General features: G+C 39.1%; 7 protein-coding genes and 1 long non-coding RNA gene across 23 annotated transcripts; 5 read left to right on the top strand and 3 right to left on the bottom strand.

Annotated features, from left to right (window-relative positions):
- Positions 1–1,640: 1,640 nt before the first annotated feature.
- On the top strand, positions 1,641–16,835 carry LOC148862192 (serine/threonine-protein kinase AGC1-7-like). Of its 6 annotated transcripts, XM_088941342.1 has the most exons (5): positions 1,667–2,228; positions 3,480–3,541; positions 3,702–3,907; positions 4,091–4,887; positions 15,609–16,835. In XM_088941342.1, the coding sequence occupies exons 4-5, from the start codon at positions 4,262–4,264 to the stop codon at positions 16,474–16,476; spliced, it is 1,494 nt and encodes a 497-aa protein (XP_088797468.1). In that variant the 5' UTR covers positions 1,667–2,228; positions 3,480–3,541; positions 3,702–3,907; positions 4,091–4,261; the 3' UTR covers positions 16,477–16,835. The 6 variants fall into 6 exon arrangements, with proteins under 6 accessions (XP_088797467.1, XP_088797468.1, XP_088797464.1 ...); XM_088941341.1 differs by lacking the exon at positions 3,702–3,907 and having other exon boundaries at positions 1,641–2,215; positions 3,406–3,541; XM_088941338.1 differs by lacking the exon at positions 3,702–3,907.
- Positions 16,836–29,145: 12,310 nt separating this feature from the next.
- LOC148862191 (protein kinase PINOID-like) lies at positions 29,146–32,134 on the top strand. The gene is made up of 2 exons (XM_088982532.1): positions 29,146–30,477; positions 31,000–32,134. Exons 1-2 carry the CDS (start codon positions 29,894–29,896, stop codon positions 31,799–31,801), a joined length of 1,386 nt encoding a protein of 461 aa, XP_088838658.1. The 5' UTR covers positions 29,146–29,893; the 3' UTR covers positions 31,802–32,134.
- A 26,091-nt stretch (positions 32,135–58,225) lies between these two features.
- Positions 58,226–59,680, top strand: LOC148862190 (uncharacterized). 2 transcript variants are annotated; one of them, XM_088941424.1, is made up of 2 exons: positions 58,226–58,569; positions 58,656–59,680. In XM_088941424.1, the coding sequence occupies exons 1-2, from the start codon at positions 58,482–58,484 to the stop codon at positions 59,453–59,455; spliced, it is 888 nt and encodes a 295-aa protein (XP_088797550.1). In that variant the 5' UTR covers positions 58,226–58,481; the 3' UTR covers positions 59,456–59,680. The 2 variants fall into 2 exon arrangements, with proteins under 2 accessions (XP_088797550.1, XP_088797551.1); XM_088941425.1 differs by having other exon boundaries at positions 58,228–58,569; positions 58,697–59,680.
- A 13,720-nt stretch (positions 59,681–73,400) lies between these two features.
- Positions 73,401–86,138, bottom strand: BRCA1 (breast cancer susceptibility1). 3 transcript variants are annotated; one of them, XM_088985579.1, is made up of 14 exons: positions 85,203–86,138; positions 84,566–84,619; positions 84,352–84,422; positions 82,867–82,980; positions 79,627–80,129; positions 79,040–79,147; positions 77,869–78,930; positions 77,693–77,793; positions 77,104–77,290; positions 76,848–76,957; positions 76,576–76,699; positions 76,334–76,499; positions 76,103–76,221; positions 73,401–73,806 (listed from the first exon to the last, which is right to left on the bottom strand). In XM_088985579.1, exons 1-14 carry the CDS (start codon positions 85,256–85,258, stop codon positions 73,687–73,689), a joined length of 2,895 nt encoding a protein of 964 aa, XP_088841705.1. In that variant the 5' UTR covers positions 85,259–86,138; the 3' UTR covers positions 73,401–73,686. The 3 variants fall into 3 exon arrangements, with proteins under 3 accessions (XP_088841705.1, XP_088841702.1, XP_088841703.1); XM_088985576.1 differs by having other exon boundaries at positions 73,401–73,847; positions 85,203–86,053; XM_088985577.1 differs by having other exon boundaries at positions 73,401–73,784; positions 85,203–85,565.
- LOC148862188 (uncharacterized) lies at positions 85,738–86,307 on the top strand. Its single transcript, XR_016113142.1, has 2 exons — positions 85,738–85,863; positions 86,047–86,307. It is a non-coding gene; the product is annotated as an uncharacterized LOC148862188 (long non-coding RNA).
- Positions 86,308–91,389: 5,082 nt separating this feature from the next.
- On the bottom strand, positions 91,390–94,305 carry LOC148862187 (BAG family molecular chaperone regulator 2-like). Its single transcript, XM_088984290.1, has 4 exons — positions 93,868–94,305; positions 93,220–93,476; positions 92,106–92,252; positions 91,390–91,831 (listed from the first exon to the last, which is right to left on the bottom strand). The coding sequence occupies exons 1-4, from the start codon at positions 94,106–94,108 to the stop codon at positions 91,694–91,696; spliced, it is 783 nt and encodes a 260-aa protein (XP_088840416.1). The 5' UTR covers positions 94,109–94,305; the 3' UTR covers positions 91,390–91,693.
- A 14,635-nt stretch (positions 94,306–108,940) lies between these two features.
- On the top strand, positions 108,941–119,642 carry LOC148862186 (mediator of RNA polymerase II transcription subunit 19a-like). 8 transcript variants are annotated; one of them, XR_016113151.1, is made up of 7 exons: positions 108,941–109,177; positions 111,521–111,584; positions 111,687–111,976; positions 112,195–112,422; positions 118,847–118,906; positions 119,070–119,211; positions 119,312–119,642. XR_016113151.1 is itself a non-coding variant. In XM_088985618.1 (6 exons), exons 2-6 carry the CDS (start codon positions 111,554–111,556, stop codon positions 119,118–119,120), a joined length of 660 nt encoding a protein of 219 aa, XP_088841744.1. In that variant the 5' UTR covers positions 108,969–109,177; positions 111,521–111,553; the 3' UTR covers positions 119,121–119,642. The 8 variants fall into 8 exon arrangements, 2 of the variants coding, with proteins under 2 accessions (XP_088841744.1, XP_088841745.1); XR_016113156.1 differs by having other exon boundaries at positions 108,969–109,177; positions 118,847–118,901; positions 119,329–119,642; XR_016113154.1 differs by having other exon boundaries at positions 108,969–109,177; positions 118,847–118,901.
- Positions 119,643–134,539: 14,897 nt separating this feature from the next.
- On the bottom strand, positions 134,540–136,504 carry LOC148862185 (tyrosine decarboxylase-like). The gene has a single exon (XM_088983057.1). It carries the CDS (start codon positions 136,308–136,310, stop codon positions 134,775–134,777), a length of 1,536 nt encoding a protein of 511 aa, XP_088839183.1. The 5' UTR covers positions 136,311–136,504; the 3' UTR covers positions 134,540–134,774.
- Positions 136,505–144,179: the final 7,675 nt, after the last annotated feature.

The raw sequence follows: 144,179 nt of genomic DNA, 5'->3' as shown, positions 1-144,179 counted from the left end.
ATGAACAATTGAGTTTTACATCAATTATCACATTTTAAAAAGTTCAAACAATTCATTCATTTTAAACCCATCTGTGCTGAACTCTTTCGACCAATGGCAGTTTACACCGAAAACAAACGCAGCGCCACAGTTGTAAGGCTTTGTTAGCACCCAAATAGCTCAACTTAGAAATTCTTAAAGGGTTTTTGAGTTACAAGACGTAAGCAAGAGTTTTGTCGAAGCTCTAAAAAAGTCTTGATCATGAAATTGCATCAACTGGTTTTTTATCTCCTCATAGACTATTAGCTCTAACAAAATAGAGTAGAACTCTAGTTTATACAAAGAGAAACATAAAGTAGACAACGACGGGAGAAAAATCTAAGGATAGGGCTGCAGATGAATTGGATTGAATCGGATATAGGCATATCCGAATTGAATTGGCTAACAGTCGAATCCAAATCGGATCATATCTATAAAATATCTAGCGGGTTTGAATCAAATTCGGATTATAATGGGCTATTAAATAGTATAAATAGATTAGACTAAAAATAATAAAAAATATTATATATTATTAATAAGATGAGTTAAACATGACTTTAATAATTTGTTTTATGAACAAAATGCATGGAAAATTACTTATATAAAACTTGAATATAAGGATAAATTCATATTTGATCCAATTATAAATGGATCAAATTCGGATCAGGCTTAATCGGATCGAATTAGAATTTGAAATCGAATAATCGGATACCGTTTGCAACCCTATGTATAGGGGTACTCTATGTTCAAATTTTGCATTCATGATTTCCTTTAATTTTTCACAAACATGTTTGGATTTAAGGATATTACAAGGAGGGGTTAGACTATGGAAAACAATTGACGAATAAACTGAAATCACAAACGTCGTAACAAATTAAAAATTGATGGGTGGGTTTTGATCGACTCTTTCCATATCATATATTTTTTGCATCATAGATTGAAAATTTATAAAAAGAAACAAGCTTGGAAGCTAACGTCTAGGTTTAGCTCATGTTTCTTTGGAGAGATGGATTGTGAGGGAGTGAGACCACTCAGACCAGATGCCCCGTTAGCTTTCTATTGGCGAGAAGAGGCCGACGGAAGTCAGAGATGGAGATTCTGATGATCAATTGGGGAAGAAGAGGAGAGGGGTTTTCGATGGTAACATGAATAAGGCTGCGGAGACTGTAGAAAGCTGAGGATCCCTTGCAGGTTATAAATAAAGATCAAAGGATGCGGAATTTCATTTCGGAGTTGAGCTTTTACATTAAAGAGTAAAGATGAAGACAAAGAAAAGGCATAAAATGAGGGGGGTGAGACAACGACAACGATTTTGGACTCAGAGCTCATGATGCTTTTGAAGCAACAACCGACTTGTTTGCTATGAAACCGTTTAATCTCAGAGAACTTGTTCACAGGGTTAGAGAGATGGGATTCTCTGCAGATTCAAAATTTATGTTATCATTTTGAAAATTTGAGGAAGAATGAAGATGAAATAGTCTTTTTAATCTTTCGTTAATGGATACTGTCAGAAAAATTAATGGCACTTTAAATAATTTTTTAAATGTTAGGGTAAGTTTCACATTTGGTAAAATATAGGGGTAATTTAAGTATTTTACCCGTAAATATACGGCGAAGGAAATAAGATCCTATCAATTGTGACGGAGCTGAGGTTCATCCGGCAGCAAAACTCCGCTGCGACTGTTGACGTGTGACGGGTTTTACTTCAACCGCTCTTTTACAGGATTAAGCGGCGAATAGTGCGTCCTTTCATTTTGGAGAACTGGAGACCGTTTCCTCCTCTCTCTGATAGCCACGTCTTCGTCTCCCTTTCTCTATTGCTATCCAATTTTCCCTGATGTATATTATTAATTTCTATTTATTTATGGATTTTCTTATTTTCTTCTTTCTTCTTTCCGTTATTCTTCTGTTCCTCAAGGGTTTTCTCTCTGAACCATCTGAAATCTCCAAACTCTTCCAAATCGAAAACCCAAAAAATTCCTCCAATGGGTTTGTCGAAATAACTTCCTCATTGTCAAAATCCAGCTGGGATTATCCTTCGAATCCTTCCTACATGTATAGTCTTCATTTGAGTTTGAGTTTCTCAGTTGATACATGGAAGCGGAGCAAGAAGCATTAGTTTCTGATTGATGACTTCAAGGGTAATTGCGCTTAGGGGGAGAGAGAGCATATCATTGATGCAAACTTTGGATTATTGGTTCGTTGTAAATGTATATTATTTTCTGCTCTATAGAATTCAATTGTTCCTTTGGCTTAGTTTATTTGCTTGCAGTGCGAATTTCATTTACACCGATATAAATGCATGAGACTACAAATAGAACTTGAGTGTAATTCTGCTTTACTTTTGCTTTATTTGTTTGCGAGAAGTAAATTAAGTGATTCCCACTTAACTTTATATGAAAGAGAATGGAGGTAAGAGGAGTGTTATTTATTTGAGAATGAGGTGGGAAGCAAGATAATGTGGTTCCACTTTATATGAGAGAGAATTGGGGTAGGAGGAATGTGGTGCAAATTCTGTATCAGTTTTTGGGATGCAAAATTTGCACTAACAATGAGTGCAAATGAGACAAAAAATTACAAAATTTATATTAGGTAAGAGTGCAAGTAATAGCTATGAACAAACGGATGCAAATTTTGTATCAGGTTCAAGTTTACAATCCAAACAAAGAGCCTTTATATTGATGGTTCTGTTGGCATGGCCTAAAGTAGGATTTTTCATTTACACCGATATAAATGCATGAGACTACAAATAGGACTTGAGTGTAATTCTGCTTTACTTTTGCTTTATTTGTTTGTGAGAAGTAAATTAAGTGATTCCCACTTAACTTTATATGAAAGAGAATGGAGGTAAGAGGAGTGTTATTTATTTGGGAATGAGGTAGGAAGCAAGATAATGTGGTTCCACTTTATATGAGAGAGAATTGGGGTAGGAGGAATGTGGTGCAAATTCTGTATCAGTTTTTGGGATGCAAAATTTGCACTAACAATGAGTGCAAATGAGACAAAAAATTACAAAATTTATATTAGGTAAGAGTGCAAGTAATAGCTATGAACAAACGGATGCAAAATTTGTATCAGGTTCAATTTTACAATCCAAAGAAAGAGCCTTTATATTGATGGTTCTGTTGGCATGGCCTAAAGTAGGATTTTTCTTTATAGTTATAATTACTCATTACTAAATCTATACTATTATATATTGGACACTTGCCTTGGTTTTAGTGCAGTCATAAAAGTTAAATTTGATAACATATTGTTAACTTAATGTTTTTTCCTTTATTTGCATACGTGCATAGCACATGCTCTCGCACTGGTGTCAATACAAATAAAGTAATATTGATTTTTTATCTTCTTCAATGGACCGCGCCCATGAATTGTTAATTTTTACAGATATAGATTTGGGTTAAAGTTTATGTTATCACTCTGGCACTTCATGTTCATCTGACCTGTAAGTTGTACTCAAGGGTTGCTCGGGATTGCCTCCTTGGTATCATCAGGGACTTTCAAGCGGCAGAGCTCCTATGAGGTATGAAGTACAAAATACTTATTGATAATTTATCATGTTTCACTTTTTTCCTCTATTGGAAAACCTTCTATTAATTATTGATCATATGAGTGATTGTAGAAATTTTGAGAGGTTAACAACTTGAATTTTAGAAAAAAAAAGTGATCTTTTGAAGCCCTAGATGCAGTGATCCATTTGGGTACATTATCAGTTGTGTTTGGTACCTTTGCTGTTGCTACCTGAAGCAGTTTGAGTTGAATACAAATTGGTGAGAGATATGTCTTGTCACATCATATACGTTATTATTTCAGCTAGAAAGATTAGACTCCACCCCTCTTGGTGCAAGAAACATTTCTACAAACAGCTTACCACACATGCATTTTTAAGGTATGCATGTTTCAACTGTAAACAGCCTCAAATAACAGTAGTGTGCTAATTTGTATTGATCAACCCAAAACATTTCAGGTAGAAACTGCTATTGTACCAAACACAACCATTATGATTTCCACCTTTGTCTCTAATTTCAATTTTTTTTTGCTTATTAAGCAATGGTTTAACATTGTAATGCAGATGAGAAACATCCACCAGAAAATGCACCATGTGAACTCAAAAAATTGAATCCAATTACAAAAGATAGTGTTTACTTGATTGATGTTCCACCATATGAATGCTTAAGTTAGTGATCCAGCTTCCAAAGGTAGCATTGATTCAACCAGTAACCTGCCATGTAAAGCCAAAAAGATGGATCCAACTTCTAGGACCGGTGCTAGCCTAAACAACAATCCATGTCCATTGCCATGCCCAAAGGCATCTGTAAATTCAGAAACAATAGCAACAACAGGAACAGTAGCAGCAGCAATACCAACAACTGCAAAGACAAATGATGCAAAGAGAAGTAATTCCATCACCAATAATTGCCAAGGGAGCTGTAGTAGCACCCGTAGTGACAGCATAGATAGCTCCACTGCACCCCTCAAACCCCACACTGGTGGTGATGGTCGGTGGGAGGCAATTCAACTTGTCACTGCCAGAGAATCCCCTCTTGGTCTCAACCATTTTCGGCTTCTTAAGCGACTTGGATATGGAGACATTGGAAGTGTCTACCTTGTTGAACTTAAGGGAACCAATGCATTCTTTGCCATGAAAGTGATGGACAAAGCATCACTGGCTAGTAGAAACAAGATACTCCGAGCACAGACAGAAAGGGAGATTCTTGGGCTTCTTGATCACCCCTTCTTGCCCACTCTTTATTCACATTTTGAGACAGACAAGTTCTATTGTTTGGTCATGGAATTCTGCAGTGGGGGTAATCTGCATTCTCTTCGGCAGAAGCAACCAAACAAGTATTTCAGTGAGCAAGCTGCACGGTCAATTTCTTCTCTCTCATCCAGTTATTTTGAATTTCCTATCCTATTTTGTATTTTTCATATGTTTGCCTTTGCATGTGCTTATGAAGATGTTGGCACTTTATGTGGAAGCATTCATGCCTGTACTTATTTATCAAATATTGAACTTTTGAAATATGATACTGATCTCTGGTGAGCAGAGGTTCCTGTTTGCATTCAGTATCCACAGCTTTACAACATTTCTATGTACAAAAGCAAACCCAATTCGGATATGTTTTCTATTGATCAAGGCACCACCTCATGGAACTTAGGCTCAGTTTGGGAAGAGTGCTACAGTGAAAATACAAGATTTAGAAATGCCATACACGAGGTTTTGTATTGATCATATTTGTATTTGCACTCTTCCCAAACTGAGTCTTTGGTTTTAGGAAGGGTTTGTTTGAGAGAGAGTTGGAAAATTCGGTTAGACGTATTTCCAATTTGAGTAGTGTCTTCATTTCTTCCAATGGTTCAAATGATAGGGTTTGGATGCCCTGCTCCTTGGGTGTTTTCTCAGTGTCCTCTTTCATTAAAGACTTTGATCTTGCTACCAATCTGCCTTTCCTCCCTTAGTTTCCTTGGAAATCCATATGGGTTGGTCCTTCCCCACCAAAAGATAAGATTTTTTCTTGGGAAGCCTCTCTTAATTGCCTTCAAAGGAAGAGGCAACACTGGTGCTTGTCCCCTCATGTCTTCTTTCTTTCCCTTTCTCTTATAGAATTCAGAATCATTTCTTTTCTTTATTTGGCAAGAGGTGGAATGCCTGACAAATCCATACAAAGAGAATGAAGATGCTTTGGCATTGCATAAGAACAACAATTTTATGGTGTATTTAGGGGGAGAGAAATGCAAGATTGTTTGAATACAAAGAACTTAATGTGGAAATTCTCATTGAGTTAATTGAAAATAAAGTTGCTCATTGGGTATTGGCATGTCAAGATTTCCATGGGATAAACATGGATAATATTCTTGGAGAGTGGAAGGTAATAGCTAATGTTGCTATATCTAGACCACTTAGAGAAGCTATTTGGCAATCTCTGGAAGCAGCGAGACTCAAATTTAATTTTCAAAGGTGCAATTTAGGTAATCCTAATGAATCTAGTTGGGGCTACAAATGGATCAGATCATGATCCAATCCAATCCGATATCCGATCTTATTTGGTTGAATTTGGATCACCCCCTATTCAAATCTTTGGATCGGATAATAGGATTCAATCAGAAATAGGATCGGATTCGGATCCCTATCCGATCCGATATATATTATATATTTATAAATATAAATATATATAGTACATATATATGTTATTTATTTATTTATAAATATATTTTTTATATTATATTTTTATAAATTTGTTATATTATTTATTTTTTTATAAAAAACATGTTTGTATGATGAAAATAATTAAAAAATACTTGTATTTTTTGTTTTTACTTTATTTGAATTAGTATATTTTATTGTTCTTTTAATAATTTATTAATTTTTAAAGAAAACAAGTTGGATCGGATCAGATCCGAAGATCCAACTTATCGATAGGATTCAAATTCAAATCGAGTCCTATAAGATCTGATTGGATATTTGGAACTTCGGATCCGAGATCAACAGAGTCAAATCGGATTCAAATATACACTGATTCGAGTCCGACCTGGCCCGATTCGTTTGCATCCCTAAATTTGGGGTGGGAGGTGTGTTAAGGAACCAAGGTGGAAACATCATGCTAAGCTTCTCAGGTAGTATTGGTTTTTTTAACTCTTTGACAGCTAAGAGCTGCTCAAGTCATAGAATGGGAGGGGACATGCTAATTGAAGGTGATTGTAAGGTGCTTATTTACTTGGATAAATTTTGAGAGGACTCTCCTTGGAGATTTCCTTGGTAGAATTTTGAATTGATTGTTCAAGTGGACTCCCAGGTTTGCTAATTCCGTAGATGAGTCTTTGGCCAGAGCAGGTGTATCTAGACAAGTTTGTGACTGGGGTACACTAGGACCTAGGGCTCTTCTGTAACAGGGGTGTTTTTATGAGTATTTTCTTGAATGGTCAGCCATTTGCTGTTTTGTTGTATTGATCCTGATGCCTACTTGTTGAGAGATGAAGGTCAGTTTGCCCATTGAGGAAATTGTTGAGAGAGATGTTGAGATTGGTAAGAAGCTTGGACTGTTTTTTTTGGGGAGGGGAGGGGTTTGCTAGGAAAAACCTTTGAGGAGTTTGAGAGGAGGAGAGAAGAGAGGCTGAAGAAAGTGGTTATTGGGGGAGGGGGAGAAATGTGGAATGAAGAAGACGAAGGCCAGGACTCAGGAGGAAGGTCTCAAGGAGGAGGATTGAGGAGAGGGCTGGTAGTATCCAAGGTTCAAAGTATTGATACGTGTTGGCCCGTATCGTCCAATACGTATCGCATTGGAGCCTTCCGGATACGCCCCTACAGGGGGTGTTTCGGGTCGACAAGTGGTTCATGGGGTAGACCAGCCTTAAACCGGCCCCTCTGAACCAAATTCGAAAAAAAACAATAAAAAGAGTAACCAAATTCGACCTGTATCGGTACTTTGAACCTTGGTGGTATCAGTGTTCGGTTCCAGAAAGGTGCACTGGAGTCTTTTTAATTGGGGGCAAAAAGGTGTTTTTGTTGTCCTTTGTTTCAGTCTGTTGGCTTTTGGTTGTTGGAGGTCTAGTGTCTTGTTTGTTTTGTATTTAGTAGGTGAAGGAAACTACTAATATATGCCCTGTTGTTTTACAAACTACTTATATATACCTTTTAAGATGGCCCCATATGACACAAGTAGACCCACGATTAAGGAAACATTTAGGGCTGTTTCTAGTTATCATTAAATATTTTTGTAATCCCAAGTTTATCCTTCTACTTTAAAAACATTTTTGATGTTCTTCAAATTTCTCAATCAAAATACAGCCCTCATCTCTCTCTCTCTCTCTCTCTCTCTCTCTCTCTCCACCATTCTTGGTTTATCGCACACAAGTGCATTTACTTTTCAGTGCATCAAAATTATAGGGAGAAAACTGTAAAGAACATGAAACTTACTCTCTGTCCTGTTGTGGATTGAGGCCAGCAGGGAGATACCCACTGAGAATATCAAGAATCTATTTGCTCTATGTTGATTGAAAAAAAGGAAAAAAAAAGCATCATAGATGAAGTCTCTGGAACCAAAGCAAGAAAAGGGGAAAAAGCAAAACCACTACAGCTCCTAATTGTATCTGTGAAATTATAATATCCCACATTGCATCTTCTTCTTCTTCTTTTACTTTTGCATGGAACCCTAACCGATAGATTTGATTGAAGGTTAACAAGTTCCAAAGAAAAGGGATCAAAAAAACAAAAAACACACTCCAGCTCCTAATTGTGTGCATGAAATTATATTATCTCACATTATACCACTTGAAATTGTAGGGACTGGTTGAAGCTGGATTGCATTTCATTTGCCTCAACTTAAAATCTGAAGTCCAAGCCCTACTCTTACCTGCTCCACTGGAAGAGATCTCTGTCCCAGTGCCCCAAAATATAACTTGAATTGAAGGCTTCGTGGCTGTTTCTCTTGTGCTTGCAAGGGTAGGGTCATGTTTTGAAAATTTAATGAACAATGAGAGACACTTTTGTCCTTTTCGTTTTATCTGTTAGACTTAACCTTTCAGAGGTCAACAAAGTACATATAAGTAGTTTTTGAAATTACAGGGTATATATAAGTAGTTTCCTCAAACCTCAGGGTACATGTAAGTAATTAACCCTAATAAAATATGTTAACTTATATAAAAATATGATACTGATCTCATATTTCTAAAAGCTTTTTTCTTTAGCCCACAATGAAGTTCATATTAACTTGGATGCTAGATTTTAGAACTGATTTTGTTTTTGTTTCTTTCTCTATTTTATTAGTCTAATGGAGAACTTATTGATGCACATATTATTACTAGTAAACATGTACATGCATTTGCACGTGACAGTATCTCCAAGACAAAACTATTTACAATACATGGGCAGGTTTTGAACAATTATAAGTGGGCAGGTTCTTAACTGTTATAAGTGGACAGTTTTTGAACAGTTATAAGTGGGCAGTTTTTGGAGTGACAGTAAAAGACATATATGCCCTTTTTTATGCCCATTTTACGTTACTTAGATAAGGGGTAAAAATGTCTAATAAAAAGTCCAGAAAATGGGGCTATTCGCTCTTTTATTAGTAAGTAGTATAGATTGGCTTCTGAAATAATTATCAGTTGGATATTTCAGTGAATGGATTTCCTAGGATGACAAATGTGAAAACATGTTTTTTGATGAATAATAGTAAATGTGAAAACATGTTCAGGTTGGAGAAGAGACATTGCATGCTAGATTGTTGGAAGTTAGGTCTTATCCATCCCTAGATAGTCTGGACCAGTATTGGCTAATAGCATTGTGGCCATATTTATGTGCTTAATAGCAAACTGTTTAGAACTTAGTTAGATTCTCTAATTAAATCATTGTTATTATCATCATTATCTAAGGGTCTAAGCCTTATCCCAACTATATGGGGTTGGCTACGTTGGGTCCTTTTTCACCTTCCCATTCTATTTACTTGCTATACCCATTGTTGAATTATGAGCACTTAATCATTTCTTAGTACAACCTATGTCCTTTTTGGTCTGCCCTTAGCCCTTCTTGCCGCTTGAACTTGTGACACATCTCATTTTGTCACAAGTGTTTTAGGGTGGTCTTATGTGCATGTGAACAAACCATCTAAGTCTACTTTCTCTCATGTTATCACCTATTGGATATACTCCTAGGTTCCATCTAATGACTTTATTGACCCTATCTTTTCTAGTTTTTCCACTCACCCATCTCAACACACATTTCTACCACACTCATTTTCTTGGACACGTTTTTTGTCTGCCTGAAACTCTACTCCATATTTCTAGCCTTACAATTGTTTTATAGAAAATTTCTTTTAATCTAAGTGGTTTTCATCTATCACATAAAAGTTGATATACACCTTTTTATTTTTCCCATCCTGCTCTAATTTTATGGGTAAAATCCTCAATATCTCCCTTGTTATGAATTATTGAACCGAAGTACCAGAAAATGTCACATTGAGTTATTTCTTGGTCTCCAATCCCAAGTATATCCTTATTATTATTATTATTATTATTATTATTATTATTATTAAATTTACATTGCATATTATCTGTTTTAGTCCTACTTGTTTTAGAACCTCTTGTTTCTAAGGCATTCGTCATAAACTTAACTTTGTATTTAATTCTTAATTAGTTTCATTAATTAAAACAATATTACCAACAAACAACAAGCACCATAGGACCTCCTCATTAATATGTTAAATCAATTCATCTATGATCAGTGCAAATAAATAAGGGCTAAGTGGTTGTTCAACCTTGGTGAAGACCCATTGAAACCGTACAATTTGATGTCTCTCTCGTAGATGTTCTAACAGTGGTTGTTCAACCCTTATACAAATCTGGTGTATCTCTCATATGCTTTCTATATATCAATGAACACCATATAAAGATCTCTCTTCTTCTTTATAAACTTTTTTTATCAACCATCTCAAAAGAAATATAGCTTCCATTTGTTAGTCTCCCTAGCATAAACCCAAATTGCTTCTTTGATATATATTTATTTTCATATCAAAACTTTTGCTCAATTATTCTCTCCCCAAGTTTCATAGCATGGCTCACAAATTTAATCCTGTGGTAGTTATTAAAACTGAGTATATCACCTCTGCTATTAGATATATGCATTATGGTGCTCTTTCTCCATTCTTCAGGCATCCTCTTTTCTTTCATTATCTTATTAAATAGTTTGATAAGCCATAATAAGCCTACCTCTACCAAACCTTTCCACACTTCTATTGGATTCCTAATAAGTCCTAATTCTGTTTCCTTTTCATCAAATCAACTCTCCTTTAACTCCAATTACAATGACTCTATTTATAGACTCAAACTTATTAACTGGGATGTCCCTTTACAGACTCCAATTTAGACTAAGAAACTAATTGAAAACAACTTTTAATTGCTTTCAAAATAAGACAAGTCTACAACTAACTCATAAAGACACACTTGAATAAAACAAATAGAATACTTCTGTGGACTGATGTAATTTAAGAAGAGAAACACAGGTTCGAAGAGAAGAAGAGAGAGAGAAAAGAAGAGAGAAAGGAAGGAGAAGAGAGAAAGAAAGGAGGGGTTCGGTTGTATGTATCTGCCGCCCCATTTAATTGTTATTTATAAACATTAATTTCCTTAAGATAGTAGGAGTTATTCTAATACCCCTACTTAAACTTCAACAAAAATAAAAAAGGATAAACATAAACAAGGCCCAACCAACCCAACTATAAAAGGAAATAATAAATAAAACACCTAATAAATAAGTGTGGGGTTGGAACCACACACACTACTAACTATCTCTATAGACACTTTTCCTAATCTCACTAAAAATAAATTTAAAGAACATCAGAAATTACTAAAAATAGTAATAATGAGAATTTCTATAAATAGTAAATTTGAGAGTTACCATAAATCATAATAAAAATCTAAAAAATATAATCATGTTCTTAAGACACCAACAACTAAAGAATAAATAAAAAACAGAAATAGTACCAATATCCTATAACCAAAAATAAATAAATAACAGGTATAGGAATTGAAAAACGAACTTAATTCTCCATGGATTCTTCCCTGCTTCCATATTTGCATGATTGCATCATTCTCCCCTAGTTTGAAAAAACCCTTCCTTGAGTTTTGAAGTGCAGAAGACAAAAAGTAGATTCAAAACTTGAGCATAAGAACTGATGTTTTTGTCATATGCATGAAAGAATATGGTCTTGAAGAGATTTTCTTCAATTCTCAACATTTCAGAAATAGAGATCACCATCTTGATGTGTTGATTGCCTCCTTGTTCTACAATAAAACCTTTAGAGACTAACTAGCAGTCCATCATTATATTCTTGATGAAGTTGTTCCTCGAGCAATCAGATAACTTCTTTAGGTGTTTTCTTCAACAACAGATGGCTCCACATCTGGTCCTTCTTTCCCTTCAATTTTTTCTTGTGTCATAATTTCATACCTATGGAGCTTTGATGGTTTACAAATGGCAGATGCCTTATGCAACTCTATTTGTAGATCTTGCAGGTTAACTGGTATCTCACGAAAACCATTGCAGAATTGATTTTTAAGTTCTCTTAATGAGAGTAGGACATATTCCCAACTCATCTTCAAGATTTGCTTTGATACCTCTAGATTTAGCTTTTGTTCTTTTTTTTGAAGAGTAATAAAGAAATTTTATTAAAAAGAAAAAGGAAAAAAGGTTACAAAATAAGAGGTGGCAAGATGACACCTCGCCAAAACAAAGCATCCAAAGACCAAAAATCGCTGCCCTTACCCCAACACTCTTCCTTCAGGTTCATATTGAACGACTCCCGGTTTGTTTCTTGCAAAAGAACTGTTTCCGTTCTGTACCATCTGATAACGCTTTTGACTGCTACTCTTCTTTTTTCTTCAGACCCCTATTATTCCAACTCAATATCCTCAACCTTGACCCCCTCCCTGACCCCTAATACAAGTTAATCTTCAACTCCTTATTAGATCCTCTTCCATCACCTCCTCTCCTCTTTCATCCCAACCTTTGTTCTTTATTAGACTTTCCTCTCTCTTATTCTTTTCTTCCCTCCTAGCCTTCTTGAACTTTTGAAAAGCCCTCCTTGCAAAATCTTCCCTCCCCAGAATAGCAAGCCCAAAGAGTTACTCACTGCCACCTCCTTCTCAACCAAATTATTGATTTCCAAACCTCCCTTACACACCCCTTCCAATACCCCTTGATCCCCTTCTCTCCCCTTAACTGCGACCTCTTTTACCCCCCTCTGTTTCTTTGAACAGCCATTCCTGTTCTCTTCCTTTCCTCCCTTCTCCCCTTCCATTTCGGTGTCAAGACCTAGGGCACAATGTACCACACCTAGCCATGACTACAGCATCCTCACCAACTATTTGATCGGTCCCCTGCCACCGACTGAGAAAGATGGACATGCAGTGGCAATGAACTTGCCTCCCTAACCTGACCCTCTATAGTATTAATCTGTGTAATATCCTCTGGGGTCTTCGCTTGCTCTGCCCCTTCTTGAAAGCCTTCCTCTCTTGGATCCTTTACTGTGTTTTCCACGTCATGACTTCGTCTACCCTGTTGAATTTCATGGAATTCCTTTCCTCCTTCGGATCTGGGAATCACCCAACCTCAATTCTCCTCTTGATGTTTTGAAGACCCTCCCTTTTTTTGTTGAAATGCCCCTCTTTATTGGTCATCTGGAATCTAGATATGCTTCTGATACCAAACTGATGTAGGATGGGGTAGGGCTCCTAATTTAAGATTGTAGTGGGCTTTGTGGGGCGAATGAGGGGCTGTGTATGATTGAATATAAAGAATATGGATGGAAAAGCAAGCAGAATGCTTGCTGTTAGGATAAACAGCAAAGGGATAGATTGCCTAGAAGATGAAATAAGAGAGAGAGAGGGGGAAAAGGGAGAAATTTCTGGAAACAACCAGAAATCACTAAACCAAAAAATTTATTTCATCAACTCAACTCTCGTTGAACTCTAATTACATTGACTCTATTTATAGACTGAACTTCTAATCCCTTTAAAACTAAGACAAATCTACAAGTAACTCAAATGCATTTAAATAAGGAATCCGATTCCTAAACAACTCTTTATAGCAATTTCCTAATCCTACTAAACTAACTTGAAAGACATCAAAATTACTAAAATAGTAAACCAGGAGTTCACTAAAAATAGTAATTACAAGAATTACTATAAATAGTAAATTCAAGAGTTACCATAAATAGGAATTCTAAAATAGTGATACAAATATAAAAAACATAACCATGTAAGACACCAAAAACTGGAAAGTAAATAAAAAATTGAAACAATACCGATATCCTATTCTCCTAGTAGGGAAAAAAGTCTATTTATTTATGTTTGCTCCACTTTTAAATGTTATTGATGTTCATCATTCATTTTGAAATATATGTTTACTATTGTCATATGGAAGATGTTGCAAAATTTAAAATTGTATCTCTTATTTCATTTCTTTCCTTAAACCCAAATCCTCTATGCACAACATCGCATTTCTTTTCTCCACATGCCCATTTATGTCCTCTCCTATAAAAATTTTCTTTTTATTTAAAATTTCTTGAATTAATCTTTATATGTTTTCAAAAAAACTGTCTTTTAATATTTTCTTCTAAGCCCACTTGAGGTGCACAAGAACTAGTTATGTTAGCGATTTCTTCACCTAAAAAAAGTCAAATTAAACTTAATATTATCTCCAATTCTTTTAATATTTACAAATTTATTTGCTAGATCCTGATCTACTGTTATTGCTACTCCATTTCTATCATTTACTTCTCTTATGCACCATAGTTTGTAGCCATCTATTTCTTGATGTTTCCCTTTCATCATGCAATATTAATCATTCTCTTCTTGATTGTGTCTACTAATCTTACCATATTTTCTAAATATTCCTACATTCCAAGTGGCTAATCGAATTTGTGTTGATTGCACTAACTTCTTTGCTACCCTCATCTAAAAACATGTGGAAACCCTTTCTTATTTTCTAACACAGTTGGGCTTAACTGTGATGCATCGCTTTTGAGGAATGCCCTAGAATACCCCTGCCCATTTAATACCAACACTGAGATTGATGTGTAGCACATCACTTTCAGGGAATGCCCTAGTATGAGCACGAAAAAACAATTCAAGATCCATGCCCTAAACAGTTTGTTGAAGGTTTTAATGCCAGCTACCAACCTGATGCCCTATTAAAATTTTTGGAAGCATTGCATTTCAAATTGTGTGCACATTTTAAACTGTACTAGACTTGGTATTTTGATGACCTTCTAGTTCTCTCTGATTTTCCTTTTTGTTTTGAGGCTGCTCTCTGATTTTCTCTTCTAGATACCATTTATAGACAGCAATCCATTCAGGTTATCAACAATTGAGAAACTCCAAATACTGAAAAAAATGAAAGATAAAAATGAATATGAATATTCCAATAATGAATCAATCTTTTTAAAGAAATCATGTCACTTCTCATATTCAGTTAATACTTATACACTATAAAATTTATGTCAGCTGTCTTGTTTCTCCATAAAACTCAATTAACATTAAGGAGAAATTAGTTGCACTCCAACTTAGCAACTTAAATTTGGCAACACAGCAATTGGATGAAATACGTTGCACTTACTACACATGTATCATTATTTCAGTTTACTTTAGCAAGCATATTATTGATTTCTTTATATAATCTCTAAAGCATCGTGGTCCCTGGGATGTTACCTGATGATGGTCCAAGCTATCCGGGGTCTTGGAAGGGGTGGACTGGATATGGACTTAATCTTTGGCATTTGTTTTGATAAAGTATCTACTCTTAAGACTCAAACTTGCATTCTCATACTTGCCAGCCTTAATTATAATTAGTGCAAGGTCATTTATTTTTTTTACAAATCTTATATGAAATTAAATTGAATATTTGAACATTTTCCTCGGCTGAAGGCCATATTTATTTTAAAGGATTCTATTCAAGTCTACTCTGTTGCCATCGAAAGGAATTGTTGGAGCTGAACTTAAAATCAGAAGTCTGTTCTTATTTTGACTTGGGAATGGAACAGAAGTATTCTTAGTATATGAGTTATTATTTCCTCATCCATTCGTTATTCCTGAGACAGGTTTTATGCATCAGAAGTATTGCTGGCACTTGAGTATCTGCACATGCTTGGAGTTGTGTACAGAGACCTGAAGCCAGAAAATGTGCTGGTAAGGGAGGAGGGACATATAATGCTCTCTGACTTTGACCTGTCACTGCGTTGCTCTGTCAGCCCAACTCTTGTAAAATCATCATCAGTTGGTGGTATTGGAAACATAGGTGGCATTCTTAGTGATGAGTTTGCAATACCTGGATGTATCCAACCATCATCATTCTTCCCACGCATCCTACCTAAGAAGAGTCGGAAATCTAAATCAGATTTTGGCCTCTTTGCTGGGGGATCCCTCCCAGAACTAATGGCAGAGCCCACGAATGCACGTTCCATGTCATTTGTGGGGACACATGAGTACCTGGCACCTGAGATCATACGCGGTGAGGGCCATGGTAGTGCAGTTGATTGGTGGACATTTGGCATTTTCTTGTATGAGCTGTTGCATGGGACAACCCCATTCAAAGGGGCAGGCAACCGTGCTACACTCTTCAATGTGGTGGACCAGCCACTCCGGTTTCCAGATGTACCAAGTGTGAGCCTTGTGGCACGGGATCTCATCCGTGGCCTCTTGGTGAAGGATCCACAGAAACGAATAGCCTACAAAAGAGGTGCCACAGAGATCAAACAGCACCCATTCTTTGAAGGAGTTAATTGGGCCCTAGTGAGGAGCAGCATGCCACCAATTGTGCCCCCACCCATGGACTTCAGCCAATATGCCAGTAAGGAGACAAACCACATGGATAAGAAGACAATAGGAAGTAGTAATACCAGTGGTGGTGGTGGTGGAAATAAGAACATCTCTGGTGACTCTGCTTCCCTTGATTTTGAATATTTCTAGGATAACTGCAGTTGCATATTAAAGTAGGGTGCTCCAAATTCAGGGATCAAACAGTCACATTAAATGTTCTTGGTTGGAATTGAAGTTGTAATTACAGTTGTACACATGTTGGAGGGAAATTTTCTTGTACATCTGCAAGGATAAGTATTTCAGATGTATCTGTTTTAACATGTATTTATCAAAAAGAATGTTGATGGTCAGAAAGATCAAATTCTTTTCAGATTTTTTTTTTGGGGGGGGGTGGGGCTAAACATTGCATTTTGAAGGATGCTGCAAAATCCATCCTATATCTTACTGTATTGTCAAGAATGATCTGACTTTGCAATTTCTATAAGATCTGTATTTTTTACACTTCAAAATATTTGCAACAGATTAGATTGATTAAATACTTTTCATTGTTCATATGTTAAATAATTTGCTTTTGATTCTTTCTTCAAATTTATGAAAGGATCGTAAATGATTCCAACGACAATTCAGTTTTCAATTTTTTTTTTTTGTAGTAATTCGGTTTTGAGTATTAGATTTCAGTTATTCCTAATAACTCTTCTCGTTTTAGCTTGTTTTTATCTTGTAAGTCGACATGGATAAGGATGGATCTTAAAAAACGGGGAAGGGAGATAGTTACAGGGAATGGTTCGTCTATTTATGGAAGTATGGGAGTAAGAGTAAAGCAATAATTCCAGAATATTCCTTAGCTTGAGTGGTATCTGGAGATCAATCCTGTAGATTTCTCCTTTTAAGACACGTATTTTTTCGAATCATAAGGTTGTTAGAACACGATTTTGGATTCTCTTAGAAAGTGACACGTGTTAATATGACACATGGGTATAGCCGAACATGATTTCGCTGATGTATTGATCATGCATCTGACACCTTTGGTACAATTCCCAGGGTTAACTTTGGCGTTAGGGCCCAACAGCAGTTTTTGGTTCTGGGCAGTTCATCTATTTATGTTCATGGTAATGTAGCATTCTCTACAGCTAAAGTTTTTTCCCAGCTCTCATCGCACTTAGGTACAAGTCCAACAATATTTAACTTGCCTCCAAGACATACGCATGCGGTTGACTTTGTGAGGCAACTTCGTGAAGTTGGAATGTTGTGGGGTCGCGAGGAAGGCGTATTGATAATCCGGTGAAGCAACTTGCGAGGTTAAGTTGTCATGAGGTGGCTTGCAAGGTTCAGTCGATGAGGTCTTACGAGGCAATATTGTGAACTTATTCAAGACTTTGTGAGGCTTGACTCGGTTTTGCTCCCGTGCTATGCTATTATGCCACGAGGCTATCATTTGTTCTAGATTTCGTCGCATATGTTAGTGGAGTTTTACTTCTTTACCCTTTGAATGTCTATTCGTTGTCTTACATTAGCCTCCTACTAGAGGAATCTGTTTGTTAAGTTAAAAGAAAAAAGGGAGAAGTATGGATATACACTATGTAGAATTCTGAATTCCAATCCCCCTACTATTAGCCCTCTCCCCCTATAAACTACATCCTGCCTGTAAATTTGGCATCAATTCATGGTCAGGATGCATTCTCCCTGTACTTTGAGGCTATAAAATTCTGATCTGGGTTGATTGGTCATTCTCCCCCCCTCCCCCCCAAAAAAAAATGGTTTGGTGATTTGACTGGAGGCTGTAACAAGGTTTTGCACTCTATAAATTTGTATTTTTACTACTTCCAAACCCAGCTAGTAGTACAAGTGCATAGGAGTATAAGCAAAAAAAATTGCAAATTCTTGTTTAAATTTGTTTTGGGTTTTACTTTATTCTGTTTCATGTCTTAATTTACTTCATTGTACTGTAATCAAACAAAACTAGGTCAGAATTTACACTCAAGTCATTTGCACTATTATAGTTTTGGATCAGTGCAAATTAATTTACATTGCAACCTATGTCAATATAATCTTGTTTGTGCATATTTCCTGTATTTCATGTTTCCTCTACTGATATGGTTCATTTTCTTAAGTTCCTATTTTTGGTTTTAGCATCTCTTCTTTGGATGTTTGGTTCGGTTAGAGTTTACAGAGAGGTCATTTGATATTTTAAATGCTTACCTGTATTATCTTATTTTAAATATTTCTTACATTTTTTTTTTGTTCGGCTGTGCATCAATTTAAATGTTTATGTCTTTTCACCTTAGATTAATATCCATAAAAGCATGCCACATCAACATTTTGTTCCAAGAAATGATGGGCGAAAACGAAAATTGGAGGTTCCCCAAATGCCCCATGCACAAAAAATCAAGTATTTCAGTTTTTCAATGTTTATTTGATAAATAATGAAACAAAACAGTGGTTTTATATACAATAAACACAAACACCCATGTGGTGCTGATGTAGCTAGTTTCATATGCAAACAGCGTTTCAAGAAATGTTGTAGTGGCATTGTTTTTTGTTCTTTTGTTCTTTTTTTGAATTTATTTAAGGCCGATCTACCCCCTGAACCACTTGTTGACCCATAACACCCCTTATAAGGGCGTATCGAGAAAGCCCCGATATAATACATATCATTTCGATATGTATGAAAATTCCGAACCTTGACGCCAACTGAACCAAACACCCCCATCCCCATAGTGCTTAATTGTTGGATGGAGCATGGTCTTGTGGTAATGTAGAAGTGCTATATATCCAAGTGTCTATGTAATCGGGTAGTAAACTTCCTTATGATTTTATTCCATCCGAATCTATTATAGTTTTTTTTTTTGGATCTTAAGTTAGTTAAAGCGACATTTTATCAATTTTGTATGAAGGTCCTATTTATCCTCTTGTGAACAATTGGCTAGCTGGTTTAATTTTATACTAGCCGATCCTGAAATTAACTGGGCCCCCTTCTTTAGACTCTGCAAATGTCTCTGGAGTTGAAGAACTCAAGACCTAGAGGGTGAAGCAAAAGCAACTTCATTCTGGAGCACTCCATGCTTCTGCTGCAACGGTTGAAAGACCTACAACCTAGCGGAGCACTAGTCCAACTCAACACGAGTTGGCGTAGCTAATACCATGAATCAAATTCTGGGTTTAGAATCCTTTTAGTTCAATCAGTAGGATCGATCAACAATCTCTTCGATCTGGTGGTGCTTAATTAATTTTTCCTTCAACCATACCCATCATGAGTTTATGCCTCCTCTCCTTAGTATCAGTGGAAGCAACCAACTGAGCTCTCTAGAGAAGGTACGTAATTCTCACTATTGAGTTCGTAACGTTAGGCATGGAAGAGATGGCGGAATGAAAGCAGCTGTTGAGAGAGAAGTTGAACTTGCATTGGCTGAGATCTGGGTGGAACCATTGGTGCCGCTTATTACCATTGTCTCTTCCTATGTGAAGGATAAATCCTAAGAGTTCTCAGATAATTCTTAGGTCATCGATATCTTATCATATCTAACCTCTGTACAGCTGTTCTTATCTGATGTAAACAACCTACTCAAACTCAATCACCTGTAAACCTATTTAAGTAATACAATCTTTGCTCATAGTGTGTGCGATTTCTATTAACCTCTGTTTCAGAATTAGTGTTTTCGTCTTATAGATCATAGGCTTTGATAACAAATTTGAAAAACAGGTGACAAGAAACAAGAAAAACAGTAGAAATAATAATAGTGTACGTAGTTGAGTGGTTGGTTCCACCCAGAAGTCCCTCCAGTATTAATAGACTTGGAAATTAGTACGTAGTGCAATTACGTACATTAGGACTCTCTACCAAGAGAGTTAAATACAAACATGCTAGAATGGGAAAGTAACAATGCTAAACACTACAAAGTCTTCAGCATAAATTTTTTTGGTAGGAAAGATCATTTATTCAAACTAATAGATCAAGATTAATACCAGAATACAACTAAACCATCAAACAAATTAAAATGAAAATAAAAAACACAGCAAAAGCAGTGCATCAGCTACCCTAATAATCAAACACAACCGAAGGGAATCATAAAAGGGAAACTATCCTCCATCCTCGAAGAAAAAGGAAAACCGAGCGTTGAAAATCCGCAATTGTACGTCAGAATCACTCCTCTAAATGCTGAAAAATCATTAGAATGATCAAAGTTTTTAAAATCGATTTGGAATCGGAACCGTTATGGGCATCAGTTTCTAGGTTGATGGTTTGATCATCCGGCTTAAATGGATGGTCCGTTTTGATCAAGGTTTTTAAAATCGGATCGAATAGAGATCTGTTATGGGGTTTCTTCTCAGGTCGAACAGTCTAACCATCCAGTCCAACAGATGGCCTAATTTGACAAAAAAAACATAAAAATTAAGAAAACCTAAAAACTGCCAAAAATCATTGCCTGGGTCGATGGTTCGCCTGCACGGATCAGTGGTTTGTTCATCAAATCAACAGTTTTTAGCTAAAAAGCGGTTTTAAGGTAAAATAGAACTGATCAGGTGACTGGTTCCCAGTTTTTCCGGTCCAACCGTATGACCCAGTTTTGAAAACATTGGTTCTGGCAAAAAAATAAAAAAAAATAATAATTAAAATAAAAAAACCAAAACGATCAAATGGATCCATGATTCAATCACTCGGGTTAATATATCATTGACTACTTCAACGGTTTTTAGATAGAGACCGATTTTGAATAAAACAGAATCGATTGCCTAAATGATTCTTAAACCGAACAGTCTTACCGTTACTTCCGAGCGTGTTCAAAGGCAGTGGACGAATTTTAAAAATTTACTTTCAACGTTGCCCCTTTCTTAGTTCAAAACCGTTCATTGTCATGTCATATCAGTTAGATCATGGAACCAACCAGTCCTCTGTTCTTTTTCTTCTCGCCCTCCTCTTCTTCTTCTTCTACTACTCGAATTCACCATTGTTCAACTACATCAGAATAAGTCGATAACTAATAGTCATTTTCTGCAAAGGCAGTAACCACTATTCCCTGCCGCTGCTCATGAAGCAGGGCGGAAAGGGTGTGCCCTGGTAAAAAAACAAGCTAAGAGTGAAAAAAAAAAAAAAATCCTCTCTTAGCTTACGCTTGCCCCTGTAAAAAATTAATGAAAATTGATCTTTCCCCTGTTCTGTTTTCATCTTCTTTGCCATTCCATTTTACTTTTTTTTTTTTTTTTTTTTTCTGTCCAAAGTTCCAATCTTCTTTGTAAATAAATTCATATAATTTTATAATATTTTATAAAAATATTATAATATTTGTTCAATTAATGAAAATTTGTATGATGTTAATCTTGTTAATATTATTTATTATTGTTTAATTTATTCAGTTGTTATTTATTAGTATTTTATATTTTTTATTATTTTATAATATTTTAATCATTTTCATAGTTAGTTAAATAACAATTTGGAGGGTAAATTTGTAAAATGCACATTTTTCATACTTCAGAACATTCAAATTATCAAACAACTCCACTGTAATCAGACATCTACAAAAGTAGAAAAAGCAAAATTTTCACAGGTTTCTTTCAAAGCTTTTATTTTTACATTGTATTTTTACTTTTCAAACTTTAAACTTAGGATTTACCAAAAGCCACTGGTTTCCATGGTCAGAATCAAGGTTTTTTAAACCGGACTGGACAGGACAGGGAATCGTTCTGAGGTCCAATTCTTGGGTTGAACGGTCCGATCGTTTGGTCTAAATGGATGGTTTGCTCCGACAAAAAATTAAAAAGGCCAAAAACCGTTCCCAAGTCGAGCGGTTTGATAGTTCGATCGCCTAAGTCAACGGTTCACTGATCAAATCAATGGTTTCTGGCCAAACAACGATTTAGGATAAAATGGAACCAATCAGGTGACTGATTTTTGGTTTTTCCGGTCCGACCATCCAGTCCGATCTGATTTTAAAAACATTGGTCAGAACAAAGATGTAATAATCTTCATAAATATACTAAAAATAATTTTAAATAACTGAGTTTTATAAGAGAGAAATCGAAATCAATGCTGCCAGTATGTATAAAACCATAAACAAATTAAAAAGAATAAAATATATATTTTAAATTTATCTTTCAGAGAAAATACCAAAAACGTTATCTTTTAAAGTCATTTTATAAGAAAAAAGCATAAAAAAATAAATATTGATTATTGTAACATTTGTTGACGCGTGTATGTTACATAAATTTGACCTGATCAATATTTCCAAGAATATATTACATCACCCAAAAACCGTTACGGTAGAGTTTGACATGAGAGGGCGTCATCTTGTGTACCAATTAGCAATCACAAAGTTGTTAGGCCATGTTTTAGCAATATATTTTTAAAGGTGGAGAGGGCATGTTTTTTAATTTATAGTGAGGTTGGGATATATGTGTAAATTCGATTTGAGAGTGTCTCTCTCTCTCTGTTTCGGTGTCTAGTTTTGATTATAGGACAAACCCAAATAAGAAAATGTACAACACCAATTCCAAATTAGAACATTGTGTCTGATATGATGAGACAATTGAATATATATATATATATATATAAGATAATGTGATATAATAAAACTGTTTAAAATAATAAAATTGACACATTTAGATATCATAATATAAGTTAAATTAGGTGATGCTATCAAGCACTGTTTTGGAACCATGCAAGGTGATTAGGTTGAGGGTTTAATCCCAAGGACTGCAACAGTTAAGTTAGTTGAGGTGACCAAAGTGCAATAGCATATGTGAAGACTATAGAGTGTAAGAAGAATGGGTGAGATTTCGTCATTCGTCAATTGGAATGGCTTGACATGTCAGAGTGCAATGAAGGCCAAGGCCATTAAAGTGGTGACCATGTGGCCAACATTGAAGCCTAATGTAAATGCCCTCCAAGGCCTGTCCCCTAGGGATGCCATGTGTCATGTCACATGCCCCCACTTCCGAGGTGGAGGCAGAGACAAAGGCTTATTGGTATGGTCTAAGTTCAGCCGTCAGGTGAAGGAAGTAGTTGGAGTTCATAAAACTGGATTCCATTGCTCTAGTGTATAGTTTTATGCATTTTGTTCATCTCTGAATGTGGCAGTTAAGGTCCTGATTCCATTGCTCTATCGTATCTTTTAGGTCCTGATACACCTATTTACAGATATTTTGGGACCTTACTCTTTTTTAATGAAAAATGCATATATTTAGTACCGATACATTTCTGCCAATAAACATAATAGTATCCATACTTTGAATCATGGGACTGGCAATTCGAGATCAATGAAGGCAGCAGTTTGAGATCAAGTCTCAGGGTTGGAGAACAGGCTTGGTAACCATTGTATCTCGTCTGGCATCATTTCGGTTCTTGATGCATGCATCACGTGGTACCCCTCGACATGGGAAGGTGGAAGGGTGTGATCGGGGCCAGTGGATGAAATTGACCTTGTCCATTGAATTTTCTATAAAAGGGTTTATTATCATTATTATTAAGATTATATTATCAAAAATGAAGTTCCAAATTATTATATCATACGTAATTAGAGAAGTTAAGTATAATCCGGTCTAATTAGGTCAGACTTAATTATCCCGATTAATAACCTTCTTAAAGAGATTACAAAGGTTTTAGATTTAGCCTTTGAAAATTATAAATTTTATATATAGGGTTCGACTATGATATGAAAAAGTTATGATATCTGAAAAATAATTAATCAATAAACTGGAATCTTAAACATGATAGCTAATAAGGTATTATTTATCAAAATTCATGGGTAGATTTTGATTGGTCAAAACTTTTTTCCAATACTATTAGTATATGTAGAAATTTGGAATTATTTTAATTGGTTGATAGTACTAAGAGGACACTGGTTATTGTAGAATCAAAATTGGCATTTCACTCTGAACGTCATAAAGTTTTCCAAAATTCAACTTCCTTCTGTTATAAAAAAAATAAAAGACTAGAAAATTTGCCAAAATTTTATTGCATTATTTATATATGCATATTTTGATATATAATAGAGTATGTAATGTTTTCATTATAATTATTCTATATACTACAATTTAATTAAATCTCTCTCTTCTTGTATGTATGTATATAATTTAATGTATATTATATAGCTATTTATCTATCATATTTTATCATTTTCAGTAGAAACTTATTATGGATGAAATAGACCAAAATATATATCAGTTGAATCTTGAAAATTTATATAATTTCTATATGAAGTTAAAATCATGTAATAATCTTGGCTCCTAAAATATTATTTGATAGGTTTTATTTGCTTATAATTAATAAAATATTACTCTTGTAAAGGGTCATACTATAATTTACTAATAACTACAAATACATGCAAGCATTTCCATGAAATACAAATAGCCAACTACTAAGTACTAACCGGGTCAGGTAAGTCACTTCTATTCAACTCACTCGACGTAGTCATTATCAATTCTAGGGGCCAAGGTGACGGGTTTGTCGAAGTCCTCAAAATTAGTACTAGTCCCACAATAAGATATTTGCAGTAAAAGTGGTACTAGGTCGAATCCCACAGGGAGCAAATCAGTAACCTCCTAGCCAAATGGATACTATAATTGAGTGGGGAAATTTAATAACTATAATTAAAAGAATAAGAAAGCACTTAAACAAACATGAGAAAAATCAGTCTTACCGAATTCCAGTTCAAGGGTTCGGGTTGAATCGATTGGCCATCAATCCTAGGTACAATTCAGCATTCTTGCAATTCAAGCATTTAACCTTAGATTTACTAGGATAGCCATAATAAACCTTGTGTTTTCCTAATTCAGTTGACCAAACCTAGCATTCGATCAACACTTATCACCACTCAACTGGGTACGATAGCGTTCCATGTTAAACAATGATAGCATCAAGATTTGTGAAAACAATTAAACCAAAATAACAATAATTGAGATAGATGCAATTATTGAATTTTGTTCCATCGATTCCTTTAGGTTGAACCATGATAAAACGTTGGTCAAAGGCTGTCACGAACAATTGACCCAAAAAGATATCAACCTAATTGCTATTTGTACCATTATTCGTGACAATTACGGATCACCGAAATCATGGATAACAATAGGAAAATCAACATTAATTCAGTTGTCAAACTAATTAACATCAATGTCCAATAAAAATATGCGCAAGAATCAATGAATACTTGAATTAGAAAGCAAGAAAATAAAGTAACTACAGAACCTCACAATGACACAATCGAACATCCCCCTTGAACCAGAAAAAGAAGCTTAGCTACTCATGATCTGCGCAATCTCCATGCTTTTCTTCTCCATAGCCGAACTACCTTCTTGAGCTTCTTGGCCTCTTGATGATCTCTTGGATCTTTGAATGAGTGATGCTAGAGCTGGTTCGCCCCCCTCTTTATATAGCCAAAGGAGAGGGCTGTTTTCCAACTCCTTCTAGGAGATCATCTTATCTTTAGGGAGTCTTGATCTTCTTTGAACTAATCATATCCTATCTCTTATCTAATCCCCAACCTTCTTATCCTTATAGGATTACATTCAAAGTTTAGATTTAATAAGACTCTCTCCCTCTTGGGAGATTACATTCGAATTAAGCCTCTAAACTCTTATATCCGAGTTGGGCTTCTCTGCTATTTGGGCTGCTTCCAGGTTCTTCTGCAAGTTGGGATTCAGTTGTTAAATGGGCCTGACTACGAATTTGCTCCGACTTTGGGCCCAATTTCGTACTCGATGCGGATCGAACCAGTCAATGCCCAAAACATAAAAGTTGTGGGCCTTTCGTTCTTCTTTCTAATGCTTCTTGAATTGCCCAATTCGGAGTCCGGAATTGTGAGTTAGGCCCAAATCACTGACTATCGCCGAAACTGTGTAAAATCACCCGAATTGGCATGTTTCCTTCCAATTGCCTTCTTTATTGCCCTGAATTGAAATACAATAGTAATGAGTGCATTTAATTATTAAAATAATGAAAAAAAAATGAAAATTAGGAGACAAAAATAAGATTCTTTTCAGTCTCATCACAAGGCTAGTAGCCTAGTAACCAATAATTTAAGAAGCAAGTTTACGAGTTAAGACCGAGTCAAAGCAAAACCCAATTGAGTCAGCCGATTTCCACGATGATCCCAACTTGAGCCTTAGCTCATAAATTTGTTCTTAATCAGGTGTAACCATCATCACTAGGTCCCACCTTGGGAATCTTGCATGCCAATTCCTATCACAATTGTTTCCATAGGGCACTGCACTCTTTTCTATCTGTCTCATACAAAAAAAAATGCCAAATTAATAAATATACCACACCCTTACAATTGAGCTGAAGAGATCTTCCAAAGGGAATAAGAATATTGGGCCCATTTCCCATGAGTATAAGACACCAATGGATTGATTACTTCATCCTATTTATTACTTCCTTGTGTTATTTATTCAGCTCCTATTCTTCCTTGGTAGAGTAATAGTTTTGCATATGGTCGTAAAAATGATTTGGTGCAAATTTTGATTTTTTTTTTTTATATTTTACTTTATTTTTATTTAATTGCAGTATAAATGGAATAAAATAAGACCGGAAGCAGAATGAAGTAAAACCCAATTAAAATTAAGATAGAATTTGCATTCTATTCATTTGCACTCTTATGTATTTGTACTAGTGCAAATACAAATAAGATTATATTACAATCAAACACAGCCTATGGTCCTAATCTATATACCTATATTTATTTGAATATTTATATCTATAAAAGTAGGAATACAATCTTATATTCTTGTATTTTTTTTTTGACTAAAAATTCCATCAGATCATATCATCATATAGGAAAGGATGGGAGTAGATGTATATTCAATCCAAATATGAAAAATTGAAATAGAGTCACCCTTAACTGGATGGGGTTCGATTCAAATTCGGATAAGAGGTGGTCCCTTTCATCTCTCATGAGGCATAAGGCAGTAGTAGAAAGGGCAGAAACTCATATTCTTCTGATCAGAGTACCCTCATTGTTAATTGCATTAATTATTTTCAAAAGAAGGGAATTAATTCTTTATCATATAAATTATCCTCCTTTCCTTTTATTCAAGTTGTGCCACAGCCCTAATTCATTTATAGCATGTCTTTTATTGGCCTGTTTGTGAATGTAACCAGTAAATATCATTCGTTCTTTGAGGCTCTAGGTTTGTCCTTGTGCAAAGCAAGAAAGGAAAAATTTCTTCAATGAGAATTTGGCCTATCCACTTTTGACAAATTTCAGTCGCCTTCAGTGCATTCCACTTGTTGTACTTTTGCTGCCCTTTTTCCTGACAACATCTCTCCCTCAAGATGTCCCTTGTGATCACTCATCATCTTTATGACTACGTTCCATAAGAAAATGAAACCCAGTCATTCTTTATTGGCCTTGTTTTTTCCATTGGGTGGGTACCACTTGGCAACATTTTTCCAGCCCTATTGTTTCCCTTGCTGCTGACATGTCATGTGTGTCTTATTTGGTCGGGCCAAGTGGCATCCTTTTCAATCTATTCAGTGTTTTCTATGTTGGCCACTTCACATTTGTGATTTATTGGTTTATCACCCAAGTATTTGAAATAATTTGGGCTCTATTCTCAAAAACTTTTGCTTTTGAGCTTTGGGCTGTGCAAAACAGAAATAGTTTGGAAGGGTTGGTCAGAATTGCTTCTAAAAGAAATAGCAACCCCTTGCAAAACCGTCCTCACGTAATCCTCACAGCCCCCAGAGTAGAATTGGGATTCCGTCTTCACATCATCCTCATAGCCCCAAAGCAGAATTGGGATTCAGTCCTGACAAACCCGTCCTCGTATTATCCTCACAGTCCCTTGCAACTATGTAATGAAAATATATTTCCATGAATAAAACATATAAATATGAAAATATTCTTTGACTTAATTTGGACGGAGTACAAATATAAATATATAGTGTAAAACCTTATATTTTGTATGTATTTATACTATGCATATTTGTATTTATATTCTTTCCAAATAAATCTAAATTCCCCGAAGCATACACCATAAAATTGGGGCTTTGTACTTTTGGGCTTTAAATGCAAACAAACCCTAAAGCTTATCCAAACGCAACTTACCTTTTAGTCAAATCGATGTGCGTCTTACACTGGGCATTTTTTGGGCTTTAGATCAACATGTTTGCGAAGGAAAACTTTACTAAAATGACTTCCCAAAAACGCAGCAGAAGTTAGAAGAAGCCTTCTTTTTTGACTTCTTCAAAACGTGGCCTAGGTGCTTTTTGGGTCAGAAAAAACACTTACTTTCTGTGCTTATTCACCAAACGTTTATCTGGATGCTTAAGCTAGGCTTCCCAAAAGCAAAAAGCCCAAGAAAGGCCGCTCAAACCCAGCCTAATAATTTGTATCGGATAAGTGCATTTGACTGCGTTTGATTGCAGTATAAATTTATTCGCACCAATGCAAAATTATGGTCATACAAATGATTCGAGTGCAAATTCATCCATCTTCAATTGTTGTGGTTGTGAGATGAAATGAAAATAACAAAACCCAGGCCAGACCGATTTGGTAAAGCATAATTACACTTTTATCCCTCCCTGCATGGATACGTCTAATTATGAAGATGATACGGTCCAAGACCAACAGCACAGCATTTATGACAGATGGAAGTACGAGAGAGCTAGGACATAGGGGAGAGCTAGCGTCATAACCAAATCAGCCCTCGCTTCCTTCTATATTACTAAACTGCCCCAACTCCATTCTTCAACCGCAGACTCACGTCATGACTCATGCGCGCACGATATTCTAACTCACGTGTCAAAGTAACTATGGTTAACAAATAATAAGTGTAGCCTTTTACTGTACGCCCTGTGTATATATAACCCAACCGGAGAAAACAGTCGAAACTGATTTCGAAAATGAAGAGAGATAGAGAGAGAACGGGCTTGATCTACGGAAACCCAGATAATTTCCTGCTGTAAGCAGAGAAAAGCTGCGATTTCTGGGCACAGCGAGCAGTGCTTTGACGAGGGGTTGAAGTTGATGGTCCTTTAATGGTGGTTCGAACGATGCATGTTGCCTCTCGGTGGAGAAGGAAGGAGTTGTGAGTAGAACTTCCAAGGTGTTTTCATGGCGAAGGAGAAGCTGCTTTGACGGCTCGTTGAGGAAAATCGAATCTGGACTGTTTTTTAATTGTTCAGAGACGGAACTTGGACTTGGGGAGCAACGATTCCAAGCTCTCAAAGAATCGATGCCTGTTCCCGCGTCATAATCCTCGGATTTCTACGATCATCTTCGAATCTGATTCGAGAACCAGCGGAGATCGTTCAAAAGAAATACTAGTAAAATCCTCGGTTATTCTTTCTTCCGTCTTTGCTTTCTGGAAGATTTCTTTTTTCAAATTTCTTTCTCTTTTGAGAGCTTAGATTCTTGGTGGAGAAAAGATTAGGTTCTGCTGTTCTTTACTTCCTTGACTGGTAGTTGCTTGTTGCATTTCTGCTTGCTACGTTCTGAGTCGGTGGGGAAAAGAAGGTGATGTTTTCGGAAGAAACTTAGTAACCCAATGTAGTGTTGTGTAGGAAGTAGGAACCTTTCAAGCGTACGTACGTAGAAGAGCTTTGAAGAGGCGAAGTGGAGTCTCTGATCCTAAAATGTACGAGTTTTTGCGGGATTCAGAAGGTGAAATCGGTTCAGCAGAGACACTAAATTCTAGCCAGAGTTCGATGAGCAGCGATAGCTGCAGTAGCATCAGTCGTCTTTCATTTGATGCTCTCGAAATCTCCGCCAAGACTTCGTCTTATTATTCGCCTGAGACATTTGCCTTCAAGCCCCACCGGTCGTCGGACTTCGCGTGGGAAGCTATACGTTCCGCCATTTCCCGCCGCAAGAGCGGGTTGACTTTCAGGGATTTCAAGCTCGTTCGTCGAATTGGGAGCGGCGACATCGGGAGCGTCTACCTGTGCCGTCTCAGGACCCCCGTTGCCGGCGATGATAGCTGCTATTACGCCATGAAGGTTGTGGATAAAGAAGCGCTTACGTTGAAGAAGAAGGTAGAGAGGGCGGAGACGGAGAAGAGGATTCTGAAGATGCTGGACCATCCATTCCTTCCTACTCTCTATGCAGAATTGGAAGCTTCGCATTACGCTTGCGTGGTCATGGAGTTCTGCTCTGGTGGTGATCTGCATACTCTCAGACACAAGCAACCTCGCAAACGTTTCTCGTTGAGCTCTGCAAGGTACGTTAATGGAAACTCTCCCTTTTTTTCTTTTCCTATACAAATATTAAAAAATTTTAAGATACAAAGAAAAAGGGTAATTATTAATTTTACAGATCCTGTTCTAAAAAAAAATTTACATATCCTGTTTCAGTGTCTCCTAGTATTAAAAGGATTTTGTCTGCTCTTCGACTCAGTGCAGAGATACTATTTAAAATTAAGAAAAGCTGCAACCTTTTGGACTTAACAAACCTTCTTCTTATTATGATACAAAAAATTAGAGCCTTTCGTCGTTTTTCACATTTTTTGCATTAAATTCACCAGCCATTCATTGCATTGAGCCGTTGAAGCAGGAAATTGCAGATCTTCTGGTAATTTATTTTCCGTTTTCCATTTCTACCTACGCAGAATATCTCAGTATTGCTTCTTCTGTCTACTATGTCTAATTGTCTACTACAAGCTTTTTGAACTCATCCCGGTACGATTCGGCCGTGTCATGGATTAATATCTGACTCTGAGAATGTGGGTTTTTAATTTGTTCAGGTTTTATGCGGCTGAGGTTCTTGTGGCCTTGGAGTACCTGCACATGTTGGGGATCATCTACAGAGACTTAAAACCGGAGAACATCTTGGTTCGATCGGACGGTCACATCATGCTCTCTGATTTTGATCTTTCTCTGTGCTCTGATGCAATACCAGCCGTCGAGTCGCCCGACTCATCCCCCGGTGCCACGACGGCCACTTCAGTGCCATCGTCGACCGGCAGGACAAAGACAAAGACAAAGAGGAGCACATATTCGACCTCGACGTTCTCTTGCCTTTACAACCGGCTCTTCCGGTCTCGCAAGGTACAGACGGCAACACTAAACCGCCGGTTCGTTGCAGAACCGGTTTCCGCCCGGTCCTGCTCCTTCGTCGGGACTCACGAGTACGTCGCTCCAGAGGTTGCTGCCGGGAAATCGCACGGGAACGCTGTAGACTGGTGGGCCCTTGGGATCTTCATCTACGAGCTGATCTACGGCCGTACACCCTTTTCCGGCGAGAACAACGAGGCCACGCTGCGAAACATAGTGCAAAAGCCGTTAGTTTTCCCGACGGAATCTCCGGCAAGTGAGACAGAAGTCCACGCACGTGATTTGATCTCCGGGCTCTTGGTCAAAGACCCGTCGACGAGGCTGGGGTCAAAAAGAGGGGCGGCGGACGTTAAGACCCACCCCTTCTTCAAAGGATTGAACTTCGCCCTTGTACGGTCATACAGACCGCCGGAGATTCCGGGTTTCCGGCGTGCTACGTCGTGCCACGAGCGGTTGAAGAAATCTTCCACGTCCAAGTTCGACTATTTTTGAACTCAACCAAAGCTTCCCCCAGGCCTCCACGTGTCCCGGCAGATTTTCCTACGCAGCGACATTGTAAATCCAGATGTTCTTCTTATCACTTTTCTCCTCCCGTAATTGTACTTTGACAGTTATTTAATATTTATAGCTGTTAAAGTATTGGCCGAAACGTGTCGTGTCGGGTTATGTGGATCGGATATATAACTACTATTACTCCATCAGCGGCCCCAGCCCACTGAGCCTGGACAAAATTTCTCTCAAACGGCACCAATTATGCGTTTGTTTTGTAGGTCTTGTTCTTGGTCTTGCATCATTTATTGGCCTTTTGACCTTGATTTCCTTGAATGATTGACTGTACTTCAAACAACCTAAGCCATTAGATCGGAGGAACCAACGTCTCTGATTCTCATGTATGTCCCTTAAATCCGTTTGACTCTTGCTCCAATTAAGCTCTAATAGTGGTTTACAATAATAGCCACGTGGCAAATAGCATGGTTCTGGGTACAAAAGCGACAAAGCAAATGAATCTTTTAAAACAATCTAAAGAAAGGGGATTGATTTTATTACTTGTGAATAAAAAAGATACAGGTAACACAAGTGATAAGGAGTCACCCCAACGAAAACAACAAGCAGAAAATAAGTACGTAATTCAAGACAAAATTCTTAACCATGCAGAGTATTTTTTTTCCTTACTCCTTCAAATCCTGGAAGCACCAACACTCACCCAACAACTAAGGCTGTGTGGCTGTGTTTGGTTGCGATGCAAATAAATGTTTGCACTGATGCAAAAAAAAAAAATAGCAGTGCAAATAATTTAAATGTAAATTCTGGCCTATTTTTGTTTTAAATTTTAACTTATTTTATTTAATTGCAATAAAAATAAAGCAAATTAAAACATAAAGCAGAATAAAGTAAAATTCAGAACAAAATTATACATTTACACTTCCATGCATTTATATTAATGCAAATAAAATTGCACTGCGACGAAATATAGAAAGAACATATTGCCACCCCAACTTCTACCAAATCTCCTAACAAACAGCAAAAGGAATACAGCCTCTTTAAAAACATCCTAAAAACTGTTTGCCAGCCAAAAAAAAAATGATTTATTAATTTAGGGTGGATAATGGAGAGATTGAGGGAGACAGATGGAGGGGGCTGTCCATGTGACCACCTGCCAAGCAGCACCCCAACCAACTCACTTGGAAGTACTGACTGTCTCCCCTTTACTGTTCAAAAGGCCCCGCCTTCAATGAAAAAGGAAAGCTCTGGTACCTTCCCATCTATATGCAAAACTGTTTGGAGCTGTTTTCAACCCTAGCTAGCCAGTTAGTTTCTGACACGTTGTGTACCCTGTTGCTGTCCAGTGTCCACGTGGCTAATTCATCTATCCGTCGTTGTTGAATTGCTGTTCCATGAGGTGGGTGGTGCCGGTGGGACCAAAAAGTGAAAAAATCAATAAAGAACAAAGTGGGAATGCTTTGCTTTAATGGTGATGCAGAAATTAAGAATGTAAAGATTGAGAGGAGAGAAGGGGAGAGGGGCCGTATGATGAGTTTATGATTGTATAAAAAATTAGTAAGAGCAGTAGAGAAGTCATTTGGGTTTGACTTTTTTGGCGCCTTTCTTGGGGTATAATTAGTGCTTTTTTGCTTATAAGTTATTGCTCATTGGTTTTAGAGGTCTGGAGATTATTTAATTTGGGTGAGGCTGGCTGTCTTTCAACCGGGGCCAACTAAGCTTGGACTACTTTTACAAAAAATGTATATATCTGACCTTGTTAATAAACCGGTCCAATTTACATTGTACACTGCTGAGTGCTGTCTTCAAAATGAAGTCTAGACCAGCTCGGAACAATTTGTTTACAAAGTGGTGCGGCCTCAGCAGGACTACCAAACACAGGAGGAATTCGGAAAGAAGAGATAGAGAAGTGAGTGAATTTTCTGGAACTGTAGAACTGTTTATTTGTGTTACCCGAAAAAAAAAAAAAAGAATTTTAGGGATCAGTAAGATTGATTGAAGAAGATGGCAACGGTTTGCAAAACCCAGTTATGATTGGACAGAGGATACTACTTCAGGCTCTGGAATAAAAACAATAAGCATCAAAAGATTATCATCAATTCCACCAACTTTGGTGACACCCCAAGTGATCCAGACCTTTGATTCATGGGCCACCTCTATAGTCAATTCTGAGCAGAGGTTTATAAAAATATTTACTAGTGCCAGGCAGACCTAAAAACCTGCATTTGGTTGTGGAAGCAGCTAATAGTGCCCAACATGTGTATTGGGAATGGAGAGTCATGAGGCTTTGGCTTAAAATCTGTTCCAAAAGTATAACCATTTGAATGATTCTTGCTAATCAGTATTGTCAGGTTCAGACCAGACCAGATGATCACACCCTTTCTAAGCTGCCTGGTTCTTAGAATGCTGACTTGGTCAAACTACCTTTAAACACATATAAACTTATAAAATTTATTGTCTCAAGTCTATTTTAATATATAAAATAACAAAACATAATCTGTTGCTATTTTTAAATAGTATTTATATTGTTTTGATAGGAATAGCTCAGTTTCAAGTGGAGCTGTCAGTGGTTGATTTGCTCAGTCTGGTCTAAATATGTCCTAATTGATCCCAGTTGTGTTTACTTTAATCAATTCATTCTTTAGCCTTTTTGACCAAATATATATAGATTCTACTTACATAACCAGATTTTATCCTTAATTTAATCAGATTGTCTTGCAATCACTACCTAAAATGATGTAGGTTAAGAGAAAAAAAATGTTAATTACACTGTATAATATTAAGGAAATTTTAAATAACAAGGTTTCACTAGACCAACAAGAAGCATCACTAGGTTGATTAAATATGAAGAGATTTCTTTTCATGGTATAATTGATACGGTAGCCTTTTCTAGGCTTGCTAGCTTTTAAGCTAGCTATTTAGGGAAATTTGGGTTTATTATAGCTAGGTAGATCCAAACTTGATTCTTTTGTATTCGAATTTGAATTGTAATGTATTGATTGCAATGGGATATTGAACATGTATATACTATCAAAATATTATATATCATTAATAAAATGAACTAAAAATTATTTTGGCTGTGTTAGGTTGCAATGCAAATAAATTTGCACTGATGCAAAATGATGTAAGTTAAGACATGAAGTAGAATAAAGTAAATCCCTAAAAAAAATTAAATGAGAATTTGCATTTTTTTTCATTTGCACTCTTATGCATTTGTACTAGTGCAAATAGAATTGCACTGCAACTAAACACAGCCTATTCAATTTGAACAACCAGATACGATTTGCAGCCCTATATTTATAATGAAGTAAATGATCTAGGGAAAAAATAATTCTTCCAAAGGTTCAAGTTTTTTCCAGCTAGAACAAAAGTAGCTACAAAGCAAATTAAAGGTGTTCAATTCAAACATTAGGCTCAATTTGGAAAAAGTACAAATATGTACATTACAAAATCATACACAATAATAGAAAATACAAGGTTCTGCACTCTACATATTTGTATTTGTACTCGAGACTGAACCTTAGCAACAGATACCTAACAGCTAAAGTGACTGAATTGAATGGCGTATTTCTTTGTTATTCTCTGTTTGTTTGCAATGCAGTTCCATTTACACTAATACAAATGATGATGCAAATGGAAAAAAAAAAAAAATTCTAGTCCATATACTTTAGATAGATTTCAACAATGCAAACAAACAAGGGTTTAAAAGGTCGGGAGACTCACTTGGAATATCAAGTCAATACTAAAAGAGTGCTATGAGGTGTGTAGTATAGAGAGGCAAACCACGGAAAAGATTGGCTGGCAAATTGGGGTGACGAGAATTTGCTAGCTAGCTCCTTTCTTCACAATTCTGACCTCATTTTTATTTGCTGGAGCTATTTGTGGGGAATATCTAGTTACCTACTGCCCGCTTCCTTAGCGACTTGCACTCTCATCCTTTTGCATTAGGCTCAGTTTGGAAAGTTTGGAAGGAGTACAAATAAAAGTATATATTGTATAAATATATATCAAATTAATACAAAAATAAGGTTCTGCACTTTATATATTTGCATTTATACTCCTTTTAAATTGGGCTTTAATGTAAATGAAATTGTGCTGCAACCAAAGAAGTTTTAATAAAATATATTTTTTGGCCAATACTTGCCAAACAGCACTTTCAAGAACTAGGTTCGAGTTGGAATGATTAATGTATAATTTCAAATATCTTATTATTTAATTATTCTATCCAGTAAAAGATAAAAGACAAGGGAAGAAGTGTCCTTGGGTGAAAAGCGAAAAGCATAGTCAGCATCTTCTGGAGCAAACTTCATTAATGAAAACCTTCCTGCTGATATTATAACTACTGTATATTCCTCCTGTTTTATCTAAGATCTGAACAAATTTATGTGACGTCTCAGCCAATGATGGTGCTTGCCACAATGTGCATGCTTACCATGTGGCAAAAGAATGATACTTAAATAAGATGTATATATTGCCCTTAGACAAAAGTGAACTTGTACAAGTCCACAGCTTGCAGACGTTGAAAGGGTCCCATTGCCTAATTAACGTTGAAGGTACGTACAGCTTGGGCTGAACCAACCCAACCCCGATCTAATCCATATTAGGGTTGGTTAGGTTGGGTTGAATTGAAAATCGTGTTAGAATTAGGGTTGAAAATTTCAAATCTTAGGGATATATATTATCTAAAATTCACAATGACTTTTAATGTGTCTGTTTGACATCATGCCGTTGCTCCAAAAAACGGTAACATACCAGTACCACGTCGGAAAAAATTGTACTCCAGGAAGTGCTTGTTTGTTTGGAATCGTTTTTTCATAAAAAATGATGCTCTAAACCATGCCTTGAAAATCGAGAAGGCATGGTTTGGAGCAATGCCTAATTTGGCATTTTCTCAAATTGTGGTTCATTGCTGCTAATAAGGGCGTGATGTGGCAGTGATGTGGACTTCCTATAATGTGTATCAGTACTAAAAACAGACATGGAGCACTGGTACCAACCAGAAAGTGTTGTTATTTCTCCAGGAAACATCCTACTTGGCAGCAATGTTTCCAAACAGAAGAAAAGACATTGCTTTCTCAGAAAACGGTGCTTCCAACCCACACATCAACAGCATAAAAATGGTGTTGTATATGCAGCATCAATGCCAAACATATACTATATTTCTCTTAAATTCATCATAATTTTTCAAAACCTCTAGAGAGTCCCTTGCCATTGAGATTTATTGTCCAAAACTTTCATTCTGTTAAGATTTCTATTAGATCACCATTAATGACCATTAACAGAAATTGTCCATATAAGCATTTAAGTATTTTACATGACAAAATCACCCTTAAAATGGCCAATCAAACTTATTAAATACTTTTAAGACAAAAGTACCCCTGACATGGTCAGCCAACCTTATTATATACTTTAGGCCTAGGCTGGGCTTGAAATATTAGGCCCAAGCCCGACTCTAAATTTTGTGGGCCTAGTGTGGGCTCAGGCCAAAGTCATGGGTAATTTTGCCATAAAAATTTTTAACAAACTTGATTGACCATTTAGGAGTAATTTGGTCATATAAAATACTTAAATGCTTACATGGGTTACTTTATTTAGTAGTTAATAACAGTGATCTAATGGTAATCTTAACGTAATGTGAATTTTGGATAATAAAACTAAATAACAGAGGGATCTCTAAAGGTTTTGAAAATTTATGGTGTCTTTAAAATAAATATGAAAAAGTCATGGTGAATTTTATATAATATCATTATTTAAAATTAGGCTTAGAGTTCGAGGCCATTGGAGTGATATTAATTTTATATTTATGATTAAAAATTTGTATATATAAATACATACATTTGATTTGATTGATGATCCATGTAGCATGTAGCTGACCCATATAAATGGAATAAGGTTTAAATGATATGACATATGATTGCCGATGATCTCATAATTGAGATGGTGACTGGGCATTATGAAAAAAGGAGGTGTTGGATCAGACTGGCGGAATTGCAAGCTCTCCATATGTGTCCAGTGGGCCTTTAAGTGTCTGCACCTTTTCTTTGTCTCTTCCCCTAAGCCCATGTCCAACGTGTATCATTTTAATGTTATAAAAAAAAAAAAAAAATATATATATATATATATATAGGAGGAGAATTTGTTTTAATTTTTATTTTTATTTTTTTGTAAACTGTTATCATGATGTCTATGTATCATTTGTGTACTAGTTTGTGTGGCACACATGCCAGAGAGAGATGAATAGAATAATTCAGATTAACTGACGACAATAGTCGTGTAGCGGACTGTTTGGAGCCAACGATCTGATCCCGGATTTAAATGCTAAGGGATAGAGTGAGGGTCGTGGCCGAATCACATATGTACAACCTTGTAAGTACGTTTAGTGAGTATTTAGAAAATTAATTTTGACTTGAAAAAATTTTTAAATCACTTTTTCAGTTGTCAGAGAATATTTATAAGTGCTTATTGAACTTATTTGCCATATTATATGTACTTAATAGATCTGATCCCGGATTTAATTATATGTATTTTATGACTGATCCTAGCTACCACAGCCCATTACACAGCTATTGCATTCAGCCAATATGTTATCTCTGAATAAGGTGTTAAGAGAGGAAAAAAACTTTTTCGCACGATAATGTTTTATATGTGTTGACTTGAGCGGTTATGAATTTAATCGCTCACGTCTACCCAGTTTGAACAGCCATGCAGTTAGGGTTACTTTGAACCAAAAATTTAGATCAGTTTCCTTTATTTTGCTTTTTTATATAGCATTCATGTATGCAATGAAGTCTGTATTTCAGTGGTGTCTGTGGGAACTGTCATCATCATAATCAAGCCTTGTCCCAACAAACATATGAGGTCGGCTGCAAGGACACCCCCCACAATGTTCTACAGTATATCTCGGCCATGTATTGAAAATATCTTTCAATGATAATATCATCGATTCTGATATTAATATTGGAAAATGTTTTTAATACACAACAGGGATGTGCCGTGAAACAGTGGGGCGCAGATCTGAACTCAACTGCAAGAATCGAATCCTGTTTCGTCATCCCATATGGTTTAGTTTTTGTAAGAATTGTCGATTTCCAAATACCTGATCAATGTTGATAAATTGGAGGGTATTAATATTATCTGGACCACTGGCAACGTATCCAGACCTAGACTCCAAAACAAATTAAATGAGTTGCTGGATCTATTAACATTGGCTCTCCCACCCCATATAATTGGGATAAGGCTTGAGTTTCATAGGCACAGTCTGAATGACAATACTCACTTTCACTTATGCTATTTGATGGCCATGCTTTGGCACCTTCGTTCAATCTGTTAGAACAATTATCTGTAACAACTAACAAGGTTTAATGTATCGGTACATATCACATTTTATTATGTGTATACACGTGTCTATATCATCAAAACTAAAAATATTAAGAATTAATTGGAGGATATTAACAGTTTTAACCGTTAATATTCACCTTAACAATTGCATCTGTGAATATATCAAACTGAAAAAACAAAAGAAAATAAAAAAGTATGAACCGTTTGACAATACAGTGGCAATGTTATAATGTATCTATTGGAAAATATGAGACAGAGACAAATGAACATGGTTTATTAGATTGCAAGATCACCACCACCCAAATATGAATAACTGTTGTCTCAAAGGACCAAGGTTATATCCTTATCAACTGGTAGAGAAATTGGTGTTATTGTAGCTATGTGACCACAGAATAAAGCTCTGAGTACTGAGTGCTTCCAAACCAATGCGCCATCCCAACATGCTGCATTTGGGGACTGGGATATGAACTAGACGTGGTGATGGCCGGTGGAGATAAGTAATAAAGCCAAGGCTAGGCCCTCCAGGCTTCCAGCTCGAGACAACACATAATTATGCCGGAAACAACCACTGCATGGCTTTGGCTGCACTAATGTGAGCTTTGATATGGACTTCATAGAATATACTTTAATGAGAGGGTCCGGCTTGCTTTAATTTGTTACGCTCTGATAATGATGCTTCTCACATAGCACAATGTACAAGTACGGAAAGCACCAGGTGCCATGTGTGATGCTGAGGCAAGAGCTCGCTGTTAAAGATGGAGAAAGCGAAGGATGCAGAGCAGGATTTAGAGGTGGAGATTGATGCTCATTGCTCATTCATGTTTAATCAGATTTTTGCTGGTGGTGGGTCACACAACTCCTAGCAAATGGCCCTACTTTTCTGTAAACTATGCCCATTTACTTCATTGAGAGAATAAAGCAGCAATTTGATGAGTTTGGATCTACTTCTTACAAATAGAGATGCAATTTCTACCCTACAGAGTGGGGGTACCATTTCTTATTTTGATACGATAGGTTTTTTTGCTTGAAGGATGGGTTTTGGAATTTTTCAACCCGTACGGTACAGGTAGGGTATGATATTAGATTAAACCTACCCTCCTTGACCCATATATTATTAGAAAACATACGATTTATGTATTAGTTATTGGGTTTAATAATATTTTGAATTTTATGTGAAGTATAATTGATAGTGTATGTGCTGCTTCATTTTTTAATCAAATAATTGAAACTTTTGTTGTTTGCTATATTACTTATTTATTGTTTATATATAATAAGAAATAATAGCAAATTAGATGTGGGTTCTAAACCCAATCCACACCTACCCTTGAATGTAGAGAGGGTTTTGCATTTTCATGTATGAAAGGGTTCGAATTCTCTAAATTCAACCTGCTACAGATTTTGGGGTAAGTACGGGTTTAAAGGTTTAGAGAGAGAGAGAGAGAGAGGTAGTATCGTATGCGACTGTAGTGTCTTGTGGGTAGCAGGTCCGGATTCCATTCTGATTGAGGCCCATCATGGTGTGGAAGGTGGCCTCTGAAGCAGGGCAAGGATGTTAATGGGTCAGGTTTAGTATGGGTTTGATTCAAACTGAAACAAATCTGAGGCAACTCCAACTAAAACCTGACCCGGTCCAGTTTAACAAAGATGGGATCCTGGCTAGACCTGTTGATGGGCAGGGTAACCCGAACCCAATTCAAACCCCGATCAATTCTAATCAATGCAAATTTACCACTTAACCTGACCCATTAACATTCATACGTAATGAAGAAATAAAATGGTTAAACCGGATGATTGACCAACCATGCAAGTCATGACCCAATTACCAAATACGGTTTTATGACCAGCCTAATGACGAAATTACCCTTATCACAAAAAAGGATTGTACTTTTGGTTCATTAATAATAATTTAATTAATTTTGACTCCGGTCTGGCGCTCTGGAGCAGCTAACAGCCTAATAGAGAAATAGTCCAGGTCTAAGTAATTATTTTACTGTTGATATACAGTATGAGTGAGTGGAAGGTAGGTTAATAGGCACAAGTTACGGTGTAGTCCGAATAATCTACTAATAAAATACGTTGTAATATTAACATCATCTAACACCGTACATCTCGAAAAGAGGGGTGTCCCACTTTTATGGTGGATACCAGATATACGGTGACAGATTTATGTTAGCATGGTGGTGGAACGTGTTACGTTGGCAGGAGAGGATATCCGAAGTTCCGAACTCGTTACGGCCTACGGTGTGCATGTGACGCACACGTGCTGGTGTCTGAACGGGCGCGCGTGCGGAGCCGTCTTTGGCAGAGCTTACAAGTTCCAAGATCCAAGTTCCAACCATGGGTTGGTCTGACCCAAGTCTATGGTCCGATCCCAACTGCGACCACCGTAGACCCCTCCATTCCAAGGGTTTACTTGTTCCATGATTATACGTCGTTGTCTACTCCGGGCTGGCAGAGGCAGAGGCAGAGAGAGTAGGGAGGGACTTTGAGGATCAGCCTATGCCTATCCGTTGACATTCGATTACGTAAGGTAAGGGCCATGCCGCCCCAGACGGGTAGGGAGCGGGGAGTAGGCTCTCTCAGTCTGTATGACTCTGAATATGAAGACCGGATTGCCCTTGCCTGTTACGTTAAGCCCTAAGCTTAGTATTTGGATAGTTTTTTATTTTTTGGGGGGTAAATTACAAACACCCCCCCTTGTATTATCGGGTCAATGACAAAGTCCCCCTATATTTTTTTCGACAAAAACCCCCTGAATTTTAGCCGTTAGACAAAGACCCCATGGGTCGTTAAATCAGATGAGAGAAAGCACTAAGTTACCAAAATACCCTACTAAAATTTTCTTTTTTCTTTTTTGTCCTTCTTCTCTTGAAACATATTTAACCTACTAAGTGATTTTTCCCATCTTCATCATAAAAGGGGTCCCCTTTATTCTGTTAATGTTCTCCTTTAAATGTTTCAAAACCATTGTTTTTATTGTAGCCATTTCACCTAAAAGACAATATAAAAAGTAGTTTTGACATTTAAAAAACATTAACGCAAGGGGATCTTTGTCTAACGGCTAAAGTTCAATGGGTACTTTCGACTTTGTCACTAACCCCCATAATCTTATATATATATATATATATATATATATATAACAATGGGAATCTACTAACACATAAGAGCAACCCATTTCCTATTAATTATATAAATTTTATTAGATAATTAGATATATATAATTATCTAATTATATAAACATAAAATAGTTATTCTAAATATTATTAATAACTAGATATTGAATCATTCAAACGATTTTGATCATTTTTTATTTTTTTAATTATTTTAATTTTTTTTGTCAAAACAGTCCAACTATTCGATAATTATATAAATATATAATCGTTATTATAAATATTGTTAATAACTAGATATCGAACCGTTTGAATGTTTTTTACCATTTTTTTTTGTTAGAACGGTTAAACTGTTCGATAATTATATAAATATTGTTAATAACTAGATATCGAACCATTCAAATGGTTTTGACCATTTTTTTATTTTTATTTTTTTTGTTAGAATGGGTCGATCGAACCCCTGACCGGTTTGGTCTCTGGGTCGATTTTCAAAACCATGATGTTATGCCATTCGAGCGTGACTCATACAACCCGAAAATGGAACCGTTCTGGCCACCCATTTTTGGGCCGACGGTTCAACCGTCCGGTTTGAACAAACTACCCGTTTTGACAACAAAAATTAAAAAAATAAAAAATAGCCAAAAACCATTGAATGGGTCAACTGGTTGACGGTTCGACCACTTGAGTCAATGGGTCGTTGACCGAATCAATGGTTTTTGGCCAAGGACCGGAGTTGGGGTAACACGGAACTGGTTGCCTAGACGGTTACCAATTAAAAAAACAAACAAACAAACAACTCATTTTGACAACAAAAATTATAAGCAAAAAATTGAATGTGTGGGTCCATTAATCAGTACCATACGTGTTATGTCATTTGAGCGTGTGACTCATACAAATTGAAAACGGAATCGTACTGGCCACCGGTTTTTGGGTTGACGGTTGAAACGGATGGCCCATTTTGATAGCAAAAATTTTTTAAAATAAAAAAAAATAAAAACAACCACAAACCATTGAATGGGTCAATGGTTTGACTGCCTGGATTGATGGCTCATTGACCGATTCAACGATTTCTAGTCAGGGACTAAGATTAGGATAAAACAGAACCTTACCAATTAAAAAAAATGATCAAAAACCATTTTACAGATCAACGGATCAATGGTTCAACTGCTTGAATCAATGAATCATTGACAAATTCAACAATTTTTTATTAGAGACCAAATCAGCGGATCAACGGGTGGACAGTTCCATTCCAGCCCCTACGAAACAAGGCCCCTCCGCTAGTTAATTTCATTAAAGAAGAGCAACCACGAAAATCAAGCCTTGTCATAGCATTCTAAGCCATGAATTTATGGACTCATTACATGTATTACACCTCACGAAAATAGGGATTGACAATTCTTCCTAATATACAAGTTTTTTTTTGTCTCCGGGGAGACGATTGACACAACACTTGCAAAGGGAAGTGTTTCATTTTTCGCTCAACAGACAAGCGCCAAATGAAATGCCACTCTTCCTTAAAGAGTTGTGACACGCTTACTCTCTATAAAGTTGTATAAAAAGGAAGTAGGTTAAGTGATTTGACAGAAAACTTCCCATTAAGAAAATGATACCAAACAAGCTTATCTTCCCAAACATTTACAACAAGCCTAATGGCTAAACTACATATCTTATCCACTAGAGCATTAGGTGGAGTTTCTTTAATCCTTTACACATTCTAGCATCTATCAATGGGGTTTGATGAAGGATGATTTGGCCCGACCTCATAGTTATGCGACACGTGGCAAAAGCAACAGCTTGGCACAAAAACAAGCCTAAGGCGTTTTCACCAAGAGGAGAAACCAGCAGACCGAGCTCCCTACTAGGGGCCCGAATTCACCCTTGGCCCCAAACCGGAAAGAAATCCACTGGCCTGCCTTGCAACAGTTCGGGACATACCTCGCCGAACTGACCTACCTGGTAACAGCTCGGGATACACCTCGCCGAACTGACCTGCCTTGCAACAGTTCAGGACATACCTCGCCGAACTGACCTACCTAGTAACAGCTCGGGATACACCTCGTCGAACTGATTTGCCTTGCAACAGTTCGTGATACACCTCGTCGAACTGACTTGCCTTGCAACAGTTCGTGATACACCTCGCCGAACTGACATGCCCTATACATACCTCCGAACTCAAGACTTTGCCTCGCTCACCACTCCACACCTTCAGGGCACCAAAACCAAACAAACCGTACTATGCCTGACACTGAGGAAGTCTGTTTCCAAGGGCACCGCACCTGACTGGCTTGGGATCTGACGCTTGACGGCCGCACTCTAAACGGCCACCTGCCATCGCCACCTGACACCGCCATCTCCAGTTAGAGAGACGGTTAGGCAGTGACGGTTCTGTCCCAGCAGAAAGGACGACGGCCGAATTGACAGACGTAAGGGTAATCATACCCGACCTGACAAGGGCTCGGAGCGAGTGCGCGAAGTGATTATAAGAACCCCTTGCCCCCAGCGAACAAGGTATGTAAACTTTGCGCCATCTGGTCTACACTTTGCCTTTGAGAGATTACTGACTTGAGCTTCGGAGTTATCACACCGGGTTCCCCCCGGAGTTCTCTCACTTTTCCCATTTCAGGCTCCCCGATGCTCCAGCTCAGAGGCGAGTTCGTTGACAGCTAAGACCGACCGGATTGCACTCCATCAATTGGCGACGTCTGTGGGAAAGCTTCTAAAAGCCTCCCTCTAAATTTCTTCTACCTACCCTTCTTTCAAAAACTCCAACACCCACTCCAACACTGAAATGGCCTCCTCCAGCAGTGTCGGACGTGGAACCGAAACAGCCACTACCGGAGAGCAACTTCATGCTCCGGCGGTGTGCATTGGGCAGTTCACCATCCCCCTTTCAGTGGATGGGATCCCAAGCTTGAATGTGCCAAATGCGGTGGCACCTCTCCCACTCCCCATCGAAACGAACTTCGCGGAACCAACTGTTGTCCCACTGACAGCCCGCCAAAACCAGATATATGATCTGATGCAATGCATGCGGGCAATGCAGGCCCAAATGCAGCAATTCCAGCAGCACCAACTCCAGCAACACCAGGTGTTGCACCACCTCTCCCAACACCATTATCAAAAACAATTCCCTCAGCTACCCTTGAACCAGCCGCTCCCCCCCGGCACCCTATTTCAAAGCCGGTCAAGGCCTCCCCCCAAGGTGGACGACCTCACCAAGGAGAGGCTTCCCGACCGGAGAACCCCCCTAACAGTCAGGCCTCTTCCCCGAGCCGAAAGCCAAGAAAGATCACACCAGCCTTGCAGCCCGCAGGTGGGTCAAGAACCTCGCCAACAAAGTCACCTCGATGCTCCATGCCCGAGTTCCCACTCATGGAGAACCACTCAACGCCTTAGCAGCAGGCCAGCAATCCGGGCCCATCGAGCTTGGCAACACAGAGGCAAGCAGCGCCAACACCAGGCCCAATCAAAGAAGGCATCGGCGAAGTCGCCGAACTGCTACCCGAGCTCAATGGCAAGGAAAAAATGAGCTCGGGCGAGGTAAAAACCGCCCCCATTTTCTTAGTTCCTTCCCCCCTTTCAGCAGAACTTTTGGCAGTCCCCATGCCTAGAGATTTCAAACTCCCTCCTCTAGACAAGTATGATGGGTCCTTTGACCCCAACGACCACGTAGATGCGTTTCAGTCGCAAATGCACCTTGCTAGGGCAAGCGAGTCGTGCATGTGCGTGGCCTTCACCACCACCTTCAAAGGGGTGGTCCGCACCTAGTAACGGAACCTAGCTTCCAGGTCAATAAAAAGCTGGCCCCAGTTCGTGCAGATCTTCACTGCGCACTTTGTTACCAGCAAAAGGTGCCCGAAAACCGAGGAAAGTATCTTCGGGGTGATCCAAAGAGAGGGAGAACCCATCCGGAGCTACATCAAACGGTTCAATGAAGCATGTTTGTAGATCCCTCGATTAGACCCCACGATACAACTCACCGCGGCCAAAAGAGGAGGGACTCATAAAAATTTCAAATGGCACATGGTAGCCAGCCAGCCAGCAACCATGGCCGACTTCCTCAAGCTCGGAGACAAGTTTATGAGAACAGAAGAAGAGATCAACCAGAGAAACGAAGGCGGGGTTGAAAAAAGAAAAAGAGAAGGCGAGCCCTCCAACCCCGGCGGCAAAAGAGGCCACAACCGAGAGGCGAAGCCAAGCCAGCCACCCCGAGCTCCCTTAGCAGTTCGGACGGACTACACGCCATTGAACACAAGGCGGATCGAGATCCTGATGACGATCAAGGACGCCCCTTACGTAAAGTGACCACCTCGCCTGAAGAGCAACCCCAACAAGAGGAACAAAAATTTATATTGTAGTTTTCATAAAGATCACGGTCATAGCACCGAGCAATGTAATAATCTCCGCGACGAGATAGAAGGACTCATCCATCGCGGGTACTTAAGAAATTTTGTACATTATGACAATAGTAATAAAGCAGGTCAGCAAGGGGAACACGGGAATGATGTCCCCGAGCCGAGCAACAGACCAGCCGAAACATTGCAGTGACCTCCCCTAGAAGAAAGGCCAGTCCGGGGAACCATCCATGTGATAGTGGGCGGTTCGGTGGTGGCAGGATGCACTTTGGCGGCAGCAAGGACGTCAGTTCGCGAAGCAGCCCGAGAGGAGCAGAACCCTCCCAAGAGGCCGAAGAAGGAAGAACCGATCTTTTTTACAGAAGACGACGCGCAAGGTGTTCATTACTCCCACGACGACGCGCTCGTCATAAAGCTAAGGATCAGCGACTTCGAAGTCCGGCGCATACTGGTAGACTCAGGCAGTTCGGCGGACATACTATTCAAATCAGCGTTCGACCAGTTGCAGTTGCAGAAAAGCGATTTGAAAACCGCTCACACTCCTCTGGTAAGCTTCAGCGGAGAGGAAGTCAGGCCCTTGGGAAAAATAACAGTACCTGTGGAAGTCGGCACATGGCCGTGCGCAGTAAGACTCAACCACGATTTCCTGGTGGTCGCGACCCCTTCCCCATACAATGCCATAATAGGGCAACCAATTACGCATATTCTGCGTGCAGTGGTCTCCACTTATTATCTGGCAATGAAGTTCCCCACGGACTTTGGTGGGGGAGTAGTGCGGGGCGACCAACTTGAGTCCCGCAAATGCTATGTTGCCGCCCTGAAGGGAAAAACCAAGGCAGCCGACGATCTCGAACTAGAGCGACCTGCGGAGCAGGGCGAGGAACGAGCTTCGCCCACTGAGGAAACAGTCGCCATCCCGGCCTCGGCTACAGATCTGGCGTGAGCACTACAGATCGGTGCCTCCATCAATAAACCTTTGCGAACTGAACTGTCAGACCTATTAGACAGAAGAAACGCAACTTAGCCCCGGAGCGCTGGAGGGCGGTCGACGAAGAAGTCGAAAAGCTCCTCGCAGAGGACTTCATAAGGGAAGTTCGTAACCCGAGCTGGGTAGCCAACCCAGTGCTGGTGAAAAAGACTGCTTCCCCCTGCCCCGAATTGACCGCCTGGTGGACGCGACCTCGGGACACGAGCTGCTAAGCTTCCTGGACGCCTACTCAGGCTACAACCAGATTAAGATGGACAAGTCCGACCAAGAAAAAACCAACTTCATTACCGAGTTCGGCCTGTACTGTTACAAGGTCATGCCCTTCGGGCTAAAGAATGCTGGTGCAACCTTTCAAAGACTTGTAAATAAACTTTTTCGGCCTTTAATTGGCACGAAAATCAAATGTTATGTAGACGACATGGTCGTCAAAACACAGTTTTCGCGAGAATTAATAAAAGACTTGGATTCTGTCTTCCAAATTCTGCGTCAGTATAACATGAGACTAAACCCAAACAAGTGTGTCTTCGGTGTCACCTCGGGTAAATTCCTAGGGTACATTGTCAACCGGCGTGGCATTGAGGCCTAAAGGTCATCCTTGATATGAGACCACCTCGAAAAGTAAAAGAAGTTCAAAGGCTAAACGGCCACATAGCCGCTCTGAGCCGCTTCATGTCCAAGTCGGCAGACCGTTGCCTGCCTTTCTTCAAGGCAAAGGCAAAGGGTTCGAATGGACCCGAGATTGACAGCTCGCGTTCGACGAGCTAAACACTTACCTCGCCACCATACCAACCTTAGCCAGACCCGAGGAAGGCGAGGTCTTAGAACTGTACCTCTCGGCAAGCGACGAAGTGGTTAGTTTGGTATTAGTAAAACAAGTAGATCGGGTCCAGCGGCCCATCTATTATGTTAGTAAAATTATGCAGGGAGCAGAAACAAGGTACCCGCAGATAGAAAAAATTGCCTTCGCACTAGTGGTATCAGCTCGAAAACTCCGCCCGTACTTCCAAGCTCACACCGTCGTTGTCTTAACCGACAAACCCCTAAGACAAGTTTTGTTGAAGCCCGAGGTCTCTGGTAGGCTGACGAAATGGGCCATCGAACTCAACGAGTACGATCTCCAGTACAAACCCCGAACCACAATTAAGGCCCAAGCTTTGGCAGATTTTATCGCCAAGTGCACTTTCAGCCACGAAGCCCTACAGGTCGAGCCCAAGGTCCCCAGTTCGGGCGAACCCGGAGCTCCTGAGCCAATAAGGTCTGAACCCCGTGAAGTAGTAGCCAGTGTGGCATCTCTCCTGGTTAGGCGAAACGCGAACTGGGATGAGGAGCCCTGAATCCTTCACGTGGATGGTTCCTCGAACCAGCAAGGCAGCGGGGCTGGAATAGTCTTATGCGGCCCGGGTGGCACAAAATTAGAATACGCACTACGCTTTGAGTTTGCGGCATCCAACAACGAGGCAGAGTACGAAGCACTGATAGCCGGGCTGAACCTAGCGCGAAAGGTAAAGGCAAAGCACTTGGTCATCTGCAGCGATTCCCTGCTTGTGGTCAACCAAGTTACGGGCGAGTATGAAGCACGCGAGCTCTCAATGATCGCATATTTGGTGAAAGTAAAAGAGGCCCTGCTCAACTTCCAATCACACTTCATCAGGCAAATCCCGATGTCAGAGAACACTGAGGCCGACGCTCTGTCCCGGTTAGCCAGCACAAGTCACAACAACATGAGAACCATGTACATAGAGGATTTACCTCGGCCTAGTATTCTCGGGGGGGTAGAGGAGGTCGCTCCCGTCCTCGAAGCAGAGCTGAGCTGGATCAACCCACTCGCGAGCTTCTTGATAGACGGAACCCTCCCTACAGAACGCAATGCGGCCAAGAGGGTGTAGCGCTAGGCAGCCAAATACATCATAATAGACGAACTGTTATACTGACGGTCCTACACGCTCCCCTACTTATGTTGCCTGTGACCTACCGAAGCCGAGTTCATACTCCGCGACACTCACGAAGGCCTATGCGGCAGACACTTGGGGGTAGAGCACTCGCCCAAAAAGCACTTCGACAAGGATACTATTGGCCATCGATGAAGGCAGAAGCTATCGAGCTCGTCAGAAAATGCGACAAGTGTCAGAAACACGCCAATATCCACCATCAGCCTGCTTCCGACTCAAATACCTCGCCAGCCCATGGCCCTTTGCACAATGGGGCATCGACCTCCGGGGGCCATTCCCGCCAGCAACAGGTGGAAGAAAATTCTTAGTTGTTGCAGTAGATTACTTCACGAAGTTGATAGAAGTCGAACCTCTGGCAACTGTTACGGCCCAAAACATACAAAACTTCTTTTGGAAGAACATAATATGTCGTTTCGGGTTACCTCGGATACTAATTTCCGACAACGGCAAGCAGTTCGAGGATATCAAGTTCCAAGAGTGGTGCCAGAACATGGGGATTCGGCAAAACTTCACATCAGTCGCGCACCCGCAGGCAAATGGTCAGACGGAAGTAATGAACAGAGCCATCCTGCGCGGACTAAAAGCACGTCTGGATCGTGCTAAGGGACTGTGGGCCGAAGAGCTACCAAGTGTCTTGTGGGCTCATCGAACTACAGAAGAAACCGCCACGGGAGAAACCCCCTTCAACCTCACCTATGGCACTAAAGCAGTTATCCCGGCGGAAATCGAAGTACCAACATTGCGACTAGAAACATACGGTGATCGGACAAAAGGAGAGGAGTTACGTACCAACTTTGACCTACTGGACGAGGTAAGGGACCTCGTGCACATCTGGACAGCGGCCTACCAACAGCAAGTAGCTCACTACTACAATGCTAGAGTAAAGTGACGAAGCTTCCGAGTCGGCGACCTGGTCCTTCGTAAGATTATGGTGCCCGAACCCGGTGTGGGCAAACTTGGACCAAACTGGGAAGGGCCCTATAAAGTAAAGAGAGCGCTCGGGGGGGCATACGAGCTCGAAACCTTGGAAGGCAAACTAGTACCTCGAGCGTGGAACATTGTGAACTTAAGGCGATACTACCTATAAACCGCCAAGCGAAGTGAACGAAATCGCTATAAGGTCCTATGGGCCACGATGCGGAGCCAAGAGGAAGCTCGGCATAAACAAGAAAAGAAAAGTCGGGCATATTATCAGCTCGGCAAAAAATCAGTTCGCTGCAAAAGCCTTCGCAGCAAAACAGGTCACGGAAGTACAATAACCCAGACAAGTGGCATATTATCAGTTCGACACAGAGTCAGTTCGGGAAAAAGGAACATGGGCAAAAAGATTTATCTACTCCGTTGCAAGAAACAGGAGTACATTGGCCATCAGAAGGCACTTCAAAAAAAAAAGATTATCTTTACATGCCCGGAGCTACTTCTTCGCCATCAGAAGGCACTTCAACAACACCCGAAGTCCCTGCCTCTCCTTCAGAGTCTAGCTCGCCATCGGCAGCATTGGCCATCTCCTGAGTTATACGCGAAGTGGATGTGGCACTAACATCGAGGTCGGGGTATGTGTTCCGGATCATCCACCGGCTCAGCTTGAACCCCCTTCTGTAAGAATCCACCATCAGATCGTCAAAATGCGGAGAGGCAATGTAGTCTTCAACGGCCTTCTTCTTGGCATCTTCAATGCCTTGGGAAAAAATCTGCGTTTTCTCCCTGATGTCCTCCTGAAGATATTCGACTTGATGCTGCAAATCCAACTTCAAGTCCGCCATGTGCTTGACAATGACCCCCATGGCCTCGGCATCACACTGAGACCTAGCCTGCCTGGCCATTGCGACCCGAGCATCCTCTTCGACAGCATAAGCGGCCGCCTCAGCAGCTCGGGTATTCACCTCTGCAGCATAGAAAGCCTCTTCAGCAACATGCGCGGCATCCTCAGCAGCTCGCGCCTGTCGCAAGCTCCTCTCCACTTGGGCTGCTAAGGCATGAATTGAAGAATTCACCTACCAAAAGAAACAAATGAGCAATGACAGCAAAAGCAACAGAAAATGAAAAAGGCAGACGAAATCTGACTTACCCCTATAGCATGTGTTACGGCGTGGCAGGCGACCTGGTTCAAAGGAAGATCGGTCCACGCCGCGATCTCCTCGGGAAAAGTAGCATCCCTACTCTTCTGAAGAGCATAGTTCGGCGTCAACACGCTCAGGAACTCCCCTTGAGCTCCCGAGCCCAAGGGCCCAGCTCGCGTTTGAGCGGACCCAGAGTGAGCAGGAGCACCGGAGTATGCAGGAGCGCCCGTATGAGTAGTCTCAGCGTAAGACCCCCCGGTAGTTTCATACATCGACGGAGTCACCTCGGGCTCCCTCGGCGAGAACTTGAGGCTCCTCATCTGGGGGCAGCTCGGTACGAGTTTCCTTGGCGACCCGCTTCCTCCTCTTCATGCCCTGGAACAGGCGCCCCCCACAAGTTCTCGCCGCATCCATCACAACTGTAGAAACGAGTTTGACCTCAGAAAAAATGAAGGAAAAAAGCAAGCAAGAAATCGCAGAACTAGAAACCTACCCAAACTCAAACCCACCCAGTCTGAAAGGGCCATCCTTGCGCACTTCGCACGCCGAAGTAGTCCCACTTCCATGCCGGGACCTTATTAGGAAGATCGTGCAGAAGCTTAAAGCCTGGGCGAGGAGAAAGGTAATACGCCCATCTTCCCCAAGAAGAGAACCCGCTTGTCTCTTAAGCATCAAGATGGAGGAGAATATCTCCAAGTCTAAAGGGAAATTCTGCTCGCAGAAAAGGGAGACTGTCCCCAGTAGGTTCCGAATAGAGTTCGGGTGAAGCTGGCCAATGGTAACGCCAAAGTGGTTTATGACTTCGACTAAAAGGGGGTGGAAAGGCAGTCGTAGCCCCGCGACGAGCTGCTCTCGAAAAATCACGATCTCGTCAGGACCGTGTTCCCAAGGAAAACTACCCGAGGGAATGAAATATGTATACCCCCTAGGCATATTGTAAGACATGAGTATAGATTGGAGCCCCTCGGGAGTCATGGTTGAGGGACCAAACCTATCTAGCATCCGACCTCGGTGAGAGGTAGACACGAAACTGCCCGAAGCTGCTCGGCCTACGGGTTCATAGTCATCCTCAAGTTCCACCTTGGGATCACATGGACGCGAGCCCAATAGGCAAACCACAGAAGTGACAAATCGACTGGGGTCCCCCACTATTTATAGCTACAGTAACCAAGAATCAACCGTGCAGATCAAAGATGATCCGACGGCCCACATTCACGCTGACAACACGTCCCCTAAGGTCGAGGCGTGATTGGCGCACGTCTTTCCAAAAAGAACGAAACGTCAATGCACGTCTTTTGAAACTGACGTCGCACCGGTGCACGTCTTTCTGAAACCACAAAAACCGCCAGCGCACGTCCCTTCAGAATGACAGAGGTGCGCTTTCTTCAAATTTAAATGACCCACTGTCACGTCCCAGAGGCACGAATTTTTGAAATTTAAAACGCGCGCTGTCACGGCCATCAACATTCATGAGCAATAGGCACGTTTCCCGCCTTCTCGGAACCAAAGAACCCTGGCAAATGCAACTCGCGCAGTCAATATTCGAAGGACGGGACAAATCCACTTACCACCTTGCAAAACTCCCCGCACCAGAGCAAGACCCTTGGCGCGAGGAGTGGGGGGCAATTGATGAAGGATGATTTGGCCCGACCTCATAGTTATGCGACACGTGGCAAAAGCAACAGCTCGGCACAAAAGCAAGCCCAAGGCGTTTTCACTAAGAGGAGAAACCAGCGGACCGAGCTCCCTACTAGGGGCCCGAACTCACCCTTGGCCCCAAACCGGAAAGAAATCCACTGGCCTGCCTTGCAACAGTTTGGGACATACCTCACCGAACTGACCTACCTGGTAACAGCTCGGGATACACCTCACCGAACTGACCTGCCTTGCAACAGTTTGGGACATACCTCACCGAACTGACCTACCTGGTAACAGCTCGGGATACACCTCGCCGAACTGACCTGCCTTGCAACAGTTCGGGACCTACCTCTCCGAACTGACCTACCTAGTAACAGCTCGGGATACACCTCGCCGAACTGACTTGCCTTGCAACAGTTCGGGATACACCTCGCCGAATTGACCTGCCCTATACATACCTCCGAACTCAAGACTTCGCCTCGCTCACCACTCCACACCTTCAGGGCACCAAAACCAAACAAACCGTATTATGCCTGACACTGAGGAAGTCTGTTCCCAAGGGCGCCGCACCTGACTGGCTTGGGATCTGACGCTTGACGGCCGCACTCTAAACGGCCACCTACCATCGCCACCTGACACCGCCATCTCCAGTTAGAGAGATGGTTAGGCAGTGACGGTTCTGTCCAGCAGAAAGGACGACGGCCAAATTGACAGACGTAAGGGTAATCATACCCGACCTGACAAGGGCCTCGGAGCGAGTGCGCGAAGTGATTATAAGAACCCTTTGCCCCCAATGAACAAGGTATGTAAACTTTGCGCCATCTGGTCTACACTTTGCCTTTGAGAGATTACTGACTTGAGCTTCGGAGTTATCACACCGGGTTCCCCCCGGAGTTCTCTCATTTTTCCCGTTTCAGGCTCTCCGATGCTCTAGCTCAGAGGCGAATTCGTTGACAGCTAAGACCGACCGGATTGCGCTCCATCAGGGTTGATGAGTAAACTACCACCTACTCTTGAGAGTCTCTAAGACATGCATCGATTAGTTTGAAATTTTCAATTCATAGAATCCGACGATCAGACCAAATTTTAATATCGGAGTCCAAATTTATCTTCCACAAGATCCCTTTCTCAGAATTTTCCTATCTACAAGGGCACTGTCATCCCCAAGACTGTTACATTTGGCTTTTTCTTGGAGAAAGTGTTATGACATGAGGTTACGCCTTAAACCTCTTCTAGGGCAGATGGATCCTCTTAAAGGGAGATCCGTTAATAAGAATTTGATAAGATATAAATGAGATACAACTCATTATACACCCTAGGCCACTTCTCACCAAAAGATAACTTCCTCATTGCCTCTTCTAGGATTTTCTATCCGGCCTTGTTCATATCAACCTTGATAGCCACGAAGCCTTTTGTAGCTTTGAAATGTTGCATGAAATGGATTATCTCATGGGTTAGAAGGATATTATCCGTAATAACTCTACCTAAGAGAAAAGAACTTTGGTTTGGAGAGATAATTTTCTTCATTATTGTCTTCACTCTGTTAGCAAGAATTTTCCAATAATTTTATAATTTTATTACACAAGCTGATAGGCCGAAAATGGGGAGGGGATTCAAGATTTTTCACTTTTAGGATTAAGGCAATAATGGAATGGTTCAACCTCGGTTTCAAGATCCTATCACTGGAAAAAATCTAAGATTTTCTTAATTACATCATCCTCAAGTATCTCCCAATAATTCTGAAAAAAGAAGTTCGGTTAACCATCCGACCCCGGGCCTTCCTCGAGGCCATTTGGAACAAAGTTGCCTCAATCTCATCAATAGACACAAGCTTCTAATATCCATCATTCTTCTTAACCCCTATCTTACATTGAAGGCTCTATCAATGGTTGGCGGGTCTGAGGAAGAAAAGATAGATGCCTACAAAATGCTTGATGAAGACTTGCTCAATATGATTGTACCCTTCAACCCACTCTCCAGAATCATCTTAAAATTTGATTTTAAGGTTCTATTTTTTTCCCTTCTCCTCATAGTGGTATGTGGAAAAACCTTATATTTTGAGCCCAAAGATTTCTTCTCTCTTGAAATAGATATCTAGCTCAATCTCTAGCGCTCCTTGATTTTGGATAATCAAAATTGGATCAATCCCTTTTTGGCCTTTTCTTGCTTGAGACTTGCTTTCAATTTTTCAATGCAATACCTCCCAAAAAATCAACTTTATTCCAGAGAGCTTGTTTCAAATTATCACATCTCCTACTAAAACCTTAGATCTTTTATCATCAGAGATCTGGCCATGAACTTTTAATTTTTATACAATTATCATGTGTTAACAACATTTCTTCAAACCCGAAAAGCTAAAGGTTAAAGCAAATAGCATAGTGGTCAGAAATAAAGGTGACCAAAGAGCAAACGCCTTAGCATCCAACAACATCTCTTGTCGTCGGTCAGTGTTGCACAAGCCTTTATCAAATTTGACCTTGACATTCTCATCCCTACACTTGTTGAACCAGGTGTACTTCAAGCCACAAGAGGGAATCTCAACTAGCTTACACTCCCTAAGAAAGATTCTATTTTTTCTAATGTAGGACTACCTATATTTCCTTCCAGCAACTTTATTTTTTTCTAATGTAGGACCAAGAGATCTACTAGCTATCTGAATCATCTTATTCATGAACAAGCATCTCTTAGATTTCTTTAGCTCTTCATAGATGAAAGAGCACAACCAGATCACCCCTGATAACTCACAATCCTACAAAGGATGATGTTTTTATCAATAATTTCTACTTTCAAAATTTATATTAAGATCCCAAAACAACACCAAACCACCTGAGCATCCAATTTCATGAAATTTTCCTACACACACCTAAAGAAAGCACTTAGTCTCACTAAGGAAGATAATTCTTGGTTTTTATGATTGAGGGACTCTTTCACTGAATGAACCAGGTGGGCGGACCGACCCTAACTCCTGACAATTCCAACACTAAACTTTTAGTGGACTTGAGGGAATTGTTTAAGGTCAACTCCTGCAAGCCCTATAGGATGAATGGTCAAATCTAGACGATTAAAGACATCACATAATGAGTCCACAATTACTATATTATTTGAGCACAAAGTGACAGAAAGTCCATAATCATTGATATTTCCTCTAGTAACAAAAGAAGAATTTGATGAAATATCAAATCCCCGTCGGTGGAATAGAACTTTGAATGAATGTTCGACTTTAGCATAATTGGACATTGGAACTTATCATACCTGCAAGGGTTGGGAAACTACTCACTTGGGCTGATTTGGAATCACCACCCATCAGTTAAGTGAAATAGAGGTGACGGGACCTTCTAAAGTTATATCAAAATCATTTTCTATTTTTAGTGACTCCAAACCGAATAAGACTCAAATGGGGGAGAGGGACGGGGTTAGACACCCCCCCCCCCCCCATTTCAATAGGTGGGTGATCCCAAGGCATGCACAAGCACAAATACAAAATTCTTAATCAACTCAACAAAGAACAATCACAACAAGAAACTCCCCCCTCTTTTATATATATATTTTATTTATTGTTTTTATGTTTATTATAAATCTCTCTTAGATATCCAGGTATTGTGAATCTATATGAAGGATAGTTGATAGTTTATGTATTTTTCACATGTTTCAATCAAATAATTGGAAATATATATATATATATATATTGCGTTTTTATAATTTGATTTTTATATTATTTATGTTGATTTCTAAAAAGACATGTATACCCTCGTTTTGTTTAAAATATATATGACAAAAATGGTTGAAAATATGTTTTTCTCTTTGTATAGACTACTTTGTTTTTTCCTATTAATAATTAAATTGGATCATATCAGAATTAGATATATCAGACATTAATCCTTAGTGAATTTGAATTTGAATTAATCTTTGTAAGATTTTTCAAATCATCAAATGGGATCGAGTATAGGATTTACATTATAGGATCAGATTAGAATATACCCCAATTCGAATTAATCCTTGTAAGATCCGTTAGATCGTCAGATGGGATTAGATATAGGACTTACATTATAGGACCAGACTTGCATATACCCCAATTTGAATCCAATTTAATCCATTTGCATCCCTATTATTTATGAGATTTCATTAATCTATGTTATAAAGAATAAAGAGGAGATCCAAGAGTCCTCATACCTCACACAGACCTCCCTCTCTTCTCTTTTCTCACACATGATTATTTATTTTTAAATAAATTATTAAAATATATAAGTCATTGTAAAAACTATCTTATATCTTAATTTTCTCTAATAAAACACATTATCACTCTCTCTAATCATATCATTATTAAAACTAGTGACCTCCCTCCCTCCATCCAATCGTCAATATTAATCTGTAAAATCTCTCTTTTCCATTAACTCCCTTCTTTCCTTTTAAATACCCCTCTTGGCTCTCTCTCTCTCTCTCTCTAACAAACAATATATATTAATTATAAATTAGATGGTAATATAAACCTTTGCTTCAACCCAAACTGATGTCATAATCCAGATTTATCCACCCAAACCTAACCAAATTTTTATTCAACCCCACGCGTTGCATGGGTTTACTTGCTAATATACCTGGCACTGGCCAAACAACTCACTACATCTATATTTAATTAATTGGGTCTTGGCCTCTTGGGCCTAGGGTTGGGTTTGAGCCACCAACCAGGCTGAGACCAAGTGAAGTTGCACCGTAAAATTAAGCATCATGTCCAACCTTGGTGGGTAAGAGTTTGAAAGCTGTGATTATAGTTACTTTTCCATACAAGGAGATGTGATTCAACCGTCAGTCAACCCCCAAACCAGGCAATGGGAATTGGAAACAAATCCGGACCTCAGAGAAACCAGTAGTTTTATTGTACAAAAAAGGTCAAACCAACTTACAGCCGTGAAAAGGTCAAACCGTCACCCATGGTTTCGGAGAGAGAAACAGCTCTAAACCCACCTTCCAGCATATGAATATATCATTAGAGGGAGGCTGAGGAGAATTGAGCAGAGAGCAAAGAGAGAGGGCCATAGTTAGACCCTCTTTCTTGTATCTCTCAACAACAGAAAAGAAACTTCTTACAGAAACCCATTTTGCATTTCTTCTTCCTCTTTCTGTTTGTCCTCAGTTTTTCATCCATTTTTTCCATTCATTACAGTGGCATTTGGAATTGGATCTGTCTAATAGATAAAGCCTTTTTGTCCTGTGTTCCTGGTTGAAGATTTTAGACAATATGATGATTAGAACTTCAAATGCATCTCCTGAATTACTCCATCAGGCGAGTTGTAGCCTTGAGCGGCCAGATGATCCAACTTTAGAAGGTGGCCTCTCTCTCTCTCTCTCTCTCTCTCTCGTTGAATTTTTTTCCATTTTTTATTTACTTCCTTTAGTTTTTTTTATTTTTTAGGAGTGGCAGTAAATGTTAGGCTGCTACTGAAATTAATCCAGGATCATCAAGACGCAAGCACTAAAGAATTCGATGACCGGAAAATGCAAAGAGTTGCCAGCATGCTAACCATTCTCGACGACGTTAAAGCACGGATCCAAAAAACGCAAACGCTTGGTAGGAGAAGGATGGCCGTTCTGCGGCGGTGCAACACCGATCTTAAGCTTAACAACAGGGTATCACCAAGAGAAAAGAAGCCAAACGAACCAGTGACAGACGAGAACCAGAGGCTACGGAGGGAGCTCAGTGCGAGCATGGCGGCACGGAAGAGCCTGGAACGGATGTTCTCAGGCTTGGGGAAGGAGAAGGAGATAATAGCAGGGGAGCTTTCTCGAAAGGTTCACGAACTGAAAGACACGAAGGAACACCTCAGCGATGTTAAAGCACAGAACAAGATGTTATTGGCCAAGGTCAAAGCTTGCGCTGCCGGAAACAAAGACTGCAACTGTAGAAGAGGAGACGACGAAGGGAACGCTGCTGCGCTGCAAGAGCGTAACAAGCTTCTCTCAGAGAATCTCCTCAGGTCCTTAGATGGATATCGATTCTTGACGAAGAAACTGAAAGAATCACAGGATGAGAATACAAAAATGCAAGCAAAGATGGCAGAGATGGGGCTGGCAGTTTCGGCAGGCCTCAAGAGGATTCAGTATTTCCGTCAGCTAGTCGGAGAATGCAATGAGCGGCAGAGAAGGATTGAGGAGGAGATGGCAGAGTTGGAAAATATTTTCCAACTATTAGAGATGAAGGTTTGCAGGAGATAATTGTGAGGCGGTTCGGTCTGTTAAATAAATAAATAAAGGGAACCCAAAGGCTAGAGCCGACCTTAGTGCAGAAAACCCAAACCAATCTTTTGCCTTTCAGTTGTAAATTGAGCAACGCAGGTCGCAGGAGCAAATTTTGTTTTCCGATAAACGCAAACGCAAAGCAATTCTCCTGGTTTGGAACTTTGCTTACTAATAAAGATGAAAATATTTTACGGTATCAAATAGTTATTTATTCCCTACGAGGTATCAAATAGGTTTGAATGCTGCCGTTGTATCACCACACATTTGGTTGGTTGGGCATTTGAAAATTGGACCGGACAGGATGATGGATCGGTTAACATGGGAATCGGTCATGGCTCTAGATCCGTTTTGGACCCCAAAACCATCCAATCGAGCTTCGGACTGGATTGGCAGACCGTTTAATCTAGGAATCAGTGGCTAAAACGGTTTCATTTTCCGACCGTTTTTTAAAACCATTCGAACTAACATGTGGTTTTCGCTAATACATTGGGACTATTGGATTAGGCCCAGACCCATCTGGCATTACAAGACAAGGCCAGGATTGAGCCGACCTCGGCTTGACCCTAGTTGCAGCCCTAAACTTCCTTGAAAGCAAAAAATGAAAAAGGGAATTACTCAAATTTGGTCTAGCTAGGTGGGGTCTTAAGAAGAGTGGTGGGCTGAATGCAAAGCGGAACATTTAGGGCCTGTTTGGCAACATTCCCACCTGTTCTTCGTTCCTTTAGAAATTCCTATGCTAGAATAACAAGAATTTTATTTCTTATTCTTGGAGAATAATGGAGGCATTTGGCAAATTGTTCTTTGAGAACTGATTTTTGTTCTATATAAACAGAAACAAAGTTTGGATAATAAAACTATTTGTTAACATTAGTTCCATGTCCATTAAGCTTAAAATTAATCAAAAAAAAAAAAGTGTCACATGACGGGAAGACACGACATCCAGAAGAACAGTTTGCGATCGGTGGAGGAGAGGGATGAGCGTCAAGGATTGTCCTGCGATGGCGACAACAGGTTCTGGGTGGTTAGCGAGTACGGCACCAAGAGACAAGGGTGATTCAAATCAGACGCAGAGTGCTACAACTTGACTCTTGAGTCTTGGTCCAAGATAAAGATAAAGGAGGTGTGGCCCTTCCTCAGTGCCAGCCCAAAGGCCATCATTTCTACTCCCCGCGAACAGTGGTGCTTTGTGGGTGGCAGTAATGGAGGAGAGCAAAAAGGGGTCATGGAAGATGACGTAAAAGAGAAATACTGGAAGGTAATGACCTCCATTCCTGATAGCAGCTTGAAATCATCCCCATGCATAGAAACTCTTTGAGGTGGAGGAGGAAACCAAGATCGGATCCTTATGATAGGTTTCGACATTGATGGGTTGAACGACAACAACGGTTGCTGATGACCTACTGTTGCTCTAATGGCCAACAACCGATACTCAACGACTGTTGAACATATGAAACCAATGATGGCCGATAGCCGAGACTCAACGGTTGTTGCTCACTTGTTGCTCATTCTCAAGCAGCCTCTCTGACTTAGGTCCAGCGACCCCTTTTGCTGCCACGCTGGAGATGTGTTCCGGTCGATCATCGTCTAATTCTTGACGCAGCAAGACTTCAACTCTCTTCTGGGTTGTGCAGTAGCAGTGAGGTTAAATGAATGTGAACCGCTATATAGGGCTTGAGTTTATATTTTTGCACAAATGACAATACCACCCTCTTCTCTCACGTGGGAACGTCCCACACGTGTTCGTTATTAGACATGGATGTTGTGGGAACCGTGTGTTTCCTGAGAAGGTGTTCTTTGAGAGCATCAATTTGCCACTCCCAAATATTTGTGTGTTGTTCTCACGTAGGAATGGCTCGTTTCTTTCATTTTTTTTCTCAAATGTGTTTCTATTCCGCAAGAACCGGGAAGTGGGAACAACAAAAACACTCTCAGAGAGAACATTGCCAAATAGGGCCTTAGGGTCCATTTAAGAAGGGTGGTTGTTCTCAAAGTTAGGAAATCTGTTGCAACCATGGTTTCATGAGACCCCAATGAAATGTGAACACACCAACATTTGAAATAAGCTAGTCGGGGTCATAGAGATTCATGTGATTCATAGACTTTGTTATGTGGAATTGAAGAAAGAGCTTGTTGTTAGACAGTATATGCCCTCAGCTCCAATCTGACTGATGTACAAATACATTTATTTGTAAACGAATAAAAGTACATTATTGTTTCATGCTGATATTGGTAAGTTTATATGAAATTACCCCTTAAGCTAGACACTTATGAGACTCGTGTTAGTTTATTTATAAATGAAGTTGGGGCAGCTTGTCTCAACAGCTAGTAATGTAGGGTGATATGGCCCGACCTCGTAACACGGGGACACGTGTATATGACCTGGCATAAGCGACAACTCAGCGCGACAGCCTGGCCACAACTCGGCGTAACAAGCTCGCCGAGCCCCGACCAAACGACTCGGCAGGTGTGACAACTCGCCGAGAAGTAAGGCCCAGCTCGCCCCAAGCCTGAAGGTGGAGCGCCCCGAGCTCCCCCCGTGCAAAGGGACCCGAGCTCCCCTTGAGACCCGAGCTCTCCCTTCCTAAGAAGGGAGCACCCCAGCTTTTGGCTAAGTGTCCCGAGGGAGAAACATCTCGGGGCAGCATCGTCGAAACTCCTGTTCGTACTTGCTCAAGGCTCGCTTCCAATGCGAGCACCTCGGTGCAAGGCAACCCAGCCTCATGTGGTTCGGTACAAAGTAGCTCGGCAGCCTGCATGGAAGATCCGCGTGACATCCGTACCTGTCGGATCTGGTGGCAGTGCCCACATCTCTTGCCAAGCGGCGTCGTGCCTGCCGTCTCTGAAGAGCATGGCACGCCTGACGAGTCCGTACCCTACAGCAGCAGCCGGCACCTGGCACCTCAGTCCTAGCAGTAACGGCTAGGGCAGTGGCGGCTACACCTGATGTGATTTAGCTCTAGTATAAGAAGACCCCGACCCTCACAAAACAAAGGTATTGAAGCTAACACTTTCAGCACTCTCAACTATCTGTGTCTTCTTTGAGTTTTTCTCTGAGTTCTAACTTAGCCATCGGAGTGTTCCAGCAGGCAGATCTCCCCGGGAACTCTTCACATTCATCTTCATCTCAAGTGTCGTTTGTTACAGCTAGGAGCCAAGTTTCAGCCAGCTAGGAGTGCCCAGATCGTGCTGCATCAACTAGGATTAAACCCAAAGCACATGCAGTGTGTATTTGGATGAAACACTAAATACAAACCATTTTCCAGTTATGCCTTGGACCTTGGATATTGATGAGAAAAACTGGAAAATTACACATAACCCCTAAACTAGATTATGGTACTACACTAGGTATTGGATTGGACTGTCTTTGATATGCCAAATAGTGAAATCCATCAAGGGTCAAAACCTAGGTATGTTGGGGCAACCTGGGAATTCACTTTAGTGGGTGATCATAGTGATAGGTTCGGCCTCTTTGTTGGACAAAGTGAATGATAGGGTTTACACTCTAATGGAAACCTGAACTGTCAATTTCAATAGTGTTTTGAAATCTGATTTTGCAAAATATATATCATGAAAATATTTGCAAAATGTTTTAATTCCTATGATGCATCCGAGCAAAGAGTGTGGCACTATACCTTGCAGCTAGGGTAGAAGTTGTAAGTGTAAGAGACCATTACAGGGTTGGTTACCTAATGGATTTACAAGAGGAAGAAGGGCCTCGATGGTAAGGTTGAGACCTTCAAGGCTCGTCTGGTGGCGAAAGGGTACACTCAGAAGGAGGGCATCGATTATGAGGAAACCTTTTCGCCTGTGACCATGCTTAAATCCATTAGGATCCTACTAGTTGTAGCAGCATACCATGATTATGAGATTTGGCAAATGGATGTCAAAACTGCATTCCTGAATGGAGATCTTACTGAAGATATCTATATGCAGCAGCCGCAAAGCTTCATTGCTGCAGGTCAGGAAAACATGGTATGTAAACTTAATAAATCCATTTATGGACTTAAGCAACCTTCAAGAAGTTGGAACATCCGTTTTGACTCTGCCGTCAAATCGTTTGACTTCGAGCAGAATCCGGATGAACCCTGTGTCTACAGGAAGTACAGTGGAGATAAGGTTACCTTCTTGGTTCTGTATGTAGATGACATTCTACTCATTGGGAATGATGTAGGCATGTTAACTATGGTGAAAATATGGCTATCACAACAATTCTCCATGAAAGATCTTGGAGAAGCCTCCTATATACTGGGTCTTCGACTCTATAGAGATAGATCGAAGCGGATAATAGGATTATCCCAATCTGCCTACATTAACAAAATAGTCAAAAGATACAGCATGGAAAACTCCAAGAAAGGAAATGTTCCTTTCAGGCACGGAGTCACTCTCTCCAAGAAGATGTCTCCCGAGACTTCTGAGGAGATTGATGGCATGAAAGACATTCCCTATGCCTCTGCCATAGGGAGCATCATGTATGCCATGCTGTGCACTCGTCCTGACATAGCTCAGGCAGTGAGTGTAGTAAGCAGATTTCATGCCAACCCAGGGCAGGAGCATTGGACTGCTGTGAAAAACATACTTAAGTACCTTTGAAGGACAAAAGAGTTTTGTCTAGTATTCGACGGTAGCTCACTACAGATCCAAAGGTATACAGATGCCGATTTCCAGTCAAACCCAGATGATAGAAAGTCTACATCTGAATATGTTTTCACGATAGGATCGTGTGCTATTTGCTGGAAAAGCAGCAAACAGGGGTCCACTACAGACTCCACGACCGAGGCCGAGTACATTGCCGCAAGTGAGGCTGCCAAAGAAGCCGTTTGGATGAAGAAGTTCATTCATGAGTTGGGAGTAGTTCTGTCCGACACATCACCCATCCCATTGTTGTGTGACAACAATGGAGCCATTGCTCAGGCTAAGGAGCTACGAGCCCACTCGAAGTCGAAGCACATCGAGAGGAAGTACCACGTACTGCGGGAGATTGTTGGTAGAGGGGACGTCCTGATTCAGAAGGTAGCGTCAACGGAAAATTTAGCAGACCCATTGACAAAGCCACTATCACAGAAAGTGTTTGAGAAACACGTGGAAAGCATGGGACTCCGGCTAGTACCTGATTGGACCTAAGTGCAAGTGGGAGCTGTTAGACAGTTTTGTATGCCCTTAGCTTCAATCAAAATTGATGTACTTTATGAGTTTATTGTAAATGAATAAAAGTGCATATTTGATTCATGTTCCCTTGGTATGTTTCTGTGTAATGCCCTTAAACTGGACACTTATTGAGACTCGTGTTAGTTTAGAATGTTCACAGCCAGTGGGTCGGTCTAGGGAGACCTATCCTGATAAGGCTGACACTGTGGTGCCACCAAGTCGGTTGGGGTGGCTTGTCTCAGCTACCAGGGTGAGACCCTAGGCACATACAGTGTGGGATTAATTGAATCTTTGAACTGGACCAGATTTCCAGTATTGCCCTGGACCTTGGAGATTGATGGGCAAAACTGAAAAGTTACATCCGACCCCTAAACTCGATTATGATACTGCACTAGGTGTCGGATCGGGCTGTCTTTGATGTACCAATCAGTGAGATCCTTAGCGGGGGTCAAAACCTGGGTATGTTGGGACAATCTGAGAATTCGTCTGAGTGGGTGATCATAGTGACAGGATCAGCCCCTTTGTCGGACAAAGGTAATGATCGGGGACGCACTCTCACTGTTGGAAACCAAGACTACCGGCAGCCGATTTCAACCGTTGAGATTTGTTTTGCAAAGTATATTTTATATGAGATATAAAAGTATATATATTATGGTTTCTAAAATGTTTGCAAAAGGGTTTTAATTCCCGGGATCCATATAAGTGGAGAGTGCAACACTGTTCCTTGCAACCGAGGGAGAGGTCCTCTCTTGTCGGGCAGTGTATGATCATTAAGGGCTGAGAGGTTAAGTGTAAGACCATTGAGGATAATACCTGATAGGCTAATCTTGCATTTGCCCACAGTCCCTGGGTGTTATAAGGTGGCTTGGCCCAGGGACCACTTAGGGTAAGTGTTGGGCCCATAGAGCCCATTCGATGGGTTTCAGGGGGTGCACTGTCTTTAACAGTGTATTTGACCAGGCCTTGTAACAAAGGCTGGGCCGAACCCATGTGGCTGATGTGTAGATCAATGCTTGGGTCCCACGCCATACAAGGAATCCCAACTGGGCAGCAGTTAGGAAGGTTAAGTGAGCACATAAGCTTAATGGGCCTAAAGCCCATTTTGAACTGGGCTATTTATTTAGTTAATTAGAGGGGCGAATTCTGAGATGGATTAGCAGATAGGATAGGGTCTTAATCTTATCCACTCAGAGAGTCCAGATCTGAATGTGATTCAGATCTAGAAACCTCCTAATGGGATTAGGAGAAAGCTTATCTAATCTACAGATAAGATAAGGGTTTATACTTATCACTAGAAGAGAAGGCTGATCCAAATATGATTTGGATAAGCAGCTCCTAATGGGATTAGAAGCTGATCTTTTAAGTTAACAAAAGAAGGAGGGGGCGGCAGCCTTTAGGAGATATACATCAGATTCTTTAGTGCTGAAATCAAGAAGAGAGAATTTTGCACCCTGCGAATACTCTCTTGCCGCCCTGTTTGCCAGTTCGATCTCCAGTTGTGGGAGAAGTCAAGATTCGATCTTGACATCAGTTCTTTGAGAAATGATTGAAAGGAAGCTGTGCTCACGTACCATTCTACTGATTCTTACGAATGACAGAGTTCTTGGGGAAGAACACTGCTGATTCTGCTCCATCCTGCACTGCGCCATCTTCAGTGGGAGCAGTCTTTGGATCCTTCCTTGGGCATGAACACCTTCGTTGGGAGATATTACTTCTCCGTATCAGGTATAATTCTCTCCTATTCCTTTTGGTTCAGATCTGGTTCAGTTTAAGGTTCAAGAATGATCCTTGAAAATATGATTTTCTAAATAGGGAATGTGATTCCCAGTTGAAGGGAGAGAAAAATTTTTGAAATTCGCCCCCTTATTCCGCAATCTTTGGGTGTCCATGGGATGGATCTCTCATCCCTTCATGGACATCAAGCCGATTATAAACTCCGTGGACGTCAAAATGTGCACTCAACTAATTTCAACCTCGGGTAGCATACAGTCGGTTTTCCTAGGAGCCTTTGGATCACACAGATCTCATTCGTTGATCCCTGGATATACTTTGCTATAAATAGGGGTCGGAGGGTCCATTTTCTTCACCACAAACCGCGAATCTAAAGTCCTTGAGGTCGCGTTCAAGTATCCCAGCTCGATGTCAGCTATCCCTAGGTCTGAGGTCATCTTGCTTTCTTCGGTCTTCTTTTGGTGAGTTTGTCTTCCTTTGCTTTCGATTCCATTATCCTTTCCATTAGCATGTCTAATCTTAGCTTAGATAGCCTTTTAGAAGGGAGCGGTGAATCCGTTGGGGCCGAGGTGGGTACCTCGGCACAGATCACGGAGCTCATGCTGCTGAGGTGGGCACTTTGGCACAGGATGTGGACCCCAATCCGTCCGAGGCGGACTCACCTTGGCGAGAGCGAGAAGCCTCTAGTAAGTCGGCCTCCACCTCACTGTGACATCGCCTGTCGGACAGCTTTGGTCTGTCTACAATGGTAGCGGACAGGCTCCTGTCTTTAGTAGCCCAGTACAGACTCCCTAATAACTTAGTATATAGTATTCTCTTAACTTTCCTTGGGATCACGGTCATGACGAGATCGTGGTCTTTGAGAAGTGGCTCATAGTTGGGTTGCTTCTTTCACTCCACCCTTTCATAGTTGAACTCATTAAGTTTTTTGATATCGCCATAGACCAGCTACATCCAAACTCCATCCGCAACAACGTAGGTATCATTTCCCTTTTCCACAATTATAACTAACCTCTAGACCTCGACATCTTCTCTTTGATTCTCTCCATCAAGAAAAACTCAGCTTGTGTTCTACCCAAGCACAGGCGAAGTTATTATATGTCTTATCGCCCCGGATACAAGTTGATGCACAAGCTCCCAAACAAAGTCTTGGCCTGGAAGAGACGTTACTTCGTGGTCCGTAACACCGAGGGGTGGCTGTTCCCGGCTAACAGGAGGGCACACATCCAGGACCCCAGCATCAGATTGGACCCAAAGACACGGGAGGAGGTTCGATCTTGGATGAAGCTCGGCTTGAAGTTCAAAAACTTTGTGACCGAGGAGAAGCTCATACAAGCCTGTCTAAGTCCTCCTAGTAGGTCAACAACTGTTGTACTTGTTTTCTTTGCTTTGTTTTACTTTGATGTTTCATCTAACTCAGTTCATCATCTTTTTGCAGCTGCCATGGCTGACATCCCCGCTTACAATCTCTTCAGAAGCATGTAGAAGGGGAAGAAGAAAAAGAGGGCCTCCAAAAAGTCTCGCCTCCACACCGAGACCACCACCTCCGACGTCGACGCCTCCATCCTCGAGCACCCACCAGTCGCCGAACAACCTCCTGTGATCGACTTGGTTGAGGAGGACCAAGGCAAGGCTACTCTGCCTCGCGTGCCCAAGGATACCACATCTTCCAAGCCTCAGCACGTGCAGGCGACCACCACTCCATCAAGTAGCAATACTTCTTCTCAGGGCATTTTGACTACGAAGTTCGGCCTCTTCAAAAGCAAGGATGTGGTATTCGTCGAGGAGGTCGCTCATTGGCAGTCGCTCAACTCAGGGCCAGAGCAGCCACACACTGCATGGTGGTAGGTATTCAATCTTTGGATTAAATTGTATTTAGATTTTTCTCCATACTTAGATTTTGGTTTCTCTTTTGGTAGGTGAACTCCTTGATCCATGCGTTGGCCTACCAATCCGAGATGAACTTGAAGCGAGCTATCAAAGCCAAGGAGCCATCTCGAAGTGCTCACTTCGAGCTCAACTTAACTCGCAGCGAGATCAACCAGCTGAAGAACGATGTACAAGCCAAAAAAGAGTTATTGACTCTGCTGATGGCGAAGAAGGAGTTCAAAGCGGAGAAGAAGCAGCTAGAGGAGCGCGAGGTGACTCTGAAGAGAGAAAATGAGAACCTCGAGGCACTGGTGAAGGAGTGGACTGAAATTCTGCTCCAGGCGATGGAGGAGCCAAGGACAAGGCTGTCAAGGAATACAAGTCATCGGCAGAGTATCGTAAGAAGTTGGTCGAGGCCGGGACAACGGGCTACCGCAAGGGGTTTAAGCTCAGCAGATGCTTGACCCAGCGTGAATTTCCCCACCTCGACCTTAGTGCCATCACAACGTTTAAGATCACCAAGGAGATGGCCGTTAAAGCCGCTAAGGAGCCAAACTCCGAGGAGGAGAGTGACGACGACCTTCTCGACGATAAGACAGCGGGAGAGGGAGAGGGAGTTGATGCCGCCAAGGACCACATGGAGACAAATCTGCCCGCCGACGCCACTGCTAGGGATGAGGAGCCCTAAACTGACTGATACCTCTTTTCTTGGACCCCCTTTGTAAATACTTGAATTCCCGAGCCTTTGAGATCAGCCAAACAGTTGTAATCATTTTTTCTTTTTTTTGTTACCATGTACTCGAAGTGCTTTATCAATGGAATACAAGTATTTTGCAAAACTCTTTGTGTGCAAAATTTTTCTAAGTATAGATTATTCCCAAGTTGGCGAGCTAAACCAAAATAGGAGCAAAACTTTTCTAAGTGTAGATTACTCCCGAACTAGCAAGCTCGACTCGAATAGGAATAATCTAAGCGTTATTATACGCCGGGGTGAACAGACACTGCAGGGTGCATGCCCAACTTGTCTGTGCCTGGGCTACTTCGCCTTACTCATGCCAAAGCGACTGGATTTTAATGAGCCCATGTCGAAGAGGCGACCGGGTCTTAAGCTGCTTATGCCAAAGAGGCAATTAGGACTTCTTTACCCATGCCAGAGAGGCGATTGGATCTTATATCATGCCGAGGTCTCTTGTCAGCTCAACACCATAGCCCTTAGGCTTCTAGAAGTGACTTAAGGTCCTCTCTCCAGTTCGTCGTCCATAAGATTAGCTCAGTGATCCTATGGACTTAGTCATTTGTGTTTGCGTGTTGAGGATTACAGATAGTATCTCCTTAGGTTGTCAACATTCCAAGCTTGAGGTACTTGTTTCCCTTCCATGGTCTTGAGCTCATAGGTTCCTTTTTCGAACACCCATCTCACCCAGTATGGTCCTTCCTAATTCGAACTGAGCTTACCCACGCTGGGCTCAAGTACCATTACCTTACAGAGGACCAGGCCACCAACTCAGAACAGTCGCTTCTTGACCCAGGCGTTATAATATCGAGCTACTCGTTGCTAGTAAGTTGCAATTTGAATGTAGGCCAAATCACATACCTCCTCGACGAGGTCCAAGTTAGTTATGAGCTCATCGTCGTTTGCCTCTTCGTTGTAAGCTTCGAGTCACAATGTCAGTACTTCAATCTCTGCTGGGATCACGGCTTTTGTCCCGTATGTGAGGTTGAAGGGTGTGTCACCGGTCGCGGTCTTGATGGTAGTCCGATAAGCCCAAAGGACACTAGGTAGCTCGTCCACCCACAACCCTTTAATTCATGCTAGGTGGGCTTCTAGTCAGGAAAGGATAGCCCCGTTCGTCACTTCGGCCTATCCATTTGCTTGTGGATGCGCTACCAAAGTGAAATTTTGTTGAATCCCCATCCCGATGCACCAGTTCTGGAATTTGATGTCCTCAAATTGTTTCCTGTTATCCAAAATCAAGACTTTGGGTAGTCCGAAACAGCACACAATACTTTTCCAAAAGAAATTTTGCACATTTTGGGTTGTAACGTTTACCAACGGTTCGACTTCCACGCACTTCGTGAAGTAGTCCACTACCATAAGCAAGAACTTCCTCTACCCGGTCATCGGCGGAAAAGGACCAAGGATGTCGATTCTCCACTGTGCAAAGGGCCACAGGCTAGTAAGATACTTCAAATCGGTAGTAGGTTGATGGAGGATGTTGGCATGCCTCTGACATCTGTCGCATTTTATTACGAGCTCGAGTGCGTCTGCCTTCATTGTGGGCCAATAGTAGCCATGCCTTAATGCTTTTTGGATGAGGGCTCTTCCCCCAAGTGTCCTCCGCATAATCCATCATGGATATCGCGAAGTATGAACTCAGCTTCTAAGGGTCGCAAAAAATGTAGGTAGGGGAGCGTGAAGGATCTCCTGTACAGTCGTCCGTCTATAAGGACGTACCGGGCTGATTGACGCTCAACCCTTTGAGTTGCATTATGTTCTGCAGGTAGGGTCCCATGGAGCAGATAATCAACGAGCGAGTCAATCCAGCTCAGTTCCGCTTGCAACATGGGAGCGACCTCTTCTGCCCCCCTGAGAATGTTGGGCAGAGGTAGGTCCTCTATGTACACAGTTCTCATGGTGTTGTCGTTGGTACTTGCTAGTCGTGATAAGGCATCGGCCTCAGTGTTCTTGAACCTTAGAATTTGCCTGATGAAACAAGAGCTGAAGCCTGGTAGGATCTCCCTGACTTTGGTTAAGTAGATCGCCATAGTCGAGTCGCGTGCTTTGTAGTCACCATTGACTTGGTTGACCACCAGTTGGGACTCGTTGCACATGATGAGATGTTTTATTCTCATTTCTTTCGCTAAGTTTAGCTCGGCAATTAATGCTTCATACTTTGCCTCGTTGTTCGATGCCTCAAATCCGAACCGGAGAGCGTACTCTAGCTTCACCTCGCTTGGGTCGTACAGTATCAGTCCTGCACTGCTTCCTCGCTGGTTGGATGAACCATCTACGTGGAGGATTCAGGGCTCCTAGTCCCAGGTCGGTACTGCTCTAACTGGGACTAGTGTCGCACTGGTTGATGCCTCCGAATGTTAGCAGCTCATTCAGTTCAGGGGTCGATATGTTGAATGTGCATTCTGCTACGAAGTCCACCAAGCCTTGGGCTTTGATTGCTAGTCGTGGCTCGAACCGGATGTCATACTCGCTAAGCTCGATGGACCACTTCGTCAATCTCCCTGACACCTCCGGCTTAAGGATGTACCTCAGAGGGGTCTATTAGTAAAGATGACGATGGTATGGGCTTGGAAGTATGGGCGTAATTTCCGAGTTGCTACTACTAGTGCATATGCCAGCTTCTCGATGTCGGGATATTTGGTTTCCGCATCCTGCAACACTTTACTTACATAGTAGACAGGTCGTTGAACCTGGTCTACTTCTCTAATTAGTACCGAGTTGACCACCTTATCACTCGCGGAGAGGTACAACTTCAATTCATCTCCTTCCTCAGGTCGGGTTAAAATCAGGGCGGTACTTAGGTACATTTTCAGCTCATCAAATGCAAGTTGGAACTCTTCAGTCCATTCGAAAGTTTCATTCTTCTTGATTGCCTTAAAAAAGGGGGGGCACCGACCTACCAATTTAGACATAAATCAGTTTGGAGCAGCTACCCGGCCATTCAGTCATTGTACCTCCTTGATTTTCTGGGGTGGTTGCATTTCTAAGATAGTCTTGATTTTATCCGGGTTGGCTTCGATATCACGTCGATTCACTATGTAACTGAGGAATTTTCCCCCCAATGACATTTATGTCGCTCTTTCTGTTGTGGTTGGAAGATGCCATTGAGGTTGAGATTGTGACTATGATTGGGATGACCTTTCTATCGTTTCCCACAGACGGCGCCAATTGATGATGCGCAATCTGAAAGCTCCTAGCTGGAAGGTTGCCTGGATGTTGCTCGTGTGGTGAGCTGGATCAAACTACAAAACAAAGATCAGATAGATCAGGGTGGATAACCCGGTGAGGTCACTCTGATGCTTAAGTTAGTATTCTTGTTGTTGTTGCATGCTAAAAGCTTGAATGCTAGAGAGCTTGTATGTAAATAATCGCGCGTACCTAAGCCTTGGAGGGGTTGATGCCCTTATATAGTTGAGTTGTCGTGGGTCTCACGAAATGGTTCTAGGATCTTCGGACCGAATAGATGAGATTCATTTCTGCTTTAGACGGGGAGTAACGTATCAGTCAATAAAGTCTATCGTTACCTCCCGATCCGGGCAAGGAGAGGATAAGGCCTGCCATTGCGCAACATGATCCTAGGAGGTTCGGAGTTCGCTAAGAAGCTTCTGGAGTCGATTATGTGTTACTTCGGTTCTTGAGACCCGAATTGGCTTAGGTGCCGAGGTGCCTCTATACCGAGGTGACCGAATCACCCAAGCTCTGAAGACTACTAACTAGGCTCCTCTTCCTGACTTGTCAACCTACTGGCAAATCGCGTCCACATGACCTTTACTTACTTGGTCATGTCAAATTACCCTTCATCAATTTGGTTTCAAATCCGGTCCGATTCAATGCAAGACCTATCCTGAAAAATGCAGGATTAGGAATCCGATCCCCAAAAAAGACCTTGGACTTAGAGTGTCCTCCATTATATGGCAGAAGCAAGACACCTACGCATTCAGTTAGAGCTTTCTTTAAATGGGCTTCAAGAGAATTTAATTCTTTAGCTGATAGTTTGGCAAAAAGTAGTGTTCATAGATCAATCTTGTATAATAGCAACTCTATGCCCCACCTTTTTCTTTTTTTATGTTGTACATTGTTCATCTATCTTTTTTATTCGGTGGGCGTTTATGGGAAAATCAGCACCATTTGCGCAGTAGTGTTTATTGTGCATAAATCCACTGTTTTCAATGTTTATCAAATAAGCATTAAAAAACGGAAATGCTTGCATGAACTGTTTGGGAAAACAAAGTTAAGCTGACGTGGGAGATAGCTTTATGGGGTTGTTATTTGAAACACCCAATCAAACAAAAAGCAATAAATGTTTAAATTAGTGTTCATCACAGCATGTTTCGGCCACACATCGGGAACATTTTCCATACTTATATTTATTATTGGAGATGCTCCCAATACAGGAGGGATACGGCTGTGAGGTCAGTGTGAGGAGCACTACGAGGCCACTAGTAAGTTGGATGAACTATATTTATACAAAGCATGATCCATTACAAGGATGTTGATCTGTAATAAACAATGGCATCGACATCAAAATAATAAACGCTTATTATAGAAATTTCTGCACTTGCAGCCAGCAATTGAGTCCAAGATCCATGCACTGCTTGCCACCTTGGCTCCAGTTGAATTTGCCAGCACCTCTGCATCGCTTCGCCTGCGATTACAAATCATAGTCTTCTTTCCAGGATCACACTTATCAGGTAGATCAACACTGTAAATTATGAAGATTTCAGATTTAGAGGACCCGCACAATAGTCTTTCCTGATCTCTTGAAATGGGCTTCCTCTGTAGAACAGTTCCTCCAGCAGCAACAACCAAGTCTTGCAGATAACCCTTGTATGAAGGCATAAACTCTCTAGTAAAATAGAACATAAACCCATTGAAAAGCTTTGGATGCTGCATGTTGAAAGTGAGAACCCACCTCAATTCTACAAAAGCTTAGCACCTACTGTATTTTATACTTTTATAATTGTAACCAACAACACTATGAACTTTTAACTGAAGTTTGAAACATGACCAGAAAATAGAATAGCAAGAAATGCATGCAAAAATGTTTTCAAAAGTCATGTCAAAATGGAATAGAAAAGCTAAAAGAAATCCTTAGTGCTGAAAAAATTTAAAAAAAAAATTATGGTTTATTAATCCACCAGAACCTGTTATTGATGTAAGCAAGGTTCAAAGTATTGATACAACAAAGTGGATACATGCCAATAAGTATTCCTTATTTGCAGTAAAGCGTACAATACACAGAACTCAACTACATCACGACCACCCCACCCTTTCTCTTTGTCTTGGATAGATATAGGCTGGTTTAGGGTAGTTGGGCCAGGTTAGGTCAGGTTGAGGTCAACCATAGTCCAATCCAAGGTTCTGAACGCCCAACCTGTCCTTCAACCCAACCTAGTCAACCCTAACCCTAACCCAATGTAAAGCTTCAGGTTGGGCTAGGCTCATTTCTCCCATCCTCTTAAAATCCCATAAAATATCGCAAACTCTCATGGTCTTTGATCAAGAGACCTAGAGTCAACTTTAATGACCATATATTGAACAAATGTTTTATTGGTATTTGCTTGTTTGAAGTTTTCATTGGTTCTTTTATTACAAAATGTGAGGGAAAAAAAAAAAGAAATTTTTCAAATGATTAAAGTCAATCATGAATTATGATAGATCACATATTGAAAATTTAAAATCATGAAATCAGCAACAATAAAGCACAAAATTATGGAATGAAAATCACTAATGACAACCAACAAGATCAAACCAATAATGTGAAACATCATACATTAGCACAACATATATGGAAAAAAGAAAAATTAGAAGAAAACAAAACAAAAAAGATAAATACCTATAAATGGAAAAAAAAAATCAATGCCTACAAATATAGCCATATGGGCATATATATGGCTATATTTAAGATAAATGGATTATGATTGTATGTAGTAGGACTACAATACATATGTACATTAGCAATAGTAGAACCAGAGACGGTTGCCCAAGGGCTCAACCCTAACCCAATTGCCAATCCAACCTAACTCAACCCAACTTTTATGGGTTGGTTTTGGGATAACCTGACCCAAGTTGCAGCCCTAAGGCTGATACAGATGATACATATCTAAATATTTTTAAATTTAATTAAAATATTGTAAAAAAGTATATTGGCACTTGTAAAACTGTGTAACAAATAAATATCTTGCATATTAAGTTGACTTGATTTAGGGGTTTCCTGTTCCCATGTGTAAATCAAAGATTTATCACACATTCATTTTTAAGCATTTTGCATAAATTATCTTGAGTATAAATTTACAAATTATAATAGGTTCATGTGCATTTTCCATACAAATGTAAATTACAATTGATTCATATCTGATATGTTGTATGAAATTGGGGACTATTAGTCTATTACAAATATGCAATTACCATAGTTGTCATTTGTCATCGCAACACCTAGGCAATAACCAATAAGGCGCTCTTGGAGGATCACCATGCCCAAACACCTCCATGTTTATATGTAATACACCAAAATATATTTTTATATTTTTATTTATGTTATTGATAATAGTACAATAGATTTTATTAGATTAGCTTATTCATATTGTGGGTTTATATTATTAATATTATTACTCTTATACTAGTTTCTTTTATTTTCCTATTTGTTTGGGTTCAATCGATACACAAATCAGTGACAATAGTCTTGAAGACTTTAAACCTGAATTGATAAGTAAGAAATAACTTGAAGATTTTATCCAATTGGACACATAAGAACAATCAATAGGACTTCTTCATCTTCTTCCTAGGACCAAACAAGGACTCAAGCCCTTTTTTGGTGAATAGGTCCCAGCCCTTATGTTTCACATGTTTTCTTTCTTTTCTTATCTTTCTTGTCATAAATGTTGATTTTCTATCTTTTGATATGGGGTTTATATTTATTTCACGAGGATTATAGTAATTATTAGTTAAAGATTACTGCTTATTACTATGAAACCTAGGGAACAAACTTAGGATTTTTATTTTTTATTTTAAAAAACTCATCGCATAGGCAAATAGGCAATAAGGCACTCCCCTGTCACCTAGCTTCACCTCTGCACCTTGAAAACCATGGTAACTATAATAGCTAATTAGCTACACTAGTTATTAATTGATGAGCAAATAACCTTGTTCAAGACTCGAAGCCTTCCCAGACGAGGACCATCCCTGATTCCATGGATATCAACATTGATTTCATATTGTTCCTTGTCAACAGGCTCCATAGCTTTCATGCAAGCTATTATCCCTGAACATCAACAATTAAAAACAAAGAGATATTACATTTCATGAACCTTTTAGAATTTAATATAGTGATCAGTAAGTTTGATAAATGTACAAAAGAATCAACTTGTGCTTACAATCAATCTTCAATATCCATTTTCCTTCCAAGATACCCATCAAAACCTTAAAGGTTCTCTTGCAAGCCCCATTCTCATCTGTTGAAGCAATGACATGGGTCACATTGGATCTCCATGTCTTAGAAACCGAAACCCCAGCCAATTCCGCAAATTCAGAAACAATTTCCTGCAGTTCCAATTATTCAAAAACCATCACAGTATTATTTACCACAACAGAAAAGCTACCTAAAGTTCTGCCTTACCTTCTCTGCAACTGTGAGAGCCGAGCAACAAATAAGCCAATTGCTACATCCAAGGTGTCTCCATGGCTGCCTTGTAGTAGAAGAATGTTTAATTACCACTTCAGCTTGCCGAGCATGTAACTCTCTGGTAAAGTCATTTAAATTTCAGCACAATTCAAAAAGATGTAAGATGATATTTGTGAGCTAAGGCACCAAAATCCAGAAGAGCCTTTATGCTAACATTGCAAAAACCTATAAAAGAAGTCCAAGGAAACAAAATGCAGAAGACATACCCTTTCAGGATTGATCTCTTTGATCTCTTTCTCTTTGGCCCTTGAGGTCGAGAAAATTCATTGGGCAGTTTGGAAGAGGAATGAAGGGGGCAGAGAATGACAAAGTTTTCCTGTTGTGAAAAAAATAATAAAAAAAATCAAAATCTACTGCCTTAGCTCCACCAATCAATGCATTAGGTAAAGAAAGAATATGAGAAAAATTAGTTCTCATAGGACATTTTATTCGAGGTTCAAGAGAATAAGATGGAATGCTTACAGTATCCCATCGGCATTGCTGAACCAACTTTGCGCAGGGAACATGAAAGCTCTTGCGGCAGCTTTTCTCATAGCATCCAAGAGCTGCCCCCTTGATTCCACAGCAACAGCACTTAATCCTTCTACTTCTTGCCAATTCAGCTTCAAGATTGATTGCAGTATCATCTTCAAAGTATATATTAGGAGCCCTACATTTCAATTTTGGAAAGAGAAATATGCATTTAATAGTTTCTTACTAAAAACATTGTAGATTGGTAAGCTTGATATGTGCACATGTGCATTTAGATACATGTATGTGTGTAACTTTATATAGGCATCTGAAAGATGTTCCCTGATGGAACCACATGATGAAATCATAGTTAAATTAGGGAACAATTGAGCACATCATGGACCAGAACACTCAAAGTCAACAACAAATGAAGCATGCTCTAATGCCTAACAAAACTTGATAAAGAATAGGTTAATTCAGTCAAACCCATGAAAGGGACAAATGAGCACAAATGAAGAATGCTTTAATGCCTAACATTAAAGGGACAGAGATCACAAATAGAAAAGCAATATCTTTTCTTTTGTTTGAAGGAGTTTCACACCATTCAGTGCAATTCTTGTGTGAATGTATAACATTAGACCCTCCATTGTAATCTGCAGCAACAGGCCTGCCATTGAAGTAATGCAACATCTCTCCCGAAGCCTGTAATTTTGCTTTGCAAATTAGAAAGAGGTTATGACAACAAAGACATATGAAAAATGAAAAAAACATGAATACCTTTGAATCTTCAGAACAATGACAAAAAGCACAACAGATTCGATCAGGGATGCTCTCACATTTCTGCAAAAACATGTCCTTAGCAGCACAAAGGGCACCCTCAGTTCTTACTTGATTATCAGCAGTTCCATTCTCAAAATTTACTTCATCACTAGAAGCTCTAGTTCCCTTCTCAGCAGCCTCCTTAGAAGAATGTGGAACTTCAAATAGCTTCTGTAAACTAGAATTGGTGGAGACTTTCAGTCTCTTCCTCACGTTTTCCCTTAGAGGATGGGTTTTAATCTTTCTGGACCTTCCACTGCTTTTCTCCCCAAAACCAAGAGCCACTGCATCATTGTTTTCTAGGGAAGATGAAGCCAGAAACTGGGTACCAATACTTTTGTTTCCAGGGTTTTGATTTGTGGGAAGTTCTTTGAGCACTTTGGTCACAGAAATATCTGCCTTTTGGCATTTTGATCTTTTAGGGCGATCATTCTGGCACTGGGCATTAATATTACTACCACTTTTCCCATCTTTATTCTTCAAGTTCAGATTTTTATTGTTTTTAGATTTCTCACCCAACGAAACAGGCAACTCCACATCCATATTCTTACTCCCTTGATTCTCTTCAATTGATATAAAAGTATCTAGTACTTTTGTCATATTAATAGCATCGGAGCTATTCTTTTTATTCCTTTTAAAAGTCTTACCAACCAAGTTTAGACTATTACCATCATCGACCTTATATGCCTGACTCAGAGCATTCTCATTTTTATTTGAAATAACAGGAACTCCTTCCATAACTTCATCCATGGTTTTCCTAACATGCTTGCATAGGGCTCCTTCATTGGTTCCTTTATCCCTCCTTGTGGAGTTATTTCTCATACTTTGATCACTTGCAGTTTTTATTTTAGAGGACAAGTTAGGCAACTCCACATCAGTATTTGAAGTTCTATGATTGACATTAACACCCTCCACATTTTCTGAAACAGGGTCATCTTCTTTAGAAGGTCTGGACCAAATATGTTGGAATGCATCACTTTCATCTTCCTGAATTTCATCCAGTTCACTCTTGTCTACATCCTGCATTTTATTTGAATTCCAGTATTAGAGCAGGGTTTAAGCAAAAAGGCTTACTTTGAAGGTAAATTGCAGGCCTTTGGGTATCACAAAACATATTCATAAGAAATACCTGCTTCATTGGCGTGGAACAAAGTTCAGGGGAGCATGCTCTCTGTGTCCATTCAAACATCTCACTATCAAAAGCATGTGTGAATTTGGTTGCACTACACACTTCCCCCTTCAAAAAAGAATGGAAAGAACAAGCAACAAAAATAAAATATAAGAAATTATATATGCTAAACCAAATTAAATTGCCAAAGGCCATTTCAAGTTGACACAAAATCTGACTGGCTGAGCTCCACTTTCATGTGAAGCAAGCTACTAGCCTGTAGATAAGGGTACAGAAACTTACGGGAACCGTAAGGTTACTGAAATTGAGGAACTGTTATTTTGTAGAGTGGCCTTTTTCTATTAAATGGATCACAATTTTAGTGATTAACAAATTCATTTACTGTCTTAGTTGGCCTTCGGTTCCTTGTTCTTGATACCCTCATTTACCCAAAAATAAACCAAAAAAAAAAAAAAGAAGCTTTGGCTCAGTGGTGTCTGACTGTGCCATCCAGGAGCACTCTACTCACTCAAGTCAATCAATTTTTTGTTTAACTTCCAAGTTCCAAGTCATACATAGGCTTTTTTGTATTCTGAAGAATTACTTACAGTGTTGATCATTTTAATGGGGCTTTGATCATCTGAATCCTTGATATCACTAAAACAAGGAGCCTCTCCCAGTGTATCCTGGGTGTGATCACCTTCCATTTGTTGACTACTCAATTTCTCAATACAACCGTCATTGTCATCACCCTCTCTCACCCAAAAAAAAGGAGGAAACATCAGTTCTCCCTTCTCATTAAATGCAGGCTTCTCCGGTAACAGGGTTGAGCCTTCCTTAGGCCCCTTTTCTGTAGACTTAGATAACACTCCAGATTTTTCAGGCCTTATGGGGGTCTCAGATGGATCAAACGGAAGATGCTGCGGTACTTGAACCCTTTTCTTTCCTGAAAAGGAAGGTTTCACCATAGAATCAGGAACTCTGGCACTAGCTTTAAGCAATTCCTTTGTATTTTTTTCATTCGACTTTTTCTTCTTCTTTGGATTTATAGAAGCTTCAGCAGTCTCCACTCCACCAGAGTTATTTTCCCCTTCCAATTGGTCCTGACCATCTTTCAAACCAAAAGCAAAACTCAGAATACAAAGAGAACATGTAAAAATGCATTCAGATGTATCACACTCAAAGAAAAGGAAAAAATAGTTCAACAAAATTAAAGCAGTAAAGGGAAGGTATCACAAAATATTAAAACACAATCTGTAAAATAGAGTTCATCATAAGGATAAAAAAATGTAGATTTACATGCCAGAAAGAGAAGACTACACTCAATCAGTGAAGCTTTGAATAAGGACATGTCAGAAAACAGTCATATTTCCTTCCAAAATCAAGATAGTATACAAGTATTCCTTAGTTTTCCCATTCTAAGTTCTAACTAGGAACAGGAAAGGGGTGTGAAATGTAAAAGCCCATACACTGGCAGTGTTTTAAAAGCACAAGGGCCATTTTGCACCCAAAAATTTAAAAAAAAAATGTAAAGCATTAAAAATATTAAACACAACATTAATTAAAAATATAAACTTAAATTTTAAAATAAATGTTTTAAAAAAAAACCTATTATCTCAAATTAAAATATATAAACATAACATGTAAAGAATATTTAAAATGAAAATTTAAAAATAAAACCAAGCATTACATATAAAACATATTTGAACATGTAAACTCTTAATCTCTGTATGTTTTTTTGATAAATCTTAATCTCTTTATTTTTCCCCAATTACATTATTGCAAAGAGATAATGTGATGTTAAACATTATACATTCCTGATTCTACAAGCTACCTTTGTAGCAAGCCCCTCGAGGCAAGCCCAAACAAGTCCTTATCAGGGTCTTACATTCTTAATCCCTATAAAAAAAGGTTTTATAACTTTAAATGTCTTTCAAAAATATCTTTTATTAGGATGATTGAATGAGCAACCTTAGCAAATATGGGGTTTTCAAAGCTTTGAACTGGAGCGGAGAAAACCCCACATTTTCTAATGTTGCTCATTCATTCATCCTAATAAAAGATATTTTTAAAAGGCACAGTTATAAAACCTTTTTATAGGGATTAATAATTTAACACCCTAATATAGATTTGTTTGGGCTTGCAGCCTAGCTGCTAAGGATTAAAAAAACAGAAAATTTGCACAAATCTTCAAAAAGGCACACACCTGGGCTGAAGTGCAAGGCCCACCAGGCACACCAGGGATGCACCTTTTGAAAATGCTACCCTTGGGACCTAGGCAGGTGCATACCCTAAAATGCACCTCACTTGTGTGCCTAGGTGAGACTGAGGCACACCTTTTAAATCATATACACACTAGGTTACAATTTTTTTTTTGGAATGGGAGATTGGGAGTTCTTAGGACATCTAATAAACAGGTAGCTTCAAGTCCTCTGCTAATAACTTGAACAAAAGAATGGATTCCTATGTCAATCAAGTTGAATCAAAGCTAATGAATTTTAATGTAGACATCCATGCATTTCATAAGGATATTGTTCCTGGGGATTTACTAATTAGCTCTGAGAAATGGAGAAACTTCCACCTACAGTTAATGTTCTAAAATTGTAATCATATCATAAATTGTAGGGAAAGTAGAATAAAATCAAATTGAGAATCATATCATAAATCATAAGATTGTTTTTGGTTTTTAGAAATTTGTCAAATAAATTAAAAAAGCATATGTCCATGTCAGCTTATTACCTCTCCTCTTTATTTTGGAAAAATAAAGAAAAAAAACAAATACGAGGCTATCTAAACTCACTCACAGCCAATTCAGATTTCTTTATATTAGAAAATTGAATGTAACAACTCCCCTATAGAACATGGGCACTTTTAACACAGTCTGTGCATTCACAGGCCTCTTCTGCCACCCACACACTGTTCCCACACCCCTAACCCACAGAACACCACCACCGTGTATTGGGAACATCTCCCCATGAATGACAAGGGAGACATTTCCAATGAACAGCTGTAATGACCAGTGGGTAGGGATGTGGGAACAGCTTGTGGGTAGATCTGGTCCACTTCGAAGTCCATGATACCATCATTGGGAACCTCTTGAACCAGATCAATGAGTCAACTCATGACATCATAAATAACTACAAGAAAACCATACAAAAAGATAAATCATCACAAAAACTCATTACCTGCCAAATGGGTTAAACAGGTTAGAGATTCACAATCCAAGCAAGTCTCAAGAGGTTTTTGTAACCAGACATGTTGAGGTTGGACAAAACCTTTTCTTTGACCAGGTGATGGGTCATTGATTTGGTCACCTGGATCAATGATGGGTTGAAAATACTAAATACTGCTATAAAGGTTATGCGATTTTATAATAGTGAATTCTTTTCAAGAAATGAACACACAAATTCAGTCCTCCCAATTAGCCTATAAATTTGGTTTTCAAATAACAAAATTTAAGTCAAGGGAAACTGATGACTTTGCACAGCAGGGAGTTCTACAAATAATATGCTAAGTGTCCACTTGATGATTTTGAAAGCATCAAACTAATTATTGTTTAAACATGCATCCAGAGTCAAATAGTTAAATCAAGGTGGAGACAAAGCATAGAGCAAAACCAAAGAGTTAATCCACCAAATTTGAAAAGCTACAAAATCATGGTTGTATGTTGCTCTGATCATGCAATAAGCCCTCTTATAATTGATAAGCCCTATAATTTAATAAAACATCGAGTATTGTACTTGGTTCCACAATTTAATGTTAAGGTATCCTCTACAGAAAGATGTCATTTTAGAATGGCATGTTTCAACATGATTCTAAGATAACCCATAAGTGTTCCAGCCTTTTACCTGATGCTTTAGTTGAAGACACAGCCTGGGTAACAAATATATTCATTCCTGAAGCAATTTCCATGCTCTTGTATATGCTTACCAGGCTATCCATGTTAGGAGCAGGGCGAATCTCTGCAGTTAAAATAGCTCATAAATCATTTAAATAGACATACAGAGAAAAACAGACGAGAGAGAGAGAGGTGAAAAGAAAAGATGAAAATTTTACCCATAGGAACATTCCTCGTAACACCAAAAGTCTAGATGGTGTTCACATGCAAATTGCAATACAAAGAAACAAGAAGCAGCTAAGCATAAATTAGGGTTTTGGTTAAAGTTTTAATATTTATTTTCAATCTAATGAAGTTGGATCCATCCATTCAATTAACTAGTTTTCATCAGGAAGATTATGCCTTGCTTATAGCTCATAAGGTTCAAGTTGATATTTATCATTGCAACAATAACTGCTCCAGGTTCCATTCAAAGTTATTAACAAATGTTTTGTTCCAATATCCCAAAAGGTAATGTAATTATCATCATTGGGAGACCCATATACATTACTTCACACCTCTTTGTGATTCCTCCAAGTCTTGAACAAGAAAAGGGATTAGAAGAAATGAAATTGAAGGGCAGCACCAAGTCTAATGCAGGTTGGGATGCAAACGGATCGAATCAAATTCAGATAGGAGTTATCCAAAATCCCGAATTCAATTTGATAATTTAAATACTATATCCGATCCAATCCATGATCTGACACATCCCACAGAATTATTTAAATTCGAATTTGCTAAGGATGTCAGATATTCAAGTCCAGTTCAATTCAATTTAATTATCCATAGGTCTGAAAATTTTAACAAATTGGTAACAGAAAAAAAAAAAAAACAGACTATAAAAATAAAAACAAAAATACAACCATTTTATCACACATATTTCAAACAAAAAGGGGTACACATGTCTTTTTATAAAACAACACAAAAAAAAAAAAAAATCAAAGTCAATCTTATCCAAATTTTCAATCCAATCTGACTCAAAAATCCAACAAGGGGATATCCAAATCCAGAAAAACAGGATTGGACTCAAATTCAAATTGAATCATGATCTAGTCCATTTGTACCCCTAAATGCAGGTTTCCTCTAGCTCCTGCACCTGCTTTACTTATTTCAGGTAGGTTAGTTAGTTTAGGCAGAAGCTTCACATGCCTTTAGCTTTAAGTGTATTGATTTTCTACTTGTGATCTGTGTGGCCTGATGCTTCAGAAAATGGGTTTCTTATTTCTCCCAGTCATGAAGTTGGAAGAAACATCATAGTGCAGCACAACTCTTACATAACAAAATTCCACTGTTCTAGGAGATAAAAACGTAGAAATACCTCAAGAACTACCTTCCAAAGTCCATGTATCAAAAATGGCTATAATATCAAAACCGCTGTTATATTACTTAAATTAGTTTCCCCTTCTTCAAAGAAAAAAAAAGTTTCCACTGTAAATGAATTTAGAAATCCACATACCTCTCCGCCGATATGGCACTTTACAAACTGGGCAACTTGAACTTGACTTCATTGATTTCACAATACATGAACTGACCAGAGGAACAAAAAACTATAATTACAGATAAATAAAGAAAATAGAAATACTATCAGATTAACATTTATCTTACCCTACATATGAAGTAAACAAATAAACCAAATGAAGAAAAACAAAATTGAAACACTCTTAGCTTACTTGCAGAATACATGATTGCACGTTAGAGAAACTGCTAAATTCAACAGGCTCAAGCTGCAAGATAAGGATAATAGAAGTCAAATTTAACTACTTCTAGTTTTAATTACCTGTTTTAAACTTAGTTGCAACAGTAAGGCATAGATTTTGTAATATCAGAGTCCAAAGATAGTTACAGAAGCCGCAGCCAATAGATCGAGTCAAACCAATTCATATGCAAGCATTCGTCCAAGAAAGCATACGAGTTAGTGAAAATTTTTTGGATATTTAAACATAAATTTTGTGCTTAAAATGCCAAGATTGGGAACCCAAATAAAAAGCTGGCTCCCTCAGAAACGATATTGGTTTTCAGAGAAACAGTTGAAGCAGAAATAGAACTTTGATTCCTATGGCTCTTGAATCGTATATTTGACAAAACCCGATGGAATAAACTGAAATGGAGAAAATGTTGAACACCCAGAAGAAAGAAATTATCTATATGTTTCCAGAAAGAAAGGGTACGAAACCAGAGGCATTACAATTTACGCTGAAGATCATAACAACCCAATGAAAAAAAAAAAAAGGAAAATATTAAGAAACTACGAGTAAAAAGTACCAATCCAGAAAATAAGTATATAGGAGTATTGGATGCGGAGATTACCATATGGGGCATTTGAGCTCTCTACCCATTTTCTCCAGGTGAGAAAAATCCGCCATTTTCGGACTGTATCCGCAGCTGTTTTTATAGGAGAGAAGTTTTGTGAGCTAAAAAAAAAATTGCAGGTAGGTGGGAACTAAGTGAAGGTCCGAACTCAGAAAGCAGCTTCAAGGCTTAAAGGAGAAGATAAGGAACGAATTGGAATGGTACAAAATGCAAAGTTGCTAGGACGAAGGAAGGGGGAAATGGCGCGAGAATTTGAATTTAATTCGAGAAGAAGTGTTGTCTTCCCAATTTTTACCCGCGAAATTTGTACACTCAATTTTGGCGAACCGGCAATTTTTCCCTCCCCCAGTTAGAGTGAGTATCACTTCTTCCGCAGGGCTGTGAATTTTAGACACTACCCGCCGAGTCCGCGTTCACTGGGCGCGTGAACCCGCCAATCGGATTCAACCACGTCGACCATCCAAACGTTAACGGTCAAACGCGCGTTAACTTGATTTCGACGGTTCAACCGGACACGAACCGGAGCCAACATGACCCCTGGTTGCATCAAAAGGCCTGTATACCTTCTACTGCGAGATTTTTGAGTGATTTTCCCCTGGAGCTTTCCTCTTTCCACCGAACCCTTCCTCCGTCGACGGCGACAAGAAGAGCTCCGGCGGTTCGTTTCTGACCTCCTCTTCTCTTCTTCTTTCTCCTCTTATTTTTCTTCTTCTTCTTCTCTTATTACAAGTAGCTCCGGTGGTGGATTTCTTCTTTCATTCTTCTTCTTCTCCTCTTCTTATTCGTCTTCTCTTTCTTCTTCTTCCTCTTACAAGTATTTATTCTGTTCTGTTTTCAACAGAAACAACCCACTTGGAAGGAGGACCGGCGACCACAGCATCCACCGACTTGGACAACCACCGGCGGAAACATCTCCCGTCTGAAGTCGTTTTCTTCATGCTATTTGAATGCTCTGAATATATCTTAGAATCAAAGAAATGCTATGGTTTAGGTGATAAACTTTTGATTTGAGAAAGGGTTGATTAGGGAAATATTGTAGGTTTGATTTGGGTGATAAATTTTCAACAGAACTCTAATAAAAAATGACAATTTTAGCAGCTTAGGGCAATTTTGCTGGAGATTCAATATATCATGGAAGCAAAAGATTTTCATATGTTGCATCCGGGAGTTCATATGTCGCATCATAAGTCACTATTCTTCACTGAGTTTGCAGGAAGGAGGAAGAGCAGCAGCTTAATATTGATCACCGGTTGATCCTTTCCGCCTGCGTCCGTTGGTGTTGGTTGCCGATGATCTATTAACAGGGCTAGGTTCGGAAGACAGAGTGGGTTTGAGTTGAGTGTTTTGTGGCCGGTTCAACCAGCCGAACCATTGATAACGGAGAAAGTCTCCATTAATGCGCGATTAAGATTGATGAGATGACTTGTTCGCCTCTCATTGTGGGTGCACTCGTCCAGGGCATAGAACGCGAATTCCTATTCACCTCCCAAAACCTCTCAATTATATTTGCCTCCAAACCTGTAGCAGATTGGATTTTGAGAATTTAAATCCTATATCTGCATATGAAAATGCAAAACCCTTCTTGCATTCAAGATAGATTTAAAATTTTAATCTAATTTTCTATTATTTCTAGTCATATACAAGCAATAAATAAATAAAATAATAAAATAAACAATAAATTTTTTAATTATTTGATTAAGACATATAGTAGATACATGAACTATCAATTATATTTCACATAAAACTAAAAATATTATTAAACTTAACACTTACATGAAGTTTATATGCTTTCCAACAATATGCGGGTCAAATAGGATTGTGTTTAGTTTAATACCGTCCTTTAAGAAAAAAAAAAAAAAAACCCACACCTTCGAGTATGGTAGGGGCAAGTACCCACTGGGTAGGGTATAAATTGCCATCCCTAGTTGTGAATTCAGGTCTAGTTTTGGGACCCCGATTTTATTTATAACCAAAACTAGTATATAATATTTAAAATTTGTGATATAAAATATAAAAAATACCAAAAAAAATAGATTATTTAATCAAGACATCAATAACCCGCCATTTTGCCATTAGACTTATACATGGGTCGGGTAGTCCAATGGCCTGACTTGGCTTGGCCCGCTATCGGCCCAACCTTGGACATACTCATAGGCCCATGGGCTTGAAATCAATCCTAAAACACTAAGCCCGCTTTATTTTCAAGCCAGGGTTGGGATTTATCATAAAAGCCCGACGTGACTTTATTTTATATAATAAAAATATATTATATTTGTATATATTATATAATATATAGAATTTGTTCCCTCTTTTGGCCTTTTCTCTCTCTTTCATTCCATATTCACACTTTCTTTCTTCAACCTTTAAACTTCTCTAGTCTTCTCACTCGATCACACATACTTGTTACCCCTTCCACCTCCTCCACCCAAACATCCAAGTCCACCACATCATTGGTCTTAAAGAAAACTTCAAAAATCCTTCAGATCAAATCAAAACTTCAGAAATTTTGGAAACAATTAAAAAAAAAAAAAAGCTGCAATTTGAGAACAATAGGTTGGGCTTTGGGCTTTGGGCTTTTATGAGGGTCAGGCTAAAGCTCCAATTATAGGCCCAATGGTCGGGTCGGGCTCGGGTTCGGGCTTTATTAAATTTTATTAATAATTAGTGAAAGCCCGGCCCAGCCCATGAACAGGTCTATCCGCCATAGAAGAATATTACAAGTATGGATCTACACAATTATATCTATTATGGACTTGATGCATGGAATTTGTTAAGGGAAAGTGAAATAATAAAAAATGATAATGGTAATAAGGAAGGAAATAAATATTGTTTAAAATAATTTATCTTTATTTTAGTAAATTACTATCAAAATATTTTAGTAATTTGGATTAATTACTACTAATTCTATAATAAAAATAATTATTTTTCCATATTACCTATTAATGTTTTGTTTTATTTATTTTACTTTATTGGTGATTAAATGTAATTCTTTTGTAAAGACTATTTAAATATTACTAAATTAAAATTAGGTTATAGTCATAATTGAATTAATTTATAGATTAACCTTCTTAGTTATAATTAAATTAATCTAAACCCAAACTCAAAGTTAAACTTTGGATTAGGCTTGGGTTTATCGTCAATCTAATCCAATTTGTCCAAATTACACCTTTGAGAGCAATGCGACATTCATAATTGGACTAAACCAAACTAAATATGACCTATGCATGCATTATTTTTGTGTTTTTAATTACTTTAGATAAAAATTATTGATATTAAAGCTCATGATTTGTCAAGAAAACTTGACTCAACTTTGCTTTATATAATAAAAATATATAAATATTTTTATTATTTAACTCGACTTTTCCCCCATTTGGCATTTTCTCTAACCCAAAGCTCTATTCCAAGTTTTCAAACTTGAAGTCTTCACTCTTCAACCTTCAAATCTCTTTGTTCTCAATCATACATACACCTACCACAACGTCAATCAGCGGCAAGGGATATTAGTAGGCATCCTCTATCTCCGATGAACAATCTTCAACAAAGGCGACTATTGCTTGTTGGGCCGAGGGCAACACTGTCAATTCGCTTCTGAGCCAAGGCGTGGTCAAGTAGTCCAAGGCCTGGAGTGGCCGAAGACTGGTAAGTTGGTCCTGCAAGGAGCAAAGGAGGGAGAACGACAAAGGCCCCGGGTTGGTACTCGAGGCGAAGACTCTGATGGTCAAGTTAGTATGGGCACAACATGAGGTGGACGAGGCCTGAGGTGGGAACACTCAAACGAGGCCACAAACGAAGTTATGAGTACTCAATGCAAGTTCTTGGTTCCAGATGTTTACCTTGAGGGGGTTGCCCCCTATTTATATTTGAGGTCACCTAGAGGTAGGCAGGTGCAAAGAACCAAGATGCGGTCCGCCCTTGAGGGGCACGACCATATGGGGTCGCTGCGTGCACTTGTGTCATTGGTTCTGAGCTGCACGCCAACCTCTGCTCTACGTGCGCCCTCATTGGGTCCGTCATGCGCGTCTTTGTCTGCCACATGTGTGCGTGCCATAGGTTTGGCTTGTGTGCGCCTACATCAATTGCCCCCCACTCTTGAGGTCGTGGTGGAGGTCTTAGCTAAGGACCTTGGCTTCAGCCGAAGAGAGTGTCATCCTTGCTGGTAGGCACTAAGTGGCTTTCCTTGACGAGGATCTCAACTTTGGCTTTGGAGGTTCTAAGATAGCCCATTTCGGGAGTGTGGAGACGTTGGCTCTGGCTTAAGCTTCGTCAGAGGTAGCCCGGTTTGTGAGCGTGTGGACATTGTCCTCGATTTTAGGGGGCTTTCGTTGTCTTAGTAGTAGTTACTCCGTTGATTCTGCCTTTTGAGAGGGCCATGGAGGGCCGAGAAACGAAGGCATTAACCTCAGCTTCAAAGAGCTCAGTACCATGTCTTGTGCGAGTATGAGGCACATGTGCCCCCCAGTCACGTGCTTCACGAACGAGCTAACAAGTCAGTGTATTGGTCAAGCGTCGGCCCTAGCCGGTCACCATCGTGCAAGGTACGCACGTTGGGTGGTCATGCCGTGGCCATGCACGAGACAAGTTGTGTCGGGTACTGTCCGTGAATGAGATGAATGGAGTATTTCTTTACGTCTGGTATTGGGGGCTGGTCATTTAGGCCGGATTGGGGAAGATCCAGGCCGAGCTCCTAATGGAGGAGGAAGCTTTGGAATGAGATGGCCTCGGCTCTGCTCACCTTGGTGGGAGGATCCTACTATCGGCTTAACACATCAACTTACTTTCTTGTTCATTAGCACCTACTTGCTTGTCACACTTTTGCAAGGATGTCGCTGAACGCCGAGGGCTTACTACTTCAAGAAGGCCAAGTCATTGAGGAGGGTGTTCGGCCAGGACCAGTCTGGGAAACGGGTTTCGAGGAGGGGAGGCATCGGGTGAGAGGGCACCTCAACTAGGAGTCGCTGAAGGAGACACCAGGCGAGGACCAATCCAAGAAATGGGCTTCGAGGAGGGGAGGCGTTGGGCAAGAAAGCACCTTGCCCAGGAGGGCACCTCAGCCATAAGCCACTGAAGGAGACGACAAGCGAGGGGCAACTTGGGAAACGGGCTTCAAGGAGGGGAGGCACCAGGCAAGAGGGCACTTCGACTAGGAGGGCACCTCAACTGGGAGGGCACTTCAGCCGGGAGGGCACCTCGGCCATAATGTCTGTAAGGATGACTAAGATGAGTACTTGCTCTCTTATTTAGAGAAGTTTTTTGTTCTTGCCTTTCTACTACACCAATCGAGGCAGAAGTGGCTGGGGGTCGATCGTTTCGACCATGTGCGAGGAACGGGAGCTAAGGAAGGCTCTTGAGGTTGAGCCCACGGCCAAGAAGGAGATAGTAAAGACTTTGAAGGGCGTGTTGAGGGCGGCGGACAGGAGGCTGCAAGCATTCGGGGTGATGAGGCTCTAATCCGATGAGGAGAAACCTCTGGCCGAGGAGGGGCGCAAGGCTGGCAAGAGGCACCGAGGAGGTCGTCGAGGCGTGTTGAGCATCGACGGACTGTAGACGTCTGAGATGATGAGGCTTCAAGCCGGGGAGGTGTACCCGCCAGAGGGTCAACTTATCGGGGGAGTAGCCTGTGCTAGCCGAAGGAAACGCCAAGATCTGAAGGTCATCCTAAAATATAATTTTTGCGTATCTTGTGCCTTTTTGTGTTTGCATTCTTTTTTTTTTCCCTTTTTATGTGCGTAGGGCGATGTCTCCTTCCGAGAGGCTGCAAATTGCAAAAATTATTCGCTCACTAAACTACTCGTTCAAGAACTCAAGTGAACCAGGCCGAAGTTGAACTTCGTCGCCGAGTACATGAGGCCCATTTCCTTAGCGAGAGGGAAAGAGAGACGAATGCCTCAACTCTCCTAGCTTGTTCCTCATCCCTGCCAAGGTAGTTAGGCCGAGGCCGAGGCCGAGCTTCGGGGCCTCTTCGAGGCCGAGTGCCCTTGGTCGTGCGGAGTCCTGTTGCGTGTTTAATAGCGTATGATTTGCTTTAGTGCTGTTGTTTGTATTTTCTGATTGACTTTAACGAACCATTCAGGAACTCCAAAACAGGTACAGCGAAAGTAGTTTGATTCCAGCCGGCCCGATTTTTGTTTTGATTGATCAATTAGTTATGACTTAAAGCTGTCATTGGGACGAAGAGTGCAAATAATTGACCTAGAACCAACTCATAATTGATTATATCTGACAAGTAATTCGACAATAACCCCCCTTCCTCTCTCTCTCTCTCTCTGAATGCAGTGAACATGGAAAAGAAAGGAGACAGCAATTTATTGTTTACAACGAGTTCTAGGGAAAAAGGCCATGGCTAAGTGTGATCAGCAAAATTCTGTGTTTCCAACCAATCAAGCAGACTAGGCTTATTTGGCAAGGGTATCAACGGCTATAAGTACAACGAGAGATGCTTCTTTTTGGGTCCTTTTACATAAGAATGAATGAGTAAAAATGAAAGAAGATCAATCAAAGAATTCCCAATGTGTCGTAGCTGGGGGATCAAAGGTTTCCCACTTGGTAGTCACAACAACTGGCTTTATATTGGCGTTTTTTATCTTGAGCACATCCAAGGTTTCAACACACTTCTGCACTCTCTTGCCCTGCAGAATTCCATGAAGCATGGATTAGCAAATTCCAAACAGGCAGTTCATTTACCAAAATAACAAACACCTGGAAGGCAGATTTCTTGATGAAATCTTCACATAAGATTGTGAAGAAGGTTAAAAATGATTCCTAAAACAGGGTTAGCAGGACCACCCTAATTTACCAAGTTGACAAGGGTATGAAATTATACCACAAACCCACTATTCTGATTATGCTTCCTTGGTCTCAAATACAAGAAGACTTAGAGGTTTGAGGGGCATAATATATTACCTGCAAATTCTTTTGGACAGAAGCATCCCCTTCAGTGGGAATGCTATCAAGCTTGATTGCCTGTCTCATGAGCATCTCGATCAAAGTTGTGATCTGAACTTCCGGCACCTTCGTCCCATTTGCAATAGATTTCTCAATAGCAGAAACCTATTGAGAGAAAGGAACCCATTAGGCAAACAAGTGGTTGAGAATCTGGGGATGCCTCAGATAGAGGTGGTGAAGCAGTCATGGCTCAATTATGATTCCAATAATTCAATGGGGCCATGTTCTGTTCACCAGATCCAGCCAACTAATATTATTAATGGCTGCAACTGTAACATACATGTGTGTACACTGGGAAGCGTCATGAACAATAATGTGAGTCAATTCATTATAGAGAATTTACTATACAAATATAGGACAAGAAGCAAGGAATTCGGTTTAATTACTCCACTACAATATCTTCCTTCAGTTCCTTGTTTTATACAAAAACATGCTACGAGGCCCACCACTCATTTGTTAATTCTGAATATAAAGCACCAATCTCTTGTTACTTAACACTTTTTTCTGCTCTTCTCCTTATTCTTGTTAGCGTGGTTGTGGAAATCTTTTTGAGTAACAGGATCAAATTAAGGAGGCCAGAGGCCATATGTTGCAGTCTTGTGACAACTCACCCTAGCTAGACTCTTCTCATTCAATCCCTCCCTTCTTTTCTAATCAAGATTAAGAAATTGTGAAGAGAATCAACAACTGCAGTTTCACATGGGAAAGTCTGGTATTAATAAAAAAAAGAGAAATAATCTATTGCATTGTAGGGTAGGGTTTGAGTTGAACCAAGGAATCGTCTACATCCATTCTACATATCACACTCCAACTTTTTTAAGGCATGTTTGGAAACATGGGTTGGAATTCACTTCTTATGAAGACACCTCATTTCAGGCAAGAAGCCAAGAAAGACACGAAGAAGAAAGATAAATTGATTGATTCGATGTGTTAGGCTTCCCAAACAGCCCTCATGACAGGGAAAGACTGTTTTACCCTTGGAGGAACAATCGGGCTGTCGGGCAGGATGAGTGATTCGTCAATCGTCACAGAGAAAACGATAAAATATGAAATAACAGTAACTTGGACGTACCTGGTCTGCGAGCTTGTCCACTTCCAAGGAAACGTCGGAGATGGCTCTATGGATGCTCTGGATCTTCGTGTTCCTTCGCATCTCGATGTATCTCTTCTCCCTGCTTGACGGATCCTCGATCAAAACCACCTTCGATCTGTCCTTCACTCCACACATGTCCAGATAGTCTCCGTTCTCCCTCTCCTTCCCCCGGAATATCAGCCTCTGCTCTCCCGGCTGCAGCCCCGTCTCCGCCGATAGCAGCTTCTTCAGTTCCCCTGCCCAGAAAACAGCAAAAACCAGCCTCAAACATTGCACGCCTAAATTACCTTTTTTATCCTCCAGTTCTTAATTATTTTCAGCAAAAAAAAGAAAGTGTTAGTGGTGACGTTCGGTTTTTTAGAGGGCATTATGGTCAAATGAGAAAATACGAGTGGTTGGTAAATCTGTACGTTTTTGGAGCATAAGCATTTCTGTCTAAACTTCCAAAAATCTCCTTATTTTTAACTGATTGAACTCCTTCAACGAAATTTGGGAAATTCAAACATTGAATAAATAACAGTCGGACGTAAATCTTACGAATTTAGAAAATCACCGCCAAGTCCAGAAAAAATCGAAAGAATTCAAGAAAAGAAAATAGAATAAAAGAAATTGATCCGGTAATCGTACCGAAGGTTGCTTGAGAGCTGATGGAGATATCGTATCGGAACGCGCCGTAAGCGATCCGAAGCCGTAAGCTCGGAGCGGAGACTTCAGATTTCTCGCATCTCTTCTGCACCAGCATTCCGCCGGGTCGCATCTCCCACTCGATTTCTTCCTCATTATACGTCGACGACGACGACGTCGTTGTGGCTGGGCTCTCGCTCAATTTACCATTAAAGCTCTTCTTTCGTCTCAAAATCTTTTCCATAATTTCCGCCTGAAGTGCCGTCGGAGACACTCTCAAGTATAGAGTTTTCCGGCGACTCTTCTTGGATTCTTCCGGCAAAAAATAATTTCTACGGCTTCATCAGTTGCCGACACTTTCTCTCTCCGAAATCGATTCTCGTAAGCGCGCGCACACACACTCTCTCTCAGTCTCTCTCTAGGTTGTATATATACTCGTGCGTTGCCTAGTTCACGTGATAGAAAATTATTGGGATTATTCCAACCAATCAGAAAATCCCACGTGGCGAGTGCGCAGCTGGTTTTCACGGACAGCTAAACATCGATTGCCGACAGGCTACGAGAAGCATCCGAGTGGTATCAAAAGTCTGCTCCCGCCAAAAAACTCTTTATGCACGTGGCGATATTCTATTGGAAGCTCGGCAGTCGGCATGTGGGTCCGACGTCATATATGGTTTATTAAGTGACGGCCCAAATTACTGTACTACCCATGCATGTATTTTTATGAAAATAAATTTGACTGGAACTATTTTAGGAAATATCTGTGAGATTCTTTATCAAAAAATAATAATAATAATAAAAATCTGTGATATTGATGGTAAACGGATTTGAGACCCACCCCTGACCCCACCATTGATCGATGGTCAATCTAATCGAATGGCTGTCCGAAATAAATTCAATTGACTGTGCTGTCAGATCATGCATCACAGCCTGCCCTAACCCTTGCTGAACTTGTAATGGGCCTCGAATTTCTTGTATGAAATGCACTGGGGCCTTAGATTAAGATAATTGGGTGGGGTTCATTGAGCTAATTGCCAAATGTGTGACGTATCTCAATATCTAGATTTTGGAGGTCACAGCTTCATTTATTATAATAAAGGTCACAGGTCATCCTCTATGACTATTGATAAAAATACAATTAGAAAGGAATTAACATAATGGAATTCATTATTCCAGTTAAATATTTATAAGCATAATCTTAGTACACGTGGCATATATGCTTGGTCCCACGGATTTTTAACGGGTAAATTCTTCTTGGATCAGAAATCAAATTGATGGGACAATCAGGACCATATATTCTATGCTAGGAATGGGACCCATCTCTAAATGGGGCTTACCTTTTGTATGTGGGCCTGTTATTCAGAAAAAAAAAATGGTACGTGGGCCTAGGCCCATTTTTAAATGAACTTGAAATTAAAGGCTAGATTACCCATTTCTAAGAATGAGTTTTAACTTTCTTACATATGATATAAGCCATGGGCGTCTATGTTGTGTTTGGTTTGACATAAAATTGGGAAGAAAGAGAAATTTGAGGGAAAGTTCTTAATTTCCTCTCTCTTACTTTCTATCAAACCAAACATAGACTTAAGGTTTAAGGTTGGAAAAATCTATTGGTTGTGCCTGATTTAATAGTAAATAAGAAAGGAATATAAATTTGAGGGGAAACTCTTTAGAATTTTCCCTCAACTTCTTGTTTTATGCGAAACCAAATACAACCTTAGGGAACTGATGTTAATTTGAAAGGTTGCACAATGTTTGCGCATAGGTGATGCAAGAATTGAGGTCACAGTCAAATGATCCTTGCGAGCTGGGCGAAGCTGAGGTGGAAGAATGAAGTCGCGCTCCAAGATTTGCAATCAAGAGAGAGATCAGAGGCCCGAGGAGTTATCCTCGGGTAGGTACTCCGACACTCAAGTCAATAGAAGGCAATAGGTGATCGGGCCGAGCAGATGGAGAACAATGCTAGTCCGAGCAGAGTAACGATATGAGAGCTAACAGTTGGATCCCTTACATTGAGTAGGAGGTACCTTTTTATAGCCGAAGATCCGTGTCCTTGTTGGATGAAACTTTAGGGGCTGTCGGGATGACGTTAGCCTCCAAGGTTTTCGAAATAAGACCTAATGCCCAACGGAGATATCCCCATATGCTTTCTTATAGTCATGCTTATCCGCATGACATGGAGTCGTCGTGGCTGAGGGGATAAGGTGGGGGCCACGAAGGTGGCATGGCGCTGACGTGGCCGTGGAGGCAGCATGGTGCTAACATGGCCAAGGTGGTTGGGCAGCCACGTGGCGTCTGGATCCAACTCGACCATGACTCGTACAATATCTTTTCAAAAATGATTTGCATATAAAAACGGACAAACTATACTTTGCCACTTTGTACTATATAAGAATGAGATATTGGGTTTCTGGAATTTTTTTCACTAAAATATCCTTCATCTTGAATTTGGTTCATCTTCATTAATAGGACAAAAAATGTAATTAAAACATTGCTATTGAGTACATTCAACTATCTTTCATTAAGTCTCACATTTAATGCATTAAATAAATCACATTCTCTCTCTCATTGAATCAAACATTTGTACTTATGTTTCTCATCATTAAATTCCACTAATAAATCCATACACAATAATTATTAGTAGAATTAAATTTTATATTTATAAAATAAGCATAGAAATGAAATAATATTTTCCATCTAGGTGGTGGGTAAGTAGTTCAACCATTTGGGTTAAATGGATAATTCCATGATGTCATGAATAAATAATACAAACATAAGAATATAAAAATACAAAAAAATAGAAAATAAAGAAAAATTGAAAATATTGGACATATTTATATTATTATATATTTGTCATATTAAAAAAATATTAGTATGATAAAATACATAATTTTATTTATGATGGACTTAGAATATAGAACTTAAAACCAATGGGAAATGAAACCACTTACCTATCTAGGGGTGGTTAGTGGTTCAACCTTTCAGACCAAACTGGTTAACCCATGATGTATACTTAAATAATAATTTTTTAAATAGAATAATAAAAAAGAATGAAAAAAATGTGGGCACATCTATAATATTATATATTAAGCATATAAACAAAAACAAGTGTGATAGACACTAATTATTTTATTAATGATATAGAGAATAATTGTAACATCACATATGAGAGTCACTTTAGTTAGAAAGCATGGAATTAACCCCCTCTCCCCTAGGGGTGCAAATGGATCAGATCATGATCTGTTTCAATCCGAGATCCAATCCTATTTGGTTGAATTCAGATCACCCTTATTTGGGTCGAGATGTGTCATACAATAGAATCTAGTTAGAAATCGGATCGGGTTTGGATCACCCCAATCCCATCCGAGAAGATCCGGTCTGATATATATTATATATTTATAAATATAAATATAATATATATATGTTATTTATTTATTTATAAATATATTGTTTATATTGTATTTTTTATAAATTTGTTATATTATTTATTTTTTAAAAATATATGTATATATATGATGAAAATAATTAAAAATACTTGTATTTTTTATTTTTACTTTATTTAAATTAGCATATTTTATTTTTCTTTTAATAATTTATTATTTTTTAAAGAAAACAAGTCAGATTAGATCTGATCCAAAGATCTAACTTATCAATAGGATTCAAATTCAAATCGAATCCTGTCAGATCTGATTAGATTGGATTGGTCACTTTGTGCTAAAAATGTCTAAGGGACCAGCATTGGGTACTGACATAGTGGTCATTAAGAAAATAAGTGCTAAAAATCTGTGATTTTGATCTCTCTCACAAAAATTTCCTTCAGGTTGGTTGAGGTATTTTAGATGGAAATGGAGGATTTAAATGAGAAGAATGAGAGCAAGGGGTTGGGAGAAGGAGAGAGAGGCCGAAATGTTGGAACGTGGGGGAGATTGAGGTAGGTTTTAGTGAAACCCATCTTCATCAAGTGGGTTTTTATTTTGAAAATTTGAGAAATGACGATACCAATTGTTTTTTTGTTAGTGCTTAATGACAATGCCAATTGTTAGAAACAATAAGGGTATTTTAAGATAATATGTAGACAGTAGAGATGGAATTAGTCAATTAACTAAATCATAAAGGTAGTTTAAGAAATTTGCCCTTAAGAAAAACAGATTTCTTTGTATTTGGTGGTTATAAGCTTAGCTTCACTCAACGTGAGCCACTGCTACAATTTTTTAATTGAATGGTGATGAAAAGAAAGAAGCAACTGGGTGTTTTGGATCTCCTACCCGCACATAGAACTAAAACATCTGGCATATATTTACATATTATCATTTATGAGGAGATGTTCCCGATCTACAGCTGTATTATCCTGTGAATAGAATTCCCATGGGCATGGAGGTCTGGATTGAACAGCTGGTGGAGGCATCATCACACTCCGAGGACATGCATGCAACGCTATGCCAGATTTGAGAGAATATCATCAATGTCGCTGAAATGTGGGCAACAGCAAAGCAAAGGAAGCAGTCAAAGAGGCCATAGACATGAGAGCATCAAAAGGAACCAAGACAACTCCACCGTGAAGTATTGTAAGCGTCATCAAACGGCACAGGGCAACAATGGTGAACAATACATTAGAGGTCGGATTCAAGTATGTACTCCTCAGACTCAGAGAAGCTAAGAAGGTGGTTGATAAGAGGAAGTCAGCCTTCCGCTCATAGATCCATGTCGAGGCATTGATGAATTGATCGTTCTCTATTGAAAAAAGTTATGGATAATTAAGTTAAAAAAGACAATGATCTCAGAGTACGAATACAAATATGTAGAGTGTAAAACTTTATATTTTATATTATTTTATATATATTTATATTATACATATTTGTATTTATAATCTTTCTAAATTGAGTTTTATGGATAATTTAATGTTTAATATTGGAAAAAATTATAATACCAGAAAAACATGATATCAAAAGAGATACCAATCAGAACACTCTATTAAATTTGACAAATACCACCTGATTGATCACTGTAAATTTTTGAGGTTTTTATTGTTCAATCCATTCTCAAAATTCTTAACTCCATCTTACAGGTGAAATAAATGCCGGTTTCAAATTGATGCCAATTCACGCACAAATATATGTGTTATAAGTAGAGCTGTTTATAATTTAGAATTGTTATAGGTCTGCCGTTTAAATCAGAATTCTGTACAATCTAGCCGTAGCGGAACCCTAGGATATTTCATGAAAGTAATTGAAAATATGCTAATGATTGGGGCAAAATGCTGGAATCCATTAGGGTCTTTGTCGAGAAACAAAATTCATGGGCCAAGTGTCATTACCTTCACAGTACAGATACAGTGCGGCTGCGTGTAAATTACCCAAACAAAACGTAGTTTAGTTTATTTAAAAAGGGCATTATAGTCATATGATGAAGCCACGTTAGGATTCACATGGTTTATGAGTGTGAGGTTGCAGAAGTGGACAATTATTGTCTGCTTATGTGGCAGATAATATGCTGGCGTGGCATGCTGAAATGATGAGAGTGTGGGATGCTCTATGGATGCCATGTTTCTGAGTTGTCAGGAAGCAATCAAGCAACTTCTTGAGTTGTCACTGGTTTGTCGTTTTGTGTTGGAGGGAAAGGCCACATTTATATTGACCGGTGAGAGGGGAGCAATTAGGGCCACAAGTCCTCCCGACCAATATTTTTATGCCACGTGGATAACAAAAAAAACGTCACCCAGTCTTCCCTCTGTCGATCCAGCATGACGGAGATGTCGGACTGCTGCGCTGGGAGCGTTGATGTTATTCACTACTTGTAGGATCGACCTGAAATTACAAAGCAGATCATTTGGCAGCCAAGTTGAATTCACATCTGCGCCTCACACAGCACGCCCATAAAACGTCTCACAGCTAATCCCAGCTGTGTATTGAGAACATCTCCCATTGATAAGTAGGGGAGATGTTTCCCAATGTACGCTGAGATGTGCTGTGGACGTTTTTTGGGCGCGTTCATTGGGGCGCAGATGTGAAGCCAGCCAAGTTACCCTGTTACCGGGTGGACAGCGCATATGATGATATGAAACCATGGTCCATGGAGCATATGGATGGCAATTTATTGGATTCCGAGCCCGAGACACGACCCCAGCTGTCTTTTACTTAAAACATTCACACAAATATAAACATCCATATACACACGGAATTTGGTAAAAAATATATATTAATTCATCAGTGAGTACCCTCGTGAAGTCGTGATGCATGCAAGATTTTATTAAGAAGGGAAATTGTTTAAAACTCACTGAGTTTTCAATATTTCTCTTAAATTTATCACAAATTTTTAAAATGTCTAAAATTTATCATATCACTAATTTCATGTTAAGTAAACTAATGGATGTTAATATATTATCATTTTAATCTTCATAGAAAAAATATATATATATATATATATTTATATATTTTAATAATTAGATATGAAAAAAAAGTTTAAAAATATTTTTAAATATAAAATACATAAAAACACAGAAATTTCAAAAAAATATAAAAAATGCAAAGAAAACAAAAAAATATTTTCAAATTATTGAAACTATAGAAATTGAAAAACAAAATCAGAAAATAAAAATTGTAGAAGAAACACCAAAAATTATAAAAAACACAAAAATTGCAAATAAATAACAAAAAATATAGGAAAATTTATAGATTGTAGAAAATATAAAAACGTAAAAGAAACATAAATTATAAAAACATTGGAAATTGTAACAAAACACTAAAAATGCAAAAAAAAAAACATGAATTGAAAACTAAAAAAGACCCTTTTCCTCTAGCTTGCCATCTAAGGGTAATTTGGTCATGAAAATTGTTATTTATGCTGATGTGGACAATTCTATTAAGAAACATTAACAGTGCACTAACGGAAGGTAAGTTTTGAAAAATAAAAACTTACTGACATGGTGAGTTTTAGACATTTTGAAAAGTTGTGGTGAGTTTAAGAGAAATGCTGAAAATTCATGGTGAATTTTAGACAATTTCCTTATTAAGAAAAAAACGAGGAAGGGGTTTTATGATATTTCCAATTAAACGGTGCTCATTGAAGTTCAATTCAAGCTTTTTTATTTTTGTTATATCTAGTTTATTTGATCACATTTCAAGTTGCACTTTAGTGAGGGTCTCTAATTTCTTATGTTCTAGATATATTTGTATTACTTTTGCATCTTAATGTTAATTTTTTATTAATTTTTAAATTTTATTCGTTTGTAATTAATGTTGTATTATGTTTTTAGGTAAAATTATAAAAAAAATCTCTTCATAGAACAATTCTAAAATGCAAATACCTCATTTTTGTTAGCTTTTCAATAATAACATTAAAGTTACAAAAAATACCCTTATTATTGTTAAGGCGTTACTATACACAATTTAAAGTTTTAACTTTACTCTCTACTATTTTATTTTGCCTCACAACCTTCAAAGAGTAAATCTCTCTACTCTTCTTGAATGAAGTAAGGTAAAAAGGTTGAAGTGAAGTAAAAGGAAGTTTTTTTTTTTCAAGGTATTTTAGTCAATTTACATTTGAATGAAGTTGGTAAAGGGTAACTTTGGTATTAAAATAAATTAATGCATTACATCAACATTTTCTATTTTGAATTTTGAATGTTGAAGCAATGTATTTGCACAAATTTTCAAAACAATATGGGAGAATTTTGCTAAGGTCAAAATACACGGGAGGTTCATAGCTAGGATTGTTAAATTAATTAAACTATAGTTAAGATTAATAGATTTTCATTAATTTTTCTTTTTATTGATCATTATTAAATTTAATCAATTATATTAAACTTTTATTTTTAATGGATTTTAAGTTGGTTAGTGAAAATTAGACACAATTGTGGAATGTAAGGTTGGGGATAGCATGAACATTTTCTCTCAAGCCATTGGGAACAAGCACATGGAGCTTTTGGGTGGGATTGGCATTTTGACAATGCCTCAAGCAAATAATGACCCAACTATTAAAATAAAAAAGAATGTTGGTTTTAAGGACTTCTCGATTAGTAATTTGCATTGGAACTCAAGGAGCGCCCCAGGTTCCTGTCACTAACCCTATTAAAGGGATGGGGTTGGGTTGAAAGATACTGAGTTTGCCCATTATTCCTGGAGATCTAGCTTTCATGCAACGATGGATAGTAAACTAATTGCAAGAAAAGTTGGGCAAATTCAAGCAAAGCAGCAAAGGGATCCCTTTTACTCGAGTTCCAAAAGGAATATGGTAGAAGTCAGGTCTCGAGAGTAAAAGATACTACAAAGATGAACATTACCAATTTTGGTCGAGCAGTTAATATGAACAAACTAAAAGGAAAAAAGAATATGGAAGCTAAGTGGGTTACGTGCCTCTTTGATAAATTCCTTAGGGATGTTGAGCCTCTTAAGGCTGTTACTAATAAGGCCATGGAATGGAGTTTTAATTTGAAAGGAAGAACAGAAGCTTAGATGATCAACAACAAATTCTATCTATTCTCTTTTTTTCGGCTAATGCTGATGACTATGAGAAAATGCTCGACAAAGGTCTCTAGGCTATTAATGGTAAGAATATAGCTTTTTATGCAATGTAAGCTTGGATTTAATCTTCTCAATACAAAACTAAATGAAGTAGCTATTCGGGTTAGACTTCCTAGACTTCCTCTCAATACAAAACTAAATGAAATAGCTATTTGGGTTAGACTTCCTAGACTTCCTCTCAATACAAAACTAAATGAAATAGCTATTTGGGTTAGACTTCCTAGACTTCCTCTAAGATGTGGGTAATATTATTTAACTCGATGATAGCTAGGGTTGGCCACGAGCCGAGCTCTTCACGAGTTACTCAAGTTTGGCTCGGCTCGATTTCAATCGAGCTCTACCCCAATTTATAGGCTCGTTTGTTAATCGAGCCAAGCTCAAGCCCAGTTTATAAGCTCGTTTATTAATCGACTCGAGCTCGAGCCCAATTTACAAGCTCATTTATTAATTGAGCCGAGCTCGAATCTAATAAAGCATGGCTTGTGAGGCTCGCAAGCCGAACTCGAATAGTTACATATATACATACATACATACATACAATAATAATAATAATAATAATATATAAAATTATAGAAAATAATAACTAATTATAATTCTTAAAATTTTAAATATCAAATAAAAATATTTATATATGTATATATTTTTATTTTTATAAAACATTTTTCTCAAATCGCTCTTGAGCCAAGCCAACAACTCAAGCCTCATACTGCCTTGGCGAGCCGAGCTCGAATAACTATCTATTCGGTTCGGCTCAGCTCGAATCCATCACTAAGATTAATAGCATGTCAAAGATGGAGAAGGTGATGTTCCCTAGAGTATGCATTAGAGTTAATTTGAACCAACCTTTTACCCTGAGAGTATCTCTTACTTTGAATAATCACGAAGACTACATCAAAGTCTTTTACGAGAACGTTCATGTTTTGTACACCTCTTGCAGATGGCGTGGGCACAAATTTTTTAATTGCCCAAAGATGATTTAACATAGTAAGCAAGATGGGTGAACAAAAGTCACCAAAAGATGAGAGAATAAGAAGATGATGAGGGACAAGCACTCCACTGGCCTAGGATTGAAAAAAAAAAAATAAAAGCAATGGTTTCAATTCCAAGGTCACTAACTAGATGCAAGTGCATTCGTAGAGGCAATCTAGACCCTACAGATTGTATGTTGCAAAATTCCTTAATGCAAGACATGCCACCATCTTACCTTCTAATTCTATGATGCAAACTCAATGATGGATTCCTAAAACCACTAGAAACAGAACCCACTCTCTTGATGTAGGTGATGGCAGTAGGAGAAGTTTGTGCCTTTCCCTAATCCATCGAAGGATGCTGAAAAGGAGAAAAACTTTTCTTGAATATGACTATAGTGATGGGGATGGTAAGTTTGTAGTTGAAGATGGTGAAGGGGATGTGGCTGTGGAGGATTAATGGGGTGGTAGTGAAGGTACTGAATAGTAGGATAATAAGATGAGTAACCTTTTGATTTTTTACTTGAATAATAATGTGCAGAATGAAGAAAACCTATATGGCGATCTAAAGGACAATATGGATCCTTCAAACTAGAAGCTTGGCTATGAAGCTCATGAGTTGGAATGTTTGAGGAGTGACATGCTCCCATCTCCAGTGCCAGGTTAGGAAATTAGCTCAAATGCAAAAGCTTAGGTTGTGTTTGGAATCAGTGTGAAACATCATCATTTTATGCTAAATTATGAAAGTGACCATTGCTTTTTGAAAATAGCAATGGGTGGAAGAGTGTAAAGTTTTACATTGATAAAATTGATGTAGTTTTTACATTGGAATTTTACATCAATAATAATTACACACTCTTTCCAAACTCCTATAAAACCAAACGGAAATAAATTTTACATCTGTTCTTAATTTACATCGCCTCCAAATGCAGCCTTAGTGTTTGTCTTCTTATCGAGAACAAAGTTGGTCCTAATCGAGCAAATAGGTACTGTTAGATCATTCCCTCTTGATGGTTTTCATATTGTTGAGTTTGGTGGTTTTGCTGGTAGCCTGTGGATTTTATGGGATTCTAGCCAATGTACTGCTAACATTATTTCGTCGAATGAAAGGCTAGTGCATGCTCTTATTATTAATTTAGCTACTAATCAATCTTGGCGTATAATATGTTTGTTTATGCCCTCCAAGTAAACAAGAGCAAAGGATTATAATACCAAGGCCGCATGGTGCCTTGGTGATACTGTTTATAAAGTTGTTAAGGCCTTTTTCCACTATAGGAAAATGAATAAGGCTCTTGACAAAACATTTATTACCTTCATTTAAAAAAAATTAAATCTATTATTGATTACAATATGCAGTGTTGTCTATAAAATTATATCCAAGATTTTGGAAAACTAGATTCAACCTTATTTGGACAGACTCATTTCTCCATTCTATAATGCTTTTGTGTTGAATAGATAGATCACAAATAATATTCTTATTACCCGTGAGTTTGTTTCTCCATTCCATGAGGAAAAAAGAAAGGCAAATAAGGAATTGTGGCCTATAAAATTGGTATAAAAAAGGCTTACGATAGACTTGAGTGGGATTTTATTGAAAAAGTTATTACCAAACTCAGGTTCCATCAAAAGTAGATTTTGTGGGTTATGGAAAGTATTCGTTATACTTCATTCCCTATCCTTATTAATGAAACCCCTACTAAAAAAATTCTTTCCTCTTGTTTGGATTAGACAAGGAGACCCTTTATCCCCATATATTTTTGTTTTATGTGTTGAAGCTTTGCCATCAAGGCCAGAAAGAGGGTTTGTTTCTAGGGATAAGCTAATTGGGTGTAAAATTTCGATGGCAGCCCCATTATCCCTATCTTGCAATTTGCAGACAATTGTCTGATATTTGCCAATTTCTACAAATGCTTGCCTCAAAATTAAAAAAATTTGCCTCTGGCTAAAATCCTTAAAAGTTCCGTCGGAAACAAAATTCCCTTTCTCTTGTAAGTAAATTGACTTTTATTAATTCCTCTACTAGTATGGGCATGCAATTCACCATGAATTCCTTCAAAATCCCAAATAACGTTATTGATGGTTTAGATAAGATCCAGAGAGGTTCCTTTGATCCAAGTTAAATGATTGGAAACTTATTCACCTTTTAAATTGGAAAAGGGTGTCACTCCTAGAACTTGGGGGGCTTAGAGTTAAAAAATCCCATATGGGTTAATAGTGGTTGTATGGCTAAGCTCGGATGACATATATTTAATGAACCATGATAACCTATGAGTTAAAGTTATGAGGAAAACATTTAAATTATAATGATCCAAGTTCCTGAGACTATAAAGTAAGGAAAGGGATATCTTGGGATGGATGGGTATTATTTGAGCTAGATGTTTGGTTAAGAGGGGAATTGGTTAGAGAATCGGGGATGGCAAAAATGTGAGGTTTTGGTCAAATATTTGGGATGACAATTCCCCTCTCTATGAAGATTTTACTCCTAATCTCCTCGTTAATAGGTCGCTAAAAGTTAATGTAGTTATGGATGACGGGAGGAGAGGAGAACTTGAAATGAAGGCTTAATTAGGTCTCTTGTTATTCACTCTTATTGGTAAGAAATCCAACCTATTCTTATCCCTTTAGCCAGCCCTAATGATGGATAAATTGGTGCTGATTAACAAATTACCTTCAAGAATATTTCTTATAGCATTGATGGTGAGTGTGCCATTTGTAACGAAGATGAGGATCTTTACCATATTTTTATGAAATGCTCTTGAGCCAAGAAAATATGGATGAATATTGGCCCAAATTTGGTATGCCCAAGGGATGATGATGATTCGATTCGTGCTTGGTGGGTTAGAGTGTCTAACTTGAACTAACCTAATATTCTGCTGGTGGTGGATAAATGGATTAAAGAAAGAAGAAGCCCTATCATCTTATGGTTAATATGGAAAAACAGAAATGAAAATTTTTTCAACAATAAGTTAACCCTTCCCCATTCTCATCTATAGACCCACAAACTTTTTCATGGGTATTAAGTCAAATCTTATTAGGGATGTCGATTATCTTTTAATAACTCTTGGAAGCCCATTTGCTGGATAGGTCCTCATGACTCATGAGGGAGTTATTAAAATCAATTTCAATGCTTCTTGCAACATGGAAGGCATTTGCTCTACTGCTTGTATTGCTAGAGATCATTTTGGGAGGGTGTTGGAGCTCAATAATTACTTTATTGGCAGCTCTTCTATCAGCCTTGCAGAAGCCTGGGCGACATGAGAAGCGGATTATGTAGCTCTTAACTTCAAGGATTTTGTGGTTGTTATTCAAGGAAACTCCAAGCTAATATTGATTGCCTTATCAAGAGAGTAATTACTCCCTCAAATCAAATCTCAAGATGGTCATCAAGAAATGTCTTTAACCGAAACAACACCTTGGTCATGTATCATTTACAAGCATGTCTATCTTAAAGTAAATAAGGCGTCTAATTGGTAACGCTATCCTTACTGTTTCTAACAATTGACTAATTCTATCCTTACCTTTGGCATCCGTTAATATTCTGTCAAAACCTATGTACACGTGAAAACTTTTTGTTTTAAAACCAAATTTTACCATTGCCACCCTCCCTCTCCCTTCTTCTTTTTCTTCTCCTCCTTCACCGTCTTCTTCCTTAATCAACGACGACAATAACCCCCGCTTCACTGTCTTCTTCTTTGCAAACTTCTTTTAGGGATAACAAGGTCTGGGTTTGACTTAATGGCCAACCTTGCTTGACTTTGGTTTTTCAAAGGAGATGTGCTGCTAGATGGCCAAGCAGTTATAGACGCTATATTCTTGAGGATAGGCCAAGTAGTTCTAGAAGTTCTATTCTTGAAGGCAAACCGATTCTATAGTTTGCTTAGAAAAGCAGATTGGAGTTCGGAGGAGATAACAAGACACACTGGGTTTCAATTGCCGGTTCTCTGAGTTGCTTAGGAAAGCAGGTTATTCCCTCTCCCTCTTGTTCTCTTCCCTGGTGATATTGGATTTTAATCTCATAAGAGATTAAGTCCAATGGGTTTGATTGGGCAATTACATGAGAAATTAGCTTTTCTCTTACAAAGCCCAGTTTTGAACTTGTCTCACATTGAAAAATTACAAGCTTTGTTTTTAGTATTTTAATAAGAGCTGATTTACACTCCTTAGAAATAGTATAGGAGAGTATGGATGTTTGATACCGCATGCGCGTGTGTGCGGCGCAATAAGGCGCAACTTTGCTTGCACTCGCGTGGCTCGCGAATGGGCGGCTTTGGTTTTGGTGCAATGCTGACCGTTGATTTCACGATTCGATCAGGTGTGATCAAGAGGCACAATTCAAAGTTAACTACTTTTTAAACAGTCACAATGTTTGAAATTGTGACTGTTCAATGTGTCTTTTCTGAATTAGCACCTACATTTTCTTCATACATCTTCATAAACTATTTAAGGAGCATTTATGAGACTTCAAAAACACACAATTTCGAAATCCACTTTCTCTTTTTCTCTCTTAGTCCGATCTGCTATAGTCTCATAGAAGGTTTGTTCAGAGATTCTTCAACTTTGTTGGTTGTAGATCCTCGCCCAAGGCTCTATTGTATCCCGGGAACGAATTTACCTGTAACCTAACAACAAACTTAGTGAAACTAAGTGGGGGCAAATAATATTTTAAAGACAGTGTCTTTAAATGCGTCCCAAAACTTCTCCTCCAAAATAACATTGACCCCTATTTCCTACAGGTGACATAGGGGAATTGTCAGAACCATCAGAACAACATAGGTTGGATGCTATAGGGGAACTGCGGTTATAGCCTTTCCCATCTTTCCTCTCCCTCTCGTTCTCTTCCCTGATGCCATAGGGGAGCCACCGGAATCGTAGAGGTCGAAAACAAGAGGCAAAGTAGCATGCAACCGTCATTGATAGTCACTGACTATTGAAACATCATCATCTGTTTTTGTCACTGATTATTGATCGTCACGGACTGTGTTGATAGTCACTGACTATTGATCTTCACAGATTGCTGATAGTCACCGACTATTGATCGTCACAGATAGTTGATAGTCACCAACTATTGAAACGACAAAGATTATCGACTATTCAATTTTGAAATTGAATTTGTTGAAGATATGGGTTTCACTTTGCTGCTTATCCAAAGAATAAAATAGAAAAGCTAGGCCTTGCACACAACCCTAAATGAGTATACATTAGACTTCAAATGGAAATACATTAAATAGAGAGAAAGAGAGGCCGGAGGTGGAGGGGGTTAAGGGCCGAGCCAACTCAATTTGCCGTGGCTAAAAGGGAGAAAGAGAGAGATGAATGATAAAATTGAGTTTTAAAAAATTATAGGTTACGTGGTATCAAGTATGTATGGATTTTGAGGAAAACTATAAAAATAAAGCTAGTCAATTATCGAAAATAAGGGTAGCATTAGATAATAATCAAATAGTAGAGATATAATAATCGATTAAAGTTAGTTAAAAAAATTTACTCGATCTCTAATTTATTTGTTTTTATGACGCTTGGGGTCGTTCTATACCCCCGCCTTTTTACCACTCATCGTTAAATAAAAATCGCTTGCCAGTACTTCTCCTTATTTTAGTACCAAGAATAACCCTCCACTATGTTTGTATTTAAAATTTTCCAGTCCTAGATGCCTGCGCGTTGTCTGCGTATTGTTATTTCCATTCCCTTTCCAGTTTGTTGCTTTTCACCCTCTTCCTGCCTTCCAGCCATTTAGGATTCTTTCCCACCTTCTGCGCCCGCTTTCAGATCCTGCTATCTTGCGCCGTCAAATGTGCTCTGTCTCGGTCTCTCCTCTTTAATCTCAAGGTCAGCTCATCTTTCTCTACCTCTCTCCCTGAATTCTCCCTTCTTATCGAAGTTCAAGTTTTTGTTTTCCGCACCTTCAACTGTTGAAAGTAATGGATTTGAATGTTTAGTTTCTCTGAAATTTTAGTTTTCTTCCTCAATTTCGTTATTTGATATGATCGAGTATTGGATGATGTACGCTGATTGGAACCCTCGGTTGCAAGATTGTTTACGCATTAGTGTATCCGATTGGAATTTTGTTTCTGCCGATAGTTGAAGTCTGTATCGTCAAATATTTTTTCTTTATGTGGGTTCCGAATTCTTCTTTTTCCTCTTTGGTTACGGCTCAATGATTTCAAGCTAGTTTGTTTTGTTTTGGAATTTCGTTGATTGATTTGGTTGGTGGTTATATAGAATTTGCGTCCATTATCTGCTTTGAGAAACTCAGTGGGTTTTAACTTCTCAGTGGATCTACATGCGCCGGTTTCTGTGTGTTGGATGAGAACTGAAACCGTGGGAGATCCTTTTGTTATTTTTATCTCGTCTTTTGTTACATTTCTTTCTTTTTTTTTTTGGATTTTAAAAAGAAGACTAGCATATGAATAATGACAGAGGTTAATAAGAAATGGAGAAAAGGGAAAGCAATAGTACTTATCAAAGAACAAAAAAACGGGAAAGCAATGGCTCCCGCAACACGGGGCTTAAGTTAACGTAGAGCTAGAGTCATCATGGTTGCAAAATCGCCTCCAGTGCTCCCTTTATCTTCTTGGTGGAAGTATTGGGAGGATATGTCACAAGAAGCACACGAGTTATGAATTTCCTTTTTTTGATATCCAGTCTACACCTATGTTCTTTGTTGATTGAAAAATTGTTTTCTCATTTACAGGATATGGTCTATAGAGAGAGAAAGAGCCGACTTTTCTCCTTGCCAGCCTTTTCCTTTATGCTATGTTTGGTTTGAAGGAAAGAGTAGGGAAAGGAAGGGAAATGCAGGGAAACCTATACAAGATTTGTAAAGGTCTCCCTTCCTTTCCTTTCCCTACTTTTTCCTTTAAACCAAACATAGCCTCTGTAGCATAGATCCAGTTCAAGCATCGGTTATTGCCTGCTAGTAGTTAGCCATTAACTCACATCATTTTATAGAAAATAAAATAAAATATTAAGAAAATGAAAACCCAATCAGATAATTAAAGGCTGCTCTATTGGTTTAAAAGTTTCCGAAGATGTAAAAGTTTGAAAAATATAAATGGCCATTACCCTATGTTGGTTGTGGTTATCTGGGGTCTTGGGAGGGATGGATTGGATATGGGCCTAACCTTGGGCATTTTTTGAACAAAGTGGTTACTCTCAGACTTGAAGCTGCATTTTCACACCTGTCAGCTGAAGGTTTTACAATTGCACCAAGAAATGGCCCCTAAAAATTCAGAAAACAAAGAAACCTAAATATCATATTCATCAACCAGTTGCCTCAGTGAAAAGGTGCTTTATATATGCCAAGTTGTGCTATGCCCAGCCTTGCCCTAGATTGTGAACTCGAAGTAGGCATATATAATATGAAGTGTATATGTAGTATAATATATCATATTATCAGATATACTAATAATGGAATAGAGTGTGTTCATTTTTAAAATTTTTATTTATAGTTTGAGGCTTAGAACTTAAAGAATAGGAAGAAAAGAAACAGTAGCAACCATCCGATTACAGAAAAAAAGGGGGATGAAAAAACAGGGTACCCCTCCTCCCACCCATTATTTCTTCTCTCTTTCTATCAAGCCTTTGTGCATGTGGTTTCTGCACAGAGTCTGGACTAAGCTCCTGGTTGAACTCGCAGGTGTGGGTCCACAGTTAGAGTTTGGAGTGATCCTGCCGTAGACTTTGCGAGTCTGGGTCCAAGGTTAAAGTTTGGAAGATATTTGGGCAATGTTTAGAGGTTTAGTTTCTAAGGAGAGGGTTACAGAGAGTTTAAGTGAGCTTTTAGGGGGGCTTTCAAGGGGGATCAGGTTTGAGTCTTTGGGATAAGATTGTGGGTATTCGGGCAAAAATCGGATGCTGACACTTATCAGCTTATCATTTTACCATTACACCAAGCAATGACCCCTGTTGCTTGCTTTATCAGAGGGAACAAAGATAGAAGGAAGTTTGTTTCTAAATTTCAGAAATGAGGTGGAATTTTTATACATAAATTCCTTGGTAGCTGGTTTTGTAGCCTTTTGTATCTTGTACTTGTTTTTTTAGATAATTCCAATTTAACCTTGGTAGATGATCCATTAGTGTATGATCCCGGTTAAGATTTTGGAGTTGCAGATTTAGACTTTGATATAGGTATTATTATCATTATTTTCTTTTTATTTTTTTTCTTCTCAGATAAGGAATGGTAGTGTCCTTTCTCTGTCTTTGATGGATCCTGAAGTTAAGAGGTTTGGAAGAGGTAATTTTAGAATATAAATAGGAAATTCTTCATTCAGTATCCCCGTTGCCTTTAGCTTTGGATTTTATAGTTTAACCGAGGCTTTTATGTGTGAATATTTAGGGCCTAGGGAACTTACTGGTGCAGCAGATCTTATAAATCACTACAAATTGTGGGCACATCATGAGTTTTTCTGCAAGAGATCACTTCCTTTGTCAATCTCAGATACATGTTATCTTCACAATGTGGTTGGAGACACAGAAATTAGAAAAGGAGAAGGGATGGAATTGGATCAGCTCTTCCAGAACACTTTATATGCTAGAAATACAAATGCACACATTCAGCCTTTTGACTTGGATACTCTCAGAGAAGCATTCCTGCTGAGAGAAACAGCTCCAATTGATCTTCCTTCTGTAAGAATTATCCTGTGGAAATCTGCTATCTTTTGATGTACCTTGGATATGGTGTAGTTGGATGTACATCTTAGGTAGAATGCAGGTTCACTTTGGGAGTGTGTGATCCCTAGATGTTACAGGATTTGAAATGGCTCGACATCTTGTTTCCAATATGTTGATAGTTTTGTATGTATAATCAGATATTTTGATCTGTTTGTCTCATTGGTATTCAACAGGCAGAAAAGGGGATTCCTACCATTGCAGGAAAATCAAGAAGTGTGTCCAAAGACGAGGAAAAAAAGCATAAAAAGCACAAGGACAAGAATAAGGATAAAGACAAGGAACGTAAGAAGCACAAACACCATCACAGGGACAAAAGTAAAGAAAAAGATAAGGAGAAGAAGAAAGACAAAAATGGACAACATGATTCTGGTGCTGAACACTCAAAGAAACACCATGAAAAGGTTTGAACCTTGTACACCATTCTTCAATTTCTGTAATCCTTACTGCATCCTTTCCTGTCATTTTCTTTTTCTTTCTGCTTTTGTAATCATGGATATTGTTGATATTGCAAGCATCACTACAAAGAATTTCCAACAACTCTTGCTGGCTCAATTGTGGATACAAGATTCAACCAAAAGGGCCTTTATTATATATATGATGCTCTTAGGCCCTACCGTTTGATTTGCCATGCAAAGTTTGCATAAGGCGCACACCCAGTCAGTTAGGCGCAGGCCTAGGCGACTAGGCGGGCACTTAACTCCAAGGCACACGCCTAGACTAGATGCAAAACACATTAATACATGATATATATCCCTTAATACATTGATCCTTTAATATTTTTATATTGTTTTTTACTTTTCTTTTTCTGCAAATAGTTATTGGTTAGTTTTTGTTATTACAATAGAACCTATCACACATTATCACTCTTTTTATTAGAAGAAGAGTGTTGCGTTTTTAGGGTTTTATTTTCGTGGCAGAACTGAATAGAAGAGGGAGAGCTGTTCAGTCAGGTATGTTTCACACACAGTCCAACTCCAACTGTTGCTGCAATGCTGCATAACCAACTAGAAGTCTAAACAACTTCGAATATGCCAGGTAGTCAATGAGAAGTTTTGGAGATTTTATTATAATAAATAAATTGATGGAGGCAAGGGTGGTAGGATCAAAGTTCACATGGTCAAATTGTCAAGATCCTCCTATCCTTAGAAGGTTGGACAGGTTCTTGTTCAATGGTGAGTGGGGGGAATTATATCCACAATCTCAGATCATAAACCATTGCTGTTAAGGAATTATGTGAAATTGGAGGGCTTAGACCTTTTATATTTGAAATTACTAGTGTAAGAGCATGTGCTATGCATGTATGCAAGTAAGTATTAACCATATATATAATATATGGTATTTGGATTCAACTTTTATGATCTGAGTTAAACCCAAGGCAAGTATCTGTTTTATATGGTAATGGATGTTGTTTGGGCGTCTTCAATTCCTTTAGTTTGTGGAGGAATAATTATCAAGTTCAAGGAAGGGTAGGCTTTATTGTCCTAAGAAAATTACACTTATTAAAGGAAGATCTAAAAAGTTTGGAATAAAGTGATGTTTGGAAACGTGGAAGCCAGAAAAGGGATCTTCTTGAGAAGATGGAAAGGATGGACAGGTTGGAGGATGTGGATGCATTATCAAATGAAGGGAGGTCTGAAAGGGAAGGCATCAAGGCAGGACTGAAAAAGGTGGTGTTCCTTGAAGAGGTGATGGTGGAGACAAAAATCAGGAGCACTATGGTTGAAGGAAGGGGGTAAAAATATCACTTTCATTTAGCCAATGGTAAGAGAAAGAACGGGAAGAAATTTCGTATTCCAACTTGAAGAGGATAACAATATCACTTTCATTTAGGCAATGGTAAGATGAAGAAGGAGAAGAAATTTCATATTCCAGCTTGAAGAGTAAGATACAGTGGTGGATGACCAGAAGGAGATTGCAGACGTGAAAAGGGAATTTTATGTTAAGTTAATTCAGTCATTTCAAAACATATAATATTTCCTAGGAGAGTTGGATGGAAATTGGGGATTTTATGAAAGATTGGTTGGAAAGGGAGTTTGAAGAGGAGGAACTGTGGAGAGCAGCTAATGTCCTGAAAGGGGATAAAGCTCCAGGTCTGGATGGTTTCAACATAACTTTCTTCAAATCATGTTGAAATATTGTGAAGAAAGATTTGATGGAAAATTTCAAGGAGTTTTGGAAGGAAACTATAATAGAGAAGAGTGCAAATGCTACTTTTATATCTCTTATACCTAAGATGGAGAGAGCTGCTAGAATAAGGGATTTTAGACCAATAAGTTTAATCATTATCCCATATTAAATCCTTGCAAAGGTGTTGTCAAGAATGCTGAAATTTGTCTTGCATGAGATCTTTGGTCCTACTCAAATGGCTTTTGTGGAAGGGGAGACAAATATTAGATGGGTGTTAATAGTGAGTAAATGCATGGATGCAAGAATTAGAAGTGGGAGAGCAAGTGGTATTTTTTTTTGGTAAGCAAATAAGACTTTTATTAAAATCAGAGATAATATTGAATTACAAGAGTTAGGTTTCAGCACTGCATTGACCCAACCTAAAAACAAATACAAACAATTACAGCTATGCCCAGAACAAAGTAGGTCTATTTTCTCCCTGTTTTGCTAGGGTATCTGCCAAACCATTTGCAGTCCTTTTTACCCAACCAAACTGAGAGTTGAACCTCCTTGCAAGGATGTCAATTTTCCTATAGATAAATTTGAGCTTCCAAGGTGCTGAAGTGGTTTGTTTTGCCCAAGAAATGACCAGTAGTGATTCTCCTTCAATTTCTAAATCTGTTGCTCCAATCTGCTCAGCCAGCTTTAAGCCTTGTAAGAGAGCAAAAGTTTCTGCCTGAATTGAGTCACCAAGATCTATTGGTCCTGAGAAAAGTGCCACAACTTCTCCTTGATGATTTCTAAGAACACCCTCTATACCTGCCCTTCCTGGGCTGCCAAAGTTTAGTTTTAGTTTATTTAGTGCAGGTGGCTTCCACTCCACTCTCACAATTTCTTTGGGTACATCTGTTTGTGCCACTTCAGTCCAGTTCCTTAGAATGTCATTTGTGGAGAAGTTCTTGAATAGGTCCATGGTCATCACCCAATGTGCAGCTCTGATTTTTATGGCTTCAATGACTTCTTCCTTTGATTTGCTTTTTTCAAAGAAAATTTTTTGGTTTCTTTCCTCCCATATAATCCACACCACAGTAGGTGTAATTTGTAAATTGGATATTGAGGAGGCTTATGATCACATGGAGTGGGGCTTTTTATTTAAAACTCAGTGAAGTCTTTTTATTTAAAACTGAGTGCTGGTTCGTCTCAGGCTTTTCCATGGAAAGAGATTTGGCTCCCTCACATTCCTACTGAAGTCTCCTTCTTGGTCTGGACAGCAGTTCATGGTAAATGTCTTTCCAAGGAGCAGCTAATCAGGAGGGGTCTGGTGCTGCCCTCCACAAGATGTGTGATGTGTAGTGGAGAAGATGAATCTGTGGATCACTTATTTATTCATTGTGAGGTTGCCCATCTGCTGTTCAGTCATTTCTGCTCTCTGTTAAATGTTAGGTGGTGCTGCCCCAAATCTTTAGCTGACGGCTTTTCTCTTGGAAGTTGACGGGCTTAAGCAGCAGGGGTAAGGTGCTGTGGTGTATGATCCCTCATGTAGTGTGTTGGGTCCTGTGGAAAGAAAGAAATAGTAGGATTTTTGAAGGTCAAAGGTGCTCCTTAGATGAGTTGGTGGTTCGGGCAATGGCTACCATACATTCCTGGCTGTCAGCCAAGGACTCTTTTAAGCATATCCCACACCATCAGTATTTTGATCTGGGTTTTTTGTTTACTTGATTTAGTTGGGGGTCTCTTGTATGTATTCCGGAGAGACCAGTTTTTGTTGGCTTTTTGTATAGTTTCTGGCTGTACATGGAGTTTTTGTGGACTGAATGGTATTATGTTTTACAGTTATACTCATTAATACAATTACCTTACTTTTTCTCAAAAAAAAAAAAAGGATCCAAGGTCTCCAAAAGAGCTATTTGCACATTGGGCAATCCTAAATGGAAGCAGGAAGGCAAAGATAGCTTGGAGCTGTTTACCTTCTGCAATATTTCGAAAGGAAAGAAATGAGGATTTTTGAAGATCAATTCAATTGTCATGCCTCAATCATTGGGAAAAAAGAGTTTTATGTTGGGTTATGATTCATCCAGAATTTGTTGACATTTTTATAGATTCTTTTGGTTCTGATATCTGCTAGTTGTCAGTTTTAGACTTGGAGTTGGGGTGAAAGTTGACGTCTTATTTATTGTTATATTTTTTGTCTTTTTCTGAGTGATTTCTCATTTAGCCCTCCTTTGTACTCTCTTTTTTTTTTTTTTTTTTCAGTTAATAAAATCTTTCTTTCTATTTACTATGAAAAAAGCAAAATCAATAATAAATCCCAGATCTGGTGGTGGGCTGTGGATGGAGGGGTTATAGGTGATTAAGGGTGAAGAATAGGGATGCAGAAGCAAGGATATAGCTCGCTGTCCACCAAAGAGTGAACAAGATGTTAGGAAGAGAGATAAACTCTTGTTGTTAGGGTAAAGAGATAGTTGGCCAGTATCAAACTTTATTTCATCAAACAAACACTTATTTGCTTCAATCACAATGACTGTTTCGAGACTCAATTTATAAATTTACAGGCTCCAATTTGAATTAGGAATTACCCATAAATAGCAATTATGGAAATTTCTACAAATAGAAAGTGAGAGTGACCGTTGGCCAGTATCACCGGCCACCACTGCCATCTCAGTTGCACTGGCGGAATGCACAACTGCCCCGTCACACGTGGCCCACTGCCCATAGTCCATCTCAGTCCCCTGCCTCTTTTCTCTATTTCTCTTGGATTTAAGATAAATTGATTTCTGATTTACAGTGATTTAGAAGAGATTCTATTTCTCTATTTCTCTATTTCTCCATTTCTCTTGGATTTAATGTAAATTTATTTCTGATTTACAGTGTTTAGAATAGATTTTATTTCTCTTGGATTTCATTTTCCTATAGAATAGATTCCAGATTTACAGTGATTTAGAGGAAAACTAGAACCAGTTAAATTTTGAAAATTTTCTTTTGTGAAACAGTTAATCGAATTGGATTCATATTCGAAAACTTAAATTATTGATCGAATTCGAATTCGAATTGAATATTTGATTTGATAATCGAATTCGAATTTGAACATGGGTTTTTGATATCTGTCGGATATCGAACCGAATTTGAATATTAGTATACAGAATTGGTTTTGAATTTGAATCTAGCCTGATTCGATTTGAATTCAATCCGTTTACAGGCCTAGTAAAGGTTAACATAAAATGGTACTTTTAACTATTAAAACATGTATTTTTTATTAATAAAAAATAAAATATGCATTAATATGCATTTTTACTAATGATTAGGGTTATCCCCTTATCAAATAATGGGATCTGCCTTCAAATTACACTTTTTGGATAGTTTTCCCTCATTTTCCATTGACTATCCAAAATTAGACGGTTTGGCTTGGCTGATTGGTTCTTTTTTGTTTATGGGTTGTGGGGAGGGAGATCTTCGATAACATCCTCCAGGACTGCTAGTCCATGTAACTGTGAATGTTATTATTATTATCACCATCATCCAAATTTTATCCCAATTATATGGGGTCGACTACACTGTTTTACCACTCTGTTCTCTTTAATGCCATTTCAATTGTTAATTTATTGGCAACTAAATCATTCTTACTAGTTCTACCCATGTTCTTTTTGGTCTATAACCCCTAGCCATGGTTCAGCTTTTTTTTAGTTTTTTTTTCAAATTTTGGTTTTTGGGGAGTTAAAAAAGGGTGGGGTCTCGAAACACCTGTAAACAGGTGTTTTGGAACCCAAAAGATACGATACGACACACCTGGTATGGGGCGTATCGTATTGATTTTTTGAACCTTGCCCCTATCCTTCTAGCCCCATCAACTTGCAACAAATCACTTCTTACTTGTGCTGTTGACGGTTTTCTATTCACATGACCAGACCATCTTATTCTACTTTTTCTCATTTTATCACCTGTTGGAGTTACCCCTAAGTATCAACCAATATGCCTGATACAGGGTGTATCTTATTGTATCTTTGAGTGCCAATACACTTGCTTACAGGTGTTTTTAGAAACTCCTTTCTTATTAAATAATATATATAAAATTATAGTTAAAACTGAAGTTAAAAAACTAAAAAAAAAATAAAAGGCACATCAGTTAAAGTACTGATACACCTCTGCGGATACACGGAGATGTATCAATACTTTAAACCATGCAAAAGAGTATTCAGTTAGCTCCTGTCTTGCCAGTCTTACAAAAAACAAATTGTCAGGATCTAAATAACTTTGATGGGCTATTCTGTTGAATTGCTCCAGCCAAGAATGGATGGTGCCCAGAATCTTCCTGATGAGATCTTCCACTGAAATGTTCTTATTCTGAACTACTCTCTGATTTCTCTCCACAGTTTTCTACCTTTCTTATTTAAACCTTTCAATTTCCATCAGTGTAAATGTCCTGATAAACTCTCTGGCATGCACCAAGAGATATTCAGCAAACTACAAAAATATGAATATATCCAGTGCAATTATAAATTAATTCATTTCTGATCCTATATTTTTTCTAGTTTTGCCACTCCATCTCAACATACACATTTCTGCCACACCAATTGTCTGGACATGCTTATTTATCAAAAAAAAAAAGTCTGGACATGTTATATATATATATATATATAATCCATAGGATTGGACCCTTCTAGTTCTATCGCTCTTCTCTACTCACTTTGTGAATTCGTTCTGCTTGTCTATTTACAATTTCAGAAAAGGAAGCATGATGGGAGTGAAGATCTCACTGATATCCACAAGCACAAGAAAAGTAAGGTAATGACATTACTTTTTTTTTTTTTTTTTTTTCCTTCTGGATTTGTAAACTGGGATGAGATTACATTTGTGGGGACATTCTTGGTCACTGCTTACATTTGCCTTTTTCTTGGTAGCTCTTTGCTTTTTCTTAAATAAAACTTTTTCCCCTAAATTGTTTCAGCATAGAAGCTCAAAGTTCAATGAGATAGGTGCAATAAAGGTAGTGGGGTGATAAGCTGTGACCTGATTCTGTCAATATTTCATCTTTGTATTTGGTTCCAAAGAGGTTTTTCTTTCATCATTAAGCTACCAAAGTTCTTGAGGTATGGAATTGTGTTTATTGTGTCTGTTAATCTTCATTCCACTAATCTTTTTATTGCTTCACTGGCATTGCATGTAGATATTTTTTTCTTATCCCTGCAGTTACAATTCTTTATCAGACCGAGGAACCATAAAAAGGTCTGCAAGCACCAGTTGAAGCATATTAACTGATGGATGAAAGTGATATCTGTATCATAACAAGAGTTCATTTAACTGCCAGTTCTGTGCAAAAGCTTTTATCCCTTTCTCATTTTTGTGGTCCATACAGTTTCTCAGCGTATCTGTACATTATCATAATCTCTTTTCTTTTCCAATCCATTTAACAACTTCTGATTTTGAGTTGCACCTTTGAGTTGTAGGAAGGGGTGGGGGTGTTAGGTGAATTAACAAAAAGCGGAAAAAAGTAAGTAAATTCCATTAATTTCTTGAGCAATTAGTTCCATGTTTTTTCTTTTCCTTAATGACAATTTTCAAGGCCTATGCCCCTGCAAGGCTGCAACAAATTGGTAGCACTGCACTTCTAAAGAAATTTGATTTAAATGTAACGATGGATTGTAGTGTATTAAATCTCTTAAGTTCATTTAGTAGCATTACAGTGCTAAAGTTACAAAGACTTGGAACATTTTTACTTCTTGAGCTACCCTACGAGCACTACCAGAAAGAGTTTTACTTTTATACAAAAATATAACAGAAGAGAAGTTATAAGTTCATAATGCTATCTATTCGGTCCCAAAGAGACCGAGGAACAGCAGACAAATTGCCATTGCAAGCATCTATAAAAAAGTTTAGCATCAGAGATTGTAGTCACGGAGAGCCATTTCTGAGACTTGGCAGAATTAAGGGCCTCATAAACTGCAGCTCCTTCAGCTTAAAAAACTCGCCCCTCACTTCCTAAGCTCCCATCTGCAGCAGCAACCAAGGAATTTAGATTGTGAGAATAAGCACAAAAACCAGAAGGAGCAATCGAGTCCCCATCTAGACCCCTATCACATGATTAAGACTTCATTTGAAAATAAAGACAGGTGTAGTCTCCTTGGAATAACCACTTCATAATTATGCTCAATAGAGGAAGAAAGAGGAATACAAAACTTTTTAGAGACCTCAACACCCAGCTACAAGATGTTTCTATATTTGAAAAAACTTTCTCATTGCGAGATATCCACACAAAATACCAGGTCACAACAATCCATTCTATGAAAGCTTTAAAATCCGAGGCGGAGAACCCAACATTGGAAACAAATAAAAGAAAATCTTGAATATTTTGAAAAGACGGAGTCTGGAAATTAAAACCCCAAGGGCTAGCAAACATCAAGGCTCTAACAAAATCACCGGCTAGAAACAAATGGCAGTCTCCTGTCCTGAGTTACACAACGGGCAGATATCATCCTGGGAAATACCCAGTCGAAACAATTTAGTCTTTGTGACCACACAATTTCAGCAATCTCTACAAAAGTAACCTAAATCGTGGTGGGATTTTTAACTTCCACAATTTCTCCCCATTGTCTCCATTCCAGATTGTAAATAACCTTTTCTTCTTGCCTGTGAAAAATATGACTCCCTTCTATGGCCTTCACGTCCTCCGGTTGTAATTTGTAAATAACCTTTTTACTTGGGTATTTTTCCAATAAACAGCAGGGTGAGGGCCCACCGGACACCTAAATCCCCCTTCCTCCCTGATCCAAGCTTACAATCCAGGCATTCAAGTTTGATTCCTGAGTCACCTGAGCACCCACCTGTCGGAACAAGGAAATAAGTTGCTTGGCTATGTTTTTCCAAATTGGAGACGCATTTGTTTGAATTTTTCGAGGGAAAACTTCATTTTGCTTCAGATAAGAAATCTGGGTCCATAAGGAATTTTTCTCATGAATCTCCAGGCTAATTTACAGATAAAGAGCTTTGTTTAATATAACCATCTTTCTAAAACCCAAACCTCCCACTAATTTTGGAGCACATGGATGGTCCTACTTGGCCCATTTTAAATATCTCCTACCATTTCCTTCATTCCACCAAAAGGATCTTTGAAAATTTTCCCATTTCTGTGACAATTTTCAGTCATTCAATTTGCTTTCCAGTTATTCAGTTTGCTTTTCAGTCTTTCCAGGATAAATTCGAAAGTCTTTAGATCTACCCTCGTGCATTTTTGGCAATTTTAATTTCTAATAGTTTATTTTGTTCATTCTCCTGAGCAATTAATATTGACAGACGCAAATAGGTATGGGAAAAATAAGACCTCTAGAAGTTTCGAAATTCCCTTTGGAATTATCATCCAAGCCTTGTGCATCTACCTTCTATGCACATGACAAAACCATTTTAGTTTATTTTCTCTACTGTTATCACCTATTGCAGCTACTTCTAGCTTTCTTTTAATGACTTAATTTCTGATCATATCCCTTCTAGTCTTTTTTACTCATTCATCTCCACATATGCATCTCTACCACACTCATTTTTTGGACATGTTTCTTTGACTGCCCAACACTTACGAGATACAAAAAGTTTGTGTAGGAATGGACCAACATAATGTGCATAGGAGTTGTCTAGGCAGGGTAGGAGGCTGAGTTTAGAAGTGTGTTTTCAAAGTTTCTTAACTTAGTGGCAGAGTGATTCCCAATGGGGGTAAAGTTTTTCCCCCATCCTATCCTATTATCTTGTCTTGTGCAGTTATAATCCATTATCCATACTTATTTATCAAAGATTCACTTCAATTTCCCTCATTATCATTAGGTTCAATTCTATTTCAAGGCTGCACCTTACCATACATCACTTAACAGTACCGTGAGGATAACAAATTAATATACTTAAGAAAGGAAAAGGGTTTCTCTAAAAGGGTTACTTACAAAGTTGAAGGGCTTTTATCGATTGAAATTACCAGATACCGACAATACAAGGAAGTGCTTTTTTATTATTTGAGCTTGGATCGTGGCTGTGGGAAACAAAAATGAGCTTGGTAAGAGTTGCTTTTAACATAGCAACTTCCTTGTAACTAGAGAAAGCCATGAAAAGATCTTGCTGGTGCACAAGCTGTCACCTTGGTACCAAACTTATTTTACTGAATTAATATCTCAACTGAATTCTTGGTAAATTCAGTGGGGGCATGCATTAGATAGTCCTCAGACAGTCAGACTACTATATATGATTTACATATCACTGATAATAGCATCAAAACCTATGAAGATTTTCATTGACCCAATGGTGTTTTACACTATAAATTAATTCAACTGGATGAACTAACCAGTTCTAAAATCGAATCAACTTTGAATGACTAAACAAGGTACGGATTCCTTTGATAAAAATCCATTTATGTGATGCTTAAATGGTTAGTGCGTGGCATCTAATTAATAAGTTGTTTTTTGGTTCAAATTGGTCACCTACATTAGGTCTAAAAGTACATGGTTTAGCTTGTCGAACCCATTGTCTCAAATAAACGAGGTGCTACGTACCCACAGTATAAAAAATGGACCTTATTAATTGTTACAAACTATCAAACCATAAAATGAAAACCAAAGAGAAACATGATCATGCCACTTATTTCCAATACCTTTATATTATATAGGAATAGGATCCATTGAATTGTGATGCTGATACAGCTCAGTTTGGAAGGAGTATAAATAGAAATTTGTAGAGTGTAAAACTTTGCATGTATTTGTACTGTACATATTTGTATTTGTACTTTTTCCTACCTCTTATATCTGTGGACCTACAAAAAAAAATGAAAACATGCATGGAATATCTGAAGTTACAGTCGTATCAGTAGAGAGAGTCCTGTGGCAAGAAGGCCATGCATGGAAAAAAATGGCTCCTAGATACTTTGACCCTTTTGTTATTCTTGAAAGAATTGGTGCAGTGCTTTCCATGTGTCCTTATTTAAGAGATGCCTTCATCCTGTTGCTTAAGAGATGCCCTCGATCCCTGTTGGGGATAAAATATGTCCTCCATCCTCAATTCTCGATGGGGATGGGTTTCTTGCCATCTCTATGCTAACTGAATGGTTTGTTTAAAAATATCTCCTAAGAAGGTGCAATAAAGAGAAAGAACATCATCCCTAATCCCTTTCTTTACCTTTAATTCTCTTGTAAGGAGGTTGGGTTTCCCTAGAAGCAACCCTTGTTGGGCAATAACCCAACTAAGCATGTGTAGGAAAACCCTGATTAATTAGAGAACCTTTTCCTCTTCAGACCATGAGTTGTCTTTGAGTGTTGATTCTGATATATGTAATTGGGACACATGATACATACCCAACACAATTATGTCAGTTTGTTCTTTTTAGGTCTAAACAACTAATTGACGGCCTTGGTTTATTGGAATTATCATCTTAGTCCATGTTTGATTTGGCAGAAATGAAAAAATAAATAGAAAGTTGATGAAAACTTTATAAGGAATTGTATAAAACTTATTAACAACTACTTCCCTTCAACCAAATATAGCCTCAATTCTCATAATCGTCATTGTATTTCTTAAACCCAACCGGGATACTAATAGTTGATGGGTTACAAAATGTCAGGCTGACAGTGGGGAATCGTATTTTGGGTTTTGAATATTTGTGTTTTCTTACAAAATTTTTAAAGTTAATTGGGCGAATTTTCATTTCAACCAAAAACATTCATGCTGGGTACATGATGGTAGAAAGTGGGGCACTTGACCATGTCATGAAAGATTACATCTCATGCCCCATGAGTGCTAGAGGGCCGACTAGAGCTGTAAATCAAGCCATACCAGCATGACATGGGCTGGGCCCGACATGAAGGTATGGGTCATGTCAGGCCTGAGTTTTCAGGCCCATGGGCCGATATGGCACAACACGACAGTGTGGGCGGTGCTGGCATGGGCCCACCCAACATGACCCATATATATTATATATAATAATTATATAATTATAAATATATATATATATATGTTTTAATTTAATTTTATTATTTTATATATAAGCAATTGTATACATTAAAAATCATATAAAATAAAATTTTAAGATTTTTTTTATCAAAATTTTTATCTATTTTATTAATTTATTGTAAATTTTCATTAATTTTTTTATAATTTTGTTTTAAATATATCTTTCATGGCCTGACCCAAGGTTCAGCCCATGGCCCCAGCAGCCCGAGCCTGCTTGGGCAAATCTTTGCAATGGAATAGTTAGAGAATATTAATACAACCTGGATTATGAAAAATAATACATAAATCAAATGTTAAAAATACTATTGATTAGGGATGTTAATTGGTAATGCAACTTGGATTGGCCCAATTTGTCATTGTAGGCTCAGACCTTTGGGACGAATTCATTCAAATTTTGATAAAAGCCCAACCTATTAACATCCCTACTCCATTATTATTGTTTACGACAAGAAGAGGCAAGAATTCGTTCATTGCTCAATGTAATCTGAATACAAAGAGTGTTGAAGAAACTCATCAAGAACCCTCACCCAAGTAGTGACATGAGACAAAGCTAACAAAATGAGCGACAGAATTGGAGGATGGAGAGCAAAATTGAATAGAGCAATGAGGAATGTGAAGAAAGATGTGTCTAATTCACGGCAGGGGGGAGAAGAATTGGTCTCCAACAGTCAACAGAGAATCGAGAGTGAATGATAACTTTGGCATCACCTTGTACAAGAGCCTCATCAATTTGATTCCGTTTTCTGAAACTAACTAATGGGGTTCTTCTTTTTCCTCCTAATCACAGGAGGGTCGTAATTGATGATGTCACCCTAATTAGCGTGGCGTGGGTGAAGTCAGATTTCTCATTTTGGCCCACAAAATTTGTTTCTAATCTGAAAAAATATATATAAATATAGTTGAATGCGGTGGCTTGGATTTGTTTCTCATGTTTTATATACCTAATTCAACGAAAGCTCTATCATATCGTCTCTCTGCATATTTATTTTTTGTTTTGTGATGAATAATAAAGGCTGCAGCAGCTTTATTTGGGCACACCACGTTTCCATATAAAATGTAAAATATAGTCCAACCGGTAAGAACACCTCAGTCCCCTCACCCGCCTGACGCCTGTTGACCGGTGACATCTATATCTTCCCTGATCGATCGATCCTAGCTTTCTGCCTTTGAATAATTCAACCAGTGCTAGCTAGCTTTAACAATTGAGTGGGTTGTTGTACCTAGGTTGACTGGTTCAGTAAACGGCCGGCCGGAGGGGGTTGGTATATATACGTAGCTACATGACATAATCAAACAATAACCTAACAATTAAGCTTGCCGTTAGGATCTCATATATAGCATGGTTTTTAAAATCGAATCAGACCACACGGTCAGACCAGAAAAATCGGGAATCGGTTAAATGATTGATTTCATTTTACCCTACAACTGTTCTTTTGCCAAAAAAAAAAAAAACCATTGATTTGATAAAAAAACTATTGACCTGGGCGATCGAATCATTTGAATTTTCTAATGATTTAACCGTTTTTTATTTTTTATTTTTTAAATTTTTTGTCAATCTATTCAATTTAAACGATCGAAGCATTTGACCCAGAAATTACATGGGAACCCACGACTGTGAATGTGAGTTTAACAAATGACAAAACCATATTTATTTGTCATCTTCAAATATATACTAGCTACCTTATATGCTCTACAAAAGCTCAAAAGCTTCTCTCTCTCTCAAAAAGCTTAATTTTCATGTGTTGAATGAATTAAATATTAGTTAATACACACGCCACACGGTGGGGGTTGGTGAGAATTGAATTTTAGGCGGTGAACCTTTATAGCCGCTGCACAATCGTCACATCCGTCCACTCCACCTACCCAATCCACCTTTTTCCACATTTTCTCTTGTTTGTTATCCGGTGAATAAGGGTATATGCTAGGGTACATTCTTCTTCAACGTTCAACCTTGTGTATTGTTTGTGGTGCCAAATAATTTCATCTGTTTTGATATAAATGTATGAAGGGTGCAATGAAATTGAGTCTACTTTTGCTTTACATGCACTTTACTTTTATCTTATTTATTTGTGAGACGTAAAATAGAAAATAAAATGAATTAATATGCATTTATATATATATATATATATTAATATATATAAATAGAGATTCAAGAGGGTTATTTGTTTGGAGAATAAGGCCCCCTATATAATTTATATGAAAGAGAATTCAGACAGGAGGGTGGTGCAAATTTTTCATCAATTTTTGGGATGCAAATTGGCATTGCTAATGAGTGCACGCACATGAGGTAAAAAATACAAATTTTGTATCATATGAATGTGTGAAAATCATAACTACAAACAAATAAAAGCAAAACTGAACTAAGTGCAAAATTTGTATTCGATTCAGAGTTACATTGCAATCAAATGGAGCCTTAATTTGTACGTTCAAATTAAGTTAGTTGTAGTTCATTGCTAAGCATAGAACAAATTAAAGATCGCAAACCCTTGTGATGTAGCGCGTTCCAAGCACTTCTAGCTGACTGCTGATTGGCTCATTGTTGGTAATGAACGGCACCTGAGAAGATGAAAGGAAAGATTCACGGGGATTTACCCGGTGGAAATACTCCAATGCTTAAGTTAGTACTGTGTATGGGAAGTAAAGGGAAAAACGAAGGCTAAGAGTGGAGGTCACGTTTTTTTCCTATACTCGAGAGATTGGAGGTCTCAAGAAGCGGTTTCTCCTCTGCCCTGAGGGCTTTTATAGGGGCGCTCTTTGTGAGATCGGGCATAACCGCCACTGGGCCCCCTGCCACAGCCGTTACCCGCCAGGGCTGCGTAGGTGGCCGTTGTGACGTACTCCTTACCCGGGTGAGTGACACGTCCCCAAAGTGATAGGCACGCCTCCGTCTATTGAGAGACGTGGGCGCAGACTGTCGAAAGGACAGGGACTGCGCTGTCAGTAAGGGATATGGCACAGTTTGATTGGTACGGCCTATCAGATAGAAGCTTCCTGTGGAATGCTCGTGCGGCCCACTCGAGAGCTACTTTGCAGCAAGCTCGGAATACTTTAGGAGTACACTTAGTAGAATTAGTCCTCGGGATGACTTGTCTGCTTGGGAGCTCGGGCGAGCTGGTTTTCTTAGCTTGTGAGCTGAAGTTGCCTCGGAATATCCCTTTGGGGGTAGCTTGGGGAACCCAGAGCTTGCGTCGTGGCGAGTTCCTCCTTTTGCGCGATATGATGTGGTGAGCTGCTTTATGGGCCCGTTACTTAGTTGTACTGGGCCGCAATGCTGAGCTGTCGCTTACATCGGGTCAGTGTCCACGTGCCTCGGTTTCATAGATTAGGTCAAATCATCCTTCATCAATTTCCCCCCACTCCTCGTGCTAAGAGTATCGCCTTAGCGCGGGGAGTTTATGAAGCGCGATGGACTGATTTGACTGAAATTCAAACTTGATTGACTACCCCCATTAAATGCATTTGCGGGGATCAAGAGATCTTCTGACTTCCCTGACTTTTTGGATTTCGAAACGTGCTGAGGTGGCCTTTAATTTCGAACGTCGTGTGGCTGCGACTACCTTAATTGTGGAAGATGTGCCGCCAATCGCCTTCGGTTTTCAGAAGGCGTGCGGTTAGGATGTCTGTGGACCGTTGGATCTGCTTTGATCCGGGCCGTCAATTTGAAAGGATGGGGGCTATAAATAGGGCCCCCCCCTCGGGCCCTATCTTCTTCCATGTCATCTTTTGGATTCTGAGGTCGCATACTTTGCCTAACCTACTCAAGTTCCTCAGTCTGCTCCGTTTCGTCTACACTGGTGAGTCCCAATCGCCGTCAGCCATGTCTGGGTACCCACGCCATACATATCACAGGGGCGATAGCCAGGATGATGATGCTCCCTCGAGCTCGAGAGGAGCCTGGGAGCATATCCCAGAGGCTCGGGAAGCCTCTGGCGACATGGCGTCTACTTCTAGGGGGAGGGAGCCTGATACCTTTGGCCCTTCCTTAATGACAGCGGAGAGACTCAGGTCTCTGATCCGCTACTTTCGCCTCCCTAGGGACTTGGTTTATAGCCTCCCTACTGGCAACTTCCCCTGGAAGCATGGTCCCAATGATATAGTGATCTTTCAAAAACAACTCGAGGCTGGCTTGCGTCTCCCCCTGCACCCCTTGATAGTGGAGGTGCTGAATCATTTCAATGTCACTATTGACTAGCTTCATCCCAACGCTGTTCGGAACATGGTTGGGACTATATCCCTGTGTCACGAGTACTACCTTCCTTTGAACCTTGATATTTTTGCCTCTATACTTTGTATAAAGAATGCTGCTCCTGGGGTTCCTCCGGAGAGGCACTTTTATTACCTCTCCCCCCGTCGCGGCTATAAGCTCTTATACGAGCTATCGAATAAGATTCCCGCCTGGAAGCGAGACTACTTTGTGGTCCGTAACCCCGAGGGGTGGCCCTTTCCCACTGCTTGGAGGGGCGCTATCTAGGACCCTGAGGCCGAGCTGGACCCTGAGACTCAAAAAATGATGTTGTCCTGGGCGTCAATAGGCTTCCATTGCTCGGACTACTTAGCCGAGGAGAAGCTCGTGTAGGCAGGCTTGAGCCTGGGTAGGTCGGTCTTTTAGGTCGCGTAGTGCCTTGTGACTATTGTGTACACATGCATTTTGTCTATTGTTGGACTAATACTTTGTGGTCTTGTGGCAGCCATCATGTCTAGTGCTGATTCGCGCCGCCTTCTCTCGGGCAGCCAGAGACGCCAGGTGAAGAGGACGCGCCCCGACCGAACCCCATCTTCGGGAAGCACTGAGTTCAGGTTTGTCGAGTTGGTCCTGACCTCTCCTTCGCCCGAGGTTCCGATGCCCCCTCCCGAGGGGACTAGTGGGACTAACCTTGGGGGAAGCGAGCTCCCTCAGCTAGGGGAGGTACCCTTTAACCCCCTTCAGCCTCGTCCTTACCCCGATTGCCAGTGGGAAACTGGGAAGGGGTAAATGATTATCTGGTAGCTCGCCGGAGGAGTCGGAAGGCAATCAACAATGATGAAATCGCTTAGTGGGGAAACATGGAGCCCGAGGATCTCTCCGCGTTCGCCTCTGCTCACTGCATGGTGGTAAGTGACCTTTTTCCCTCTTCCTCTCTTGTTTTACCCTATTTCGCTGTCTTCTGATCTTTCTTTTTCACCGATAGGTAAATTCTGCCATCCATGCCATGGCTCTCCAGACGCGCATCCATCGCGTCGATGCCCTCGACCAGCGTGCTGCCAACCAGAAGCTCCAGGTCGAGCTCGACCGGATCCGGGGCGAGCTCCATCACACCCGCAAGGGGAACGAGTCTCAGGAGTTGCTCGTCCACGACCAGGAGGGTCAAATCGCTCGGCTTACTGAAGAGAGCGCACGCTATAGGGAGGAATCGTCGAGGATGGCGGGGGAGAGGGAGCTTCTCAGGCAGCAGGTGTGGGACTTGGAGTCCACTCTTCTGAATCGAACCAGAAACTTTGATCAGATGGTGGAGGCTGAGCGAGAGAAAGTGGTCTGGGATTTTAAAGACTCCCAGGAATTTCATGACCTCCAGGTGGAGTATGGTTCGGGTTCGTACTGCTCAGGGTTTAAGCTCTGCCAGTGGCTGGTTCGGAAGAAGTTCTTCTGGCTCAACCTCAACGGCATTACTATGAAGGGTCTGTCTTCTGAGACAACGGACCAAGCGGATGAAGAGGAGCCTGATTCTCCGGAGGATGAGGAGACGGGTCCTTGAGGTGGCATTTCTCTGGGCTTCTGTGGCTTCCGGGTGCTGTAAACCCGGTCTTTCACAAGTTTTCGATTGGGCGGTTGTGCCCTATGATGATCAAACCTTTCCCGAGCTGTTTAGTTTGATTACTACACTTGTTATTTTCTTTATTTTTTATTTTTTATTTTTTTTCAACAATGAAAGTTTCTTCCTTCTTCTGAGTATGATGAACTCCCTTTATTTTTACTAAAGCAATCTCATCATTTGAGCTGTTAAAGTTACATACTTGAAGTAGGGCTCTTCGGTAGGCTTTATCTCGATTTGTCGCGTTTAAGGCCCGTGGTATACTGCGGAGTGATTACAACATATGTCCGAGCTAAGCATTGGTTGGCTATTCCTCAGTTCGACCAACGTATCAGGATGAGCTATGCTTCGCAGGGTTTAAACCCGAGTTGCTTACGCTTTTGATATTTCATACCTTGCTTTCGCCACTGAAGTGTCTTTTTTCACGCCGAGGTCTTTGTTAGCTCAATGTTTTGGCCCTTGGGCTGAAGGAGTGGCTCGTGGCCCACTCACGGAGTTTGCCCATGCCATAGAGGCGGCTAGGTCCTATTGTGCCGAGGTCATATTAGCCCAGTATTCTGGCCCTTAGGCTTTGGGAGGGACCCGTAGTCTGCTCATTGATTTCTCCGTAGTCCGCTCCTTGATTTCTCCCAAGCCAAAGTGGTAGCCGGGGTCTTCTTGTGCCGAGGTCATGTTAGCTCAGTCTTTTGGCCCTTAGGCTTTGGAAGGGACCCGTAGTCCGCTTGATTTTTATAGATAATATTGCCTCAGGTTGACAATATTCCATGCTCAAGGTACTTGTTTCCCTTCGAGGGTCTCGAGCTCATATGTTCCTTCCCCAAGCACTCGTTTCACTCAGTAAGGACCTTCCTAGTTGGACCCGAGCTTGCCAGCACTGGGCTCAGGCACCATAACTTTATGAAGGGCCAGGTCGCCAACACGGAGGTTTCGCCTCTTGACCTTGGCGTTATAGTACCGAGCTACTCTTTGCTGGTAGGCTGCGGTCCTAATGTACGCGAGGTCCCTTACTTCGTTGAGTAGGTCGAGGTTGGTACGTAGCTCATCTTCGTTTGTTTGATCACTGTATGATTCTAGGCACAACGTAGGTACTTCGATCTCTACGGAAATCACTGCTTTAGTGCCGTAGGTGAGATTGAAGGGTGTTTCTCCCGTGGCAGTCTTCTCCGTGGTTCAGTAGGCCCATAGGACACTGGGTAGTTCATCTGCCCACAATCCTTTAGCTCGGTCCAGCCGTGCCTTTAGTCCGCGGAGGATGGCTTTGTTCGTGACTTCTGCCTGACCGTTTGCTTGAGGGTGCGCGACTGAAGTAAAGTTCTGTTGGATCCCCATGTCTCGGCACTAGTCTTGAAATTTGATGTCCTCGAATTGTTTGCCATTGTCGAAAATCAATACCCGAGGTAGTCCGAAGCGGCATACGATGTTCTTCCAAAAGAAGTTTTGGACATTTCGGGCTGTGATCGTCACGAGAGGCTCGACTTCTACCCACTTGGTAAAATAGTCCACCGCCACTACTAAGGACTTTCTTCCACCCGTTGTTGGCGAGAATGGCCCGAGTAGATCGATGCCCCACTATGCAAAGGGCCACGGGCTAGTGAGATACTTGAGGTCGGTAGCGGGTTGGTGGTAAATATTGGCATGTTTCTGACATTTGTCACATTTTCTAATGAGTTCAATGGCGTCTGCCTTCATCGTTGGCCAATAATGCCCTTGCCGAAGCGCTTTTTTGGCAAGGGCCCTGCCCCCCAAGTGTCTGCCACACAGACCCTCATGAGTGTCGCGGAGTACGAGCTCGGCTTCGGTAGGTCGCAAGCAACGCAGGTAGGGGAGCGTGTAGGATCTCTTGTATAGCCGCTCGTTTATCATAACGTATTTAGTTGCTTGGCGTTGCACTCTTCTGGCTGCATTGTGATCTGCAGGGAGGGTCTCGTGTAACAAGAAGCTCATGAGTGGGTCATAACCGCCACTGCAGGGAGGGTCTCGTGTAACAAGGCTAAGAGTGGAGGTCGCGCTTTTTTCCTATACTCGAGAGACTGGAGGTCTCAAGAAGCGGTTTCTCCTCTGCCCTGAGGGCTTTTATAGGGGCGCTCTTTGTGAGATCGGGCATAACCGCCACTGGGCCCCCTGCCATAGCCGTTACCTGCCAGGGCTGCGCAAGTGGCCGTTGTGACGTACTCCTTACCCGGGCGAGTGACACGTCCCCAAAGTGACAGGCACGCCTCCGCCTACTGAGAGACGTGGGCGCAGATTATCGAAAGGACAGGGACTGTGCCGTCAGTAAGGGATATGGCGCAGTTTGATTGGTACGGCCTATCAGATAGAAGCTTCCTGTGGAATGCTCGTGCGGCCCACTCGAGAACTACTTTGCAGCGAGCTCGGAATACTTCAAGAGTACGCTTAGTAGAATTAGTCCTCGGGATGACTTGTCTGCTTGTGAGCTCGGGTGAGCTGGTTTTCTTAGCTTGCGAGCTGAAGTTGCCTCGGAATATCCCTTTGGGGGTAGCTTGGGGAACTCAGAGCTTGCGTCGTGGCAAGTTCCTCCTTTTGCGCGATATGATGTGGCGAGCTGCTTTATGGGCCCGTTACTTAGCTGTACTGGGCCGTAATGCTAAGCTGTCGCTTACATCGGGTCAGTGTCCACGTGCCTCTGTTTCATAGATCGGGTCAAATCATCCTTCATCACCTTGTATTGGCTAAGATCTACCACTAAAGAATATTGCTAAATCTATAATACCTCTAATCAATAAAGGAAAATAACATATTGCAGTGACGTATAAATAAGACAGGAGAAATTAAGCCGCATATTGAGATCAATTTGTTTGCAGTGCAAATTCATTTCCTTTGGTGTAAATCCATGAGAGTGCAAATAGGTCGATTGTAAATTTCGGTCTTCAGGTTTGACCTTGTCTTATTTATTTGTAAAAAATAAAATGGTGTGTGTCACATCTAATATGTAATAGAATGGAATGTAGGAAGAGGGTTATTTGTTTGAAAATGAGTTAGGAAGCAAGATGACATGGTCATCACTTTATATAAAAGAAAATTAGAGGAACAGGTAAGAGTGCAAATCATAAATTAAAAAAAACAGATGTAAAATCGAATTGAATGCAAAATTTGTATCTGATTCAGATTTGCACTGAAACAAACATAATTTAAACAGCCATATACTCTATGTATCAATACAAAACTATATTTTATTAGCTTTTGTGACTTTGAGTACTTAATGCTTACATTGTCCAGCATACATTATGTGCATATTATATGTTTATAATTAAGGGAATTATATTTATCTGCCCATTTATAACTGCACTTGATGGCTGTGATAGAAGTTTCACCAACAATATCAGAAATATCGAGTGTATATAACCTCACAACCACTCCAATCTCTCACCTTATTAATGGCCAATAACAAGCATTAAGATATGAAAGCTTAAGTAAAAATTTTATGGATGGCTAACGATAAGCAAGGAAGGACGAAAGACATGGAAGCCAAATCAGATATTGTATGTTTGGGATCGAATCTAGTAGGCACAACATATAAGTAAGTACATTAAACGAGCATTTAATAAGTATTTTGACGACTTTCAAAAGTGGGTTTTAATCTTTTCCAAGGATGCATGGATTGAGAGTATTTTAAGAGGACGAACTAGGACGCGAGTAGAGGCTATTAATGTAATTTCATAACTAGTTGGTGCGTCCAAATAATCAAAGTAAATTCTGTTTATACGCCATATTTGGATTCTGCCGATTGAATACAATCAAGTGTTAAAAAAATTTTCAAGTACTCATTAAAAGCACTTACAACAACATTGTGCTTACTTTATCTGAACTGTGTCTAAAATGGATTAAGAAGTGGGGGGATAAATGTAAATGGGCTCATATATAGGAGGGCAACCATTGGAGGGGGGCAGGGGGAATTTACATGAAAAATTGTAGTAATAGTAGTGGATTTTTGGACCATAAGGGGTCATGGCTCCCCTGAGTCCTCTGACTCCGCCCCTCTTGGTCTAACTTGACCATGGGAGTCTTTACCACATCTTTGGGACTCTAACGCCCTTTAACTATTTGTAGGCGATACCATCAACCTCATCACCTTGGAAGTCACAAAACTGCCCTCATCTCTGGATTAGACAGCATCACGCTCCAGTATTAATTTACTATTGCTTTGTTCTAATCCGCCATTTTACTTCCAAAAGTAGACAAAACATCCATAATAAAAGTCAGGAAGAAAGAAACTGATAGGAAGGAACGAGCGTCACATTTTATTAAGTTGAAAATTTCTCTGGTCTAGTTGAGGCCCAATTAGGTAACAGCCTGTAACCCACTCTTTAAGGACCGAAGATGGAGGAATGTTGTACGTTGACACTTGAAACAGTCTAATTAATCATCTTCCTATTGACCAAGTTTGCATATGGATATATCAAAATGTTGCAGCAATTCTAACTAATCCATTAAACTAATCATGTAATGACATGATCACTCCTCAAATTGGACTTCATCAAAACATTGAGTTTGTTTCTGTTGGAAGAAACTAAATGGAAACTATATGCACCATTTACAGAAGATTAATTACGAGTTTTAATTCTCTCCCAGGTGCAGAATCTCTATGTCTTCGTTTCTTTTTTATTCAGAATGAAGTAATTGATAAAGAGAGCGTATTAAAAATCGTTGTTGTAGAAATAATTCAATGTAGATGATTTAATAGATACAAAAAAAAAAAAAAAATTAAGAAAAAAATTACAGATGATGATGAGTACGTACAAAATTAATGAACCCATGTAATTAACTTCTTTTATTTTTTTTATGGGTCTTACTCTTTATTTTCGCAAGTTTGAATTAAACCCTCAAATCCACCAATATGGAGTGGTAGTCGTAGTAGGTTGCCACCTTAATCAACACGCTTTGAGAATGGCCTCTGCATGTTCTTGCACTACCTTCCATGCCAAGTTCACATGGCGGTCCTCTGTAAGGCTTGCACCAACAGCGAACCTGATCATGTATACACCCCCAACCACCGCATGCGTCATGTATATGCGTCCAGTCGAGTTGATCGACTCCAGCAACTTACGGTTGATCTCGTTTGCACGTTCCAACTCCGACGATTGCCTGAGCGTCTCATCCTCATGATCCTTCACCGGCGGAGGTAGCAGCCGGAAGCATACCATCGCGAAATTCCTCGGCACCACAATCTCAAACCTCTTGTCCATGGTTACCTTCTCTTCGAAGTGCTTAGCCATTTTCACGTGGGTCCGAAGGAAATTTCTTAGGTTGGCCACACCATAGCTCCGAAGCACCATCCAGAGCTTCATGGCTCGGAATCGACGACTGAGGGCTATTTGCCAGTCTTTGTAGTCTATCACTTGCTTTGATTCAGTAGCTTTGTTCCTCAAATACTCAGGACTGGTTGAAAGGGCCTTAACAAGGGCACTAGGGACCTTGACCCAAAGGCAGCAGCAATCCAGAGTGGTGAAGAACCACTTGTGTGCATTGAAACTGAACGAGTCTGCATCCTCTACCCCATCGATGAAGTGTCTGAACTCAGGACATATGCATGCACTTCCAGCGTATGCTGCGTCGATGTGAACCCAAACTCCATACTCTTTGGCCACTGCGCATAGAGGAGCAATTGGGTCGACGGCTGTGGACGATGTAGTACCGACAGTAGCACAGAGGAATAATGGGATGAGCCCAGCTTCTATATCTGCTTGGATTGCAGACCGAAGAGACTCGGGGGCCAGCCCGAATGAGGTGGCCTTACTCGTTGCAACGGGACGGAAGTTGTTTGGAAAGATCCCTGCAATCTGGGCAGCTTTCTGGAGTGCACAGTGGGTCTGATCTGATCCATAAACCACCAACTTCCCTATGTTCTCCCTACCAATTCTATTCAACATCCGATCTCTGGCTGCCGTGAGCGTGCATAGGATGGCTTCACAGGTAGTCCCTTGTAGCACACCACCACCATTTCCAGAGAAGAGGAAAGACGTGGGGAGCTTGAGCATCTTGCCAAGCCAATCCATGACTATGCTCTCCAGTTCTGTGGCAGCCGGAGACGACATCCAGTTGAACCCAACGACATTAAATCCAGTGCTAAGCATTTCGCCGAGAAAACCAGCGACGCTACCGCTGGAAGGGAAGTAAGCGTAGTAGTTAGGACTCTGCCAGTGTGTTAATCCAGGGATGATTTCTTTCTGAACATCCTGCATAATGGTTTCGATTGGTTCAGGGTTATATGGAGCCGTGTCGGGGAGGCGTTTGCGAAGGTAACCGGGTTCCACCTGGCTACGAACTGGATATTTCTCGATGTCTCGATAGTAATCAGCCAGGAAGTCGATGATCATGTGGCCTTGCCTCCTGAACTCCTCCGGGTCTAGGGGGTTGAGAGCACACACCGAGTTGTTCTCAAGAACGTCGGTGTGTAGGCTACCCATTTGGCTGGAAGATCGATGGATGGATGGAAATCAACTGATGGAATGAAGATGATGAAATTAATGGGTTCAGACTTCAGAGGTTTGGTGATATTTCGATCGACGAGGTCGAGAGTTTTAAGAAAAACTCTCGAGAGACCTAAACAGCTGAAGATTCGATGGAGGAGGAGAAGGTATTTGTGTTTGTTACTACTAGTTTTGTTTGACGAGGAATAACTAGAGAGATAGAAGAAGGGTTTATATAGGGGAAGAACGAAGAAGAGGTGCGAGGGTGCAGAGGAGAGGCCGAGTCTTGGAGGTTGGGTGGAATGGGCGGGCCCCGTTGTTTGGAGCTTGACCAAATTCACCACTTTGAGGAATGACCGAATGAAAAGTTGGTTGGTGGGAGCTTTGAGATCCTTTTATTTGACTTTTACTCGGTTTCTTTTAGTCAAATAATCGGAGCTACATCGGTATTAGTATTTAGTATTAGTATTTAGTGGGAGACACTCCCATATATTATTATTTAATAGAGAGGAAGAGGAAGGTTGGCAGAAGAAGCTTAACATTGCAATGACCAATCAGAACCATTCATCATGAGATGAGGAATCCTCATCAATGCGAACCATTAGATGGGTATCACTGCAATTTCGAAATTTCTAATAAAAAATTGGACAGCACAGATTGATGTAACATCATGTGGTGTCACACTGACGTATTCATTTATGATCGGTTGGGCACACACATCAAACCAAGTCAAATATTCACGATAAAATGTCAGGCCCATTTTCGATCGATCGGTCCACGAATGGTTTATTCAATTATTCTAATCAGCATTCAGCAGCTGCAAATGAATGGCCAAGTCTATGGTTCGGAGCGGTGTACCAATATGGACCCTGCGTTGCAACGAGTCAGCTAGTAAAATCTATACTAGTGGACCGTGGACGTGTTCATGTTATCTTCTTCTTCGTTGAAGAAAAACAATAAATTAAGAAAGTTCGTGGATCCACCAATTTATTTTAGGGTAAATTCCTGAAACCTCCCCTGTATTTTCTGACAGTTGTGTTTCAGGAACTCAACTTTCTAACATTAATTGTTGCCCGCCGTTGTCATTAATTCAACATTGGAATGTTAATTAATGAAAAAAGTATGTGGTTTTAGATACACCAATAAAAAAAATGTGAAACTTTTTTTTTGGCCGTAATTACCTTCTATTTATTTATTTAGGAAATGTTATAAAAGTTATTTTATTATAGTTTTAATGGGTATTATAATAGTCATATTTGTATATTTAATCTATCTCTAATTATTGTAGGGGTTGAAGGTGTAATTTAAATTATTATTTTCTACATCATTTAACTCCCTCTCACTAAGTCTTATACTTAATGTATTAAATCCCATTTTCTCTAATTAAATCTTATATTTTTAAGTTATTTTTCACTAATAAATGTTACTAATTAGATATGTGTCAATATTTTTAACAATATAAACCCATATATTTTAAAACTGACTCAAAAACAAAATAAATTTTTATCCAAGTAGTGGCTAAGCAATTCAATTATCTGAATTAAATTGATCAACCTATGAAATCATAATTAGGTAATAAAATTTTTAAAATAGAAATAAATATAAAAATTTACAAAAAAAAATATAGAAAAAAGTAGTCGCTTTTGTGATATTTTTATTAATCAAATTAAAAAAATAAGTGTAATAAACAAGAATTATTTTTATTGATAAAGAAAATGAAATGCATAATTTAGAACTAACAAAAAATGAAATATAAAAAATAATAATAAATAGTTCAAATTTTGGGTTAAATGTATTAACCTTTAATGTCATAAATAAATAATAAAATTTAATAAAATATAAAAGTACAAAAACAGAAAATATAAATTTTGCAAAAAAAAAAAAAGCATTCAGGCACATGTATAATATCATGTATTTATTATATTAAACAAAAAGTAAGTGTAACATATCAGAATTATTTTTACACACAAAATACAAAAAAGAAATTATAGAAAAAATTGAATACATCTATAATTCTATATTTACACTATTATTAAAACTATGAATAATGTTTTGGAACTTTTTTTTGACTAAAAAGAAATGGAACTACTTTGGTTTCTAATTTCCCATTTTCGGGTCAACGATTCAACTAACCACTTTGAGCAAATCAAACCGATAAGATGTAAAATATAATGCAACTTTTTATTTTGACTGTTAGATTAGGATGAAGTTAAAAGTACACCTCATATATACATTATTATGAGAGGGGGTGTTAGAGTTTGAAAAGGGGCGATTGGTTAAAGCTAAAAAGTGAGAAAAAAGAAAGGGAAGAAGAAGAAGAAGAAGAAGAAGAAGAAGAAGGAGCATCGCCGAAGGTGGTTGTCACCATGTTCACCAATCATTGTTGTATTTTGCCCTGAACAAAAGAAAGAAAGAAAGAAAGAAAGAACTGCCATTGGCGGCTATCTCCATGTTCATCATCACCATCGTTACAATACCAATTGCCCTCTTCTTACATCTCTCTCACCTCGCAGATTGTTTTCTTCATTAGTGAACTTTAGATTTTAATATAAGATCGGTGTTTAATCTCCCATTTCTTGAATCATTTTTTTTATTGAAGTTGCACTTTTTTATGTTACAACTTAAAAAGAATCATAAAAATGAGAAAACACAAAAATAAAATGGAAAAACTAAAAAACCTAACTGATTTAAGCTATTGAGAATAATCAAACAAGTTTATGAGATATGAAAGTTTCTTTTTTCATTTTTCAGTTTATTTATTTTTATTTTAAAATGAATAAAAATTTTGGAAATAGTTTGAAAGAAACCTAAGAACATTAATTGGGTCAAACATTTTAACGGTTAAACTGTTTGGGTCAGTAGTTCTTTAATCATTTCAACTTTTTTTTTTTTTTTTTTTTTTTTTTTTTATAAAATAGCGGTTTAGGGCCAAAATGGAATTGGTGACTTAATTGGTTCCTAGTCCAAATTGTTTGATCGTTCGATAAATGTGACTATGTGACTAAAATACTCATTTTTTACTCTAGTCCCTATTTAATTGTAAAGTTTGTAAATTGAACTACTACTTTTCACCTCATCCAATTCCCTCTATTTTAATCTTACATCTTTTGATAAATAAACAAAAGAAAAAAGATACACTAAAAAGATAAAACAATACAAAAAGAAGAGTTTAGCCAAGTAGGTAGGCATGTTAATGATACTTGAAACTTCACAATTTGATTTGATTATAACATATTTGGGTGAGGTGTTTATATAATCGGATTTTAATTTTACAATCTACATCTGATTAATAATAAAAAACAAAAAAGTAACAACATAAAATAAAAAAAAATACATAAAGGTTAGAGAAAATTTTGGATATATTATTACTACAATTATCACAATCTAGAATTGCCATGTGCAAACCCTTTACTTCTTTGTTTGAGAAAGAATATAAAATTTATTTTATTTTAGCTTTAATGTCTACTAAAATGTCTATACTTTTGTATTTAATCAATTTCTAATTGTATGGATTGAAAATGTAACTTCAACTATTACTTAAGGTATTAAATCTCATTTTCTCTTATTAAATCCTATATTTGTAAATTATATTTCACTAATAAATGCTACTAATTAGATCTATGTCAATATTTCCAACAATATAAACCCATATATTTTAAAATTGACTTGAAAACAAAACCATTTTTTATCCAAGTGGTGGTTAAGCAATTCAACAATCTGAATAAAATAAATCAACTTATGAAGTCATAGTTAGGTAGTAATTTTTTAAAAAATATATAGCAAATCACAAAAAATTAGGCACATTTATGATATTTTTATTAATTAAATTAAAAAATAAATGTAATAAATAAGAATTTTTTTATTGATAATGAAAATGAAATACATTATTTAGAATTAACGAAAAAGGAAATATAAAAATTAATAATAAATAGTTCAACTTTTGGCTTAAATGTGTTAACCATTAATATAACAAATAAATAATAAAAATTAATAAAATATAAAAATACACAAATTTTGCAAAAAAATCATTCAAGCACATGTACAATATCACATATTTATCATATTAAATAAAAAGTAAATGTGGTATATTGGAGTTATTTTTATATAGAAAAATAAAAAAAAAGTAAAAAAATTTGAACACACCTATAATTCTATATTTAAACTACTATTAAAAATATGAATAAAATTGTGGAACTTTCTTTTGACTAAAATACTCATTTTTGAATTTAGTCCCTATTTAATTATAATGTCTAAATTGTAAATTGAACTACTACTTTTCACCTCATTCAATTCCCTTTATTTAAATCTTATAGTTTTTTGAAAAATGAACAAAAGAAAAAAGGTACACCAAAAAGAAAAAAAAATACTACAAAAAGAAAAGTATAGCAAAGTAGATAGACCATTCAATGATACTTGAAATTTTACAATTCGATCCGATTATCACATATTTGGATGAGGTGTTTATGTAATTAGACTATGGATTTTGCAATCTGTATTTGATTAATAATAAAAAATATAAAAATATAAAAATATAAAATACATAAAATTTATAAGAAACTTTGAATATATTATTACTATCACTATCATCCTCTAGAATTGCCATGTGCAAACATGCATGCTTACTAGTAACTTGAAAAGAGTGAATCATCTATATTATGGTTGAATAGTGGGTTAGAATCCATAATGACTCTCAACCACCTCAACCCACCCGCTTTGATCCGTATATGCACCACAATTCATATGCAATATTTTTCTCAAAACACAAAAAAAATTGAAGAAACACAGAAATGAAAGAAAAGAAGTAGAAAAGATAGAAAATAATAAAATTCAATATTAGGTAAGGGCAAATTTAAAAAACCAATTTAATATTCAAAGGGTCAAAGTTGGGTATTTTGATAAATTTGCCCACTACGTTCGGCTCAAAATAATGGAATGGGTGTAGATATAACAATCTCAAAAAGTCCAGGGGAGGATATTAGTATTAACAGAAAACTGGATACTAAGCCTCTGCTATTAAAAAGTACAATAAAGGAGGTTTTATCTATGTAGTAAAATTTCTCAGCCTTTTTTTTCTTCTTCTTTTTCTGGCGTAGAATGACAGATCGGCGAAGAGGAAAATCGATAGTGGAAGTGGTTGTGGGTGGGGAAGGTGGGACAGATTTGCAAGGGTTAGGTTAACGAGATAATGTTGTTTGTTTATTTGCACGATTGACTAGACTTTACCGAAAACCTGGGAAAAATTTTCTTACCAAAATTTTACAGTGCTAACCTACTGCAAATCCGTGCTTAGAGGAAAAAAAAAGTGTGAACTCGGTTATTTTCAATTATTTTGGTGTGGTGTGATTGTATTCATTTTTCATATGTTTAATAAACACAGTTGTAGATGTTATTTGTATGCTATTACTGCTTCGAGCAAAATGACATTTTTTTAGGGTTTAATTTATAAGGGTGTTTTGATTTACCAAAGTTTTTTTCATACCATGTTTTTCTGGTATCATAGATTTTTTTTTTTTAACACTATTTTTTTGGGGGAGAATGACCATTCAGCCCACCTTAGAATTTTTAGCCCCACTATAAGTGGGATGAATTCTGACCGTGGATTGATGTATCAAATCTGCAGGCAGGATGCGATTTTTAGGGGGCTACTAGTAGACTGGGGGGCTGTAATTTCAGAATTCTGGGGTGAGCTGCAGAATGTTGTTATCTTATGATGCACAAGGTCTTGAGAGAAAATGCACTTCAAGTTCATTTTAGATCTGCTATCCACAAATTATTCCCACATCTATATACCCACAAAATACCACCACTGTGTACCTGGGAAAATGACAAGCGAGATATTCTCAATGTATCCATATAATTACTCGTGGATAGGGATGTAGAAAAAATCGTGGTAGGAAGATTCAAGCCCCTTAAGTTGGCCAAATTTTAAAGAAAAAAAAGTCGTTAATTACCTCTCAAACATTTTAGAAAACAGGTTATTTGTCAAAGAGATAAACAGACCCAACAGTTTGATAATTAGGGCTATACTAGCTCCATGAAATTAATTCACTTCACTTCCTTTATGTTCATAAGTCATAACATAAATTTATCATGTCCAACTACCTGGAAAAAAAGATCTTTTTTATTTTTCATTTTTAGTTTTCTCTCACAACTTAAGAATCTTCAATGGAGAAAAGGGATCAATTAATTTAACAAGAGTCATCACGATGACATAGAGGAAATAAGCACTAATTCAGAGAGTAGGCTATCAGATGGACGGTTATTAATTGCGTAAACAATGTGTTAATGTGTTAATGGCTGGTGACAGACAAGTCATTGGAAAGTGATCGGACTTTCTCTGGTTGTAAAAGCAAATTCCCTTCGAACAAAGTAAATAATACAAAACTTCAAGGAATGTCCTGCACTGCATAATTGATGTCTCTAGCTATTCGGTTGGGAATGGATATTTAAAAGGAAAAGAAATTAAAATTACTGGTTTATCTATAAACGTGTTAATGGATCGATTTTGGATTGGACCCCATCTAGTTTAAAATCAATTTGGATGGATTGGACGGACCAATACGACATATTGGATTGGATTAATCTGATCCAGAATATTTGTTAGATTGGATTGGACCTGGTCCGTCCATAATAAATTTATATTGGGTTGGGTTGGATTAAGCCAATACCTGGTCCATTGATATAAGATAAGAATATAGGTGTCAATGGACCAAACTTGAGTTGAAACCAATTTAAATCAAAATGAATTTGAACAGATTAGATGGTCCAGACATTGAATTGGGCCAATTTAAAGTGATCCAAAATATTCATTGGACTGAATTTGATCTATCTATTTATAATGGACTCATATTGGACTAAATCAGATTGGACCAAATCCAGTCCAATTGACGCCCCTATATCTAGAAATTTATTGTCTCCATGCATATGGGTCTAGAGAAGAAATAAACTTGTGGAGAAATTACAAGAGTCTTGTTCAAGGAAGAAAATACTTTAGTAAAGGGACAATCATATGGGTGGAGAATATCCATAACCCACGTTTATGGTTCTCTCTCTCTCGTCTACTTCTCGATGAAGAAAAGAAATATATAAACTGAATTAGGGCATCAAAATAACAAACCATAGCTCAACATGCATTATAAATAATGTTGCCTACTTCAACCATCTTCTATCGTTGTGATTTTTGTCATCATCACTAATAAGTATACACCACTGAAAGTATATTTTTTATTTTATTTTTTACTAAAAGCTTCATTAGAGACAAAAGTTGAAACCTTTGGACTTTTTCATGGTGCATAGGTTGAAACCGAAGCGTTAAATGACTTGATAGAGGAAGTAGTAGTCTTTTCGGTAGCTATTGAAAAACTGTTGTAGTTATCGACTATTAATATAAAATATGGCAACAGATTACAAAATGAAATTGCGATAAAAAAAATACAATGGGATGAAATTCTCTTAGATATCTTTGGTGGCATGAACAATCACTGATTAATGGTTGAATTTGACGAAGAATGAGGGGTTGTTGGCGTGTTTCTCATGTTTTTCAAAATGGAGTTGATCTTCTTGGGATAACTTGAATCCAAATGTAAAATAAAGAGTTAAGAAATTTCCTTTCTTTTTTCTTTTCTCTTGATCTTGAAATAGAGTTGGAATTTATAAGAGATTGTGATTGCATGCAATTCTCAAGTATTAATCTGAGATTGTAAAAACTCTCAAATGTACAAGCATGATTTTCAAAACCCGACCGGACCAGACAGTCGGACTAGAAAGACCAAGTGACCAGTTTCGATTTACCCCAAAACTGGAAAATTTTCCAAAATTGTTGATTTTGGTCAGCAAATCGCTGACCCGGGCAATTAACTGTTCGAA

The sequence above is a fragment of the Nelumbo lutea genome, chromosome 4 (assembly GCF_056320005.1).
Source record: "Nelumbo lutea isolate HS-2025 chromosome 4, American lotus-T2T, whole genome shotgun sequence".
Taxonomy (NCBI): Eukaryota; Viridiplantae; Streptophyta; class Magnoliopsida; order Proteales; family Nelumbonaceae; genus Nelumbo; species Nelumbo lutea.
The sequence above is the reverse complement of the archived record's forward strand: the minus strand, read 5'-3'. Positions and strand labels throughout refer to the sequence as shown.

Bases quoted from the DNA above. Each gene is read 5' to 3' on its own strand.
- BRCA1 (XM_088985576.1), bottom strand. From the start codon at position 85,258: ATGGCGGATTTTTCTCACCTGGAGAAAATGGGTAGAGAGCTCAAATGC. The intron at 78,931-79,039 runs GTATTTCTTATG...AATAAAATGCAG, and splicing joins GTTCCACGCCAATGAAGCAG to GATGTAGACAAGAGTGAACT. The intron at 77,291-77,692 runs GTGTGAAACTCC...ATTGAAATGTAG, and splicing joins CACAAGAATTGCACTGAATG to GGCTCCTAATATATACTTTG.
- LOC148862185 (XM_088983057.1), bottom strand. From the start codon at position 136,310: ATGGGTAGCCTACACACCGACGTTCTTGAGAACAACTCGGTGTGTGCT.
- LOC148862186 (XM_088985618.1), top strand. From the start codon at position 111,554: ATGGATCCTGAAGTTAAGAGGTTTGGAAGAG. The intron at 111,977-112,194 runs GTAAGAATTATC...GGTATTCAACAG, and splicing joins CTCCAATTGATCTTCCTTCT to GCAGAAAAGGGGATTCCTAC. The intron at 118,907-119,069 runs GTAATGACATTA...AAATTGTTTCAG, and splicing joins ACAAGCACAAGAAAAGTAAG to CATAGAAGCTCAAAGTTCAA.
- LOC148862187 (XM_088984290.1), bottom strand. From the start codon at position 94,108: ATGGAAAAGATTTTGAGACGAAAGAAGAGCTTTAATGGTAAATTGAGC. The intron at 92,253-93,219 runs GTACGTCCAAGT...TTCTCTCAATAG, and splicing joins TGGACAAGCTCGCAGACCAG to GTTTCTGCTATTGAGAAATC. The intron at 91,832-92,105 runs GTAATATATTAT...GGAATTCTGCAG, and splicing joins CTGTCCAAAAGAATTTGCAG to GGCAAGAGAGTGCAGAAGTG.
- LOC148862190 (XM_088941424.1), top strand. From the start codon at position 58,482: ATGATGATTAGAACTTCAAATGCATCTCCTGAATTACTCCATCAGGCG. The intron at 58,570-58,655 runs GTGGCCTCTCTC...TTTATTTTTTAG, and splicing joins AGATGATCCAACTTTAGAAG to GAGTGGCAGTAAATGTTAGG.
- LOC148862192 (XM_088941341.1), top strand. From the start codon at position 4,262: ATGGATCCAACTTCTAGGACCGGTGCTAGCCTAAACAACAATCCATGT. The intron at 4,888-15,608 runs GTCAATTTCTTC...TTCCTGAGACAG, and splicing joins TTCAGTGAGCAAGCTGCACG to GTTTTATGCATCAGAAGTAT.
- LOC148862191 (XM_088982532.1), top strand. From the start codon at position 29,894: ATGTACGAGTTTTTGCGGGATTCAGAAGGTGAAATCGGTTCAGCAGAG. The intron at 30,478-30,999 runs GTACGTTAATGG...TAATTTGTTCAG, and splicing joins TTCTCGTTGAGCTCTGCAAG to GTTTTATGCGGCTGAGGTTC.